The 144,179-nt window shown below is 36.7% G+C and overlaps 1 protein-coding gene across 1 annotated transcript; it reads right to left on the bottom strand.

Moving 5' to 3' along the window:
* Nucleotides 1-61,357: 61,357 nt before the first annotated feature.
* Nucleotides 61,358-129,223, bottom strand: MEI4 (meiotic double-stranded break formation protein 4). Its single transcript, XM_079298171.1, has 5 exons — nt 129,168-129,223; nt 119,376-119,624; nt 107,284-107,843; nt 98,134-98,265; nt 61,358-61,823 (listed from the first exon to the last, which is right to left on the bottom strand). The coding sequence occupies exons 1-5, from the start codon at nt 129,190-129,192 to the stop codon at nt 61,572-61,574; spliced, it is 1,218 nt and encodes a 405-aa protein (XP_079154297.1). The 5' UTR covers nt 129,193-129,223; the 3' UTR covers nt 61,358-61,571.
* Nucleotides 129,224-144,179: the final 14,956 nt, after the last annotated feature.

Genomic DNA, 144,179 nt, shown 5'->3' with positions numbered 1-144,179 from the left:
GCTCTATCCAACATCCTCAACATCCTAAACGATCTTATTGTATCCAGAGGTACTTTTCCTCTTAAAGCCTTGTGCTGTATAATTGTGTACTAAATCTTGTGCAGGATATTTGTAACTGTGCCTCAGGCAAAATTCCTGGAGTACTGAGATGACTTCACCTGGATTGCTAAATAGAGCAGTCTCTCAATGACAATAGTGCAGCTGTTGATAAGGATTAATGAGCTCCAGGTTTATTTACACTCCCCAGAGTGTTGTTTTGGGTTGTTTATAGATGGCATTAGCAGTGTTCGATCCAATTCTGAAAGACAGTTCTCCCAATCCATGGACTAGAAAACAACAGAGGTTTTGCAAACCTCATTGTCACATAAATCAAGTAAATACTGCACTGAGCAGGGTCCAGGGCTGTACACACAATTTCTTCACAGGACCTAAAAACTGATGCTTCAGCACTCTGAGATTTCTATCCAAGCAAGAGTATTTATGATGAAGAAAGGGTAAAGCCTTTGCAAAATTGATACCTCCTAAAAGTACAAGGTACAATCCCATCAGGGACTGAAAAATGGAACATACAATGCAGACTTTGAGCCACTAGCAAGTATAATGTTATATATCCTCTGTCGACTGTGAAGAGCTAGGATTCTAAATCTAGCAGAGCCTAGGGTTTCCAAGGACCATTATACTCAAGCCACAGGGAGGTGATCAAAAATATAGTTACAACACTTCATGGAAATATTCTTTGCTTGACTCTCATCAGATGGAAGTCAATATTCCTTGTCTTACTTCTCCCCTTGTGCATTGTTTCTCTCAGGATGGCTCGTGCTGCAATGACAAAGTACAGCTGCTGCTATTTTGGTTCTTAGGAATTTGCAAGGAAGTTGATAGGTCTCCTGGTAAAACTTACACAGAGAGGTAGAGTCCATAGAAAATCCAGAAATATCTAGAGATATTTCTGTGTAAAAAAGTGGGTATGCACATTATTTTGTCTCTAACTTGCTGTTCAGAATCGAAAATATTGTGAAAATAAACTAACACGTAGTTTGAAAATCAGTGAACAAATCAGCAATTGCAGTGCCTAGTAATGTGTCTCAAATAAAGGCTAACAAGACATTTTCCATAGAAAAATAGTGTCAGCAGAAAAAAAAAAACCCTTTAATATTTAAGCAGATTGTGCAGTGTTTGAACAACACAGCTAACAATGTGGTTATTAAACTTATATTCAGAAGAATGAAAAAATTCACTGTGCATTGTTTAGGCCATTCAATTTCTCTTTGACAATATGGAATTTAGTTCATGAAATAAACACTCAAATTAAGTCAATTTTATAAATGGGAGGTATAAATATAGGATGCAAAAATATCAATGCAAAGTGAATTCATGGAAAAAAATTATATCACAAGATTATAAAATAAAACTTGCATTTGAAAGATATGCCTTAGTTATCCACAGATACAGAGACATAATAATATTATAATACTATTTCTGATCATTTTAATCTGTCAGATTTTTTCTTCAGAGTCATAGCAATTGGATTTTTCTAATTCTTTGAAAATGTGAAGTCTCAGACTTAATTCTGAAAGGGATTTTTTTCCCCCTGGTTCTTTCATGTTTTTCTTTCTTTTTTACAGCTTTGTGGAGAAAACTTGTGACTTGTTCCTGAAACAATTACCAGCATAACAGAGAAAGGTCATATTGCTTAGGAAAAAAGAGGTTTTTAGAAAATCGTATCAATATACACCAGATTCTCCTTGTCACCTGCACTTCCAGCATTTCTGGGTATATACACTTCAAACCCTCTTCTTCTACACATTTAATTTTCCCTCTCTGTATAAACACAAGCACAGGCAACCCACATGTCCCAGCCTCAGACTATTTCCTAATTCCTGTGAATAGACCTTATAAAATACATTGTTTTCACTTTTTGAAAACAGATTTTTCCTTAAGCTTGTGTCCATACTAAGGGAAGCCAGAGTGAAGGGCTTACAGTTTGTCCTCGACAGCTTTAACTGAGATAAAACATATGGCTCTAGAGAAAGGGAACTGGGGCCTGAGTGAGAAATTACTTAGGAAAACACAAGAGATGGATTCAGATCCATTTAGGTCTATCAGAACATCTAAGTCTCTGTCTCTACAACCATCATCAGGACAGTTTTACACATTTGCAGCAAAACCAGAAAAGTAGCTACAAGTAGGTGCAGACAACTAGAGTTTGGTTTTGTTGGTTTATTTGTTATTGTTTTTGTAAGGGAGTGTAAATGGCAGATAAACCTCAAAAATCACAAAAGAGAAAAAAGGAAAGAGAGGAGGTGTATTTTGATCTGAACAATCCTTTTCTTTCATTTTGGGCGCATTTGCAATAAACAGCAAGCAAATGATGATACGTAAAACTGTGTGTAGCACCCTTTTCTTACCCAGCACACAGGCATGGTTCCTAGGGCTAAGGTACATACCCTGTTCAGAAGTCAGAGACTTCTCTGCCTTTCAGACAGACTGCACTGAAACCTGTGGGCAGTTCCCAGCTCTGTCTTCAAGGACGTGGAATTATTTATTTTTCCATTCAGTCACAGCTTAATTTAGTAAAAATACAGGTGTTGACACCTCCTCCCAGTCCCTAACACTCTGTACTCTCTGTACTAAGCCACAAGCATTTCCAAGTATGAAAAGGATCTGGGAAGGATCACAAAGAGGAAAGGAGTTGTTCATGGCTCTTGAGACCCTGGTTTGGATGAGGGGATTGGCATTTACAGGCTAGGATAATCTGGACCTCCATATCCTTGACATTTTTCATAAGTGAGGATACTTTGACTTTTCAAAATGGGAAAAGCTTTAAAAAAAAAATCAGAAGGCTCAAACAATTTTCATCTGTGATTTCGTCTTAAAGTGTTTGCTAAATTCAGGATGCATTTGAAAATTATTTTAATGTTTGCAAAATTATGAAATGGGAACAAAATACCCCCAAAATCTATTATGTCACAAGGCTCAAACCTGTCTTCAGCACTGTGAGAGTCACAGGCTGTTAGAGCTGCTGGGGAGCACAAATGTGCTAAAATCTAAAAAAATACAATAAATTCTCACATAATACTTAACATTGGCTCTTTCTCCTGAAAAAAAAGGAGGCACTGGTATGTCAGACACACATATTTTTCTATTAGTAAAGAGTCTGGGGCAAGGTCTTCAGAAGCAGAAAGAGGAGACCCATCCACCCAAACAAGGGTTTTCATATTAAACAGCTGAGGCGTCTGTGCAGGTACTACTATGCATTTAATTTCATCTAGAAAACAAGCATTTGGTAATTTCTACTCCTTATCCAGAAGGAAAATATTTATTTACTCTCATTATAAAATAAGAATATATTTTCAATTCAAGCAGTTTTTTGAGGTGGTCTAGATATTTTAAGGAACTTGAAGCCAGTTTTCAAGTACCTGCTAGTGCATTAAAGCATTGTAAAAATTATTTCTAACAAAAAAATAAAGTGTATCTTTTAATTGCATGAAATGGAATGGAATATCGTTGTTCCTGACTAGTTCATAGAAAACAATTATCTGAAACTGACTGGTGTGAAATAAAAAGACTTTTCACTGCACTTTCACTCATATTAGCACTGCTGAGGTGTTTACATACACAATAGTTTGTCTTTATAGGGGGGCCTCAATTATCCACTACCTATGGTTCATACATATTATTTTTCTTCCTAAAACTGACAAAGATAACCACCTGGAAAGCTGAAAATAAATTTCAAATACAAGATGATTTGTTTAAAGAGGTAGACATTTTAAAATATTTTTGCCTCTAGTCAAGTAACTGCAATTTTGAATGCAATTATTTTTCCTGAGATCATACTTGCAGATAGGAGCTACATGGAGCCTCTTTTAAAAGTCTTGCTTTGAATATGGATGAGTGAGAACCATTTATGCAACATGTATCTGAAGGTCATTTAATTTTTTCAGAATTAACCCATAACTCCTGAGAAATGACACTACACTCTAAATTAAAGTCAAACATCCTGGAGTGCTATCAAGAGAAGATTCAGCTCTGTATGGTGTCCCAGGCTGTATGGTATTACATTTCAGAAGCCATTTTCTGTTATAGCACAGGAACATGGCAGGAAGAAATACTATCAGAGTAGCTATAACTATGTAAATGTGTATGGGAATGGCACCAGTTAAAACTAAAACACTCCATCTGAGTATTTTTTTTTACTAACAAGATTTTACTATTGCTAAGCTGGTGAGTCTATTTGATTTGTTTAACTCATGAACCCTTGAAAGTTTGGTCTGATTTTCCTTTTTGTATTAACATTATATTTACAAAAAGCCCAAATGAGTCATGCTGCAGCTTCTGGTCTTTGAGCTCTGTTTGGATAGCTGAACATGCAGAGCAGTTATGCACTGAAGTGCAAATTTTCTGGCTGAAAACAAAAAAACCAAAAACCTACTGAAAACTACGTTATTCTCCTAATGTTTCAAAATTAACAATGGCAAAAGGAAACAGCTCCAAAAACCATATTCATCTGCATGGGGCAAAAATAATAATGAAAAATATCAAACAAAAGCTGTTTTGCAGAATCACTAAGATGTAACTGAAGGAAGATGTGAATGAGCTAGTCAATTGAACCCAGATATTTTCTGCTTCCTCTCACTACATATATTCATTGAAGCTTATTGTTTTTTTTCCTGAGGTATTCTTGATTTCAAACTGTTAACAACTTGAACTGCTCTGCAAAGGCAGATGCTGAATGCTATACTCTGAATTATCAGGAATTGCCAGGACAGGTAAGAGGAGATCTGCACCTTCATTTCACTTCATAAAAATTCATTTCATAGTAGCAGTGAGGACAAGGGTCATTAAAGAGCTTTGCTGAATATTTTGGAGAGCTGTAAGAGAAGTGTGAAGATTGGCACAAGCAGAGACTGTGTGGGTAGGTCTGGCTGCAGGAGCACCCAAAGGAACAGAAGGATCATAACACTGCTGCACCTGGTGGGGCTCACATGAACAGGTCTCAGACATCCCAGGACAGCACAGCTTCTTGCAATTTCTCAGGACAACTGGACAGCCAGGAACAGCCAAACTAAAACACACAAACAGTAATGGCTCCCATCAAAGGGGGAAGATAAAGAACAGACTAGAGTCCTAGGCTGCCCAAAGAAAGGGATAAAGGATGGTGAGGAAAACTTGTGGACTCACAAAGGTGGCACAAAATGGGATGGGATAGGATGGAGAGGCAAAATCCATCATCAGCTCCTAAAGGGGACAAAGAAAGTCAAAGGTCAGTCAACTTCCCCAACCTAGACAGCATGGCAAAGGTCTCAGATTGGGTGTCCATATAGAGGCAGCTGTCCTGCTGCTTATGAGAAGCACATCAGGAAAATGTGTGTAAGATTTATTTTAAAATAAAACAATGTTTTCCTCCCATAAGCATCCATATGGAGCCTGTAGCAGCAGTGTAGCAGCATTATTTTCTGCAGCATAGACAAAGTGATCCTCCAGGTCCCCAGAGCAGTAAGATGAGCTCCATCATGGAAGCAGCAGCAATGAACACTCACTGAAACTGCTCAAGTTTACAGGGGGAAAAGACAGGTAAAGATATCAAGTGGTTACCTGAGGAATTGTCTCCCCAAGAACAATACACAGCTTTTAAAATGCTGTGCTCTCCTAGGAAAAAAGGTGCATAATCAGTGTCCAGCTATGCATAGTGCAGCTCATGTTGTGACTTGTCTGGGAGAACAGCTGCTGCAGAGTGCTCATCTCCATCACCTGCAGGACCTGAGGTCCCTTGACCACCCTGCCCTGCACACAAGCTGAAGAGCAGCTTGCAGCCTTGTCACATGTTGCCTTGCTCTTGCTTCACACTTAACAGCTTCCTGTGCCCTAATTAACTTAGTTTTGTATGCTAAAGAAATAACTACTTCTGTTTGCAGCATTTATTTGGCAAATATCATCATAGAATTCAGGCTGATTCATCAGAAAGGATTTTCTTGTGGTATTTGTCTGTGCAACAACAAGACAGAGGATTTATTTTTATTTTTTTGCCAGGCAGCCTTGGACTTACCACAATTCCAAGGCTGCTGTGCTTGAAAATAGTTTCTCCTCCCTGCTGCTGCTGCTGGTGTGCCTGTCACAGCAGCAAGGAGCAGTGATGCCATCAGTGACTTTGAAACATGAGGTGAAACCTCTCCCTTGCAGCCTTTCCCCTGCCACCCCCGTGGCCCCTTCCCTCAGTGAGACCCTCCATCCACCTCCTTGCCCCACCCGGGTGGCTGCTGCCTGCTGGGGGAGCTGGGCTGGTACACAGCACGCTGGAGGCAATTTTTGGGCAAACTGGTTGTTAATGGGCTTAGTGTGAAAGCCCCATTCCTTTTCAATCACAACATTTGGTTCCTTCAGGGGGTTTGCACTTAACGTGATGGGGAGTTCAGCTGCTCTGCAGTTAATAAATGTATCCTACTAGTCACTGTTGTACTGAAAAAATATTCTTTAGTTGTTTTACATTTCAAGGCACACAGTTTGCTTAAATTCACCAGCACTTATTTCCTCAAGCCTGTTCTATATTCATTACGTGCTTATGTTTTCCCTACTTCTATGCATTATAGGGATGCTTGCCATGAAATATATTTCTTTGGATTCTGATATCTTCAAAACACCTCAGGTATTTTCACAGAAATAATTTTATTTTCTTCCAAGTGAAGTTTATTAAAATATCCATTGCTACAGGCTGTAGTATGTGGAACGGAGCCATAACTCATACTTAACAACCTTTTACCAGTCCTACTACTGATAGCTGAATAAATTTAAACTCTCCTTTTGACTGGACTGATTTTTGGATGCGGCATTTCCCTTACTAACTGGGGTTATTTTTTTTCAAAGGCCATCAGTGTTCTTACAGGACAGGTGATTAAGGATCATTTCTGGCCTCTCATAAACATAGAATTCTTAGTGCCTGTTAGGTAGCAGCAACTGTGCTTCTGAAGTACACATTATTTTTCTATTTAATTCCCCAGCACTTTATCTTAATTACTTCCATTTTGTCTATTCTATTTTCCCATTACTTACCAACACAACAAACAATGACCTGAGGTACTTGGAGACTGCCATAAGTGCTGCCATCCAAGGTTAATTAATCTGTAGCTCTGGACATCACCTCCAAGGCACACTTCTTACCTCTTCTGCAGTGGAAGAGCTGTGAACCAAGCATTGCACATGTGTCTCCTAGGGATAATGTTTTCCATTATTTTCTGTTTTCCAAAGCCCATGACTGACCAGCCAGGGTTGTGTGACCTCTTCCCTCCATGCCCTGCATGGACCAGGGCACCACTGTTACTCCATGTCCACTTGGTGCCCTGGTGCAGGATACCTCTGTGGCAGCTTCATGCTCTGCATTTCACCCCTTTGGCTGAGCTTCAGTCTGTGCAGCCTGTAACTCAGAAGGATAGATTACCATTGCTGATATAAAGTAATACTATATTAAAGATTCTAATCTCTTAGGAGAAGAGCAAACAAAACAGTACCAAAACCAGATAAATTTGAACTGAATTTCTCTGTACATTCTGGAACAGAAAAAGTAGCTCACAGAATAAGTGGTTTCTCCATCTCTAGATGCTTCCACATCAGGATGGAGTCCTGAAAGACTGTTTTAAATGGGGCTAAAAATATATGGATCAGTATGAGGCAAAATGCATGGATTGCTCTGATTTCTGCAGTGAGGAAATAAAACCAGAATAACAGTTGCTTCTTTAAAATCTTGAACCAGGTTCATTTTCCACACTTGTAGCCTTTTTCAAATTTCTGGTTATTATGATCCCTCCAACCAGCACATCTCTTGGCCAAGAAAACAAAAATTGTTTTGGTTAAAAGAAATAGGTAGGGACAATAGCCAAGAAACAAAATTTCCAATTTCTTACATGACTGCCAATTGTGAGAACCTGGCAAGAGGAAACTGAAGAACCTCCATAACTGGAAGGGCTGAAAAATGCTTTTCCCTTGCTGTATTTGGAAATACTTACCAGTATGACTTTGAAGACAACATTAAAATCAGTAAGAAATAAAAGGAAAATGAAGGACAGAGTTTGCTTTTGCTTTGTTTCCCTTTTCCATTATTTGTATTGACTACAATATTAATGTGAGACTGCACTAGGACACTTGAAGACCGTTCAGAGGAACTTTTCATTTTTGCTTCCAAGGACAGAAAATTGAAGCAAATTAAATATGGCTTGTGTGAGAGACTGGATGGGAATAAACATATCTTGTATTCCCAGTACCTATGTGACTAGGTAATATTATAAGATACAGGGAAGGAAGATCCACAATACAAGAAAATAAGCAACAGAAGCCAAAGGAAGAAAAGAAATCAAAAAACTTCAAAATCTGATATTGTTCCATGACTACATCAGTCTATTTAGCTTTGCAAATTACAATTTTGAATTGATTGTTAACTTTGTTGAACAATTTTCAATGTGTGTCATCTTTCTTCTGTGCTTGTAGAAACTGCCAATGAATCAAGACACTGTGTCAAGACAAATCACTGTATTTGTACTATGCATTTCACTTGCTTTAGTCCAAATAACTTTAGCATATACAGACATCCAATATTCAAGTATGCAATATAAATTTAATTTGCAGTCTCTTGCATTTCTAATGCATGGGGAATTTTTAACAGAGTGCAACCACTTTAAATATTTATAAAAACTCACAGGACTGCAAAGTTATTGGATATTATAATTTCTTCATACATAAACATGACAGTAAAAAGATAGAAAAAAAGTGAGAGAGTTCTACTTCATGGCTTTATTACTAAAGGTTGTTTGAAAGTTTCAATATTAAACAAAAAAGAGTTTATCAGAAAGACACCTGAAAGTTCACAGAAGGCAGAAGGCACAAGCAATAAAGGAGGAGAAGTGAGCTCTGGGAACCCTCTTCAGAGAGCAGTGATTGCTGAGAGATGGAGCTGCACCTCAAGGGCTGCTCATTCCCTAAAGCATTGCAGAAGCGAACCTGAATGCCCTTGGTGAGGTTCACCCCAGCCAACAGCCAAGCCCCACACAACCACTGACTCACTCCCTCCTCTACCAACAAGATTGGGAAGAAAATCAAAAGGGCAAAAGCAAAAAAAACTTGTGAGTTGAGATAAGGATAGTTTAATAGGGAAAGCATAAACCACACAGACAAGCAAAGCAAAGGAAGGTTAAGTGCTCTCATGGATAGGCAGGTTTTCAGCCATCCCCAGGAGATCACCTGTAATGGTGACTTGGGAAGACAAATGCCATCACTCTAAATGTCCCCTCCTTCCTTATATGGAAAGCATGATGGCCCATGGTCTGGAATATCCCTTTGGTCAATTTGAGTTACCTGTCCTGGCTATGTCCCCTTCCAACCTCACAAGCATCCCCAGCCCCCTCCCCAGTGGGGCAGTACAAAAATCAGGAAAGGCCTTGGCTCTGAGTAAGCCCTGCTCAGCAGCAACAAAAACATCTCTATAGTATCAACCCTGTGTTCAGCACAAATTCAGCCACTGTGAAGAAAAATAACCTTACCCCAGCCAAAGCTTGCACAGCCCAGCAAACCAAAGCACTCCTGACTGCACCCTCCCAGACAGAGGGAGTCAGAATGATAGATGGATGGCCATGGCTACCCTCCTTGGCTCCAACTAACTTCTCTTTGAGCTTTGTCAAGTCTCATTAAAGAATTCAGCCTTCAGGCTGATCTAGTATATACTGGATAATTTTAAACCAGCTGAGCTGTATGCAGCTTCTAGTTATAATCACAGCCCAGCAGTGGCTACAAAGATTGAGATTTTCCCTGACTTGAGTTATTTAATATACAGAAAGCTGTTCTCACTTCCTTTAAATTTTTTGGAAGAACTAAATGGCAACCCCCCTGTCTCCCTTCTTTAAGTGAATAGAGGTAGATTGAGGTACTAAGGGTGAAAAGACATCTTCATGCAGCCTAACAGAAGAGGAAGAGGAACAGGGTATGTTTGGCTCTTTTTTCAGCATCTAAAGAACAGGCTAACAAGTAAGAAACTCATAGAACCATACAAGTTCTGCTAAGTTGCCTGGTTCTTATGCTCAGTTTCATGCTTTGTGATTTCAGAAGATAGTAAAAACTAACAAAAAAAAAAAAAAATTAAGTGTTCACACTTTTACCCTTAGAAACAACAACACAAAAATGGCTGCACTGAGTTAGAACAGCAATGCATGGAACATGGTATCCAACAGGAAACCCCATTTTAACTAAATATGACTAGAGCAGGAATAAAATTCTTTACATGCCAGATCTTTACATACTGGGGTACTACAAGATAATTTAGCAAAATGAGTGGTTAATGACCCAATACTTAGTTCTGCATATCACCTCAAAGTACAAATGCAAGTGACAGTCAAAAAAACCTCAAATCATTGGGGATTGAAACAAACATGAGAAATAAGCTGTTAAACAGGAGTAAAATGCAAATCAGTTCTCTCCCTAAAAAAAACAACCCATTCAACAAATAGAAAAAGTCATAATAAATTCAGAGGATAACTGGTATTTCCTAAGAGCAGAATTCCCATCATTATCAAAATTCTAGAACATGAGTTCCCTAGTGTTCTTACAAAAATGAACAGCAAGAAAAGGAGTGTTAAGAATTTGTTTTCTCCTCCATTAAACAATTATAAATTGATTTATTCAGCTGTTAAATTACCTGATACAGTGAAACATAATATAATAGTACACAAGATATGTTGCATTACCCAGAATAAGTCTCTGAAGGAAAAGGAAAGGGGAGGCACCTGGAACTACCTGCATTTTTTTTCCTATCAGACCTTGTTGTAGTTCAATATCAATTGGGAATACTGTTTTATGTTACTTGTGGGCTAAAAAGAAAAATAGTATAAGGAAAGGTTGTGTTTACTACTACTCCATTAGTGAGCTGCAGCCCACACTGCCTGACTGGGCCCAGGGCAACAGGAAAATATTGATCCAGGAGATGAATGATGCAGGATGGGGCCAGGTGTCTGCACAGGGTACGGATGAAAATCATTCCAGGGAAAGCCTAGATTCAGAGTTTCCATCTCAGTCAAGAAAGCCTTGGGGAATTTGTTAAGCCTTTGATAACTAAATACAATGCCTAGGAAAATAAAGGCAAGCCTATTTTGGTCTGTCAGTTGGCAATTGACCCAGCAATTCATAAATAGTCAGTTAAATAAACTAGAATGCTGCTAAACACTCCAGTCTAACATGTTTAGAAGTTTTAATTATAAGTGAAACAAACACGATACAAACAAAGTTACCTGAGCAGTGGAGTTCAGCTGACAGAAATAAAAGGAAAACTTATGACCTGGCATCACATTCAAAGGAGGACATAGATAACAAAGCATCTTCCTTCATCTCCTCTACCACGATATCATTGATCTCTTCCAAAAATACAGAACAATATGAATCTTTTACAATATCATCACTGCAGTTTCTTGCTCAGTGGTAATTCAACTTGAAGTTTGTGAAGAAAAGCCAATATATGAACTGGAGCAGTACTTTGCCATTTTTATCAGCCTCCAGAAACAGACCTTTTCAACTTCAACAATGGGAAATATCACTCTGACACCAAATTCATCACACACTAAATATAAATGATGCAGAAGAACACAATGCAGTACTCTAAAAGTGGAATCAATATAGTCCTCAGCAATAGAAAATTCTTCTGTAATGAACAAAATAAAGAGAAAAATTAACTAGATCTGGAAAGCAGGGAATAGAGACTGTACCACCTTACATTCCAGCTTAGCATGATAATTATGATAATTATACTTGTCACGATACGATTTAAGATTTATGCAAGAAATTCAGAAATACTTCCACAGACTTATACAAGAAGTTCAGAAATACTTCTTAGACTAATGTCTTTGTCACAATCTTCTCACATTTAGTACACAAACATATAAAGTTTAGTGAAAGAATAAATTGTAAGGAAATAAGAAATGCAAATATACATCCCACTATGTATTACTAATTTTACAGACCACAGCCTTGTAAGAGTTATCACATATAAAAGAAAGACACTCCACTGAGTACACAATCAAAAACCTAAACCCATGAAGCCTCCAGTTAGAGAATTTTGTTTGCATTTATGATAGCTTCTCCTTCATTTGCTCCATCTGTCTGTGGGACAGGATTTTTGGCTCATCCCTTTGGAGTAGAACAATACTGAGATACCTGCGAATAAATAATTCAGAGAAATCAAGTTTGGGATAATAAAATAAATACCTTGAATTTACAAAGTTCACTTCTAGTTAAATGAAAACTGCCTACCACATTGTCTCTGCAGGTGCTGCAAGACCTATCTCTGGCAGCATTACATCAGCCAACTAAAACAAATGCAGGGAGCACAGCAGCCCTGGGGTGACCTCGCTGAGCACCCCGGGGTTTTCCTGCCAAGAAGAGCCTCATTGCCAGGGCCATGTGGTTTGGCACTGGAGTGCTGATGGCAGCAGAAGGAGGCAAGCTGCCCATTTGTCTCAGGAATTGCTTTCAGAAAACCATCAGAGAACACAATGGTGAGGAGCCCTGGCTTTTGTCACTAGCAGGTGAGCAGCACCTCACTACTGCAGATCCACCAAGCCAAGAGAAACATGACATTTAAACAACTTGGGGCTTTACAGTGTTTGGGTACCTTTAATAGTACAAGACCTGGTCAGAGATTTCTTGCAATCTGAGCAGATCCATTTGGCTCCAAAGTTATTAAGGCTGCTTCCTCTTCACATTGATCCATTCCCTTTTTAAAACATGATGACTTGGGAGATGTGCAAGCTCCTATTTGCAGTCTTCTCCATACTTCCTACAGCAGAATGGATTATTTTCAGTTCCTTTTTGCATTTTTAATTCTCGCCTGTCTCTGTTTTTTCCCTCTGAAAGTTTGTAGGCATATGTTACTACAGAAGGGGAAGTCAGCTGCTGATTTTTTGGGAAGAGTGAAGTCAGCCACAAGGCAGTAGTGATGAAGAGTTTGATTTTTCATTTATTTCCCTTACTGGTCATTCAAAGTTTCCTCTAACAGGTGCTTGGCTGAGGACTGATAAAGTCTCCTGGGGTACTGTGTGTCTGTCACTGACAGTGTTCTTCAGTGCTTCCTTGAGGAGTTTCATTCCCATCTTTTGATGCAAATCAACACAGTCGAATTTTAAGCAGATCAGGTGATTAACGTCACATGAGAATCTGCCATGCTTTTTAACTTCCTGGAAAACAACTAGTAATTCAAGGCTTTCTTGCCTAGCAATCAGCAGTCAGTCATAAAAGCATTTCTTCAGTTAGATGCAAGCTCACGATCAAAAGTTAAAAGTCCACAAAAAAAACTGTGAGAACAGATTTCAGAATGATAATCCTTATGCTGAAATGCATAATGCTACTGAAATATGTATTCAGAGACCATTCCTGCATAAGTACAATAGCCACTCAAATTCCCAGGGAGGAAAATTATTTGTATAAGATTTTGCTATCCAGTGGAGGCAACAATATATTTTTTTGCATTTTTCTTTTAAATAGCATATACTGGCTATCACTGTCATTAAAACATACATTTTTAAAATCCCTTAAGCCACTGTTTCTACTTACTCTCTTTGAGGATGTACTAGCTGGTAGCATGGGAACTTTCATCATATATCAATTAGTAAGTGAAAGAGAACTGCTGCACATGTTAATTTACTGTTTTCATTAGATGGAGCTGAACAGTATTAACACTGATGAACCTAATGAAATGAATATTATATCTCAGTGGATACTCTGACTCAAAGGCAGAAAACTACCTGCAGGAATTTTCCACACTGAATTCTGAGTGGAAAACCAGCTCATATAGCTCATACACTCACACAGATCACAAAAAATTGCATTTAAAAAAAAATATTTCTGATAAGAATGTGTTTGGGAGAGATAAAATTTATTTTTCAAACAGAATGAAAGTGCTGTTTTTCTGGTAAATTTTTTATTACCTGCTTTGTGTCACTTGTCCCAGAGCCTTGCTGCTGCAGGACTTGGAATGTGTCTGTTCCCAGTGCCCCCAGCTGTCAGGCTGTGATTATGCAGCCATCCGTGGGAACACTAAATAATGTCACAAGACATGAAAACTGTATTAACTTCCCAGTGAGGGGAAACAGGAGGACACTTCTCTTAGCTTATCATCACTTTTTCTTCCCGTTTGCATGAATTAAACAGCAATGTCTGCAAAAGGACTTGGGATCTTCAGTGGGTGTTTAAGTGGGACTTGCACACTTCTGAGTCAACTCATGGGCTCATGAAAACCAAACCATGTCTTTGTTTTAAGAATAATACAACAGTATGGAATCCAACCTTTATTACTTACTCAAAATCCAAATTATTGATTTTTTTTTTTTTGTCTGTCACTGTAGAAGGCAGAGCAATATCAGCCAGAAATAAATGCATATAAGGTAAATGATACTTGACTCTTTCTGAGCAGGGGGCATCACAAGAAAATTTGAGTTAATTGAGTGAGATAGAGGGAAAGATTGTTAAAAGGCATAGAAAAGGTAAGAGAAAACCTCCTCCCTGCATAAGAATTGAGAAGCAAGAGGAAGAAGAAAAGAAATGAAAACCAGAAAGGTTGGAATGTTTTTCCAGCCAAATTTAGAGAAACACATTCTTAACTCCACATGATGCATTCCAGGCAGTCATGAAAAAATGCAAATCCCTTGCCCCAAAGGCAAAGGTAAAGCAGTACAGTTCTGCCTAAAAATACCAAAAGACAATTCAGGAAACAGAGTAAGAATTCCACCACTACTTCAACTAAAACCTGCCTATCAGCCACCTTCAGCAGATGGATGACTCAGACTATTTCTGACCCATCTGAGGCATGGTCTAGAGGCTGTCAGGGTTGCCTGTCTGTGGTGTCTTGCCTTTGGCTGGATACCAGGTGTCCACCAAGCTGCTCTATTACTCCCCCTCTCAGTAGGGCAGGACAGAGAGAAAATAAGATAGGAAAAAAACCTCATGTGTCAAGATAAAGGTAGTTTATTAAAGGAAAAACAAAGGCTGTGTACAGAAGCAAAGGAAAATGAAAATATTTTTTCTCGTCTTCCCACCAGCAGACAATGTTTAACTACTTCCCAGAAGGTAAGCTTCAGGAAGTGCTCTGAAAGACAAATATCATAACAAATGTCCCCCTCCTCCTCCTTTCCCCTAGCTCATTTTGTTGAACACATTTCATACAGTACAGAACCTCCCTTTGTTTAGTTTGGGTCATCTGTCCTGGCTAGGTGCTCTTTCAATCTCTTGCCCCCTTGAGTCTGCTGGTGAGGGAAGAAAACTGGGGAGACAGCCTTGGTGCAGTGATAGCCAAATCCCTGGAGAGTTATCAGCACCTTTCTAGATACCCACACAACCCACAGCACTGTGAGGGCTGCAGTGGGGAAAATTAACTCCATCTGACCCAGAATGAATACATTGCCATCAGCAGGAGAGCTGCAGAGGAGTCACTATGAGACAGAGAAGCTCAGCTGCTTAACTAATGCAAATTAGTATTGCTTCATTATCTTTACAGAGCTCTGACAAATGCATATCAGCTGAAGATCTGGCTTATTCTGTCTTGTTCTGCTCCAAGCAAACACACTCCTTTTATCTCTATTTTAATGCAAAGCACCTAATAAAACCTTCATTTTGACACAAGTGGGCTGCATGAGTGAGAAAGAAAGCTGATAAGCTTCTCAACAGTTGGCAACAAGATCCTCAGCTAATGAGTAAAAGATCTGAATCATGGTCTTACTCTTCCGATGACGAATATTTCTAGTAATTGATGTCAGTAACACAGGCCTTGGAGAGGGACTGGTTTGGGTAGGAGACCTAATTCTGCTGGAAAGAATTACAGACTGTAAGCCCATCTTCAAAGAGCCACACAGAGAAACCCAGGCATTTCTGTCAAAGCTTTTGCCTGGACTGATGAGAGCTGCATGGCCACAACTGTTTAATACTGTGCTATTCACTGCTGCATTCCCACATTATCAACCTACCTCTTCTTGACTTTCTTCTTCCCTTCCTGAGAAGTGGAATGCCTTGCCAAGAACTAAGACAGGAGGGAGGGCTTGAGGAACATGGTCCCAAGTGGAGCTTATGTGACCTCCTGGCAACCACCAGGAAACATCACACTGACAATACAACACATCAAGATGAGTTCCCTGGGTATCCAGTAAGAATAGCTGTGCAGTAAAGGGTGTTCCCAAGGCAGTTAATTTCCCTGTGAGCCATAGAGGACATGACAACATCCCATCCACATTCAATATTTAATTCTAGGGCTCAGGCTAGGCTATGAGACAATGAAATAATGGCCCAGGTGCCATGGGCAAACGACCAAGTGTTTCCTTACATCCTCAGGTTTCTAAATACCTTTCAAACTTGGGCTCCAAACCCTCTTTTCCTTTCTTGGGGAGCTCTCATCCTTTGCTCCATGCCAGACACAATCTGCCACACTGACAATTCACTTTGTTGTTCCTTCTGGGCACAAGTAATGGCCCTGTGAGCCTAGAGAGACATCATGCTAATTGCCATCATGGACATGGGGGAAAAAAGAGAAGATGGTTTCACCTTTCTCAATTTCAACAAATATTTGGTGTCAATGTAAAAAAAAAAAGTTAAAAAAAAAATGGAATACTTACTATTAAGAGCCACTTCAGCTTCACATTTTCTTCTGTATTACCAAAGTGGCAGAAGCAGATGCTCAGCTGGTTCAGGTGGTCCTAAACACCTGCTGCAAGCCCTCTTGTGCCCTAATTCCCAGCACAGGGGGCAAGCAGCTCTTCCCCCACAGCAGAAAGCAGGTGGTGATTGCTGAAGCAGCGTCTATGCTGACGGAAGAGTGAGTAAGTCTTCAGATAAATAAAATCTATGTTAGGATTTCAAGCATCCCACACTATAGAAGGATCCAGGAATCTTGCTAAAATGACACCATCCAGTTGATATTTTGCAGATATTTTTGAACTCCATTTCCTTATCACTTTTTTAAAGGCCAACTTCTTTGTTAACATGTAAAAGAGGATTTGAAAAGGTCTCACATCTATGTCCTATATGATAAAACAGCTAGTGGTTTGCATGACTGATTTAGAGATTGCTTCCATCTGCAGTATTCTAAATACCATGTCTCATTTCAGAAGAGAGAAGTGGCATAAATATGTGACTAAGTGACATAAAAAATTTGACACCTAAGGAATAGCATTTTCTGCATGATCTTAAACTCAATAGAAACGAAGCATACATTTTTCATGCTAAAAGATACTAATCTGAACATTCTGCAAAAATGGGACCCATTGACATTTACCTGAGAAAAAATTACACACAAATTCTATGTGTGAACAAAATAAATTCAAATTCCTTTCAAACATTGTCAGTGATCTAAAATTAGGCTGGAATTTAATTTCATTGGAATTGGAAACAGAAATTGGTTCCAGTTAAAATATTTTTGATGAACCCAATGTGTGCAATAGGAGTTTTCCTTCCAATAAAGTAGATTACTAGGAAAGATCCAACAGAAATTTTCACAGCAAAACTTTGTAAACAGAAAAAAACAGTAATTTGCTGTCTCACAGCAAAAGGGAGTCTAATGAGAAAGAGGATTATCCTCAAACATTTTAGGATCCAGACATCTCTGTTTTGACCCCTCAAATTGATGGCAGTATGTTATTAGAAATAAACCTGTATTTGTTGAAGAAAGTACCACAACAACAACAAAACCTAAGCTGAAATAACAGTGAGTGCATCCAATATACATATATATTTAATTCTGTTGTTCACAAGCACCATCTGGAAAAGCCTCACCACAGAAATGAAAGAACAAGGAAAAAAATGTTTTCTTCCCTGTATTTCATTAACATCTGAACTTCATGAAGAGATGGGTCAAACTGACAGGCAAGTTAAATTTTACAGCAGCAACACAAACACAAACAAAGCTAAAATAGTGAATATATTGTGTCATCTCCTGTGCTCTGGTTTTCTTCAGAAAAGCAGAGAAGTGTTGCTGGATAGGTTCTCAAATGTCTATGTACGTGCCTTGTGATTGCTCTGGAGAGGTGTTTTCCCAGCCTGTTCAGAAAACTTTCCCTCTCTTTCCTGGAAATGCTACTGAAACCTGCCTGAGGATTACAACAGGGGTCTTGGCATTATTAACAAGAGTTAAAGGATTCCTCTATGTGATGGTTGCACTTGTAGTTTGTACATCTCAGAATGGTACTTCCCTTTTTTTTCAGAACCACAGGCAGCTCAAAACACATGATATTGTCAGGATATTCCCCAGAGAATGGCTCTGAAGAGCAGAATAACCCAGTTGGTGATGCTGAGCTTGATGCATCCCTGCACGTTGCCCTCTGGACACACTGTTTGTGCAGAGACTGCTGCCAACCAGAATCCCAGATTCCCTCCTGCAGGGCTGCTCTCCAGCCATTTCTCCCTATTTGTACATGTTACTTCATCCCAGGTGCAGAATCCAATATTTGAACTTCTAGCTATCATACCATTAATGGGTGCCCAATAGATGCTCCAGTCTAACTAGACTGGAGACTGCAGTCCTGTGCTCTCCATTCCCTGGTAGTCCACTAGACTATATCTGGTTATGTGTAGCACGTTCCAGTTGTCCTTATTGAATGTACAAATTTTTTCAGATTATTCCCCACTTTCTTTTTTTCTGCCTTGCAGCATAACTATAGCTCTTTTGTTTGTTTTGCTTTGTTTGTTTGTTTTTTTCTTTTTTAGTATAAGCACTCTATCTGTTCCTTCACCGAGACCACTGGTGAAAGCAAATTAGAAGGCAAAATCCTACAGAGCTGCATAAATATATCTTCCCCTTTTGTCAAGAAAGTGCTGAAAAGTATTTCTTGAGCTCAATTTTGCTTGTGGGTTAGGGTTCTTTCATCTAAACTATGATCCTGTAGCTGACTTGTGAATATGATGTTAAACATTATGAAAAGCCTTACTAAGAACCAGGTATAGAATATTCACACACTCCCATTCTACCCACCAATGCCAGTATGCCACTATAAAAAGAATTACTTGGATTTGTGAAGAAAAAGTTATATGCTACAAGTCAGACAAGAAGAGAGCTGATGCAACTCCTCTCATAATTTTACAGTTACTTATGAATGTGTTGCTGAATGATCTGTTCCAGAGTTTTTCTGGGTCTTAAAGTTATGCTGAGTGCAATGTAGCTCCCTTGCTTCTCCTCACTCTTGTTCCTTCTAAAGAAAGGGGGAAAAGCAAAAATGATGAGACCAATTTATGACACTTCATCCAGTCCCCTTGTGAATCCCCAGAGCTGACTGCTGCTGGCTCCCACATTGTTTTAGCAAGTGCTTTTTCTGTCAAAGAATGAAGTTCATCAGGTCTGGAATAGCTACAAGTGCCTTATCTATCTAAGTATCTTATTTACCTCTGAGACAGAGGGATTATTGCTGGTATTAACTTTGCTAATCTCTGTTTCTGGCTGCCTCTTCTATTAATGACTGAAAGGTAACACTGCCTACCTTGCTTAATAGTTAATTAAAAAAACCCAAACCTTCTGCAACAGTACTCATCCTTTATAAAATATAATGATGGCAAATGTTTCCTGAAATTAAATTAGAAATTCAGTTTACAAAAATTCAATACCATTCATAATTGCAAATGATTGAGGCATGCAATGGAATGAATTATTGTCTATTGTATTTCCTTTAAATTCTGGTTAACCTCTTGCTGCTTCTAAATTGGAATAAAAGCAGAGAGATGTAGGATGAGAGTACCCTCAGAATATCAATATAAATTGACTGAAATATGTTGCTGAGGATGCAACTTGCATGTTAAAAAATCACTTCAGTTGTTATACAGAACTTGAAAGAGAAGGAATAATTCAATAATGGTAATGAAATTTCATCTTCTTAAAATGCTATTAAATGCTATGCAAATCATTGTTAATTATATTCAGGGCTGAAAACACTGCTGTGTAAAAACTGTTTCAGTGGCAATGAGCACAGAAAGACAAAATGATGGTTTTTCTTGCTATAGTTGTACTGGAAAAGGGGAACTTTGACACCTTTTGATGAATAGAAAGATATTAAACCTGAAGGGAAAAGTCAGCCCTAGATAAAACAAGTTTTTGATCTGGCAACTTCTAAAAGGCAATTTGCACTTGATCTGACTCACATATTAAAAATACACAGTAGACAATTAATTCAAAGAGTAGTGGCTTTTCAAAGTCTTATTTTTGAAAGAACTAACATTCCCAGAATTAAATGAAAATGCACTTTTAGAAATACTCGGGTTCAAAGTGCTCTTATCCTTAATATTGGAGGCCATGCTACACTGCTTCCCTAATTTTTTGGAAAAAAATCCTTGTTTGAAAGTCTGGAGGAAAATTTTAACTTAAATGCTGGGGCATTATTTTAGCCTTTATTCATAAAGGCATTTGAGCACGTGCTCAGTTCTCATTTAAATCAATGAAGGTTAAGTATTTTGATCCAGGGCAGGTCTGTGGTTACCTCCTTTCATGGTTCACCCCCAGTCTTTAATAATAAAAGAACTCTAGAAGTAACTATTTCGTATTTTTTTTAATAGAGAAAACAGTGTATAGCTGTATGAACACTTAGGTTTTTTTCTCTGAATATTTTGTGTAATTAGAGTTTGCAGTAATTGGTGAAAATGGTGTAAGAAAGTGGAGGAGAAGAGAGAAAGGTTCCATATTATCTGAGGTGTGATTGAAAAATTGCTGCAAATACTGGGTGTGAGGGCTGCAGGGCTGTGCTGAGGCACCTGTAGGGTCTCTGCTTCCATCTGCAGGGGAATCACTAACAAATGAACACTGTCCCCAGAAAGAAACCAAAATGCTCTCCCACAGTGCCACACTAGCCCTCCACTCAATACACCAAGAGGCAAAACAAACGAGGCATGAAAAAGTGCAGCATTTTAAGGAAGTTGCAGTAGGAAAAGATATTAACAGCCAAGGTTAAGAAAGCAGAATAAAAACTTTTAAGGGCATATCCACTGAAGCTGGAAGGCTGAGGCTGCTCAACTTGCAGCTCCCATCAAAGCTTACACCAACTGCAGTGAGCTCAGAATTGGAGCCGAGGGCCCCAGTTGAGGAGAGCACTCAGTCAAATCCTTGAGTGTTTTGTTGACGAGGGCTAGGTTGAAGGATGTGCTTAATGTGCAGGTGCCAGTGCTCACAGAAACCAAATTGAAAATGCGTGTCTCACAAGGACTGCAGTGAAGAGCTTCACATTTGCAGAAGTTCTGCTGGAAGAACCTTCTGCACACGGTTTGCAGAAAGGCAACACAAGTAGTGGCATGACAATGACAGGAAAAATGAAGTATCATTTAAATAAATACATAAAGCCACTTTTTATTTGCTCTACCTGCACCCCCAATTGAGAGAAATTCAATACTGGCATCATGTGGAAAGTTGAAAACACTGAGTTGATAATTCTTCTTTTGTCCTTGGACTAACACAGAACATGCTGTGCTATAGGGCAGGAAAACAGCCCTTGTCTTCAGCTTATAAACAAACCATGAAGAACAGATAGTTGAAAAAGTATTTGTTGGACAAACAAGACAGAGAAGGAAAACTGGTGTAAACTATGCTTTGGTACAAAACTACATGGGCCATTTTAATATGTGTGAAGCTATTTTACCTTCTCTGCCATCTCTATGGCAAGAACTGACCCAAACGCACAACCAAAATGTACCCTTAAGATGCTGAACATGCACAAACAAGAATATCCTTAATAACATTTAAACTAAGGCTTCTAAACATGCTTTTCAGGAGCCATTGGCTAAAAACCACAAAGGATGCAGGTAGCTGCAGCCATGGGAATGTTCCATTGTTGTTTGAATACCTATAGCACTGCACTGCAGTTGCACACATTAATGTTTCCTTGCTTCTCTTCTTGCTTCTCTCTCTCTTACACACACACACACACACATATGCTCAGAGTGAATCCTGCACTCAGCATTATCCTGACTTCAACAACACAGGTGCTCTCACAAAAGAACTGGTGCTGCTCAAGGCACAGTCATGGAACTGGAGAAAAGGGAATTTTTTATGAGTGAAAAATGTCAAATCAAATGGACTCCAACTTTGTCCATAGTGTGGACTCCAGCCATTTGTTATATAAAATATTGGCATTGCATTACACTTGTTCCAGCACCATGTATGGGAAGACTAAAAAGGACTCCTGTAATGGAAATGCAAGACTAAGAAGCAATCTTTACACTCTGCATTTGCAATGTGAAGCTTTTACAACTAAGTACCAGGATTATCAAGTTCCTTGAAGGACTTTTTTTTCAAGGAAGCAGCTGCCAGTAGTTCAAATCTAATAGGATAGTGCTTTAACTTGGAAGACACATGATGCCTTTGTACAGCTTAAGGGCAGTACAAGTGTTTGGAATTAATATTTTTGGATCCATTAATTTATCTTAGATCAAAGAAATCAGCTAGTGATATGCCCTTTGGTACTAAGTAATCACTTCTGTATCTTTGTAATATTAGATAGGATGCTGTACTGAGAAAAAAAACCCAAACATTGCATACACTACTGATGCTATACAGCTGGTGAATCCTGATAAGAAATATTATTGTTTCTTTTTCTTTCTTTTTTTTTTTGGTTTTTTTTTTTTTTTGTTTTGGTATGAATGAAAAGCCATTTTACATTGACTTGAAAAGACCTACCAGTTCAGAAAGAAATGAGTTCACTTTTGGCTACCTTCTTTATATCTGTGATTAGGTGATAAGGCAGAGACATACAAGCTAATATGTTATTTGTTTGCAATTAGGTCAACATTAATTTTTGAGATCTCTTTTTTACTGAGAGCACAGCTTCAAACTTCTCAGCTTGATGACAGAAAAGCACTGATACAAACTCCCAGCTATTCATCTTTTAAGGAGTACCTATGAGAAACTATGCCAAGGCAAAATATCAGTATATGGTTTCAAATTTCATCTCCCAGCTTTCAGATTTTGGTTGGGCATGGTTTTATCATTTCTACAGCTCAGTAGATCTTCACAGTAATCTCCAAAGAGCAAGCATGTCAAATTACACATTGCTTAGACTTTAAGCATTGCTCTCTCAGGGGCCAACAGCCTCTTCCTTAAATTCCTGGGAAATGTATCATCATAGTGTTCTATCTTACCTTTTCCAGACAAAAGCTTTTTGAAGCTTTGCTTTTCAATGTAGAGACAATTCCAGTATCATGAAGTGGTTTTAAAAGCCCTAAATGAAACAAAACCTGTGTGAAATTTCATTACTGGTACAAAACTGAGCTGTGCTGAGATGGACTGTTGGCTGCAGTTACTGTATTGAATCTAGCTAGTCTCCTCTGAGAAAATGAGGATAAATACTGCCAATAAAAAGAGAATGTGAACTGTGTTTTAGCTGTTTGGGTCATGTTTAAAAGCAACAGACACAGTTGGGGGGCTCGGTAGAATAGGAAATGGTAATGGTGGTTATAAACCAGAGCTCAAAGAGATACATCTTCAACTAAATCAAGCACCTGCAAAAGGATATGAAAACCTAATTAGATGCTTATTTTTTTCTTTATTTAGGTGTACACTAGCCTGCTTGTGGTACTTCTGCAGTCAGTTCAGGTTTGCCCTAACTTCTGCTGTCATCAGCATTAATTACATAGATGTTCATTTTGCTCCTACTCAGCAAAATCACAATAAAGTGTAGTCTAAGATGTCTCCACAACTGCAGTTCACATTTTCTACAGTGATATTAACAGTGTGTAGCTGCTGTGGACTGTAAGATGCTTTTGTTCCAATAAGTTTCTGATTGGATGGCCATGTATGATTAGCTGAAGCCTGAGCTGTCCAACAGGAAAGGCAGGGCAGACACTTCCTTGAGAGATGCATTTGTGTCACTTTGTGTAAATAATCATATCCTTGGTATTTACCTACCCAGTTTGTTCTTACAGCTTTTATCAAACCTTTCATCTCAGTGCCACTCATTTCCCAGCCTAACCTGTATTTCTTCCCTCTGGTAGATTGAATGAGGACAGGGATATTCCAGAACAGCTATTTGATTTGCTTAGAGCAGTGTCCTCAAAGTCATCATTTGAGGAACAGCCTGGTCCTTTATGTGACAAAACTAGGAGGTTTGCCCCCCTTTTTTGGAGGATTTGGAGAAGGGCCAATGATTTGTAGAGATTCTCCTATAAGGTGACAGAATTCTGTGGGCTGTTATCAGAAGAGCAGCATCCTGCTGCTAACACACATTTGTAGCAGAAAAATGTCCTTGCCTTCAGCTAAACCATACAGCATTGCACAGTAAAGAGAAGACTGCTCTGGAGGAAGAAAAATAAGAAGAAAAAATGTAAGGGTTATTTATACAAACACAAAGAAATAGTTGAAATAATACAAACACAGAGCATGCTGAGCTCTGAAGTGAGTAAGGCAGGGCTTCAGCCAGGGGCTGCAGAAGGCAGAAGATGAGCTTGACTGCAGCTCATGCCATGGGATGCAGCTGCAGGAAAATTGACTGAGCACTGTGATGTTCTCATGTGGGCAAAGATGGGTCTCTTTATACCCAAGCACAATGGATGGCTGGAGCTAGAGCCAGGGTGGCACCTCCACAGAGAGGTACTCCTCATGGTGACGGGATGAGGCATTGCTGCAGACAGGAAACAATGGAAACCAGGAATCACAGCAGAAGCACACAGACAGCGTGCAGCATGGCAGCTGGAGACTGTGCTGATGTGAACATTCCCCTAAGCCACCAAATTAGAGGATACATAAAACATGAGGAATTTCAAAGCAGTGGAAAAGGTGGCATGCCCTTGCTAAAAAGTCAGTGAAGGCCAAAAGCAGATATGCTTTTCAGACATGAAAGCATCTAGAAAAACTGTAGATGTAAATTTTCCTTTTTTTTCTACAAGGCTGAAATTTTAGAGAATGCAATAGGAATGCAAACTTAAACACAGTTCAGCTACAGAGAATTTTTATCAGTTCCAACTCCAGCAGAAATATTTCAATACACACCCACAAGGAAATGCTTGGAATGGTAAGAATTGAGGCTGTCATTCAAAAAAATCTCTCACTGCCAATTCTGCTGAATACTTTCACGTGATGGGGAACAAACACATAGGAACTGCTAAAGATAGAGTGTTGGGAAAGACAAAGACCTTCACAAGAAGGCTCAGCAGATGGATGGACTTCAAAACATTCTTCATTTCCCACTGCTGAGAAATATTAAAACTTAAAAATCACTCCTCCACCTCTGCCCAAGGTTTTAATTTTTTTTTTCTACAGAAGAAATTAATCTTACTGACTTATGCAGTTACTTGTTTTCTGAAGAAGGTTAATGGGACCTCTCAGCTTTAGTTCTCCCTGTCACATCTGCTGACACCATTTGAGAAGAGGAGTTTGCAAGGTCTAACAACTCTGTTTTGAACCTCAGCTGCAACAGACACACAGAGACATCCCTGTTCCCACATCACTCTGTTTATGCTAAGCAGCAGGTCTCCAGGGCTAGTCTGGAAATTTGCCTTGCTGTCCAGAAGAGGAAATTAGAGTCACAAATGGCTCCATTGAAGAAAAAAGGTGTGGCAGAGCTGCATTGCAGAAAAACGGAGAGGAGGAAGATTTTGAATCCTGACAGTTCTCAGCTAGATAGAAACCTGAGAGGTCATTTATGGAAAATTATGAAAATAATCATAAAATACTTCAGGTTGGGAGTGGCCTTCAGAGGCATCTAGTGTTACCTTCAGCTGAAAGCAAGGCTAACTTCAGTGTCAGATCAGCCTGTCCAAGGCCTTTTCAAGTTTAGAAAATTTCTGGGAGTGGAAGCACTACAGTGCCTCTAAGCAGTGTTCCTGTGTTTCTGGGCAGCTTTTTGTGTCTTGGCTTTTTTTTTTTTCTTTTTTTTTTCTTTTCTTTTTCCTGATGTTTCTTTTGTTGTTGTTGTTTTTTTGGGGGGTTCTGTTTTGTTGGGTTTTTTTTGTTTTGTTTTTGTTGGTTGGTTTTTGGTTTTTTTAACGTATGTGAGCCTTTTTTTCTTTTTTAAATACAAGAGAGTAACCTAGAGACTAATTTAACACTGACATAAGCCATAACTTAAGAACTAAGAAGTTAACCATTTGTATTCCTCACTGCATAAAGAAAGAATTCAGTTTCTCAAGAAGACAGTGGAAAGTTATGGAGGACCTCTTGTTAGCTGAGGAGAAATTCTCCCTCTTTGTGATGGGATTTTCCAAACATACTAGAGTGTTGCAGGTCAACAAAAGGCCTCCCCACCATCATGCACAAGCCAGCAAGACTGCTGTCAGATCATACAAGGTTCCTTAGGTGAAGCTTGGGAAGAGCCTGTCTTAGGAAACCAGCTTAGCACACAGAGACACAACCTCTGCTCAGATATTGGGTCTGGAGAGGCAGCAATCAGGTGCTGAAGAGCAACCTCAGACTTTCTGTGCTGTGTTAGCCAAGGATCCTCACAGCAGCACAAGCTGACCCTTACAGTCACACATATTCCCTTTTCTTTTGAAGCAGAGTGATGCCAGCACAGTCTAAATAAGTCAGTTCTTAAAGTTTTTGTAAATCAAAAGAGGAATTCAGCTACTGTAGAAACAACTTATCAGTTAGAGAATACAATGAGATTGATGGCAGGGAAGCCCAAATGACCTTGATGGGAGGGAAGCCCAAAAACCCCCACTCAGTTCATCACAGTGAAAGAACAAATATATCATTGGGATAAGCAGATCTGGGGTCAACAGGTGTCAAAATTTTCTGACTCTGATAGGACTTCCATACTTACAGCTCTGACTTGGGTCCAGAGTGTCTGGAAAACATGGGTAAAACAAACATAGCAGGTGGTGAACAACTGAGTCACAGAGCAGAGAGCTCAAAACACTGTGATCAACTCAGCACGTTGATGCCACCACACAAAAGGCCATTCAGTACTTTTTGTTCTCTTTTTATGACTTGCTACAGTATAAAAAAATTTGTAGCACCCTAATAACTTTGGAGGTTGATTAAATGCTTTATTCCTGTGTCAGCTACTAATTTATCCCAGGGTTATCTATGGCTTTATGTTTCAAATCAATAGAGATTTTCTGTTAAATAATCTTTAAGGAGATGAGCAAGCAATGCACCACTTGACAGAATGCTATACATAAACCACCCAGAAAACAGTTTTATCTCTTCTTAACTCAGCAAAATCACACAGGCTCTCAAGGTATGCAAGGGTGAGCTTTTTAAACCAAAAGGGGAGCATTGATTATCTGAGGGCATTTTATTATGAACAACACAATGATAACTAATATCATAGCAGTGGCCTCAGGAAAGAGCACAGAAGCTGAATGTCACAAAAGCAAAAGCATCCAGAAGGGTACTCTTCTTCCTCCACTCCCATCACCCAACATTTGGCCTTTGTACAGAGCCTTTCATGTAAGACCAGATATAAAGGCAAGTCATAGGGGTTTGGGGAGTGAAATGAGACAGGTGGCAAAACCATCCCAAGACTAGGTCCACTCAGGATAAAGAAAATTCTTCAAGGAAATTAAATGGAAGGAGAGGTTGCAAAGGGCTGACCCATCTTTGTAGTCATTGTGGTGCCTACACAGAATATTTGAAACTTCTGCTTAGGGATTGAAAAAGTCTTGCAGGATGAGCTAATACACAACCAACACACTTCCCTTCCTCCTAAATGGTTCAGCTGTGGCTGTTTAAAAATACAATTTGAAAGATAAAATAAGTCAGACTTATTATTATACTTTTATGATAGTACATAATATGTACTGTTCCAAAATTTTCTGGACTTCTATTGTGCTTCTGATGTTAGTGCTGCACACTTCCAGAAGTAAGTTGCAGACAAGCAGATATTTTGATACAATAATATGTAAAAGAGCCTGTTTTCTCAGTCTCTTCCTCCTTTTCCACTTAGATCTGTTCCTGGCTCCTCATTCCCTAACCTAAATTCCCATCAGGTCTCTATATAAAACCACAAAATAGTAGTCACAAGTTCTGATAAATGCCAGATTTGAGGAGGTACTGCTTCACCCTCAGTACTTCCAAAAGTGGTGAAGAAACACATTTGTTATAACTGTGATGCTTCTGTAGGCAGTTGCAAAGGCCTTGATGAAGAATCCCAAATATTTTTTTTAATTGTTAAAGATGCCTCAGACATGTTCACCTTTAAAATTTTCAGAATGCATTTATATCCAGTTTGCAATCAAAGCCACACTGTTAGAAAGAGCAGGAGAGTAGGAGTGGGATAAATAAATGAGGATGGGCAGAAGTCACAGGAATGAAAATTTAAGGACATTCAGTAAGAATTAGGGCAGGCTGCAGGACTGTACAGGCATGCATGTACATGAACCCAAGGCCTGGAGTGTGCAGGGAAATCCTTCCTCTGATAATTTCTTATTGTGTATGAATATAATGGCTAAGATACTTAGATAACAGCTTGTGAATGATTAATCCCATTTATAATTATTGTCAATTTCAATCAAACATTCTGCTATTATTTAACATGGTATTTGCTAATAATTGGTGCCCAGTTCTTTTTTTTTCCTTTCCTGAGCACAAGCAACATCAGCTCCTCACCAACCAGAGCAATCAAATGGGTATTTCCTCCCCTTCCCTTTTAGGAGTAACCTGTCACAAAAACAATTATTCCAGAGGACTGATGAAAGGTCTCTGTAGGGCAGCCAAGGCACCAGAGACTCTGGAGACTGACTTTGAGCTCTGAGGAGACAACAGAGCCTGTAAGGAAGAGCAGGAGGGAGATGGATCGAGGTGGACTGCTGTGAAGGTGACAGTGGGGACTGTGCCTGCTGCACTAACAAGCTAGTGCCTGAGCAGGATGTCAGTGAGTGTGGAGATAAAGGTGATCCAGCAGGTGTGATTTATTGGGATTCTCCACAGCTGACGAGATTCTTCCAGAGAATTTATTATGGGAACTAACAAGACACAAGGAAAGGTCCTTTTACAAAACTTTATGTTCCTATTGTTTTAATAACCAAGCTTGCTAGAAATCCCTGAAGACATATCCCATCAAATATGCTGCTCTTTATGACATGGTGAAGACACAAGTATCACTATTTACCTTTAGACCATATGGAAAACCCTAAGAAACACCTACATCTTCTATGAGGAAAACCAAGACCCTGCAAAGTAAAGAAACATCAGCTGCAATCTCAACTCTAAATTTCTGGAAAATCTAAATGCCTTCCCTAGGTACCTGTAATAGACCATGTTTCCAGATTTACATTTCTGTAAACTGTGAGTCTACATGAAAACTCAGCATCAACTTAGGGAAAATAAGGTGTAATTCTATATGGAAAAATCTGACTTTCCTCTTGTAAATGCTGATAGTAAGCAGTACACCTCTCCAGCTCTTCACCCAGCTGTACATGCACCTGATAAGTAAATATTCTTTCACTGCTCATTTTCCTTCATTCTCTCCAACCATATCCCATTCACTCACAGCTTTAGTGTTGGTGGATATTGCCTTCCTACCTTCTTTTGCATTTTCCTGAGAAACTACCTAATCTTATGACTTTGTTAATTCAGTTGTAGGAACCTTGGTTCATAAAGTTGCTTGGTAGATGTATGCCCAGTAGGATTCAGCCTAGCTGCTGTCACTCCTAGTTTTTTGTGAATATTTAGCTCTCAACATAGCATTTTAACTACTACCTTTCCATACACCTTGTAGAAGCACCATGGGAGAGGAGAACAGGAACACTAATGAGACTTGGGCTTCCTTCTTAGCCTGTAAGCCTTTTAAATCACAGCAGATTCAAATGATTCACAGGAAAAAAAATATAAAATCCTCAAATTCTGCAAGGATGAATCTTTAAGATTTTCAGCAATAGATGGGGCCACAGAGCTCTTTCTATGCCCAGCCTGGTTGAACCCAGTCCCAAGTAGTCTCCCTGTGCCAAAAACCCACAGAGGGCCTTACAGCATGGAGGAGTGTAATTCCCTATTCCTTCTCAGAAACCCAGCATCATTCATGGAAGTGGAGGTGAGGAGGTGCAGTTTCAGCCTCAGGTCTTGTGCTTACGAGCACCTGTCCTTTGCTCTCAGTCACTCTTCAGCTCTTCTCAGGTCTAATACAGCAGATGGCAGCAGGCAGGGCTGGGACTGGGGCTCAGGAGGCCACATGAGAGCACATGGAGAGCAGGGAAAGAACTGATTTGGGAAGTGGAGGGACACAGAGATACATGAGTGTCTGTCAGCACCGACATGGCAGATGCTCTATTCACCATAGAGCAAGAGGAATGATTTCCTGTGGCAGGTGGTAGTTAAGTAACACACATCAATTTTGGGTGGTGAAAAAGCCTGAACACTAAACAAGGTAAAGCGTTGGAATGAAGATTTGCAGTGGCATAAAATCAAAATGCTATGCGCTGAAGGAACTGTTCTGATTTTTCTCTACTTATCTCAGGAGAAACTTGAGTCCACTATTGTTCCAGCATGAGAACTTTGGCAGCCTTCAGTACCTTCAGGTGATTGTTTGGCAGCTTGACTAATATTGACTTTCTTCTGTCTTCCTCTTCCAAGAAAATAGATGTTATTTTCCACTTATCTCTCTTCGTTGCTCTTTTGGAATCTGTTTTCAAATAGAAATCTGTCATTTTTCTTAGTGAATTAAGAACTCATACACACAAGTTATTTTGACAAGAACAAACCTACCATAAAATCTTATTTGCAAGAATTACAGTTCTGAAATACTAACAGTGAATCTTGCCATCTCAAATTTTTCTGAGGCCATTGCAATATGCCAGAAACTTACTGACAAATAAATGTGATGTGGGTTTCTATCCACACAAGCATAAATCTTTTACAAATGACAGAAATTAGACATACATCTCAGGTGGAGCCCATTTTACCTAATCTAGACATTTAAATTAGAAGTTACATAAGACTGCCAGCAGTTCCATCCTTTGCAGTCAGTAGGAAGAAATAACAAGTGAAAACATGTGTAAAACATACCAGAAAAACTTCCCTGTAGATATGCTCATTACCTAGTCATCTAGAGAACTCAGGCTGACCAGAAAACAAAATGTGAAGTAAACTAAACTGATGAATGCAACAGGAAAGGGGAAGGCAACCACCAAAAAATGCACTCTAATTATAGAGTATATGTATATATATACACACATGTATATATATCCTCTATCTGTTGCATATATTTGTATTTGTGAGAGCTCAGCTGTAAAGGAAAGGAAATTTCAACATCCTCCATGGTTAGGATCCTGGAGATTGTGTGGGACTGAAACAAAAATTATTCTTTCAGACATTCAGAGATCTGTTCTGGAGCTAACAGCACTCAGTGATAAGTCATCTTTTTGGAGTTGAAAGAAAAAAAAAAAAGAAATGGTTGTTCACTGTTGCACTGAGGCAGACACATTCCATTGCCCACAGTCTGTTTTTTGTGTGTGATTGTCAATAAACACATTTTAGAAAGTGTCCCCTAAAAACAGTTAATTTGTTTGGCAAGGGATGTCACTCATAGAGCTGCCTTTATGACACAGAGCAGGGGCAGAGTAGCTGAAAGTCCCAGCACCACTGACATGGAGAGATGGCAGTCACCCCTCCTGGACAGCAGCAGGGTCAGGCTGAGCCCCATCGTGGAGGGGACACTGCTCCCTTCTGACATTGGACAGAAGACATTATATAAACTATCTTATCCCTCCTCATCTTTGCAAAGGAGCAAGAGGATTAGCAAGATCATCCTCTGAAATAAGCCAGCCTCTGAAATCTGGTGAGGGCTGGCTTTTAGGAGCAAGGCTGAGCCTTGAATGAGAGCTATTTACTGTCCCATGGGGAGACACAGACTGGTCTCTGCTGTAACTTAAACACTTGGAATGACAATTTTTAGCTCCATATTCAGAACACATCAATAGCTGCATCTCATCCCCAGGATTAACACACAAAAGTCTTGATTCCAGGGATACCTCCAGAAACACTACCCAAGCAATCCTCTGGTTTTAGAGCAGTACCAGCAGCTGCTATTGCAGTACTCACTTCCTCAGCTCTGCAGCTTCCTCCTGCCTCTCCTCTTTCCCAGCTTGTCTCAGCCAATATTTCCCTCTGCAGAATGGGGAGAAGCAGTAACATGATTAGTGCTGCTTGAAAAGAGTGCAACTACAGAGATGAAGGATCATTTCACTGATCAGTGGGCTGTAATTTAGAAACAAAGCTAGTAATATCATACAAAAACCCCCCCGAACAATCTAAACCCAAACTCTTTTGCTGTTAGGCATATTAATTTATTATAAGATTAGCACTTAAAAGCTGGGATTTCACACTGACCAAATTACATTCAAGTTAAATAAATTACCCCAGGAAAAAGATACCAAATTCATTTATATTCAACTTATTTGTATGGCTTTTATAGCAACTAAGATACAAAATTTGTATAGAAAGAATAAGAAAATATTTTTTCAAAGCCTCAAAATAAATCCTTAAACTTTTTACACACATGATTTTGCAAGAACAAATCTTGCTAATGAATTTTGAATTTGAAAAAGTACCAATTCTATGTCTAGACGGCACAGAATCACACAATAAGCTGAGTTGGAAGGGACCCACAAGGATCACTGAGTCCATCAATGTTCTGCACAGACCCATCCCCAGGAGTCACACCCTGTGCCTGAGAGCATTGTGCAAACACTTCCTGAGCTCTGTCAGGATTGGTGCTGTGACCCTTCCCTGGGGAGCCTGTTCCAGTGCCCAACCATCCTCTGGGTGAAAATCCTTTTCCTAAACCTGCCCTGACACAGCTTCAGGCCATTCCCTGGGTGCTGTCAGTGTCCCCCCAGAGCAGAGATCAGTGCCTGCCCCTCCTCTCCCCTCTCCATGAAGCTGTAGCTGCAGTGAGGTCTCCCCTCAGTCTCCTCCAGGCTGAACAGACCCAGTGCCCTCAGCTGCTCCTCACACGCTTCCCCTCAAGGCCCTTCCCCATCCTTGTGCCCTCCTTTGGGCACTCTCTAATAGTTTAATGTCTGTGTTACATTGCAGCACCCAGAGCTGCCCCAGCACTGGAGCTGAGGCTGCCCCAGCTCAGAGCAGAGCAGGACAATCCCTCCCTGCCCTGCTGGTGATGCTGTGCCTGCTGCCCCCAGGACAGGGTTGGCCCTCCTGGCTGCCAGGGCACTGCTGGCTCATGTCCAACTTGCTTTAAAGTGAATGCTTTAATTGGTATTAAGAAGAGGAAAAAAAAAAAAAAAAAAGTCCAAAAGTTTACGCTTCCTTCAGAAGTTATAAGGTTTGATTGTTTTACTCTATTTTGCAGAAATCACATTTTCTACTAATCCTTTGCTTCCCATTAAAAATATTGAGCATTTCCAGATTGTTACTTAGATATTTTATCTAAGTGTGAAGAAATCCACTGGTGCTGCCTCAAAACCAGCAAGAAAGGGTTTTCCTTGGCTTCTACAGGCAATGATTACTTAGATCACAATCCAAAATCTAAAACAAAACTGTAAACCACTTTGAATAATAAGAATACTGAACTGCTACAGTTCCACTCCAGCACACAAATTATATTGGCCATTTAACACAACTTTGATGCAGGAGCTCAGCTCCATGTAGAGATTATTATCAACCTCAGCAACTACAATGTAATGCAATTTCAGGAAATATCAGGCAATTTCCCTCCAGCCAAGCATCCCATCACATGTCCTATCTCAAGCTGTGCTCATGAGGTCCCTGCACACAGAATTTATCCTGGGGCACTTGCGCACCCAAAGGCTGTGCAGACCTGAGGCTCAGGGGTACAGACCCACTGTCTCAGGGGGTTCAGATGTTGCACACACCAAAATGGGGCTGTTAATCTTGGCTGTGTGCAGTGAAGTGACTCCAGCACAAAATACATAAGTTTTGAGGGCCACAGTTGTGAGTAAGCAATGATTTCTATTTCCTCTCAAGGATAGAGAATAGTTTTTCAGCTCGAAGTAGCTGCTGTCATCTAGGAAGTCATTCACTGTTGAGGAGATCAAGTAGTTTATTAAATATCTGCTAAAAATTCCTTTCTTTCTCCAGGGATTTCATCCATTTGATTTATTAATTCATTATATAGAAGTAAAGCACTTGTTAATGGTGAACAAAGACGACAGAATACAATTTTTATCTAATAATACTAAAGTGAAAGGACTTAAACATGGTTTTAAAGCTAAAATAGCTACTAAAAAATTTATAGTAAAATTCTCACCAATTCAATGCAGCTTTTTTAGTACACTGCAGTATTTATATATTTATTTATTTGTTGTTGAAAGAATTGGTTCACATAGCAAATCTCAGAAATTTTTTTAGGAACACGTTAGAGAAATAGTTATCATAAAATATCAGTTATCATAAAATATCTGCTGAGCTTGCACAAGTGGGATGACATGACTTTGGGGAATCTTTTCAATGCTCCATCTTTTCATGAATGTTCTTAAAAAATTGGCACATCATAAGAAATTCTAGCCCTTACAAAGGATGCAGTAAAATGAATATAATCAATAAGACTATATTCTAGCAATGCAGCCAGAATATTAAAAGAGAATCAAACCACAAAACATGGTTTATTCAAATAAAAGAAAAAACAATTGGACTAACACCACAGGAAGACACTTGAATTAATAAAACTATTTTGCTTTTTCTTCCAGCAGTAGTAGAATGATTGAGACAGTGAAAAATTCCACAAATGTATCAGAAAACAAGAGGGGGAACAAACCCCTGAGATATTCTAGGAAACTCCAAAAACCTTTGTCATTGAAATGTACACAGCTTGCTGTTCTAGGTTTCTTTTCAGTTGTGCTTTAATTCACACACATTTGTGGATCCATCCCTCCAAGAAGGATTCTGAGCACCTGAGTTCACTTCCCTGGATCCCTGCCAGGTCTTTTCAGCCTCATCTCAGTCTTCAGTCAAAATTCCCATACAACCTACGACTTCTGTATTCTGATCACATCTATCATGCAAGTTTCAATTAGATGAATTATGAATTAACCTTTGGGCACCTTCTCCTTGTTCAGGAGTCAGAGCTTTGATCTTGGACAGTAGATAAGTGAACAAAAATATCAGATCCTGATTACAGCTTTTTTTGATGTTTTTTTCCTACTAAGGAAAAGAATTACACATAGGCTATGTTTCTCAGTGGAGACACAACATGCCTTGGGAATCTTTTACAAACTAAGATGGTCAGAATCCCAAGTCTTGGGTCATGACTTTTAAAATTTTCTTTACAGCTTTTTGATGAACAACATTAAAGCTGATGTACCCATCAATAATCTGGAAACAAACATGAACAATGTTGTTTAGATTACAGATAGAAAAGATATATTCCCTGGGTGAGATGTTCAATGATACCTTGCAATATTAGAGCCCAACTTGGAACATGAAAATACCTCTGCATTGCCATTTATTTCTGCTTGCTTGTGCCAAACACAATATGCTTTAAAATAGTTCAACAGCCAGCTGACAGGGGCTTCAAGTGAGACTCTCATTGTTCCTACAATCAAGATCAGAACAATAAAGCTTTACCCTAAGCTCTTAGATAAGAAAATTGAGATCAGAATGAGTAACTGAAAATCTTTAATAAAAAAATAAATAAGCTAGAAAAAGCTGACAGAAAAAGATTATGAGGGAGGGAAAGTGGAAATGTATTTCAGTGACAATCCTTCACAGCAACACTAGCTGGTCTCATTGAGACCCTCTTGAATGTTTTCTGTTTTGTGTAAGGCAAATTATCCTTCCACCCCTGTAATCATTACTTTAGTCCTCTTCATCAGAGAAATAAATAGTTACATATGCCTCAAGATTTTCAAACCTTATTTGATGATTTTTGGTTGGCAGAATCCTTTGTAGCCTGTATAAATTCTGTGTACAAGAAAGTTTTAGCAGTCCTGATAGCACCAGGGAAATGGAGTCTCTGTGCTGCTGCTATGCAATATACGTTCATCTTCTTCATTAAAAACAGACAGGCAGAACTGTCTGCACTTTGTACCATACCTCCTCTGATGAATTTGAATTACAAACACTAACAAACAACACATTTCAACCATGGATTGCTTCATTGAGAAGGATCCTGAATTGGCTCCTCACCTGGTGCAAGTGACAGCACCATCTGGCCCATGGCTAGCAAGCCCCAGAACATAATGCACCAATCTCCTCATCAGAGTAAGCAAACAGTACATGTGCACATATAAAGTTCACAAAACTAACTTTTTAATGTATTATTTTCAACAAGCTGCATTCTTTTTCACTGAGTGCCTCCAGCTGAAAATCATGACAACAAGAAATCACTTTTAATACTTTTATATGTATCTATGACAAAGGATGGCATTCAATATTAAATACATTCCTTGATGCTATTTTATTTGTTTTTTCCACTTGATAATAACCATGGTAGGTTACAAGGAAAAAAAAAAGATTTAAGATAAAAAAACCTTAAAAACTGGAAGCTCTGCTTCCCAGAAGTTTCTACTTCTTTATATTAAATATTCTTTGATTTGTCTTTCAAAAGATTTTAAACTGTTAATACTTTTCTAACTTAATTAGAATGTGTTTCCTGAAAATCCTGACTTGTATGTCAAATTGAACTGTCACAGACAGTTTATAGCTGGTGTGTGATCACTTTAATCAAGGAGGTGGCTATTCCAGTTCAAAAGTAAGATTTATTTTCCCAAAAAACTGAAGCAAATGTGTTTTTCATTGGCATTACGTAGCACTTATACCAGTATTCACAACCCAATAATTCTGAATTCCTCAGGTAACTTAGTCTTCTACTGACTTGCCTGTAAGACTATTTTTTTTTTTTAGAGAAATGGTATTATCCAAAGAAAGTAGCATTTCTACTACTGTGAATTAGTAGAGATGTTATGTGAATAACAGTAACCAATATAACAGGTTATGTGACTAAATAGTGACAACAGATTATACTCAGTACAGCAAACATGGACTGCATTTTATTTGCCTGGACTCCTTGTATCAGCACAGTGCAGGTGCTCCTGAGGAGTTTCCCAGCTGTGGCTCTTACATGCTCAGCTGCTGTTTGCTTGGTACCATCAGTATTAATAAAAAAGCTGGTATTCCACATATTTTGCAATCCTCTTTCTCGATTTACACCATAAGCCAACTAACATGTCATAAATTACGTTTTTATTTTCAATCTGTATTCAGCACTGTGGCTCACATTTTTAGTATTATAGACTCCCAGCAAAGTGAGTTTGAGTCCAGCAGAGCTGCTCTGCTGTGATTGCACCTGATGGACCCTGCAGAATGGTGCTTCTCCCAGAAAAGGGTGACTGCCTTGGCTACCATGACAACCATTTTGTGTCTGACAATGGATTTCCTACTCCCTTCAATTTTAAAGAAGTACCTCTCTACCCTGTCTACTGTAACCTCTAAATTGGTGGCTAAGATAATCTTCAGGACTATAGACAGGAATAGAGGGGCTAAGTGGAATTTTGAACCCAAGACTTCTTTCTTTGAATATCAAACTTTTTGAATATATGTAAGAAGTAAGCAGTACCGCCAAATCTGTATCCTTTGAAAGAAGAGGCTAAGCCTTGCCCCCTAGTAATGGATAATCAAAGACATGCTCTGAGAAGAAGGCTGCAGATTGGGTAAACAGACCAAAAAGTAGGGCTTCCATATAGGTATTTGGAAGCTGTCTGCTCTATAATATCAATGTGAGCCTTTAAACTACCTTTAGCCTTCTTCCTAGCCTTCCCAGATATCCAGCTTCAAACAACCACTTATTCAGTGTTTTACCCATTTGGATCTCATTCTGACATGCCTGATGGTCTCCACACAAAGATGGCTATGATTTTGTACTGAAGTGAGCTTTGGGTTGCAAAATCCAAATGAAGGGATTACAGTATCTTCATGTAGCACATCAATATTTAAGTATTTCACTTTGTCTGTTCCTAATTTAGGGACACCTGGCTTAAAGGGAACTGATTCTACTTCTGCCATAGTGCTAATGGGTTCCACAGAGAGCAGCTGTTCAATTTTATTCCAGTAATCTCCCAAATTTTCTTAAATAACTGTATAATTCCTAGGTCCTGTTGTCATCTCATTTCAGATGGTGAATGAAGAAACAGCTGTGACAGCTGCGTGCCTTTGCCTTTAGTACCTACTCCAGACACATGGAGAAAAGACTCTCTTTAACATGCAAGCAAAAGATAATACAAATTACTCATGTTGCTGAGACTGGAAAAACTCTTAGCAACTAGAATTCTGGAGAGAGATAGTAAAAGGGGCTGGACAAATTAAACATCCTGTGGGAAAATCTGAATTCTTGTTCTGTACAATTAATGTGCTTGAAACTTAAAAGAAAAAGGAGACTTCAAACTTCACAGTTGAGACAGTTTTCTAGCATGGCAAAAGTTTGAAGTTTGCCTGGTGTAGGTGTAGAATAAGTGTCATGCATCTGGGGCATCCCTCCTCAGTTCTTTGAAAAAAGGACATACAGGATCAGTGTTCAAGCCCTGTATCCCAAAGAGATGAATGGGTCAGCAGCACTGGGGTTCCAGATTTTTATTTACACCATTTTTGTTTTATTCAGCTGTGCTTTCCTCCAACTCTTGGTAACTCCATACCTCGACTGGTAAAATTTTAAATCTATGTTCCTCTTGCACAGCATTTGGGAGTGAACTATCTAAATCTAGGTCTATTTTGAGTGGCAGGAACTTACAGAAACAAGAGAGCTTTAATTTTATCTTTTGTAGGCTGCTCTGTCATATCTCCTTCCCAAATAAATTTTGTCCTTGTTTATGCATCTCAACCAGATAAACAAGAAGGCTAGTCAGTCACAGGATATTATTATAACTTTTTCTTTGCTGGGCACCTTGATTAGACTGAATTTCAGGCTCTGACTTTTTTCTTAGAGCCCAATTATTAGGAAGACCTTGAGAGGCTTTCATAGCTAACACATGCTTTTCCTTCATGTGATTTTTGCTATGAGAAAGCCTATCCTCATCCTTGAAACCTTACTAAAATCCATTCCTGCATTCCCATTGTCTGCTTTAACCATCTCCTGGAACACTTTCAGACTTGAAGTCCTCTAGTCTTGACTTTGCTCTTCATTTCTCTAAGTCTTTCCAGTAAGTACACCCCGCTTCCCAGGTGGTGTGTATTTTATATTCCAGAAGCTGCACCTTGTCAGTCACTTTCCTTAGCCTTTGTGGTATTTTTAAATCAAATTAAAACTTTTCTTCCTTCTCTTAAGAATCTCCAGTAGACTTTCTGACCTCTCTTTTACACTCTCCTCCATGCTTATTCTACACCTCTGATCTTGCCCTCCACTCCCTCTTCTCTATTTGCACCATCCTGCATATCCCAAAGACTTTTCTCCTTATCTGAACCTCTGTTTCATATTAGAAACCTGCTTTACAATTTAGCCTTTGACACTGAAACATTTTACTTTCCCTTTTGTTTCTCATCATGCAAGTCCACTCTCACTAGCTCATCCTTGAAAGTTTCCACCACTGACTCAGAAGCTGTTAAATTCCATCCTACTGTTCTGCTCCTTGCTGTGTCCCTATTCTGCCAGAACCTTTCTGCTGGCATAGGGCTCCTACTCAGCACACTACTGTAAGTTGCAGTACACAGACAACACAAGGGCAATATGTCACTATCACAGCACATACTTTCTTCTCATTGCTCAGGTAATTTTGTCTGATGTTCTCTTCCTCATTAACCAGAGGGAAAAATTATAGCATGGGATAGTAAATCCCCTTGCTATGGCTACCAGAATGATATGAATAAATAATTATGCTGGAACAACTGAAATTTACATAGAAAATGGCATGAATTCTACATACTTCTGCAGATAAAAATGAGCAAACAAAAACCCCAACCAAACCAAACAAAATGAAACAAAAAAATCCATTATTATTTAAGCTCAGGAGAATGTATTTCTCTGTAGCAGACCTTCAATTTTACAGAAATGCAAACTCTCTTTACCTTATTAAACTTCCATGATACACTACATGGTGTACCCAGTATTATTTTAAAACTCACCAGAGAGCCAGTGCAAAAGTCCCTGGGGTCTGAAAGCCATTTCTTAACATATTTGCCCCTTTATTGAGAGTTTTAGTGAGAGTTTGGGACATGCAATAAACATAAAGTGGGTCTTTTAAAGCACAGTAGTTTATACCTAAAAAATTTGTCAGCAACTCTCAAACATAACTGGGTGAGTTCTTTTGCATGCACAGTTCACTGTAATTTGCATGCATGCTTCATATTGACTCTCAGTTTCCATTGGCACATAGGACAGTATTTCTGTTGCTAAACTATGGCATTTTATGATTTAGAAAACAAAATAAGCATCACTTACATACAGATTGGTTCTGTGCAGACACAATTAGAATAAAAAGAAGAAAAAAATACTATCTAAGGTATAGTAAAAATACTATCCAAATGTTTATTTGCTTTCTTTTTTAAGGCTGATCATGTTTCATCTTTCATCGAAAAGGTAAAATTACGTTTCCTGTGATGAGGAAGAAATGAAATAAAATGAATAAATGAGTTTCCCTGTTGAAAATCTCATCATTAACGTAGTGGAAATAATTAAGAACATGGTGGTTTTCTCCAAAATATGCATATATAGCAGAGCTCTATGTTGAGATTCTGCATTATACAGAAAGGGTTGGGAGTTGGGTGTGTTTGGAGTTTTCCCTCTCTTCCCATGGTATTCAACATATTCACTCAACAACAAGACAGTTTTCGAGGTGACAAGTATACTAGGAGTGCATATAGTTGTATCATTAATGATGAATTAATTTCTGAAGTAATAGGGCTTATTAAGCCACTCATCAGAAACAAGTCTATCCAATTCTGAACTCCTGTGCCGTTTCTGACGTCAGTCACAAAATCCATGTGGCTCTTGCAAGAGACAAAATAACAATAGCCTTGTTTTGCAACATTTCTTAATGTGCACATGTGCATGAAGCCTAATTTAAGGGTTTTGTTCTTTTTGTCTCACTGTTCAATGCCTTTCACAAACAGAATGGCTTCCCTGTAAAACAGTAACACCAGTTTAGCAGCCATTCCAAAGCACTTCATGCGGAACAACGTATAGAACACTTAGAAAAGCCTATTTGTTCTACTACAAAACTTTTTTACTGCAGAAAGAGGGGGAAATTGGTTAAGCTTTTGTGATTTCTGCCATTAAAATTGCTCCTATCAAAGTCTGCTAAATAAAATATGTCAGTCTTCCAACACAAATGAGTTTTGCTCCAATAATCACAATTTATCCCAGGTGGAACATGCTGGAAATGTTTGCAACCAAAAATTATCCGAACCTTTTGAAGATTACTATTTGCCCTCTGTTTGCCACATAAAAGATTAAGGGGTAAATTGATATTGACAGGTGTATTTTTCTAAGATTGAAAGGAAAGAAAGTTTTTGAGAGAAAGAAACTTTTTCTTACTTCAGACAGAAGTAATCTATTTCAATTTTAACAAGAACCTATTTCAATATTATCAAGAAAAAAGGAAAACCACTGCTTAATTACTGTTTCCCAGCAATGTTCAGAGGAATTAGAATTTATAAATGAACACATGGATTGATTACCCCTTCTAAACCAAAAATCATTAAAACTTAAATTTAGATCCAGTTTTTTAAATTCAGATGTTAGTTTTGGGACCAGAAAAAAAAATAATTAAATTTATCTTTGTTACACGAGCTTAATCATGTAAAATTGTTTCAAACCCAGCCTAGTAGGAGCAAATTTATGCTATTTAAATACAGTTTAAACCATATAATCTATTACAAGCTTTTGAAACACTAGTGTATGTTTATGTAAAATTTATTCCAAATTCCTCAACCATCCCACTGTTAGAGAAACTCAATGCCCTACAATGTAACATTTACTTATTCCCTCTAAGAAAATAACCATATAGAACACCCTGTACCAGAGCATCCCTCTCTTTCTCAAGGCATGATTTTGATTTCAGCCTTTTGGAGATCTTTTTCTCCAATCATATGGGGCATTTGTGGTGTTTACTATAAATTCTTTTTTTCTTTTATTTTCTGAGGCCCTTGAGGTCTCATTTTCTCTGCAGGCACATGGTGTTGAGTGTTAACGAGAAGGACAAATTTAGCTCTTCTTGCCATTAATGATCAGAGCTTTGCTTAAAATACCTCATCACCTGATGATAAAAGGAGACATGATGTACTTCTCATTTCTTATTTCACATAGAACATGAAATACCTTGTTAATTTTAGGTGCATGTTTTCCTATAACATGTTTACAATCCACCAAATGTAACACAAAAAAAATCCCAGTGATTAAAATTCCCATATTTTCTCAAACACATTGAAGCATGATTGAAATATTAACATGAAAATATCAGAGGACAAAAAGAATGTACTATTGATAAAAGATTAAATAATAAAAACCCACCTTAAAATAAAATTAAAATTGTGATCTCTCACTCATACCAAAATGTTTTTGCATGCATAATTTAATGAAAATCCTATCCAATGTCACTGAATTTTTATGCATTCAGTAAATCTACCATGGAAAGGCCATAAGTCAAAACATTTTACCTGAATGTTTCCAATAAACTTGTCATATAAAGTCAGGAATAATATGCCTAGAGAACATCACAGAATTGTTTCAGTGCTCAAATTTGAGTCAGGCCAGTTCTCAAGATTTATTTATTTTGTCAGAGGGAAACAAAAAAAGCAATTCAGCATTTCTCAGAAATAATAAACAAGTAAATGTCCTTGCATAATAACAGTAAAAAAGTAGTTATTGTATTAATAATGTTGGGTTCCCATGGCATTTTTTAAAGTAAAGCCACATCTACTGACCATTGCTCTTCCCTAATTATCACTGGTGCAAAATGAGAATTAGGAACAATGTTGTCTTTTTTTAATCACATGAAATATAACAGGCACAGCTGTGTGCAATCCAAATAAGCCATCAGGAGTTGGATAGAAGAAAATCATTGCAGTTGGACTGAAAGGATAGATGAGGATTTCCTCTGCAGGTTGCTTTCTGGACAAATCTTAATTGAGGGTTAGACTAGATGTTAAAGGATTTATTAAAAATCCCTTACAACCCAAACCATTCTATGATTATTTAAGAATAAAGGCAGTTTTCATAGATAATAAAAAGTGAAAAAGGTTGACAACAAACACAATGTTGGGAAGCATCACAACAGAAGAATATACCAAAATGAGAGCAACAGAAGCAGCCTTACACTTGGGAATAATGTGCTAAAATGCAGCTAAGCCAGCTGGAAACCACAGAGGAGCCCCAGACATTAATTCATGATGACTTGGTTTGAAGGACAGTCCAAATGTGGAGTAACTTACTTCCACAGCTTCCTCAAGACACCTCACACCACTCAGCAGGCACCCTGACTGACACAGAGCCATGGTCTCTCACCTGTGTATTCACCTGTGGTAGACCTTTCCCTCAAAACACATGAATGTTCCATACTTGCTTTTAATTACTGACTTTATAGTTCATTTGGGGGGAGACAGAAGTATGAATTTAGAAGAAATGGCTGAAGTAACTGAAGTTATTTGACAACTTATTGACAAACTTGGAGTTAACAATGCAATTTGAAAGATCAATTCTCTTCTCTGTGTAGAGATTATGATTAAAGGAAGAAGTGAATAACAATAACAATGACTGGGCCTAAATTACTGTAAATTGTTCAGCTAATTAAAAATAAACAATGGATATATCAAATCAAAGAGAGTGAATCAACCAATGAATCAATAATAATTTGCTCTTGAATTTTGAAATTATCAAGTCACTGAATTAATACAGAGAATAAATCATGGAGCTGACAAAAGGAAAAATGTCTTTTTAAATACCTCAACAATTCATGCATAGAGATACTGCTGGAAGATGTATTACATCCCTTGTTTCTGAAAACATAATAGCCAAAATCCATCCATCCGTCTCCTTCCTGCCCAATATCTAATGGCCTGTCTGCCACTATGATCTTGATTTAACAGTTGAAAAACTTGGATATTCATTCTTAATGTAGCTCCTTGACTCAGGGAGTTCACCCAAAAGGGCAGCTAATTGCAGGGAAATAATGAGTTTAAGTACTTTCCCTCCATTCAAATGCGGCTAAAATGAGTTTTTCCTCTTGCTTCCTTCAAAGAAATTAACAGAAATCTTAGAGGTAACTACTGAAAAATTAACAACTCCAGATCAATTCTTTCATCTTAACTACATGAATTTAGATAATAACCAACATGAAATTATAAAAAAAACCTCAAACTAATAAAAGAACAGGACAAGTAGATGTTTAAAATCTGAGATCCTACTTGAACAGTGCTGTTCTTCACGGGAGTTGTTAGGTATAAATAGGAGGAGGACCTTGAGGCTAAGATGAGAGTGGAGCCAGAACAGGCAAAGAACACAGGAGATGCATGGTCAAGCATGAGCCTTGGCCAAGACAGTGAGAAAAGAAGGCACTAACCTAAAGACTAAGGCAACAGAGGATCCAGAGGCCGAGATGAAGAGTGGTCAGCTTTCTACTAGTCTAAATTCTACTGGGAAAGAACATGGGCCAAAACCCAGACATGATTAAAGGAACAGAATCCAGACACACACTGTCTAAAAAAGCATCAGACAGCTTCATAGATGTGGATTGGAAATTTACGGCAAGTATTGCTTAGGAATTTGCACTGCAGAATATAACCTCAGACTGCCTTCTAATAATCTATCAAAATTGTTGCTCCCTAAATCAGACTTGAGAAATATATTACTGGTGGAGCAGTCCATAGAGACTGTGGCCCCACTGTGAATGCTCTAATACTCACCCAAGCACAACTCAGATTTTTAAAAGTCTGTAAGGAAAAGCACAGAAGGATATATGAGCATGAATGTGCCAACTTGTCTTTTTGTTGCACCTTGGAGTCATTGCTTGCAGGCAACTCTTCCCTGAAGTGTAAGGCTCAGAGTCCAGCCAAAAGAAAGCACAGCTACAAGTTGGGTCACCCGAAGTCCTGATGGACTATAATGCTTGATAAACTGCACTTGGGTGAATGTGTCAGTAACATGTGTATTGTATCATAACTACCATGGCTATCTCTTAGTGGAAACAGAGCTTTTATTGAATTCCAGAGAGTGTTGAGGATAGCCCTCATCCCGCTAGTCTCATATTGGACCTTGACATAACTTATTTATCTAGTTTAAGAACCTCTAGCAGAAGTTAATCCTACATTTAATTTTCCCAATTTCCAGAAGAAACAATCTGGGGGACTGATTTCTGTGGTGAAAAGCAATGTGCTTTTGACAAAAGAGGTGCTGAAGAATGAATCCACTTTTGGGATAAGAAGTTCTTGATAGAATACAGGTAGATTAATCCTCTGGATTAGATAAATCTCAGAAACTGCAGGGAACCCATGTATTTGCAGATAGAGGATGAGCAGCAGAACTCAAACCTTGTCTCCCTTCCTGATGATACTACCAAAAATAGAGAGACACTTAAAAACCAGGTGCAATGTTAACCTTGCCAATGGATGGAAAAATGGGCTCTCAGGGTCCCCTATGTCTTGAAGACTATCAGACAGCAAAAGAACAATATAAATAATACATCCTCAGGCTGTGGGATTTGTGAATTCATGGGACTATGTTGAAAAAGATCTGGCTGGAGAGTTACTCAGAGAAGCTGAAGAGGGTCCTGCTGCAATGACATAAAGCAAATGTCCCCTCAGGGGCTCTCAGGACTTGGAACTTTGCTGGTGCCCAATGGTATGACACATTCCAGACAATGAGCTGAAGACTCACAGCCTCTAGTTCTTTTGAGTCAGAGGAAAACTCCAAAATCTGCTTGTGCAGTGTGTTTTTGAGTTTAGTCTTATTTTCCTAAGATATTCTTTGGCAAAGCACATACAAAACACAGTGGCTGTGTTCAGATGAAGGCTGGTGGTTGATGACAACATGACACAGAAGTAAAAGATAATCAGTGAAACTTTCATGGCCAAGTAAACCAGTAAGTGATGAAACAGGAACTATACTGACAAGAACCAAAATGCTACATAGGAAATATTACACCTGTCTTGAGCCACTGCTGACAAAAGGAAATGAGAGTCACCACACAGTTTTTGAATGGCAGTCTTACACAGAGAATTAGAGAAAGGAATGTTTGAGAAATAACCTAAAATATTACAAAAGGGAATAATCCTCAGTCAGACATGGGTTGGATTTGGCATTATCCAGAAATTTAAGGAGAGTAGAAGGTTCAGAATTCAAAATGGCATTTTAAGTAATTTTAATATTGCAAAACTGGATTTTTAAAATTATGAAAATGTACTAGTACATCATATCTTCCCTCTGCATGTCAACTCCCAAATTCAAACAATTTTTAAGCATAAAAATCTGAAAAAACTCCCCACTTTTTAAAAAAATGTCATCTGCTGTTATAACTGGTTTTCTGGCTTTGGCTTATTGCTGTGTTAAATTTAATTTAAATTCAGAATTACTTATGGCAGAAACTTTTATTTTTACTATTCTGTAAATTCAATGTTTACTTGTAGTGCAGTCTAGCAAGAGGTGGTGATACAATTGAGAAGAAGAAATGGAAATTCTGAGTGAAGTTTTGTAGAAATCCATTTCCCAAGTTAACAAGTGTCTGCTGACTTGGGTTTTCTCATATTTTACTTCTATTCTAGTGGCAGAGGTTAAAAGAAGAAGTGGTGGTTTTCACTCCAAAAGGAAAACTGTGTTAGCCAAAATATTAGACTACTCAGTTGAAGTCTGAAATGAGAAATTAAATACACTTTCAACATTGACACCTGGGAATCAAGTGTTCTCCTACAGAGATGAACTACTTCTGTTTCTCTCAGGAGTGATGCAAAAAAAAAAAAAAACTACACAAATGCTACCAGTCTTGAATAGCCCATCCAGTAGACAGAGAGGTCTCCTCTTCCTGCCTTCACTTTCTCCCTAAAACATGAGGATGTCAAAAGTTTGGATATTTTCTCTGAACAGACCTTATTCTCATTCCATTTTAATCTCTTCTAAAAACTATGGATTAAATAGAACAAATACCTCCAACTACTTTCTGCTTTCTTCTTTTTTTATTTCACCTGCAAGATCTAGTTTCTGACAGAGAGTAAAGCATGACTTAGTTCTGTCTATATTTAAGCCAATCATTTTTAAGCTGGAGCTCAGCTAGAGTATTCTCCATCTGACAACTCTGTTCTGCCATGCTGGTTCCTGCAAGTAACTTTATAAGCTCCAGTGTACATATTAACCAGAAATTCAGAATCAGATGTAATATTTAAATACACCTTTTATGTACTTGAAAGCTTCCATTAATTGCTCCCCTAAGTCTTCTCTTTATTAGGCTAAAGAATTCTAGTTTTCCAGTGCTCCAACAAACATCATGGTAGATGTCTAATCATGAAGAAGTTTAAAAAACCAACAACCCCACCACTCTGCCAGCATAGAGATTATCAAGGGCCAAAGCCAGTGATGCCTGAAGAGAAGTGAGATAACAAGGATAAGTGAAAACAAAAGACATTAAGACTGAATAAGGAGAAACATTCTCACCATGAGGCCAAAAAAATAGCAGAATGTGCTGACTGGTCATGCAGTCTATGAACTGGTCATGCTTCCGACTGAGCACCCTTGGAATTCTTCAAAACTCAACTGGATAAATCACTGAGCAATCTGGTTTGCCCTTCTCGTTGATGATGCTTTGAGCAGGAGGCAGGACTGGACATTTTGAGATCCTTTCCAACCACAATTTTCCTACAGTCCTAAAAATCACAAGCTTACCATTTGGAGAGTCACTAAAAACTCTGAATAAAAACAGATGTATCCAATGTTATGTTGTGATGTTCACAAGTCTAGCACATACTGCTTTTTTACTTAACTATAACCCAGTATATTTACCACTGATGCATGAAGCTGCATTTAAACTGTCAGCCAACTATATGGGATTAAATTGGTTTTCTTAGCTCTAATTTTTTGTTCCAGGGAAGGCTAGAAAAACAAAAGCTGAGCAAACAAAAAAAAGACCCCACTTATAAAAAACTCTTTGGACATCTTATTTGTCCCTTAATCTGCCCTTTATTCCTTGCCAGTTGCATTTTTCTTTACATTTAACAAGCTCACTTGCAAGGGCAAACAAATATTCTCCTAATGATGTTCTGATGGAAGAAACATAATTGCACACCATAAAACCTTAGTAGCTACTTTAATTGCTCCACAAATTATCTTTAAGTGCTGTGCATGATTTATAGTAGCAAAACGTTCCCCCTTTCAGCAGCTAAATAGAGCTGAGTGGAAACTTTCAAGAAAACTTTTTTTTTTTTTTTTTTTTTTTTTTTTTTGGTAGAAAAATGCCCACCAGACAAACCTATAATTAAAAAAATAAATTTTGCTAAGTAAATTTTCTTAAATTCAAGTAGAATTTTTAATTAGATTTAAGTACCAGGTAAATGAGATTTTAATCACACCAAGAATACACAAGTCATGAGATACAGAGAGACAGACAATTTGTAAGCTAAGGCTGACAGAATGATAGAAACAGGTTCAAGATCTTTTTGCAAGAAGAGAAAAAACCTTGAAATTGGGTCTAGGTGAGGGATCTCTCTTGGTTGAAGGTTTGTCTTTTCTACTGTACTGGAAGGAATTTAATGTGAAAGACAAAACAATCCAGTAAATCAAGTATTTGCTGATGAGCCTTATCTTCAAATAACACTTAGGCAGCTGTGAGACAATAAGCAAACACAAATACTTGCATAATTACAGCAATTTCCACAGTTCTCATCACCTCAGCATTTTATAACAGTAAATGAAGTGGCAACTTTGATGCAGAGCTGCATCATTTTTAGACAGAAAATACTGCTGAAAGTAGAACTATGAAAAGATCAACAGCTTGGAAAGAGAAAACTGTTTCTCTACAACAAAGCTCTACACTAATTAGGCCATAATTTAACGAATAGGAAATAGGAATCAGTGAAGCATTAGGAAAGCTTTTAGAAAGAGACAAACTTTGTAACTGCTCCATAAAAGGACTACATTCTGCTATAATTGCAGTTTATGTTTTCAAAGTGTGTATATTAATGGATTCCAGATCATGAATGAAAAATATTTGTTTCTATAGGATTAATTGTTGACATGTCTAAACAACTTTGAGTTGAACTTAATGCAATCTGATCTGCTGGATGAAATCCTTAATTATTAGCAGTTTATTGAGCCACTTGCAGTCTAAAGCCCTTTCAAACACAAAGTACTGGGACAATCTTGCTGTACACTTAAGTTTGCTGTAATTATTTTCTGAATGAGACAAATCAACTGTGATGCAAAACACCTACAGAGAGTTTAAGCTGGAATTATAAGTCAATGCTAAAGCAAAACAAACCTGAAGGGTAATAGGTAACAGGCAGTCTAGAAATCCAAGTAAGCTGTGAAAACTTTGTGAGCATAAATTATATGTGAAAACAAAGACATATGAATACAGATCTCTAGCAAGTGCTACTGAAAAAAAATCAAACTTAGATACTTTTATTCTGTGCCCCAGACCTGTCTTAGGAGACAATGACTGCAGAAGCATCTCAAGTTTCAAACTGGAGGCACCAAAGACAAAAAGGCAAACATATTTCAAGCACTGAGCAACAGCTGCTTAGAAGATTTGAACCAAAGATGAAGCAACAGTTCAAATAATAGAAGTTTCAGTTGCTATGGCATATCAATAACCATTAATAAGTTTGCATACTTTACTACAAAATTACAGCACATAAAAGAAATAAGTCTAAAATAAAATTAAATATACAAGTAAGGTATATATAAAGTATAAGTATATATGCATATACATTTATAAACATAAATTAACCTGGTCTATAATTAAAATATGAATTTTGAAGCCAAGATTCCAATACAAAAAAAATGGACAAACTGGGAAGTTGCAGAAAATATATTTCATGCAAAGTAAGAACTATCACTACTTTATAATTCATACAATCACAGAATCACTAGGTTGGAAGAGACCTTCAAGATCATCAAGTCCAATCCATGCCCCAACCCCTCAACTAAACCATGGCACCGAGCACCACATCCAGTCTTTTTCTGAACACATCTAGGGATGGTGACTCCACCACCTCCCTGAACAGATAATTCCAGTACTTTATTATCTTTCAGTGAAAAACTTTTTCTTAATATCCAACATGTATCTCCCCTGGGCAGCTTGAGACTGTGTCCTCTCGTTCTATCAGTTGCAGCCTGGAGAAAGAGACCAACCCCCCCGAGCACAGCCACCTTTCAGAGTGTTGTAGAGAGTGATAAGGTCATCCCTGAGTCTCCTTTTCTCCAGGCTGAACAGCCCCAGCTCCCTCAGCCATTCCTCACAGGGTTTGTGTTCCAGCCCCTCACCAGCCTTGTTGCCTCCTCTGGATGTGCTCAATGTCCTTCCTAAACTGAGGGGCACAGAATGGACACAGCACTGAAGTTTGTAACTCTAAAGCAAATTTTTATATCAGCACTTTCAATTAATTCCAGATCCATCTTATGCTTAACTTTTTTCTTTGAAATCATTCACAAGTCAAGTTAATGTGTTCACACTTTGTAACTTACAGAGTTTCTGTGCTAGAGGAGGATTATCCTTAAAATTTGGGCAATCTGAAGACTTCAATATGGGAAAGTTGTTATTGGGTGTAACTGGCCTCAATTTTTAGAAGTTAAAATGAAATTTTAAACATCTGCTTACTTCCATGTATTTACCTTATGAAGCTAAAGGGTTTTGAAAAAAACAGGCAAAAATAGAAACTGAATGCTTGATAATTCTAATAAAAGTCCAGAATGCAGTAGTTTCATTACAAGAAATACACAGTATTAACACCAATGTATCTACCTTAATTCTCAACATCTGTAAATAAAAACTTGCCCCTCCTGATTTCATGATGATATCAGCACTCTAAAGGTTAATCTTGAAAGTACTGTGAACAGAAATCTACACTAACATAAATTCACAACAATCACAATTAGAATTTTATCATAATCCCTAATAAACTTATTAAAGAAGAAGAAGTCAATATTACTTGCTCTAATATACTTTTTATTTTTTATTTTTTATTTACCTTCTTAATTTCTTGCACATTACTGAATCCATCTTCACTTTCAGCTTTTCTCTTCTGTAATAATTCAGCTGCAGCTATTTCAGGTGACAGCCCTTACTGAAAAACAGGTATCTCCTATTGTAACTTTTGAATTGCTACAGATTTTTATAAAAGTTTCTTTTTCCCATCATATACTTTGAGGTTCTATTCCCACTAAAGCTGTCCTTTTGAAGGTCAAACCAAGATACTCTTCTTTTTCTGAGTGATTTACCATCCCCTGACTCTTAATTTCTTCACTGGCAGTTGTTCCCCCTTACAGTTACTATTTCCTTCAGAATGATAAACACCAGAGTTGATAAATGGGTAAGATCAGTGGTGTTATCAAAGATTTAAACAGGTGCTGGAGATGGAATCTGAATTCCAGGACTCCTAGCATTCATGATCCCTCCCTTTAAGCCTGGTGTGGTCTCCTCTACCTTGGGGACCTTATTTTGGCTGTCATTTAAATTTCCCCTTGGAATTTGCCCATGGTTCAGACATGCTACTACTTGAGCAAACAAAAAACTGACAGAAGCAGCATTAGCGAAAAGTAATGCTAAATATTGGTGAATGACAGCAGAGAGCTATCTTGGAATGTATTGCAGAGGACAGTGATAAGACTGACAGTGTTTGATACTGTCAGAAGTGATCTGCAAGAAGGAATAGAGATTGCATTAGTGACACTCTCAAACACGGGGAAGGCATAAGGAGAGACCCAGCAGAACAAAAATGTGGCAGAAATCAAGAAGCAAAATTAATCAGAGGAATAAATAGAACACAGGAAATTTCAATTAACAGAAAAAATAATATCTCCAGGAAGAAAATAATCTTGCATGTACCACAGATTTCAGCCCATGACAGTATCTTGTTATCTTGTCTCCAGCTGCTGATTGTGATCTAGCTCTCACATGTCATTTTCTTTGGAAGCACAGGCACTAGCTCTACTTTTCAGGAATCATTTCCCTCTGACTTCCCTTTGTTCTCCTTCCTGGAAGCTCAGGCCCCATGGCTTGTTACCCATCTAATGCTCTGCTCCCCTCCTTCCTTAGGACTTTTCCTGACACCTTCTGCAGAGCTGAGAACTTTGGTGATATTTCCTTCGGGGTAGGGTGACATTTAAAGCAAAGGGAACAAACCCTGCAATGAAATTTGTAAATGCACATAAGTAAATATTAAGCAAAGCATAACACATCTACACAAATTTCTGGCAACAGTCACGTCTGTGCAAAAACCTATTTCAGTCTCTGCATGACCTTTGAAACCCAAGGACTTTTTCTGTACTGGTGAATTAGAGAGTGTCAGGACAGAGAGGTTAAATCACCTATTGCTGAAATGTCAGACTGAGCAGGGATCACTGATTTTCCACACTTGGATGGGTGACCCACCTGGACACTGCATAAGGAGAACAAACAAGTATCCTTACTACTGCCTTCTGGGGCCACCCTGTGAACCAGGAGACTGCAAATTCATTTTGTGAGAAGCCCTACAGGTCATGTTGGCTTAAGATAATTCTTTGATAAATCTGTGTGGTGAGTGATGCAAATAGTACAGGATCAGTCACAAAGAAGAAAATAAAAAGGAGAAAGGGGGAAAGAGAAAATTCTTAAGCACACAAAGAGAGAAGTAGAACCCAGGGAATGGTAGGGTTGCAGACAGTTGTTCCTGACTGCATCTGAACTCACTGAAAAGGTCACTTCCCAAAATTACTTCTGCAGAAGTAATTCCAGACTGGGATAACAACAGCCTACAGATCTGCTATTCTTCACACATTAAAACCATCTCATTTGAAATGAAGAGCACATTTGTTCCATCCTAACCAAACACCTATACCAGGTGATCAGATACTGGTTAGAAGAATTTAGCCACTTCTTCCACTGGAAAAAAATTAAAAACGCCAATGTCTAAGTCTTAATGCACAAACCTGTTCAGTAGTGTTAGTGGACTTAAGTATCTAAGGTATCTAGCACAATGTATGGTTTTTTGTACAGGCAGATGCAACGTGCTCAAGGAAGACTGCAATTTTACAAGAACAGTCTCAGCTAGAATTACTACTCTCCAAGCAGAATCATGTTATCAGAAAGTTATGATCAAATATTAGTTCAGGATATCCACACAAATAATGCTGCCTGGAAAGACTGGATCATAGGGGAGAGCATAGAGAGTTAACTGAAAGCCCGTGAAAAATATAAGATCTGACAGGGACATGGAATATTAAATGGATGTATTCCTGTTTATCAACACTTGATAGCACATTACCAAGACAACATGTAAAATGTTCTGATATTTATCAGTCTGGAAATTGTAAGATTTTTTTTTCACTTATAATTTCTCATCTTCCTTTAAAGTGCTGTTGATATGAATTCCGTCACTGAGCTTGAAAGTGGATTTGACAGTTTGCTTATGATAAACCCTTTTCTTTAAAATGTATTTGAAAATAATCCATCCAGAAGAAATACATAAAGCCCCCTTAAAAGCTACACAGACTTCTTCATCATTTATAAAGTTTTTGTCTTCTCTGGTCTTTGGGATAAAAGTGCAATGGGAGCATAGGATTCACATTTCTACTTTTCTATTAATTCCTGCATCATGGGTGCATTCTGAAGTTAAAATTAATAAACCCCACACTAAGTTACCCTGAGTGAAGAATGCAAAATCTAACCCTTAGTTACATCTATATGCCTGCAGCCACCAAAAGAGAGGTGAAAGATATTGAAAAAAAAAAAAAAAAAAAAAACAAAAAAAAGGGAAGAAGACCTTGGGATTGTTTCATTTTAAAGGTGATCACACAGAGTTTCTTCCTTTTCCTTAATTGCCAAGCAGGTACAGTTAGCTCTCACTGTATGGACTGCTTACCCAAGGCTGAAGACATGAGGGAAGGTGTTAATAAGGATAGATGTGATATTGGTTTGCAGTCTAGACACAGAACACAACAAAGCCTTTCAGCCATCAACATTTTCCCTTGTTAGAAATGAAACCCTTTAGTTTATTTCAAAACAGCCTTAAGGGAACTTTCAGTGGAACAGGACCATTAACTTAGCAGTGAAGTGATTTGAGTACAACCTGCCCCCAGTACCTTTTACAACTTTACTAAAAACTAATGAGTGGAGAAAACAGAGTGTGTCAAAAATAATTCCGGTGAGATACAAGACTGGCACATACTCCTTTAACTTATTTGTTTCACTCACTGCCTTATGTGTTTTTAATACTACAGCATAAACAATGTTAAGTAGATTTTCTTTCTCATTTGAAGCAAAAACTAAAAATGCCTAACAGAATCCTAAAGTTTTAGTCTGTTTACTTCTTACAGTTTGGGATGTCAATTTTGGTTTACACAATCATTAGGAAGAAAAAAGCAAAGTTGAGTATGCTGCTCAAGAGTATACATTAATGTCACACAGAGGTGTTTGCAACTATACCTTAGTGCAAAAAGGAATTTGCAGTAGTATCCATGTGGAACAGGCTTCCTTTGTGCTTCTATTAGCTTCTAATATATGAGTAGACTCTTGACAGCTCAAACAGTACAATCTGTTTTCTGAGTAGTAGAACAAATTGCTGCATTAAAAACCTACCAAAATATCTATTACATTCTAATGGTGGTGGCCTAACATCTAAAGCGTTGCACAGTTTCTTAAAAATTCTCTCTACCCACAAAAGCATTTGATATTAAAACAAAAAGGAAAAAAAAAAAAGTTTCCTTTGAAATAGTTAGCTTGTTTCCCTTAAAAAGTGATAACAAAAAATATTGAATGAGACAGTAGTAACTTACATTGCCTAGATACAAGGGATTCCTTGACTTTTTTTTTTTTTTTTTTGACAAAACACAGATGAAAAATCTGCAACTGAGTCTTTATTAAGGAAGCAGATTATGCTTAGACCTGTAGTGAATGACCCACTAAGTGTCCAGGTGCCTGCCCTGGTGATCCAAAGCAGGAATGCTGTGGATCCTGGCAGTGCTCAGTGCTAAGGGCACTGTACCAGCTGGGGGAAACATTTTTCCTGCTGACCATGCTCACTCCAGCCTAATGGCAATGACCCTGAAAGGCATGATTTCTTCATGCTGCTGGGACCCTTAAAAGGATGACACATTGCTAAAGGATTTTAGAAAATTTCACAGGAGTTTGCACTTTCTGGGAGGTCTCATCGAAGTTCATCTTTTTGTTTCTTTTTCTCATCTGTCTCTTTTCCAGGTATTGTGAGGATAAGATAGCCTCGGAGTAAAGTTAATGTGGAATTATCTCAGCCCTTGGAATAATTTGTGTGGATGGCTGAAAAACACTCAGTTGAATTTAAGGCCTGAAGAAACTTGATCTTTATAGGACTCATTACCACACGAATAAGGAGTACCAGTGAGGTACCAGCGAGGTATCCTGATACCCTGCAAAAATCCTTAAAACAGGTATTGAGAATTCCTCTGTGTCTTCTTTCCACCACCATCTCATTCCTCCAAAAGACAGAGAGTTCAAAGGAGTCAGTCATGGAGAAAAATAATAAGCTACAAGACTAACCTTCAATTCTTTCTTTTTCTGTCTCAAGATGTATTTCCTAATATTTGGTTCAAAAGACAAAGCTCAGAATACACAATGGCCAAAAGTAACTACCTTCCAGAGGAAGACAGAGTGAAGGACTGTGAAGGTCAGAAATGACCCGGTATCTTCATCAGATAAAAAAAGGTGTAGTATAGAAGTGTGTTTACAGCCTTCTGTGTTTGTAAACCCTTCTTGTTAATTCTTTATGTCAAAAATAGAATAAAAAATAAGGTGAACATAATTTTTTCTTGCATTCAGCAGAAACATAATGCTTCACTAAAGCAATGGACATCATTTATGTTACACGAAAACAAATTAGGCTCTGTATTTTCCTTGTAATAGTACCTTTGCTTTCAATGTTTTATCTTCTTTAGTACATGGTAGTCATTTACAGGAGTTTAAAGTTCTGTTGTTTTCTCCAGAGGTTTTACTTCATAATATTCCTCTGACTTTACAAATGCAGCTGAAATGCATCAGAGAGCACACTTATGAAATGTGTAGGTGTCATCAAGCTGGGGTCAGGGGAGGTCAGCTACTCTGGAGGTCAGAAACAAATTTCAGTCTCAACAGGCTGGAAAGAAAGTCTTCAAAGAATATAACTAAATTCAGTAATTATAACTGGAAAAAAAAAAAATCCCTATGCTTTGACAGAAGAAGACCAGAAACAGCAGCTAACAGAAGAAAGCAAGAAATTGCTGTGACGCCTTAGAGGAGTAACCAGCACCATTGGTAAAATCTGCAGTGTACAGTTTCTCCTACATGTGCTGGAGAATGTGTGCACTGCTTTTTAAGCTGCATGGACTGAAAAGCCAAATTCTGTAAGGAACCAGAATTGCCTGAAGTCACATGAATCATTGGCATTTATGAGAATAAGTAAAGAAAGAAGACTTCCCTTTTAAACAACCCCAAACAAGGATCTTGTCTTGGAAATATTTTTATTCACTGGGGGATGTTACTGGTCTGCAAAGAATCTTTTCTTAAGTATAATTTGGAAGATTGTCTCAAATATGAACTCAAGCCTGGTAAGCAGGTGATATGCAAACAGTGCTCTTCTCAAGGATGAGGCTCTCTTTAGTATAACCATTTTAAGGGTGGGCATAACCTCTAAGAATTCAAGATGAATTTGAAATCAGCAAGTTTAGAAGAAACTATACTGAAAGAATGGCTTAATTAAAGCAGGGCTGTAAACTAACTTTGTGTGTTCAATTAAAGAAGCAGGTGCAGACTAAGTGAATTTACTTATATGCAAAATAGGAAAAACTGAAAGATAAAGAAGGTGAAACAATTTACATAAGGGGGAGCTGATTTAATAAAAGCCTAAGTGAAGCAGACCATCTGGATGAAGCTGCAGAAATTGTTGCAAATCAAGGCAATTAAGAACTGCAGAACAGGAAAAAAACCTCTTACTGGCATGTGACAGATCAAAAAAGCACAATCCAGGAAAGCTAGAAGTATATTGCTATAGAAGCAAAAAAATCAATAAAACTTCTTTGAGTTCTAAAGGGAAACATACATATATGGACAGCTGCTCAGGGAATGAAAACAAACACAACAAATGTCCTTTGCTTTTCCTGTATTTGTGCTTAGCATTATGAATAATTAAAAATACTTTAAAACTCATCCTTCTTTTCATTATTAAACTGAAATAAAGTAAGATTCTAATGTTAATGTAGTCCTATGATTTTATCTGACTGTAGTTTTTAACTACATCTCTCTCAAGTTGATCACTGAGACTTGCACTGCAGGAAGGACCAGTGCAAAGTGTCCAGCCTGGGAAGGAAGTCTCCTTTGCACTGATCCAGGTTGGGAGTGCCTGGCTGGAGAGAGTTCTGCAGGCAAAGCCCTCAGGGTGGGCAGTGAGCTGACTGTGAGCCTGCAGTGGCCCTGGCAGTGATGAGGACCAAGGGCATCCTGGGCTGTGCCAGCAGGAGCACAGTTTAAGGAAAGGGATTACCTCCCTCTAATCAGCACCTTTAATCTGCAGCTATACTACTGCCCACTTGGCATTCCCAGTAAAAAGATGCTGATAAACTGAAGTGTATTCAGCACAGGGCTACTGAAATGCCTGGGGCTCGAGCAACTCTGCCTCCAGAGGGTTTAAGGGAGCTGTGCCTGATCAGCCTGGGAAAGAGGTGATTGCAGAGGGACCTAACAGCAGCTTCCAGTGCCCATGGGAAAGATATCAAGGGGAAGATCCAGGCTCTGGGTGGTGAAAAGACTTAGGACACTAATCATAAATGAAGTAACTGTACACCAGTTCAGACTGTATACAAGGAAAGATTTTTCATGCAAAAGTGCAGATCCAGGCTCCATCCCGGAGAGTTTTCAGTACTTGACTGAATACTGAAATAGCAACAGACTACATTGATTTAACCAATATTGATTTGATCCCACAGCTAATGATGATTGAAGTAGGAAGTTGGACTAGAGACCTTGAAGTCTCCTCCAACCCAAATTTCCCTATGATCCTGTGAACATCTGATAATGTTGCACCACAGTAAACTACAAAGTGTATCAGACAGTAATGCATAGATTACCATATGAAAAAGATATTATTATAGCATTAAAATATGGTACAACTTCATTTTCACTGTTACCAACATATAAAAGCAATAACTTGTAAAATTAATACATTATAAACAGATTATTAAAAGATCCCAAACTAAGTTTACAAAAATATTCTAAGACAGTCCACTTCAAAATCCCACCCACTGCTGCCATTTAATGTAGGCAATAAAAACTCTTCAGGGAATAGAACAGTCAGTTGAACAGCACTAGAATAAAAATTTATTTTCTCTGTCTCATAATTTTTCTATTTTCATAAAATGAGACACTGTACCACAAAATTATTTTTGAAACAGATAGAGACAGGCATGAAAGTCAGTCACCCAGAAAGCTATGAATGTGGCAGAACATTATAAATTATAAAATCATAATCTGCTATTAGGCTACAAATAAATAAGCTTTACAAAGTCAACTATATAAATATATAAATGTGTGTGTTTATATATACATCTGGTTTTATAAGGCTGAATAATTTGTACTTGCAGAACAACAGCATTTTGTCAACATCTAAAGCACATGTTACAAAACAAGAGATGTGCAAGACAAAAGGAATATCCTTGAACTGTTAATTTTAAAACTGCAAGGGTAAATCATGTAAAACACTCCAGAGAACAATGACAGGTCAGATCAAATTATTTTCAGTGTTTCCTGTTTTAGTCTATGAGTCGTTATGCTCAGCACAGTGGACCTTGAGTGTTCTTTGAGACATCCAGTAGCCTACACTCAGCAAAGAGCACTTTCTCTGGATTTGGTGTTCCTCTCTAGAGGCCAGACAGGTTAAAACTTGGACATGGTCATACCTATTTAGTAAGTACTTGAATACTTAGTTTGAATCTGCAGGTATGTTTCTTGTAATCTGGTTGCAAATCCTCCAGGGATTATCTCAGTCATCCTGGTGTTTACTCAAATTACATCTAATAGTCATTGGATAAGAGAAGAAATGGTGCGAAGAGCTGGGATTTAAACCTAGGATTTCCTACTCTAAAACATATAAGGTGTCAAAAATATGGGGTTTAGTTTTCAGATAGGAAACCTAAATGCATGTTTGTGGTGGTGAGTTACATACCTAAGATCATGCTATCACCACTGTTCGGTGCTCTAAGCAGACACATTTAACTGACAGTGCCACTAAAGATGCTTCAGGGTAACAGGAGAGAATGTGACACAAGACTTAGAGAAGATCTGCAGTCCTTTGGGGTAGCAGCTAGATACCCAGTCCAAAACAGTTACTTTGCAAGTTTCATAGATTAGATATCTCAACCACATGGACACATCTAAATATACAAATCTACCTTTATGCGTTTTAATCTTGAGACAAGTCTCCTCTTAATGAAAAATCTCCAAGAAACAACAAACTAGTATTGCAGGGGTTATTGTCCCCACCAAAGCTGAGATGCTCATTAATGTGGTTCACTGCCCTATTTAATTTTGCACTAAGCAGATAAGGAGAGCCCAGCTGACCAGTTGACAGCACTTTTGCAGAGAGGCGTGTGCCTAGATTGCTGCAGTGGCATTGCAATGGGAACTCTCACTGTGCATCAACACGTTCTTGTCTTTCTGTATGCTGTGAAAAAAATATTACAAAAATCATGTCTCAAGTAAGCAGCTACTTCAAAATTCACCAGGAATGAATACATTTCCCAAAACATCTATTGCTTTCCAGTGGCCTAGAGAACCCGCTAGTGAGAAAGTGCTATTATCTGCAAAGAAGAAAATATGTGATTTTTGTCTGTTGCTTTACTAACAACAAAAATGCTTTTTGCAGTCGATGAGCAAATATGGTGTGCAATCAAGGGTTGAAACTTTTCTTTCAGACAACAGGTTTGAAACAATACACATTTTACCATTATAAAGATGCCAGTATCCTTCTCCATTTTTTCTTTTGCTTTCATGCTACATTTGAATGAAGCTTTTTTGAAAAAAATCAAAATTAAAATTGTTATATTAATTAGATAATTGTTAATTTTGTTTATTCCTTTCCTTTCTGTTTTCACAATCATGCTTTCAGTGCTGGAACTGATCCTCCACCAGAATGAAACAAACAAACAAACAACAAGTAAAGCAGCAACAAAAAAGGCACACTAGTTCCTGAGTGGCTACCAAACTTACACAGTAATTTTTTTTCTTTAGTTTGGTTAAACTTATTCAATTTCCTCATATGACTACTCAGGAATGCTTGTTTTGAAAATCAAACATTTAAGTTGAAAGGAAGTTAGCTAGAAGAAAGCACTAAACTAATGTTACCATATGACATATCAAATAGGAAGTTTAAGATCATAACAGGGATCAGTGTCTCAATTAAGAAACACTCTCTGGGGGGCCAATTCACCATCAAAGCAACCCACTTTCTAAATATCAATGCATTTTACATATATATAAAGCAAAGGCTTATTAAAGAATAAATACATTCAAATTATCAAGATAGAGGTGTTTCAGAGAATTTTCCCAACGTAAAAATTGATCTTACAAGTTCAAGGGGAAGGACAAGGACTAATACTCAAAAATTTTGCACTTATAATGAATATACACTTCTAGGAGACATAATAAACTAAAATATTGATTATCTAATAGAAAAAAGAGGAATTCATCAAAATAATCATCCTTTAGATTTATCAGAGACTATGGTTCAGTTACGATATTGTTGAGCTCACACTTTAAAGACCTTTTGAGATAATTTCTGTTAAAATATGTTATTTTAATTATTACTATGAATATAATACTGTCACACAGAAAAAAAAAAAACCATTTTAAAACACAAAAAACAAAGGGTATTTTATCAATATTCATTAATTTTGAACAGAAAGGCTTAAAGTAACTATTAAATGAGTTTCACTTCTTCAAATTAGATCTCTGAAATCATTACAAAACTCAGAGTGGATTAGGCCTATTGTACCTAAACTTATGCATACACAAGTAAAGCCAAGCAGTACACAATGAGTGTAAGGAAGTTGTGACACTGAACACCAGATTTTATTTAGCTCAAGTAATGACTCATTTGATTATCAGTAACAAAGCCTTTTCTGTAAGAACTTGTACTGATAAATTACCAAGCTTAAAATAAACATTTCCATTTCAGCCAACCAGACACTGTCCCTAAACCATAGAGAAGTTATACAACTTTTAGAAGACTAGGCATTAGTCTCCTAACTTGGAAGCTCTACATACATATTATGACTGTACTTTAAAATTCATAGTGTTTATTTTAAACAGCACCTGAAACAACTTTCTTTGTTCCATTTTTACTGTGTGCACAAACACCAACACACTGTTTTCTGTTATAAGAAACAGCATTTATTGAAAATGGCACCTGGATTATTACACATTTTCTACATTCAAAATTGGAAATAAATTGCATTATCTCTGAAACTGCTGTATAGAATAGTAGTTTAAAGTAAATGTTTCCCATTAAGGACCTGTCTGGCCTGAAATTTTTCCAATGCAATCCCACCACAAATGCATGGTTAAAAAGTAGGCTGCTTGTTTTAATCAATTTGCATTTGACCTGAGTTCAAAAGAACACTCACTCTCCACAAATATAAAGAAAACAAAGGGAATTCATCTGAGAGATGAAGAATAATTTCATCAAGGTTCTTCAGAAATTTGATTTTTTCTTCTCCTCCATAGTCTGAGCTTGAAATGTTACTTTTTTGTGCCTCATTTTGAAGAAGTTGTTCCAGAATCATGCACAAAAGAAACATATTCTCATACAGGGTGATGTCATACACAGACTGGGCCTGGGAATAAAAAAAATATCAGTACATAAGTAGAGTGTTAAAATATTTCTGCAGCCTAATATCTCAGATGACAGTTGAAGGAATACTGTTAAAATTTGCAGTATTATTTATATAATCAGGATACCTATACATTCAATATGATTACTTCTAAAAAATATTTTTCTTTTTGTAGTAATAGTCAAACAACTAACACTGCATCACACTACCAAATGAAAAGTCAATATAACCTCCTCTTCATGAGAGAGTTTGCTTTACCTAATTATCCATAGGCTGTGACATACCATAGTGATGTACAGAAAAACTGCAATAACAGCTTTGTTTGTTTGGCATATAATTAGAATCAGTGGATTTCTGTTTTCTGAGAAATAAAATAACAAGCAAAAAAGAATTTTTTACTCCTAAATATAGATACTCATTTATTCAAGCGACAGCTCCAGAAAGCAAATTGAAAATCCAAATTCCCAATCTCAATAGAAAATGCACAAGCCAGTTCAGAGCCACTTAAAGTGGAATATTCAGTTTGTCAAATAAGCTGGAAGAAAGACACTGACCAAGCTAAAAGTTTTTAGAAGTCTTACAGCTTTATCCAATATAAATTTCTCTGTCTTGTATTTAGAAACTGGAATTCTACATAGAAGTTTTCTGTACATAAGAAATAACTGATAAGATACAAACTTAAAACCTTGGAGAATTGTCTCTCTGGAATGAAATTTCGTGTCCTTAACAGCAAAATGTACCCATAATATGAGATGACCTTGTTCTGAAAAAGGCTACAATTACAGTAGGTAGATGATCAGAACTGAAAGGTAAAATCATAGCTGCTGGAAAAAATAATTATATATTTTAGGAAATGGACAAATAGCTCTATCAAATCTATAAACTGTTTAGACCTGTGGCACAAAGTCGGATGAGTCAAGGCTTCGACATGGGTCTATGAAAATGCATCAAACCATTTTACTCAGTCTAGACTACATACTGTAAGACTTCCCAAAGTGTGAAATCTATAGTACAATATAATGCAATAATATAATAGGTTATACAAAAAATGTAAGTTATTTTTGATTCCACTAGAATCTAAGAAAAAGACATCACTTTACCTTCTCCAGCTACAACTGAGGAAGATGTTGGCTCAAAGATTGCTCACTTTGCTTCCTGAGACAGTAGTTATTAAACCTAAAATCTGTGTTGAAGCAACCTGGGGTGATGGTTTTCAGGTAGCCTCCCACCTCAGAGAAAAAGTTAAGACACCACAGCCATCCTATTGCAAATTTTCAATGTAGCAAAAGAATTTTGCTGAGTTTTCTAGAAATCTTGAAAATTAGAATCGTTACTAAGACACATCATCCCTAGCCTTGCATACTGTGTCTCTCTGAAACATGGTAAAAAAAAGGTACAGTTCAGAAACTGCATACTGCCAAGAATTCAGTATTGACATTCTTATCAGAATAGACAGCAAAAAATGAAAAAGCATTGCATAATTTAATAAAAGTATTTTAAGTATTTGCATATTTCTGAAGTTCAGTTAAATCAAACTGCCTAATTTGGGAAAACCTCTTTCCAAATCAGAGGTAATAAGGTAGTCTATTTTTTCAAATATCAAACATCCAACTCTAGGACAATCATGCCTATACACTGATTGTTTTGACTGCTAACTAATAGTGGGGAGCTAAATATATTTACTTTGCTTATTAGGCAAAATTACAGCTTTCAAAGTTGCAAAAGTAAGTGTTATTAATTAATGATTTACTGAATTTCTAGGAAATAGATGATTCCAAAGCTCTACAAAGTCTGCTCCTAAGACTTTCAGTGTAGGGATCATCTGACCAAACACAGCTGAGATAGTCATCCCTTGTTCATATTTCAGCTGGTGGAGGAAAGCAAGGGGTGGCACACAGCTATTGCCATTTCACATGCTCCAGGGCACCAGCTGTAAGCCAGGAGGAGTACCTTAGGTGTGCTGTTAGATGTCTGAGTTCTTGCAACTGAGTAGTTTCCAGGGTCTTTCAGCAAGTAATTCATCCCACTCTAAACTAGAACCACAGATATACCATGTTCTGAAACTCTTTACAGTGAAAAAGTGTGACCTGTACCCAGGAAAAATGACTATGTAGAAACATAAATGGAAGTTCTATGTTCTTAGTTTCTGTAATTTAGAAATTAGATGCACATTACAAGCAAAAAATCTTTGTTTGGCTCTCAAGTGTTGGCCCTGAAAATCCACTCATTTTACATAATTTGCCTTTCTAAAATGTAAAAATGTTTTAGAAAGGCAAATTATGTCACTTCACTTACTCCCATAACCTCAGGCTCTTCCAAGCAGTTAAGCAATTGTGTTACTTTCAGTGGGTTTAAAAGGTGCAACTAAATGCAGCTTAGTAAACTATCTGACTATGGATAATAGAATTCACAAGTTAACTAATTAGCTACCTCTACAAATATTACTGCATTAAAGGAAAATTGTTTAATCACACAGAACTGACATTAAAGAGAAAGGATAAGTATGATGGCAAGGAGGAAGTCTTTTTTTGAGATAATTGCTTTTCTGGAGACAATTGCACTTTGAAATATTGCATCATATAACCAAGGGGGAAAAATCAGTCTAGAACATTTTCTGGCTCAAGGCTTATTATTAACCTTTCCAATCCATTTAATAATCTGAACAAAATGTGTCTCTGTTTCTTTTGTTAGATGTCTTCTGTAGCACTGATTGATGCAATTACAACCAATACAAATTTATGTGCATAACTGCTAAAGTGATGCCTTTATTGTTCCCTAATGGTGCAGAGTCAGATAATAGGCCTATTGATCTTTCCTAAAAGGGTGTGTGAGGGGGGGGTAGCTGTGCACATACATGTATACACCAGAAAGTTCAGAGGGTGTGTCTATAAATGTGTCTATAAAGCAGCCCTCATATATATATATGTGTGTGTGTGTATATATATGTATATGTATATATATATCTGTGTGTGTATATATATATGTATATATATGTGTGTATGTATATGTGTATATATATATATATATATATCTGCTGCTATCCCAGAATGTATTGATACCAACTTTAGGCAACTTTAACAGTAACTCTGTTTTTTAGATTCAATTTTAAGATAATCCCTCTTACAAATCAGACAGGTAAGCAATATGTATTTTGGATACTATACTTTTTGAGATCAGTCTTCATCTATTTTGCCTCACCAAGTACTTGGAAATGTTTTGTAGCAGTAAGAGCCATTTTTCATGTACCTTAGCTTCTAATTTAACTTTTGAAACTATTTTCTTACTATGATTTATTAATACAAATAAACATTTTAAAGTTAAATAATTTTTAAAAAATTATTTATATAAAACTGAGCTTTACATAAGATGGAAGCAAGGATCACAAGGATCTCCTAGCTAGATCTGATATCTGCTAATCGGAATTAGTTGTATTTATATCACCAAGTTCAGAATGCAAGAAGCATCAAAACGTTTGGTTAAAATTAGTTCTCCAAGCTTCTTCTACATTTTACAGTGAGCACCTGGAAATGGATACATATTTGCTACATCATTTGAAAGCAGGGAAGTTCTCTTACCTGTCTTCAATATAATGCTATCACAGTCAGTACTAATATGTTAAAAGACACTGCTGTGTTCCAGGTCCCTGGCCCTTATTATACTTCCTCTCTACAAAACAACAGATCAGGTGGCCCCCAGACCAAATTCCAAGATGCTGCTTGGATTTGGAGGCTTGGTAAACAGATGAGGAAACAGATTCCTAATTGTACTTAGAATATTTTTTGGTTTTTTGTCTTAATTGTTTATGCACATTTATATAATTTATTCAAAGGCCATTAGTAACAGCCATATAAAACAAAAGAAATCTAAGGAATTCTCTACAATTCTTAAGCCATGTCATCAGCCACAAGTCATATTTCCAGTGACACAGTCTGTTGGGCCTGGAATTTTCACATGCAGAAGGTTAATGACACTTTCTGAGTAGAGTAAAAGTAAGTTTTATTCCTTTTACATCTCAAAAGATGTACAAAACAGAGACAATACTTTACCAGTGCAAACAAAAATTAGATTAAGGAGAGTATGTTCATGGTAACTGCTTCCATGTAGCTCAGGTGCTTATGTAGAAGTGTCAGCAACACCTGTATGCCCTCTGGAATACAGGAGGAATGGCACTCACTTGGGAAAACTTCTTTTTATGGTTTAGAATAGAAGATTTAAATGCTGAAACTTCTGACAAAATGAAAACAATTAAAATTAATTTTGAAGTACCATTATATTTGATTATAGACAAAAAGCTTCCCTCCTTTTCTATCTATAATTTAGTTAACATCTGTTTAGGCTTTTGAAATCCCATAGCAATACCAAATTTAAATATATGTTTTAACAAGTAATTCTACACAACAAAATGCTACATAAGACTGATATACCAGTATAAACTTTAATCAAACTGGAAAGATAAGTGTTTATTTAGAAAGTCATAAAATTTACACTTCTATATAGTTATTTTAGTATTAGTATTTATTTTATATTATTTAATATATATTTTAGTAGCTCCCCATTCCATCCTCTCCTTATAGTTCTGCTTCTTGTAATTTTTTACTTGCAAATTTTGCCTCTTCCATTTCTTGGCAAACCTTTACTATTCAGCAGAGATATAACTTTTCATGCTTGCAAAGTGTCGTTCCTATGTTTCAAGAAATACTAAGTTAAATTTCACTGAAACATCAAGTGTTAAAAGGTACTATTATTCCTTTTTTACATGCATGTTTTTCTTGATTTATGTGTTACCAGAGACACACAATTATGAGTGTTTAACAGACAATTAACCCCAACCCTTTTTTTTGCTGTTGGTTCATTCTATTTGCTGCCTTGGCTTTCTGGTGGTAAGAGGGCATGCTCCACCTAGAACTAAGAGGAAGGTGACTGAGACTAAACAAAAAAGAAAGTGATGTACTAAATGCAGTCACTGATGCTCACATAAATGAAAAAAAACACTTCTGTGCTACTGTGCCTGCATACAGGAGGGAGACTGAAATGATTTTCTGAATTTTAACACTACAGTTCTAATAAGTATATAATTATAACTACAAGTTCTTAAATGGAGCAATATTTGACAGCACAACCTTTTAAGAAAAATCTTTCTAAATCAGCATAGTGAAAAACAAGAAAAAAGTGACTGACTGGAAGCTCTGTCCACAACTGGTCACCATTCGGTAAATTTTGTGTTTATGAAGGAAATGCTGAAAACCTAAGTTTTCAGTAGAATCAACACTCTTTTACTCTACTCATCCAGTCAAGGTCAGAGGTTAATGAAAATATATTTCAAGAATCATTGAATTGTTTCATCAAGTCAATACATTCTCACTTTACAAATAAAGAAGATCAATTATCACAGGGAATTCTGTTCTTGACCCTTCAGTTTTCCTTTGAGAAATATCCAAATTATTTATTGCTGTGTTCAAGTGCTAAATACAACAGAAACATTTTTCAGGGTACAGTTAAGAACATTTGGATAGTAGGCAGTTTATTTCAAAACAAGACAGAAATCCTCTTAACTAGATGTGCTGCAAACACATAAAACACCTCTGTTTGATCATTAAAATTTACAATCCCAATAACATCCCCAGTATAGAAATCACAGTAGGATAAAAGAGATTATCTATAATTGTTACTGTGTTTAAATGATATGCAGATATGCATCTCTAAAATATTTAAGGCAGGCATGCATAACAGTCTTTACTAGAAATCTTTTTGTTCTGTTTCTAATACTACTATGTTTAGGTAAAGGGTAATTACAAATTGTCATGATGCAGGATTCAGTTTTTAGCTGATTAGCATGTCTCTTTAGCAGGGTTTTGTTTTGGGATTTGATGCCTGTTTCCTGAACAACCCTCCAATAATCATAATCTTCATAACCAGGTCAAATATTCACCTGCCAAGTAAGTTCAAACTGATAAATGAATTTTTTCAGTATCTTAAGCAAAATTCACATCATGTAAAATTCCTCATTTAAATTTATACTCTCACAGCCCAAATTTTCAAAATATTTTCACCTTTTATTCAATAGGTTCTGAAATTCCATTTTTTTTCTTTATTCATGCAAAGCATCACTTTATTCTGAAGTAGATCCCTAAGTTTCAACTATTCTGCTTGTAGATCAAGATCAAATGTGACTGTGGGAAGGGTGAAGGAATTACCAACATTTTTAACAGCTAAATTCCAGAAGAGAGGCCATCAGCTAAACTCTTGGAACAATTTAATCTACAGCATGTGCAGTGACTAGTCTTGAGTAAGATAGTGTCAGCAACACTTTAGAAGGCCCAGACAGCCTCATGCTAGAGAGGTTTCAGAAGCAACAGTAAGAATTTTGTAAAAATAGTATCTGTCCAAATATAATTATTTGGCATACCCTGGAAAATACTTTTGATAGGATTTAAAGTGTTTGTTCTCCTTGCTATCTCCCAAGAGGAAGCTACTTATCCCTGAGGCATCTGTGCATTGTGCCTCCTCCACATATCACTTAGCAGGGTCATCTGTTACTAGCCCTGAGTGTGACACACTGAATCATGTGAAATTCCCAAGACATCGTGAGCAATATTATTCTTATCTAGTAATACAATTCCCACAACATATTGTGAAAAATTAAATATGTCAGCAGCAGAGCATTGACGTTTCCATTTTGGAGTAGGAATTACAACAACTGCCTTGCAAGTGACAAAACAAAGATACAGAAAGCTTTAAAACCCAAATTCTAATCCCTTTTATCCTATTAAAGAAAGCTAAAATATAAGTCACAAAGCTATCTCATTTGGAGAGAGCAGCCAAAAAGTATCAATCTCTGAACCTGCTTAGGATAATGGGAATTTATAATCACATTTTATTCCAATCTACAAGGCATATACTTCAAATCTGACTTCTCACATGCATTCTGAATTTATAAAAAATATTTTTTCACAAGTTGAAGCATGTGAAATACATTGGTTTGATTATGGTTTAGTATTTTTTTTTTTAAAAAAGAATCTGAAATAAAGATTGCAAATATATCTATTATAGTGTGGGTCCTTTCAAGTTAAATGAGGTACTTAAGAATATTTCCAGCTTGAAGTAAATAGATGAGACAATCCCATGTAAAGTCTCTATCAGGAGAAAGCAATCAACAAAACAATCTAATAAAATTTCTCAGTTATGAACACTTCAGGATTAGAGAAAGGACTTTTTTGTGGTTTGTATTTCTGGAGGACTTGCCTATTTATAAGTGTAAGAGTACTACATGAAATAACCATATAATTAATATAACGGGTGCTGTTTGTTGATATAAGAAATTAAGTTCTTGTCCTGCAAGAAGCGTTGTAAGTACAGCAAGGCCAGTGATTTAAGCAAGTTTTGAAAATAAAAATCATATAAAAAACATTTTTATAGGTAAAAGGACATTAAGGTAATAAGATTAAGTTTTGAATAACAGCATTAATAAAAGTTCCTCAAAATCACATCAGAAAACAATGGATTGCTGAAAAATATAGCTACCTTAGTTTCAAAAGATTTGATAGTTTACCTGTTTTAGAAAATGCACAAGAAGCTCTGAAATTAAGTAGCAATCACTTTGCACTGCAAGGTACACATTTATCTGTACTGGATCATAATTCATTGATTTTTGAAAAGATGCTTTTCAACATGCTTTTCATCTCATGCAGCTTTCTTTTTATTCCTGAAAGCATGATAACTTTGCCTCCCATGGAGCTTAACTTCCTAAAATTATCTCTTCCAAAGCTAGGGATGGAAAGAATCAACCGAACCTAGCAAATGGCATATGTCTGGTCCAAGAACAAACCAAAGCAGAGGGCTGTCACAGAAGGTGCCCTTAAATTGCTTGCCACGGGACACTGTGAAAGCTGAAAGCTTGTCTGGGGTGAAAGAAAAGTAAGCAGTTGTATGACAGTGAAATCTATGGACACGTGTAGAAAGAATCAATCACTCTTCATCTGGAAAAGCACAAATAGATAGATATTGGGAGAATGTTCTTGAAAACATCTCTGACCTCCTCTGAACATTTATTGTAAGCACTGTCAGAGGCAGAATAGCCATTTCCACGTTTTTCTATCTCCCAGTTTAATTTACTGCCTCACCCCTCTACCAATGGTAAGTTACTTCATAGAAGAAAATCTTCCCTTTCTGAGTTTGCAGTTAGCTTACAACCAGTGGCTCTACATGCATCCCTCTTCATTTTCAATGAGATCAGTCCTTGCTCCAAAGCCAGAGACAGAATCCACCACACCAGGTTCAAAATCACAAAGAAAAAGAGCCCAAGCATGACCAAAACTAGGTGGTTTCAGATTAACTGAGAACAAAGCTTGATGCTTGTATTTATCTGCTGCAAAAGAAAACAGAAAATCTCTGAAAAAACAAGACAAAACAAAACACTTAAGAAGGAGCAAAAGGAGTGATTCCAGGCATTGCCCTTTGTGAGGAAAACCTGCTTGGAACACAAGTGTAATGTTTGCAAGAAAAAGAAGTGACATCTGCTTTATCAGTCCCTTTCATCCAAGGGATCAAAGTCTCTGTATAATTTTAATAGAGGAAAAATGCTAAAGAAGACAGGTTTCCTTATAATTATGCAGTTATTTTTCCTCTTCCATAATTAGAGGCTTAATGTTCTGTAACTGTTCAAGGCAATATTTAACTTAATGTTAAACTAACCTTTGATTTAGGAAGAAATGTTTTGCTATCTATTTAGCTTTCTTCTTGTTTAAAAAAAAATCTTGTACTTATTGTATAGATAAAAAGTCTTTTGTAAAGTGTTAGTATTTCACATATATGCATAATGTTTTCCCAAACTATTTTCCTAAAATGGATTAATGTTTCCCTTAGATACAAATGAAACAAGACCACAATGGTTTTTATGGAGATTCTACCACCTGTCTTAAACACCCACTTTCCACTACAATTATGTCACCAAATCCCATAACAACCTCTGAATTTTCACAGAACACCATGAGAGTCTTCCAAACTTTAACTCAAGAGACATGGAAGCCATGGAAGACACAAGAAATATAATTTCATAAAAATTTGACAGTTTTGACAAGCAGTGCTATTTTTCTTATTTATCATATTTAAAACTATGTGGAATATGTATGGAGAATTAATCTTGAGCATAAAAATATTGCTTATTCAGCTCAAAAAATGTCATGAAATCATGACAACACCACTGTATCTAAAAGTTTGCTTACATGTATCAAAACTTAATTTTGGAAAGAATTAGACTTTTTGACTAAAAACAAAAAACAGAAAACGGAACAGATTGCTACCTACAATCTTTTTAGACTTTACAGAAACCAGATGGGTATGACTATAAGCAAATATGGTTTTGCTTTCAATTTTTACTTTTCCATTATCTGGTAGACTCTTCTGGAAAGATCCAAAACAAGAAGTTGTCTAGACAACTTCACTTTTTTAAATTTGGTTTTTTGTTTGTTTCAGCTGCTTTAGCACAGCAGTGTAAAAAGACAGGATTTTAAGAGCTCCAGAGCAGCAGTTTAGAATGTGTGAGTGTCATGGTGCTGGAAAGCAGTGATATGCAGTTCAAGATTGGCCCTCTAAAGTTCAGCATGCCAGCAGTAATTCTAAAGACAGTTACACTTAGGTATCCCATTGAAAGTGAAAACCTTCTGTAACTTGTGTGAAAATTGCACAATTGTGTTCCTGATGGAACACAAAAAGCAGAGTAAACTTGAAATGGATTAAATTCTAAATTGACTGCCACAAGCCAACTAGTTTTTCTAGCTTTGAAAGAGAAAATACAAGAAACATACAGGAAGAATTATGTACAGGAAAATGCTTATAATTCTAAAATTTATACGAGGTGAAACAAATAATGAAAGAATTATTGAAGAAAGTTCTGTGTTCTGAGTATTACTACATAGTGAAATTTACTAGGTTATTCCAAGTCCAAGGGCTTCCTTATCATAAAACCAGAATAGTTTGACTCCCATTCAAAGTAGTCTGGGAAAAGTTGTCTTCTATGCACATCAGTTTCTATATGGCACACCTGGATGATTCTGTAAATCTCGAATATGTAGGCTGACAAGGATACAACTGACCTTAACTAAAATGTCTTCAGGAGAGCAGAGTCAAGCCAAAATTTGGATGTTCAACACCACTATTTTCAGTGAGCAAAGAGCTGTTTATAGCAGACCTCATTCCTTGTGCTAGGTGGATACTATCAAAGGAATCTGGGAATGTAAGGGCTTGAAATGACCTAGAGTAAAGCTAAACAAAATTCAGGAAGATTTACATATGGCAAGAAAAACGTGATTTTTCACTTTTGTGTAATTTCTTATTTCAAAGCTTCAACACACTTCAGTAAAACTAACTAAAACTGAAAAGTAGTGGGAAACGACAGACTTTTTTATTCTTCACAGAACCTGTTTGAAGGATAATGTTCTGAGATTGAATTGGATACATTAGAGCTGAATACTCTAGCAAAAATACAGATGATTTTATCAAATGGCTTTGCTAAGGCAAATATTTAAAGGAAAAAAAAAAAACCTAAAAATGAGCAGAAGTGCACTCTTTTGCTCTGAGTCACCCAAAAGGAGGCTATTGCAACCAAACTACAGAGATACTATAGAAATTTAAAGCAATTAAATTTGAATCAGAAGCATTAATTAAAGAAAAAATCACAACCACAGAAAAATCAACCCAACTGGAGCTCAAAGTACATTCAAAGTCAAAATGGATCTGAACAAAGCCCAGTGAAACAAGACTTGAGAAACCCTAGAACACAGTGGTTTTAAATGACTGAGATGAATGAGATGTTTGGTGGATCTGTTACAGAAAGCTGACATAAATGTATCTGCAGGGGCCCATATGGGTCCCTAATAACAGTTAGTAAGCTAAAGTTCCCAGAAACACATTTTCATACATGTGAATGTGGTATGACAGATGCATAAAAGAAATGTCATAGTAGAGAAGAAAACCAGAATAACACCAGAGAATAATATAAACAATGGCAACAAAAGAATGGCATGTCAGGAATACCACTGGAAGTCATGAACATACTTGCACTTGCTGGAACTGAATTTTAGAATGGCTTAGGTTGGAAGGGAACTTAAAGATAATCCAGTTCTAGTTTTTTGTAAAAAAAGGAGTTGAAGAGTGGAAAATTAACAAATATTCAAACTGAAAAAAAAGATACAAATCTCTTCATATTCACTACAAAACCATGGATGTTCTGAAGGAGACTGGACTAGCAGAATAATTAGCACTATGTTACTCTGCAAACTGCTTCCATGAAAAACAGAGTTTAAAAATGCAATTAGGATATGGTATTTGCCTGAATAATTTCAAGGCTTGATAGAGTTTCAAGAAAGTTACAGAAAACAGTCCCAAATTTCCACCACCAAGACAGCACATGACATTTTGTATAAAACAACAAATAGCATCATCCTACTGCAATTAAGATAACCTACATTCAGTCAAGATTCTCAGAGAGGACTCTGCTCTTTCTCCAGCTGCCAGCACACTTGTCAGGTTTGCTGTGCATCAAAATACAATATATAGATATAGATGTAACATGGTGTTTTTTAAAATAATAGGCCTGAAAAGATGAGAATAAATTTCACATTTCAGAGGATGACTAGCTTTTCAAAAAGGTAGCTAAGCTTCACTTTGGGACAGGTTTGTTTTTCTTTTTAAATAAATGATCTAGAATAAGTAATAAAGCATGTTCCTAACTGTGGAGCAGATGTAAGAATTCAAAATATCTCTATGTTATTTTATGTACCACATTACTTACAATCAGGTAATAATTACCAGTAGGCAATACATACAAGAATTTAGCAAAGCTTTTAAAGTGCCTTTAGGAACACAATTCTTTCCTCTTTGCAGTAAATTTAATGCAATTTAACCTAATTGCTTAATTTATCAAGCAAGATTTAAATCACTGTGAAAGATATTAAAAGATCATATTAACAAATCATACTAAACTCACAGGCCACCTAGCTCTTCAAAATTATTTCCTATGACTGCAGGAATACATTAACAAAAACAAGACAGAAAATCATTAGAGACTGACTCATTGAAAGAGGAGAGAAAAAACAAAAGCAAATGCTGTCGAAATTGAGGTACATAGATCATCTTTGGTATGCTGTAACTGCCTCCTAGCAAATTTCTAGTTTTTAGAAGGTCTGGACTATCTGGCATAGCAATTGTAACATTACAAATGGCTGTAAGCCATAAGCTGCAGTATAAAGAAACCCTCCTATTTTAATGCTCAAATTTGTTTTATTAAAAAAAGTCACCATTCTTGTGCTTATGCTTATGTGGAGAATATATATGCACAGGGAAAACTTCTGGGATAATACAGCAATTTGCAGAGTGAACAAATAAGAAAGAGAATACTGCTACATTTTTATGGCTCTAAGGTAGCCATGCACTACATTCTTACAAGATTCCCTAATGGCAGTGAATTAGCCAATAGGGAACTCATGCTCTGACTGTTTCTGCTACCAAATTTAACTCATTTAAATTGAATTTAGGTTCTTCTATGCCATATGGGCACATAGTAATTTATTTAGTAAAGTTTTTAAGCTTTCCAGTCTGAAATGTAAAAATTTCTTATTTGGTTTTGTCCCAGTTCCATCTCTCTTCCTTAATACTCTGTATTTTACATTCCCTACTGGAGAGGGAGGAGATAGGATTATCACCAGACAGAACTATGGCTCATTAACTGTTCTTTTAGGTTCTCAATCCTCTGGACACTAAGAATTTAAAGACTTTCTTCACCCTAAAGGGTTAATTAGGTTCCTTTTCTACTGTTCCCTCAGTGGGATCTTAGTCTAGTGTTCAGCAAGGTCAACATTGAACCGTTACTACTCTGTCTGCTACTTCAGCTTCTCATGAAACTTTTGTTCCAAATACTTCTGTCCCCAGGTGATACAGGATTTAGCAACAAGAAGGAATTCCATTTTGGGGATTTTTTTCCAACCCAATTTTTTGAATGTCTGAGATTGTATCAGAGTTATCAACTCTGAGTTATCAACTCCAATACTCATGTGCAGATGAAGGAACTTAGTGTTCCATTAATTTTAATTTTCTTGATTTTAATTTGTCTTAATTTTAATTCCACTGTCTTTTAGGAAAAAAAAAAGGCAAAAATCTTGTCTGAAGAACCTTCTTTCCATCTATAGGAACTTGCACCTGTTTTCAGGATCAGAAGAAAACTTAACCTGTTGTGAAAGATCTTCATGAGCATCATTCCTTGAAAGAGGAAAAGTTAACAGCAGTTCCAGGTGACAATATGGAAAACAAAATGGAACCACTTCTGGCTGTGATAACACAAATGTACACACAAAGATACAGAGTAAATGCAATTCTTAAAAGAAGGGATTATAGTCAAAATTGGAAAAAGTAATAAATAATAATAGGAATGTATTAGGCCTCTTTGGTCTCCAACAATGTGAGAGTAGGTATCTTATAAAACTTTTTTCAAATTAGGCTGTTGTGTGGGTGATGATAACACCATTATTTCAGTGGACCCAACTCTGGCTGTACATGTGGAAGTGAAGAAATGTAGCCCCACTAAGTACGATCCACAGAACTGGATTCCTCTGAAAAGTAATTGTCATTAAGGCAAAGGATCTTAATATGGTCCTAAAATCTTCAGTGAAAAGAAACACCTCATCTACTCTACCATTTGAAATAATTAAGTTACCTACAGGTAGATGACCATGGGGAAAGGCATTTTTCTAGGTAAGCACACTTGAAGGTACTCCTTATGAAAATTGTACAGCACTTGTCTTGACAGGGAATATCAACACAACCACTGCTGCCTATAATATCCATAGGATGAATGAATAAACATTGGAAGAAAAACTCTAGAAGACATTGCAAAAACATTGGTGAGGGAGAGCAGTTTAGGCAGAACTTTAAATTTGCATAAATACCTTAATAACTAGCTAGAAAAGCTGATGATGCAAATCAGTTCTTTCCAATTCCAAAGTCATGCTTCTGGTCTTATGCCTAGAACTTAACTTTTATTCACATTTATATTCCACTTGTTTGGCAGCCACAGAAATATCAAGAAACCTCCTTCACCCAAATGAAATTAAAAGTAAACCGATCTATGTTGATTTTTCTGGTTTTAGTTGGTTGGTTGGTTTGGAGTTTTTTGTTGGTTTTGCTTTGTTTTAGTTGAATTTATCTATTAATTACACAGGTTGAAATTGGAGATTTTAATGACTTTACCAGATTTAAAATAGCCTTGTTAACAGAGAGATATTTTGGCCAACACCTGATGACAAAGGAAGCATTCTAGACATGGATGTACAGTGATCTTTTGATCAAGCCAGAATGTATGGCAGGCTGAAAGACTTCCAGGATCAATCTGGGAAAAAAACCACGTAGGCTCATCCCAGAAGCATATAGGTATACATGGGCTGGACACTACAATACCCCTCATGAATTTCATGAGGATAACAACTATTTTTCTAGAAGAATTTGCATTGCTTCTCCTATGTTCTCATTTGGTAAACAAGTGAAAAAAGGAAAGAGGCAGAATCCCATGCTTGTGGGAAGTCAGAACTCACAAAAGCAAGTCGTGTCATCACAAGGAGCATAACAAGTCTGAAGATACAGCTGCTTCAAAATACTAACAAATCCCCAAGCCAGCTGCTCTAGCCTAAGGTTGTCTGAAAGGGTTCAAGCAATTCCAAAGGTAGTTCTGATAAACCATGATCATTAAATAGTAATAATGAAAGTGATGCCAGACACAGTATATGCATCCCCTGCTGTTGTTAAAACATGAGACTGAAGACTTCCTTCTGGATAAAGTCAATGCCTTTTACTGTCTTTCTTCGGCTTCATTGGAGGTGAATAACAAAGTTGCTACTAACAGCAAAAATTGTGCAAACCTTTGTGAATTTTTTCCTTAACACTGAAAAAAGGTAGTAGAGCCTGAAAAGTCAGCTTTCTGCCTTCACTCATCAGTTGGAAATCATTGTTGTTTGGGACAAACATTTTTCATTGACAGCTCTGTTTGAACATTAAGTTCTTACTGCCTGACTTAAGACACTGCCTTTTTGTCAAGCAAAAGTGCAAAACAGCAAAAAAGGTAAACTATATTTGTTGATTAGTAGGACTGTAAGAAGTCATTAGATCATTCTTCTTAAACCAATGTTTTCTTATCACAATTCTACCAGAAAAAAAGAGCTTAACAGATCAAGTGGATAATCCACATGCATTGCTTCTAAAAGCAATCAGCATTCACAGGTGGGAGACTAGTGTGATTATGGAAATGATCTGATCATCTCATCCTTGCCAACGGGTACCCCATTCTCCTTCTGAAAAAACAAAACAGTTTTGGAAACATTCTGAAACACCAAGTAAGAGTTTTTTTTAAAAAAAAAATCCAGTTTTTTAATTCTTTAGTACATTTAGGACTCCTTTTTTAAATTGCAACATCCTCTGACAGTTTCTGAGAACAAGATATACGCTAGAATCTTAGTACTGCCACAATTTACTCTTCTTACTCACCATTTAGGATCAGGGTGGAACCTCAGAGAAGCACAAAGTATTGGCTGAAAATTTTGCCTTAGAGAAAAGCACATCTGCAGTGATATCAACAGCCCAAAGATAAAAGGTGATTTAGAGAAGGAAAAAACATTACAGAGAATTAGCTCATATGACAAGAACTTTTATGGAATATTCACACAGGGAACATAGCTAGAATGTTCTTGTGCAGGATCTGAAGATCAGGAAAGAAAATATACTACCTATCTTTGAACAAAGGTGTCTCTTTCTCAGATGCAAGGATTTTTTTACCTTCAAATTTCAATTTAGGTCTTGCACAACAACAAAAGGCAGGAAAAAATACTGTTTCTCTTTTTTATATCATACACGGTTTATATACTTCTGTTATAACTCTCATTTGTTTGCTGTTTAAGTCATAATCTTTTGTTCTCTCAGAATCAAAGATTTTACAAGTCTCTAAATATGTTGTGTTAATCCAAAACTCTCTCTAGTCTATTATGTATTTTCTGAGAAGACATTATCACATAAACAATTTTGCTGCCACTCATCGTTTATATCTTTACTTGTTTCTCTTACCCTCTTAATAAATATTTTAGAACACTTGCTCTGCATGAAAACAATAGTTGAAACCCTATTTTCTGTACTTGGTTAATGACATTAAAGAACTGACTCTTGAGGGTTAAACAAAACAATCATTCATTAAATTAATCAATGAAAATTACAGTAACCACAATCTTCAAAATTTCAATTTACAATAGTTAGCATCACCTTGCTACGTTAATTGATGAAAGAACAATGACAAAATACTTAGAGTAGTTTTTAATTTGCTGCTCTTACATGCAGTATGATTTATCTTAGAATTTAAAACTGAGCTTAATTGCATATTAAGTGATGGCAATATGTGCAACAAGTCTTTATTAATATCACTGTCTGTCATATTTCATATTGAAAACAATCTACATTGCCTCACCTATAAATTGAACTTGTAACACAGGCCTACTTCACACTAAGTAGCACATTAGTATTCTACAGAGACTGTAATTGCCATTCTACTGCTTTTATAATACTCATGTTTTGAAATGCTCTCCTTGCATTTATATTAAAAGCATTTGAGAAGACAGTCATTGAGTGGTGGGAATAATTTTGCAGAAACACAGGAACATTTTTTAGATTTATTTTGACTTTGTGCATGCCTGAAAGTATTTGGTATTTGTTTTCTAAAAAGTTAACTAATTCATGTACAGTGATTACTCTGGTAACTGCAGTATTCACTGCAGAGACAATCAAGCTCAAAATTGTTTTAGAAAGATACTGCATGAAAGTAACACGATTAGAGTATTCTGATACAGATGATTAAGAGACTAATGCAAATTTATATTCTCTTATAAGAATGAACTCTGCATGTTAACATGGTTTGAAGACAATGAAAGACGAGGAAATTAAATACAAATACAAATGATCTAGAAGAAAATTAGCATTTCAGAATACTTAAGGATAGTTCTGGTGAGAAACCATGAGATAGCAAGATTGGGTGTCCTGGTTTAGGAATGGTATTCTCCAATTTAGTGCTCTCACTGAAACTATGCTGCCACTTGCTTGCTCCCCTCTACCCCTCTCCTTCTGAGGGCTGGAGAGGAGAACTGGAAGCACAAAAGCTAAAGATCATGGGTCGAGATAAGAGCAATCTACTGGAAATAGCAAGGAGATAAGAAAATGAACAGTAACAGCAAGAATACTAATGAGAGTGAGAGGGGAATACTAATGAGAAAGAGGGGAATGATTCACACACAAACACCAACACCTGACTGCTCCCTCCCCACACCATGGTGATCTGGAAGGAACCCCTTTCTCCCCAGAAGAGACTCTTCCTCTTGCCCCTGGCAATGACGTGAGGTGATGTAGAATAACCTCCTGCCCCTGGCCATGCCCCCTCCTGGCTACTGCAAAAATTAATCCTGTGCGATCAGGACACTGGGAAAATGTAATGTGTCTAACAGGAGATATCCTGTGCTGCTAACCCTTTCTTGTTGTCCAAGTGCTGTGGAAAATGACACAAGTGTTTTTCCTGTTTATTTCCAGACTGGTTTGGCTGTTCTTATTTATTAAATGTATATATTATGTAAGGTATGTCAAGTGGTATGGTAAAGAATATACTAAGATGTGAAGAACAGCACAATCTGTTAGTCTAAGTCATCAAACAGACTGTACAAATCTATTTCTTTGCAAAAAAGTAATTGTTTGTAAGAAAATGAGACGTAAGGAGGACTTTCATGTACTGACTTCCTTTAAAAGGACATATACAAATCTCTTCCCAATTTCCAAGTTGAAATAAATGGTTTAGATGTCTCACTTAGGGTTTGTAAACTGCAATAATGCAGGTGAGATGCACAGAACAAAATCTAAGATGCACCCTTTTCTGTAATTAACAGTAAAAGGAATACCTGTTGGCTTTTAAGATCAAGACACAAATATGAATTTACCAAAAAATAAAGGAACAGCAATGTGGCTTCCAAAAGTAGTCAAAAAAGAGTGTGAAGTTCTAAAACTAGAAAAATCAAGAGTCCTAAAACAAACTGTATCGTGAAATAGTAGGGAAAAATTATTAATAATCCAAAGCTGACAGAGTTGCAAAAAACTTTGAGAATGATAGCAAACCAAACAATGACAGTGACTCACAAGCCCCCTTTGAGCAGTGTACCCTAACTAGGAAAACACATCTACTGCTCAGTCTCCAATATTGTGTACAAGCAGGCACACAAATCAAGCACCAGAAACAGTGAGGTGGTAAGAAATCAGTTACTGTTAGAATTTACAACAGACAGAGCTTGGTTGTGTATTATGTGCAGCATTTCCTTATGTTTGTGACATGCATTATTGCTTCTATTTTTGTGTGTATCAGACTGCAGAAGGCTGAAATTTTACACAATCCATGGAGAAAAAAAATGGTAAAAAAAATCCTTGCTTACTTAGATAACAGTTCTCAAAGGCTTTCTTTTTGCTGTACTCATATCTTATAAGACATAACCTTCTTAATTTGAAATTAATACCCATTCATTGGTATTTCTACAGCAGAGCTGCCCTTGAAGGGTTGGAAAGAGGAGATAAAACCAAACTAGATTAACAAATTCAGATTTTTCTGAACAAATATTTTACTTAAAATTCTTACAGCAAAGAAACACTAAAACAAACCAGAGAAATAATTCTGCCACAATCAAAAAATAATTCCAAGTTCTTAATGAAAGAAAGAATCTAAAGTATTAAATAATATATTAGGAAGCTTTTACATAGCCTGACTTTTAAGAAAGGACCACAAAGACCACACTGCTTGATCTAAAAATTCCCAGAAAGTGAATATAATTGTCTTTAAGAAATATACATAACTTTATCTTAAAGATGACAAACTACAGAAGTTGCTGGTTTTTAATGTAATTTGCTGGTACAGAACTGAATTTTCCAAGTACCAACATTGAGATGGAAAAGTATGCTCATGTAAAAATGAATATATTAAAAGAAAAGTGAAAGCACTGATAAAATGTTAAATAATCTATATGTAGGAAGTAGAACAGGTGGCACTGAAGGTAAGGTAAATATTGTCATGCACGTAATTGATGAGAGAAGCTAAAAGAGTCATAGAATATCATTAAGTGCTAGAGTAAAAAACCCTGTCCAACTGAACAACAAGATAAAAGAACCACAAACCAGAAAAACCAAACCAAAAAAAAGAACTTCAAAAGATGTTAGGAGAGTTAAAGTAAAGCCACAGATAAAAAGAAAGATGCCCTACTAAGTGTAAATAAGAAAATAGGTAGTTATGAAAAACACCCAAACCATAAATAGTCCAGGATGGTTTCACTTTCATCCTGAAGTGGAAGAAGAAAAGAATATTTCTATTCTATAGGATAGTGTGGATGGAACTAAAAAAGTGCATATATGAAAAATCATCTGCAACAACCCAAGACTTTATTAGGAGATGCTCTCAAATTCCTCCCAGAGCACCTTCTCACAATGAATACATGTCAAAACCCACATCAGAACATCAAACCTGCATATTAATCCTAGATCTCTGCTTGGAATATTTGTTTCCACAGAATAATGCATTAGACAAGAAGGCAATATGGCCTGTCTGCTAGGGATTTTCCTTTATTGTAGTACAGGTATTAATTGACTAGAACACAAATCTGGCCCCCATGTCCACACTGAATGTTATGAAAATACAAATTTTCTAGTGTAAAAAGTGCTATGTTCAATAAAAACATAGTATTTCATGGTTTGGACTGCAAATAAAGAATATTAAAGGAAGCAGACCTTTTTTCCACCCCAGAAAGTTCTTGGCACTAAGAAATATTTGATTAAATTACAAAAACATAATTTTACTTCTATATAGTTAATTAATTTTAAAATAGCATGAAGAAGTGGAAAAATAAAATTTATTATTATGGCTAATCATTTCAGGGACCATAATTATTTCTCAAAGAGTATTTGTAAGATGCCAATTTATTTTAAGTATCAAGTATCACAGTTCACTGCTTATGCTCCTGGATACAATTGGCACCTAATATAACCCATCTATGTTTTATTTATTAGCTTAGCAGACAGATGTGCACTTACTGAATTTCACATCAATTGCTAATATTTCCCTATAGAGACAAAGCCCTGAAGGTCTTGTTAGAAATATGTCAACTGAAACTGAAGTTCTGCTTCTGAGTTTGTTTTTTACATGCAAATGCTTTTACCTTTAACTATTCAGACCTTGGGAGAAAAAAAATCTTTTGCCAATGATATAAACAATTATGCTTGGATAAGAGAATTGTCCATTGCTGCTCCTGCAGACCCTCAATATACCATAAAGGCAATTAAATCAATATGCCTCAATTTCAACATAATTAAATCCATTAAAAAATCCACAGTCTGCTTTGTCAACTTAGCTTCATAACTACACTGATAGCTACAAAATTCCTGAAAGTCTTTGTATTTCATATGATGCATTTGACTGAAAATCCTGCTTCTTTTAAATTCTCATTGGAGAAACAGGTTCCTTAGGAATAAGTCAGTATTTTAGACTCTTAGCTTTAGATATTTTTATTACTTTTTTAAAGTCTTCTTTGGAATTTGGAAGTTAGCATAGGGAGGAAATTTACAAGTAAGGTATTACTGATCAAATGGCTACAGGCATGTTATCTTTGTCAGTGAAATTCCAGATGTTTGTCCCCTGCTGAGTCAATTGCAATAAAAAAAAATTAAAAAATCGGTACCTTTGCACAGATTACAAACAAAATTTGCCATGTTTATTTTATTCCAGTTCCTGTATGTGCAGAAATTCATTGGGAGTCATCACTTCTGCACACATGAACTGCACTCAGTTGCTCACAGAGAACTGAAATCTGCAAATGGATACTGATGTCATACTCTTTCCTAGCACTGAACTGCTTATTTGAAGAAAAAATGGTAATGAGAAATGCATCTTTAAAGACAATAGCAGCAAAAATAACCAGCAAAAATGTGAGATCTTTTGTTTGGAGAGATGTTGGTGCTGTATGTAGAGTTAAAAGCAATGTTGCATGCTGCTACTCAGACAGAATTTCGCATACCTACAATAGTCAGAGTAAAGTGTCTTTAAAGCTGCCAGCAAAGGTATTTAAAATGTCCTGCATTGGTTCCTCTGCCTTTACTTTTCAGGCAGGAGAATCAATCAGAAAGCAGCTCAGGATGATGAGACATGTGCCAGGGTGCCAAGTCAGCAAAGGATCCTTTGGCTGGAAAGGGAGAACTGCTGTTCTCTGGCTCGGCAGCAGCTCTTGGGGTGCTGTCCTTCAGCACCAGACACTGATGGGCTACCAGGGTCACATGGAAAAGCAGGTTTCCTTCCAGTTACCTCCTTCACAGAAATAATATCTTTGCCATGGCAACTGTACTATAAACTCGTCTGTGTTTAGTACACCTTATTTTGGATATATCTTTGTGGGGGTTGGGTTAAAACAAAAAAAATTCTTCCCAATTCCAACAGTGTTAAGAATCAATAAGATTGAATTGCTGGAGAAATCTCAAATATCCTTCTCTTTGTGTCCTGATAACCCCTCAAAATCTCTACTTAATTTCTTCTTTGAATATCTTACACTGAAGATTAAACCTGTTCAAGCAAGAGCAGTAAGAGAAGAAATATGTGGATGGCATAAAAAAAATCATAAATCAGTATAGATATAAAGGTTTCTTTCCTCTTTAAACCAGACATTTGTGTTTGATACTGAATATTTATTACTATAACTTATGCTTTCTTACAGGAATCATAACAAAAGTGGACAATACAAAATCTGAAAATAGGATACTTCAGGTTTGCTAAATGTGGTACACTTTATGAATGAGGGGACTGAGGAAAGAATCGTGTTTTAGAGCATCAGGTAGAAGAGACAACTAGGCCAGACATCACTCATAAGTACAGATAGCATTAGGTAAGAGTTTGTTTCATAAACAACAAAAAATTATGAAATCAGGTCTTACATACAGCTATAACAAAAATTAGTGATACAAATTAAAGGCTATGTGAAGAAGAAGAAGAAGAAGAAGAAGATAAATAAATAGAAGAAAAGGAAACTCAATTATACTTACGTGAACAAATTCTTAATTCTTGTCTTAAATATTACTAATTCTAAGTATTAGAATTAATTCTATTAATTAAAATTAATTCTTAATTCTATTATTTCAAGATAATCCAAACTCAAAAATTATATAATGATATCATAGTATAAATCCAAACATTTAATGTAATTTGACCAAAAAATTGAGTCCTCCAGTGATTGCAACATGCTCTGGATCTAGTCTTTAAATTCTGAATTTAGCAGTATTCTGAATTACTGTTAGACCATGAGTTCTAGGAAGAATTTAGTTTTTCGCAGATGGATTTCTTCTTCAAAAAATATTTTAACAAATAGATAATACACAACAACACAGGACAATATTTAGTCAATATCAATGATTTGTCTTAATTCAATATAAACCTGATTGGACAATTGTCTACACTTCCTGCATAATTTCTCTAATTTACTATATATTTTTTTAATATATATAGCCCTATATAACTTTATGCAGCTGTAATACTATTTCAACGTATTCTATCAATCTTGATCAGGGATTTTTGTTGGGTTTTGTTTTGCTTTGATATATTATTAACTATTACTTAATTTTAGGCAATAAAATTCAGATAGAGAAAGCCAAAACTCATAAGCTCCTATTAAAGAATGAGGAGAATAATAATTGTTAACAATAAACAGAATCAATAACAGCTTTCAGATTTGATGTATTAATAATATATTCTTAAATTCAGCATCTGGAAAAATCTATTGCCTGTATAGAAAAGTGTTTGGACTAAATGACTCCCTCTGACCTCAGAATCCATGAATCAATAATGAAATTTAGCTTTCAAATGAATTTAAAATATTTTCTAAGGAAGTTAAAAAGTAGGTTCTGAAATTGAAATGTATGCGAAAATACATTTTGATGAACAGCTCTTATGATAAATAGATATATTCAAAAATGAGAAAAAAGGTTCTTAAGTATTATTAATTTTGTCATTAGCATAAAACAACCCAGAACAGTTAATATTATTTGAAATGCTATTCAAGTGAACACAGCTGTAATCTACTCATTGCTTAGATCCTTATGTGTAACTGTGCACAACCCTCTAAGGTCTTGATCAGTGGTGCAATCCAGTTTTCAGCTACTTTTCCCCCACAAGTTTCCAAGCTTTCTCTTAAGATTACCATTTTCTACATCTTTAGAGACAAATTATATTATACACAGGTGTTACAGTGAATACTTAATATAAGGAGGGACATCAGAAATAATCTGTCTGAGAAACACAGAATTCACAGGACTTCAAATATGAAATCCCCAAAAGGCTTCCTTTGATGCAAACCAGTCACTTCTGCTCAAAAAATTACCTGTTTAACATGCCTGCCAGGACACATCTCATCTACATCCTGAATTTTTATTACTGCCTGAAGAACAGAGTTTTAACCTCCTGCAATTTTAAAATCTGACAGTAGGATGTGTTAGTAGCTTTTTAAAATGAGTCAAATTTTGTAAATTTTCTGAATCTACTAGCATTAATTATTACATCCATATTATACCAATCTCCTCAAAACTAGCATTCACACTCTTAGAATAAATCAATTTCAATTTCACTTTCAGTTTCTTCTAGAACCCAGAAGCAGAGGAAATCTGCATTGTAGTTTTGCCTCCTGTCCCCCTTTGTGAAAATTTTGACCATAATTATTAATGTTAATATAATACATAAATAGGAGTTTAAGAGTTCAGATATAAGGCTGAAAGGGTGCTGAAATATTTAATCCCACCCCTGACCCTGAGGTAGGTTCAAATATACTTATGTCACCTCCAAAAGATGCTCATCATGAATGCATTTCAGTATTTCAATAAGTTTGCTATCTAACCTTAATCACCAGGTACATTTCTTCTTGTTTGCTCCAGTACACAAAGGGATTATTCCTGAATAACAACTTTTCATGTTCTGGGAGACAATTACAACTTCTTTTCCTCCTCTTTTTCCAGATTATTTTATGGAATCTACATTTTGTCAACAATATCTCTAAATACATCAAACATGCAAAGAGTCCCATTAATATTATTTTAAAAAGATGGAAATGCCTTATTCTATGATTTATCGTAATTCTAAATAGATGCAAACTTTCAAAACAAACTCAAACTACAAACTAACCAATAATAATTTTTTTAGTAATCATAATTCATTTTTGACACTTTCCTCAACTCTTTCTCAAATATCATGTGTAGCCTAGTTATATACTAGCATAATTATAATGAACATTACATTACAGTTATAATGAATATTGAGCAAGATTTCACAGTCCTCACCACAAAGCACCTTTTACTGCTTGGCCTATTTAGCAACACTATCTACAAAACACAGATGAATTTTGAGAAATATATTAATAATTCTTCCATTATTTCAAAAGTTACACTTTAAAGATGATTAGTAATGCTGTATAGCAAATAACAAAATATTATTCCATAAAAAGTTAATTCTGTAAGCAGTTTAATTCCCATGTGACTCTCAAAATCATGCAGCAGCTATATGCTTTGCCTGAAAGTTAATTTCCTCTACTTTTTCTACTGTGGTACCTACACTCCAGAGAAACAGATGGGTACAGTTTAGAAAGAGCTGCCTATTGCACAATAATTAATCTTTAAGAACCCATGACCATGGAAAACTGCATCTTAAACAACACACAGACTGGAATCGGCTCCTACCTTACAAAAATACAGATACAAAATTCTAATTAATTAAATTCAGCCACTTGAATTTAAGTAGATTCTTCTTCCAAGCTGAGTTGAGCAGTTCTTGAGCAACCACTATGCAGAATAAACTAGTGGCACACATTCCAAAAGTTGGTCAAAGCATTCACTAGCAGAATCATGAAATGTTGAGGAAATTAAGGTCTATGATTCAGATTATGTTCTTTAATATTGCAAATAATAACCTTATTTATTTTACATAGTTTCTTAATGTACTACTAGCTCCCTGCTTTTTCTAGGAATGGCAATTTTAAATCCATATAATGACACTACAAGCCTAATTCATTTCTTTTATGCCTACAGGTGTTTGGCTGTGATTTGGTTTTTTTTTAGTTTGTCAAGGTTCATGCTTGTGTTACTATAGAGAACGGATGATGTTCGATTTGAAGAAATATTATTCAGTATTTTTTCTCTTCTTGTTATATGCATGAGCATGAAATGTGTGGTATTCAGTCTGCTCTGAATACAGAATACTTTCTTTTCTTTATGACAATCATTGCTATAATCCCCCATATACCACTAACATTACTTTAACTTCAAAAATGCTTTTACAGAGAGGTAATACTTTCTTACTTTCAAGAATAATCTTTTCAATGTAGCTGCTAATCCATTCTTGGCTCTCTAGGACATGATTTTACAATGCCTGCTATTAAACAGAAATGCAAAAATTCAAAGCAAAGCCCATGCTGGCTTCTGTGAAAACTGTGGACAATTATGTCTTCCTCTTCACATAGAAAAATGGCTTGAGAAAGAAATATACAGAAAAAAAAAGTTTCAGTCAGAATGGTAAACATCTCCCAAAATTTACAAACTCAAAAAAAACTCTTATGATAGAAAACACTATCATTTACCTGATCTACAGTGTGGGCGAGTTTTATTGTGTGAGAATTGATTCTTTTGTTTTGCTTCTGAGCGAGAGAAGTATTCTTTTCACATTATACCTGAAAATTTATTCTGTTTTCAGCAGATGGTACAATAATGTCTTTCAACAATACAGCATTTATCTGACAGAAGCACAACCCACTAGCCTAATCTTGCTATCAATATTGGAAATATCAACTGGAATTATACACCATTTGCTTTTGAGAAAAACATACCAATTATCTAGAATTACTTCTTATTTTCAGTGAGAAAGAGTTTTCAAGCTTAAAAGTGCCTTGCCCTCTTCAGCCCCAGACTTCTGGTGTTACTGTTTCCTGGCTACTCTGGAGTTGAGTCTGTGAAAGACATACAAGGTTTGGTATGTAATCAGGTCAGAGAAGTAAAAGGGAGGTGATTGTGGTGGGGTTTACATGGCTAGAAGGCAGCTGTGAGAACATCAAAGACCTAGCAGCAACACAGTAGTAGCAGACAATGAGAATATCTAGATGGATACAGAAGGGAGGCCAATCACAGTGCAGGATCACCATGTTGATGACTCCTGCTCCTGGCAAGCACTGCTCTAGATGTACTTTGACTTCTCAGTAATCCCGGGTCATTTACCTGTTCCCTCTGCATGGCCTAAACAGCAGCACTTTACCTCCCCCAGAAGCAATAAGAATGTCTGTTCTTTGACATGAGAGGACACAAAGAAAGGTTCATCAAACTTACCATACATAGAAGCTGCAAGCTTCCCAACTAAACTACACATCCAGATGAAAAAAAAAACAGCTCCTAAAAGATCCAAGTACTAGTTTCTAGATAAATAATTTTGCTAGCTTGTTGAAGTTTTCAAGACCCTTCAATCAGGCAAGTTCCAAATTAAACAAATAAAGAAGCTAATGTGTTGCTTTCCTTGAAACTGCTTTCTTCACTTAAATAATTTTAAAATAACAAGAGAAAATATATGGAACATACTTAAATATAATTAGTTCTAGCTGTTATTCAAGGTCCCTCTGAAATATCTTTCAGCCCTGGAAGGCTAAGGGCTAATTTAGTGGGTTATGTGCTATCCTCCAGGTTTCTTAAGTATATGAAAAATTTTCTGCAGGATGCTTGAGAAAAATTACGCATTTCAGAGCATGTCTCAATATTCACCTTATGTTTCCATGAACTGATTATTATCTTCACTAGTTTGTAACTCCTAGAGTGTTAACTGAAGCTCCTACAAGCTTTCCTGAACAGTATTACTCCTTCGTAGGTAGAAAATTACTTGTCCCTGTATAATTTAACATCTTTTCTTTTAGGAAGTAAAATAATTTGCAACTATAATCTCACTTCTAGAAAATTTATCAAATGCAGCAGGTTTAGAGATGCTACAACAGCAGAAGTAATGGACACACCAAAGGATTGTGATACCATTCGGAATGATCTCAAAAGGATGGAGAAAGTGGCCAAAAAGAAAACCTGAGTTGCTGCAAATTGAAGTGCAAAAAGTGCTTTGAGCAGGTTGTTATACTAGAATTTCCAGATGATGTTTCCAACCTTTTCCATTCCATACTTTGATAATCATTCAGTGAATTCACTCTAAGTTAATCAACAGGACAGAACCATAGTTAAAACAATAAAATTGCTTAGAAGAGCTCAAAATGGCTAACTTATTCAGTTACTCTAAACTAAGTTTTTTATAACTTATTACAATAGGCAGAAATACTACTTAATTTTTTAACTCTATTACTCCACTGTCCCATATTTATCATACACAATCCGATATAGTATCCTGCATTAAAGCTGTAGCTAGGCTTAGAGAAAGAGCTCTGATTAAATGATAAGGCTCCACAAAGACTTCTTGAAAACTGCAAGTTCAGCTAGAAGTTTAATAATCTGAAAACTCAAGAGACACTAGTACTAACTTTTAATGAAAGAATTAATTATAAAGATGAAACAGAGCCCAAACGATCTTATTTCAAGACAATACACCCAGAGGTTTAATTGGGCTTTGCCAACTCAATTTCAGGAATGACAGATGCCAAGAAATTCAAAACATACAAGCTACATCTTCAAAGTCTGCACTCTAATCATGCAACCTGGGATGTCATTGTCTATGAGAAAGGAGAAACAAACATATATTTGTCTTCTACTTTTCTCATTTTTCTGCTCTATGCATTTGACTTCTACCTATGTAAATTGTTATTGGAATTAAGTGAAAATAATCCCTTCTTATACAAAAGGAAGGTAAACTGGAGTGGATTCAATAAGGTTATTTTCTAAAACTACTTTTAATTCTGTAATGTTGGTGCTACATGCATTTCAAATATATACTTCAGCAGAAAAGAAATAATTCTACAAGATATGCAATACAAATTGTGCTGCCATAAATTCTTCTGTATTAGCATCTGTATGCAAGTGTGCATTGACAATTGTGTTCAACTCAGCAGAGGTATCTCGTTATCTGCATTTCTTACAAGTGCAACCAGCAATGTCTTAACCCTTAATCTATTTAAGCCATAGAAATAATATATCCTCTCTGAGAACACTTCAGCTTCTTTCAGGAACATCTCCAACTTCAGCAAAAGGTTCCTCTGCTGTACAAATCCTGGACATCCAAGTTTTATACCAATCAGCAACTCACATAATTAACATGCACATCTAAACACACTCAGCTGTTGGTCTCTTTTTCCCTCACCACAAACCTAGTACAGTATTCCATTCCCATATCTCCAAAGCCCCTATGAGTCCCAATAAATTCACTCTCATGGCACTTACTCAGGCCAACCAACACTGAATCAGTTATGGATTGAGGCTATAACATCAGTCCCTACCTAAAACTGAACCCCAGATCCCTAAGTCCTCAGCAAAACAACTTTAAATCTATCTACACCTTCTATAAAGATATTCAGCTTTAGCTCATCCCAACCCATCTCCCTAAATTAAATCTACACCAGAAATGCTGTCAATGTAGCAATGAATAGGACATGCTGCTGACACCAGTTGTAAAACCCACTTTCCCCTCTGGGAACAGAATTAATTGTGGTTTGCTGTCCTGCCAGATCAAGCCTTAACCAGCCAGGGACAGTGCTGTCACTCAAAATATATACTAAATTTAAAAAATGCTATGGAACCAGATTTCATCTTCTACAAGTCTCAGCCATGCAAACTATTACTCCAGTCTTTGCAACAAAGCAAACTCTCTGCAGCTAATACCTTTCATCCCAGGTATAAACCTACTCTGCTAATAACTTCTGCATCAGTTAAATCCATGAGAGACAAATTCTGCTTGTTTCAGAGTCACACTTGGAACAGCAGCTCCTTCCAACTGTGGCGGCAGCACTTGAACATTTTAGAAAGCACCAAACAAACATCAGTTAAACTTCCTGGTCTTTAAAATAGTGATGGTTATGCATAAGCTCAATAGGTAGATAAAAACAGCTTTTAATATATTGTTAGCAAAACCAAATGAAACCAAAAAAGGAGGTTTCAATGGAGCAAGCTGATGTTCTAAGTCACTGTGTACAGATCTGTCACACGTGTTTAGAGAGACAAATGCGTGCAAAGCTAGGAAATCCAATATATTGACGTGTTCAGTAAAATGAAAATAATATTTTGAAAGAAAGATGAAGTTATGATTTTACATTAGTTTCTTCTATAATTCCATAGTTTCCATTTACATTTTACTATATGTATCTAAGGTCTTAAAGAGAGTTTTAATTATAAGCTGTAGTCACTCTTTTAACAAAAAAATCATTCTAAAAGTGATTCCAAGTCTGAAATTCTAGGACCACAACTCTTTACTTTTCCATTTTTTGAAGATGTGGAGTACTAAAACAGCAAATAGACTACAAAAGCCACTGACACAGGAATTGTGCATTTATGATGTATCCCAAAAGAGCATTTAGTGAAACTGTGTTAAAAGCATGCATAATGAAGACCTTAAACAATTCTCCAAAATCAAAAGCCAAAGGTAAATCTTAACAAAATCTATTACCTTTCCTGGAAGCTGAACTTTTAAGAGCACATATGGTATATATGCTATTCACATAAACAGCTGCAATTGCCAAAAAGCATTAAGGAAGCAGTGCTCAATTTTCTGTAACATCATTCCATTTTGCAAATCATTGTCTGTAAGCAGAAATGCTCAATGAGGAAGGGAGCTTAACAGGAACATTAACACAATCTATTTGAAGACATAGGTTTAAGAAAAAATAAAAAAAAAATCTTCCAGACTAGCAGGTATACCACACATGCCACAAAAATCTGATGCTTTGCCCTTATTCATGTTCTGCTTTCAGGCATGCAAAAGAGCTAAATGAGCTGCAGAGATAGCAATAGGAAAAAGATAGTATTAACACTGAGAATAAGGAAGCAAAAGCAGCACCAACCCACATTTTAAAAAAGAGGGTGCAATGAAAGCTTAACTGCATCAGAAATTCAAATAGGTAAATTTTTTTAAATTTATAATCATGTTATTTTTGGTTTTATTGGGTTTTGGCTTTTTGGGATTTTTTAGTTTAGTTTTGGATTTTTTTAAGCCTGAATTTTGTGCACAGTTTGAAACAAGAAGATTACCAGAAATATTACTTAGTAACTTTTAGAGATATATTTTGGTATCTTGAATTAAGCATTTTTCCTTTTCCAGTATTATGTTTCCATGAATGACATGATTCACCAATATTAAGAGTAATAATACCCTAGTTGACAGAATTCTCCTCATGTAATCGATATTTGCTGCTTCTGTTCCCAAACACATCTGAGGTTTTCTGATTACATGTCATCCTCAATTTTGCCAAGCACCTAAGTGTAGTCAAAGCCCTTCTACCTTTTAGTTCTTTAGGAACACTTCTAAACTCCCTTCTCCTTAATGCTATCATTTCAAGATAATATGAGGGGGAAGAGAAAACTGCATGAACCATTTGTCATTTTTCAGTTCTGTCTGACGTGTAAGCATCTTAAAATCTCATCTCTAATAGGGGATGACATGCAGCAAAAGCAGGTATACACTTCAAAGGTAAATGGCACTCTTTTGGCATATACCAAGTTTTTAATTCATGCCTTTCAGGGAAGCTATTTACACATTCCCAAATCAGTATCTCCACACTAGGTATATAAGAAAAAAATGCAGATCTAATAATTATTCTATCCATCCATTATTTTCTTTGTTATCGGTAGCATCAGCAGTTGCACGGAATAAAAACTACCTTACATTTACTCAGAGCACTATTTTGCAATATCTTTAACAATTCACAATTTGAAATATGCTACAATCTCTGCTTACAAGCATAACAAGGAAAGAAATGACATCTTAAAAAGGATGAACAGATGTCCAGATGCAAGTTAAATTAGATTCATAAGGTCTACATAACACCAATCTCTATTTTCTTACTTCAGTGAAGTATTATTAATCTTTTGCATCAGCAAAAGTCAACAGTAGAAATTACAAAAAGCCAAATATACTCAATAGCCATTTTAGTACCTCAAACAACAGTAGACTGCAAAAGGTATTTAGCTTCTCTAGCTAAACAGCATAATATTTTCAGTAGTTTTTTTTCTTCTTAACTATTTTAACAATTTTCTACCATAGTTGGGAAAAAATAGCATAGCAGTTTTTCTTAACCCATAAGAATCCTTTATTACAATGTATATAAACTTATGTTTGAAGAGATCAGATATACTGAACAGATGAACTAAACTTCTTGGAAAGAGGAGCCTCTCTGGAGAATTCTCTACATCACATCAGACACACTTGCCTTCAGAATAAAGCATGTGGTTTGTACCACATCTGCCCACAGCAACCATTGGATACAGAATGGATACATAGCAAAAGGCTTATGAAGATAAGCTCTTACATTAATAGCTCAGCACTCAGCACTTTAAACCTTTTGATCATCTAGCTGAACCCAGCTACAAGAAAACTCCATTTTCCCTGATGAACTGATTACCAACTGAGCTAGTCCAACTTGACATTCACAATGTCTCTAATTTGCAGGCCAGCTAGGAAGAAAAAACTCTCCAGCCACAGGAACATTTCAGCCCTTCATTTGCTTCCATATAGAGCTGTTCCTGTGCAGTTTAACATTCCAGTGACACTGGACTGTTAGCTACACAGTGCTGAATAGCAATGAAAATCTCAGGAAATATTCAAAATCATAGTGCTTCTGTGCTCCCCTTGGTTCTTTTTCTGTCTCAACATGTTGCCTGCATAGACCACAGGCTTTAGGGGTCTTCCTACATGCATCAGACACACCATAGTTGAATGCATCTTACAAGAAGCTCCAATCCACATATCCTCTCCAATCCACCAGCCTCTTGTGGATACTAATAGAATTTGAGTACCTGGTAACTAAGTTAACTTATTAATTACAGTAACTAAAATATAACTTGTTCCAAACATATAATAATGTTACTTACATGAGTTTGTCAGTGTAAAGATAAAAGTAGACTACACGTTACAACGTTCTGCAGAATCAAGTCTTCCTCAAATAACATCTCTTGCCCAGATCATCAAGAAAGATTTTTTTTTAGAGATATTATGGGATTTTCATCCCGTATCTTTGGAGTTTTACAACATAAATATCTGCATTTCATGTTATCAACTGAAATGTCCTTTCTCACAGCCAGAAGAAAGAAGCAAAGAACTCTAGGGAGAATTATCATAATTACGTACAAAAACAGAGGTTGGACAAGAAATTACTTTTCCCCTCCCTTGAGTACAATAGAAAGTTAAAGTAAGAAAATCATATGGAAATGTCATAGAAACATGAATTCAAGTGAGACAAATCCCACTTTATGTCTAACTCCTTTGACTCTTTCAAGTAAAGCTGTTTTGTTGTAATGAACCTGATTCTCAAGAATTTATGTAAAATTCAGCAAAGCCATGCCTGACTATCCATCTTCATGCGGGCAAATTTTTACTTATCCTTAGCAGCTTGGTTGACTTACAAGAAGCAGACAGCAAGGCCTACTACATACACCTAAACTAAACTAAACTAAACTAAACTAAACTAAACTAAAGAGGATTAATCTCACCCTTTATATCCTGTGTCATTCCCTTCAGGTGAGAAGCACCCACATCTGAATTTGGACATAATGGTTACATATAATATTGAGAATTACATATAACTTGATGTTTTGATTACAAAACCCCAAACAAGCAGCTATTCAGTGTACAGATTTTTTGAGAAAACTATTTTTAAGTTTTAAAAAAGCAAAAATGGTATATAGAAGGTAATGTGATATAAAACTTGGGTAATGCTACCCAAGCTATGCATCAGTAATTACTGAATAACATAGCTTTCCAAAACCTCATAGTATGTCTTTCTTTCTTATTTCAAAATCTGTTTTCTGGTTTCTAATTTTCTTTTTCAGAATTCTTGCAATTAAGACTGGGGACATTAGAAATGAGCAGTAAACCCAGCTGACCACTATGTGCTTTCCACTTCTGGCCCTCTGCTTCTCAAAGTCATCATAAAGGAAGATCTGCTATCACAAGAGGAGCTCAACATTTGAAAAATAATCCATCTTCCATAGTATCTGAAATCTGCCATTCTGAAATCTTAGTATCTAACAATTCTATCTGTTCTGCAGTAGGAATCCAATTTGGAATCAGAAAATTTCTATTTCATAGTAAGTTAAGGCTCAATTACAGTATTCTTACACATTGTATTTATGAAGCATGAAAGGTTCCTATTATAGATAAAACTCAGAAGTCCATATACAACATCTGTAAAAATAAATAGATTCAATTGAGTTTTATTAATATGCTTTTGCCTAGAATTCAGCATGCTGGTGCAGCAAAGCACGTAAGTAGGAGCTTTACTTTGAGCCTGTGATGAAGTGCTTAAACAAATTAAAGCAAACTACTAACTTACTTGAGATCTTAGTAACATAAAACTCAACTGTGTGGAAAATCAGGTTAACTGTACTGTTTTACATGCTCCTAACTACTTTTAGTTTCGAGATTAATATGTGGAAATACTGTATACAAAACCATATGATTAATGTATTTGACATTACTTTGCCACATTGTAAGATTAAAGGATTTAACCAATTAGACAACAATATAAAAATATTCAGAGTAATCTCTCAACTTTTCTGTTGTAGTTTATTAGAAACACTCTCCAATAGACAACCAAATTTTTTAAATTGTAAAGCGTGGGGCACAGATAGCACTTTAGAATGGTGGGTCATCTGATAAACTTGTTCCAATAGGGCAACAACTCTCTAAAAGCAGTCAGAATTCTGAAGTAAAGTATTTTCAATATTTATCAAAGATGTATACCTGCAAGGGATTGAGCTGAGCACACTTCCTATTGAAGACATGATGGAATACAGAGCTGCATGTTCTTGAATTCATGCATTTGACAAACTATTTGGAACTTAGCTCAAGTCTTAATTAGAAAGTTAAAACAGAAATGTTGAGCTATCTAGATGATTCATTTAGCAAAATTAAAAGGAATGTTGCTTTTATTCCAAGTCAGTGTTGAAAAACATCTTCAATTAAAAAAAAAAAAATAAAACAACAGAAATCTGCTTGGATGAATAAGCTATTTTTTCAATTTCTGTTTTGCATCAACTGTTCAAAAGATAATTGCAAACTAACCTGGATACATGCTTTAGATAATTCTTTACTTCTCCTATCTGCCAACAATAATAAAACTAACAAAATATGAAGCAAAACAAACCTCATGTATTTCCACACCTCTAATCATAATTCAGAATCTCTAATTTGATTGTTTTAAATGGGAGATATTCTTTGCAATTAGCAGTTGTTTTGCTTAAGCAACAAAACACAATTAGGATGCTTGTCAGCTAATGAAGTTTGATTATATGAAGTATCATCTTTCTTCAAACTCTAATTTAAGTATTTATGAAGAGTTTCTTTTAAAGCTGACATTTTGTTTATTTCAAACTGATATCATACCATTAGATTTGATTATAAAACAAGAAAAAATACTTTACCCTTTTTACAATTGTACCTACCAGAAGTCATGCTACACAAATTCAGAAACATCTGGAAGCAGGTCCATAAATCAGAATTAGAGTCCTATCATGATATATTTCCAGATATTATCATATATAGAATATGTGAGGGTTTGTAAAGGAACACAATACATCTATTTGACTAAATGCAAGAATGCATGAACTTTAAAAACACTGACTTCACCACAAGCTAAGAAAACCAAAACTTTGGTTACTTTCCCTACATGTACTGCAGCTTTTCAAAGTCCTACAGTGTGTCAGCTACAGATTGACAGATGACCAGCTCCTGAGGCTTCTCCAAATATGAAAGCAATACAAATAATTACAGTATGGCAAGGTCAAACAGTTTCATAGTAACTAATTCTGAAAAGCACAATGGTCAGTATGAGCTTGACATCACTCTGAGAACTTCTGCATTGCCACTGGCAAAACTCTGAAAATATGACTAATTCTGTTAAACAGATGAGATTTAATAATGAACAACTGCTTCAAAAGTAAAAAAAAAATCTTGTTTTTAATTACACACTTCCCTATCTTTAAAATTATTAAAAGTCTGTTGACTTTTGGTAGCCATCAATAAATCTTGTATGCTAACAATGATATAAAACAAGGCACAGCTCATTGTCTAATTCTTTTATGACTGGCATTTTCAGAATATGATTCAAACATACTAGAAATTTGGGTTGGCAATTACATACTCCCTCTCCAACAGACCAAACCTACTACTACATCATATCCCAGAGAGAAAAAGAATAAAGTGTTGCTTGAGCAAAATGTGACCCTTTTGTTAAATTAGATCACTGCAAAATGAATCTATGGTAAATGTTTTTGTTATGTATCAATAAATTTATTTTCCACTAAATAAACAGCTTTTACAATAGTGTAAAATCAAGTTGCAATCCCAAATGAAGCTAAATATTTTGCATAAAATACATACCAACACATACAAATATGAAACCCCTATTCATTCCATATATATCTTTTTCAAATGTTAAAGGAACATCCATTCTCACTCTCTCTCTTTCCTCTATAGTTTGCTGAAAAATTTTAATTTAAGAATAAATTTTACCAAAAGTTATATTCTCCTCTTTACCTCCTATGCATTGTAACTAACTAAATAATATGTGCTGAATAACTTTTCCATAATGTAAATTAATAATCTGAAATAATAATAATGTGAAACATGAAATCAAATTCTGAAATGAAATAAAATAAAGCAGCTGACTTTCCAGTTTCACATGAGCTACAGAGAGAATACCAAAGTTGTACTGTGTGTTCAGCTGAATGCCAAAGACATATTGCCTGCATAGTCAACAATTTATACATCACACTAAGTCTTCTAACTCATTATTTCAAGTATTTTGCAAATTATATACTATGATCCAAAAAACTATACAGTCTATTTATGATCCAGTCTGATAATTTTACCTTTCTGTATGGAATTTTCTCTTACTTTATGCCTCTCTTTTTGAATTTGCTGTTTAAGGTAGCTCCTAGCATTTTCTGGGTCCTTAAATCTGAATATTCTATAGAATGATTTTTTTTTCCACCATTTTAAGAAACAAATAAATACAGCCAAAACACTCCCCAACAGCACTCTTTGGCCTTTCTTGAAAAGAAAAGATGGCAATACCTGGTGAGCTTGCAACAACTGCTCAGCAAACTGACGGACTTCTGACAGGAGAAGAGATATTAAAGAATTCCTCAGTATGTTGTTCTTTCCTAGCAAACCCAGCATTTGTGATACAGAATTCAGTGCCTGGAACTAAAGAGAAATAACAGTAAGTTTATTCTTTCAAAATGCATCTCAATCTCTTTTATCCCAAACCATTAAATAGAAATGGAATTTACATATTAAAATGTTAAAGAAAAAAAGACCAATGCAAAATTTTAGAGTTTTAAATTATATTGCTTACAGACATATGAGATTTATGAGAAATTGACATCCATCCTCACAAGATTAGAACTACAGGAAACTGTCACGTGAACAAACTCCTTCAAAAGTGTGAACTCCCCAGGAAACTGCTTTTCAGCATCAGATCTCTTCATACCCATCTCCTCACACAGCAAATTGGTGACTACCCTGCACATACAGTTCTTCTGCTTTTCATAGCTGGACAAATGAATGAACAAATTCTTTGAAATTCAAACATGTAAGCTGAGAGCTGTACTAGGATGTTCTATCAATACAGTTTTCAGGAAAAAACTTGATTAAATGCTAACTGCTAGAAGACACACTATGTATCTGTATGTATTTTCAAATTCAAACAATTCTCTTTCATATTGTTCTTTAACAAAGCATTTCTCCTGAACCACAAGAGGAGCGATGCAGACTTACATGAGAATTATGTTAGTAATTTTTCTGCCACAGTTTCTTCTACTAAAAATAAAGAAACTTTTTTCTATTCTCTGAAATTGAAATAAATAGCCATTATGTAATGAAGCATACTGCTCTACAAAGCACAACATACTTTTCTATATGTAAATACACTGGAGTTATTTCAAAGGAAAGAGAAGTAAGACACATTAAATACAATTACTATAACTTGTATTTTTATATGTCCCCTACGTGTCCCTTACATGTCCCCTACATGTCCCCTACAACATTAATATTCAGTAACTCTTTGTAAATGAATATTTTTGACTGATAAAAGGATATTCTTACACAAATTTGCATGCCTAAGAATAACTATGATGTCTTAACCACTCAAATACCTCCAGCCAACTCACATAGACATATATATGAATAAAAATACTTGCCTGCCATTTACAAGTTTGCATTGGATGAATCCTGCTGAAAAACTTTCCCAAACAAGCAAAAGGCAGGAAGGTGCTCCAGGAGGAGCCAGCATGATTTTATTTAGGGGAAACATTTATCATGGTATTCAACATTATCTTTTGTAAAATTGTCACTGGCAATTTTGGTCCAGGCAAGTGGACAGCAAGCTGGATGGAAATCTTTTGCTGTAAAACCCATTAATTATGTGGCTTTGCATTTATAGTTTTTGCTTGACTGCCTGAGCAGCATTTGATGCAATGTCTATCTACCAGGTACTTCCAGCTGAAGAGCTGGATCAGCTTAGTTATCATCTGCCCAACAAGAGACTCCTGTGGACAGTCAGAACAATCCAACTTCAATAAGACTTTGCCCTCAATCATCTTACTTTTCTGCATGTAATCCCGAAACAAGTATCAAAAGAAATCTACAAAAGATACACAAGTCTCAAATTCAGAATCAAATCTGCATGCAGACAGATACAAAAAAACCTCCTCCTATTAAAAGAATTAATAAATAGTACACATACAGCTTTGCAAACCTGTGTAATTAAAAGAATTCATCAACATATACACCAAAGGGTCTATAAATATGAAATGTGAATGAAAAGGTGATAAAAATAGATTTCTGAACAATTAAAATTTATGAAGGGATAATGTAATGCATGCACCTACCTGTGCTTTGAGGATGCATGAATTAAAGTGAGACATTTATATACAAATATATACACTTTCAAACAAAACAATGGCTCCTCTTTCTAAAAATAAATTAGGAATTATAATTTTTAAAGTGTTTTCCACAGTATCTACAAGAAACAAGTTTGTAACACCTGAATAGTTCTGACTTGACAGCATGCATGCTCCCAAGGGTAAAACTGATTCAACTCAAGGTTTAAAAAAGGCGTAAAAACCAGTACATTTTTCAGTAAACTTGTATTTTGTTTCTTTTAATAAATTAGGAGGGATAAAAATTTTACAGTTCTATATTTTCACAGCATAACATTGAATATAGTTCCAAATTTGCCTTTGGTGAGCAAGCAAACTAGACAATACAGAACAGTTTTTCAAAGTAAACTTTCCAAAGATCACATTAAAACATGAATATTGTTGTTCTTGTTTAATCTCTCTTCCATTTGCTTATATAATTTTTTTGACAGATAATGAAGTAATGAATTTTTTGTGCAATTATTAATGCTAGCAGCTGAGATTTAACTAAAATAGGATCTTTCACAAAATTTCTGTACCTTTTATGGTTTGGCAAGAGTTGACATTTTCTATTTGGAATTTTAGAGGACTAGATAACAGGGAACCTTGAAATTTAAAGCCTCAGCCTCTACTAAGAGTAGTAAATAGGCATTTTTGTATTTTGTAATGATGACACTTAGAGTACTTGACATATGGATATCAATGGCACCTAAAAATCCCACTGATGAATTTACAAATATTTAATAAATACTCTTGTTAAACATATCCTTATAATTAAAATATTTCACAGTAATATATTATGGAAAATACAATCATATTTAATAAAGATTATTGCTAATTTTTAAAACCTTCTGGTTTCTTAAAAGCATTGGTTTTACATTGTATCTTGGTGGATCTCTTACATTCCTATAAGAATACTTTAAGAAACTAAGAGACAACAAAGAAGGTTAAACTAATGCTCATAGACTGTATGCATTAATTGCATGCAGAATAAATTTATAGCATATAAACAATAAATCTGCAAATAGCAAACAAAAGTAAGACTTTTTTGTACAGCAATGCTTATGTATTGCTAATTATATTCTGGAAACATTCAAACTAAAAAAAAAAGAAAATCTAATACTATGTAGTTTCATTGAAGATAAAAGCTTATGTTCATCTTTCAAATCTATCCAATGTTAAAAAGAAACAGAAATCTTTTAATCCCTTGAGCTTATTTAATGTTGTAGATGAAATAAAACCAATGCATTTCTGGAATCCTCAGGTAAAAGCAGTCAGAAAATTAGATTGTAAAAAATACACCATTAGAAACAGGAAATAATGGAACCTGGTTTACTGTTCAGGTCCTGCATCACCTCTCCCTAGCCCTGCTCCCACAGCCCAGGTTCTACTGTCTCCCCATGTTATTTAGGATGCAGAGCAAGGGAGGGCAACGCTGTGACAGCAGCTGGGAAGGATGTGTGGATAGTCGACCTGGCTATGGCCAAAATGAATATATAATGCCATTGTTCAGCTTATCTCAGGCATACTAACAGTCTCTCCTTCACCAGCTACAGAAGGCTATTTTAAAGCCTACTTGAAGGTACTAATGACCTTTCACTTCTTTCCAAATGATGTCAAGCTGACTATCAAATGTTACTTGCAGAGGAAATGACTGATAACTAAAGCAGACAACACACTCCTGTAAGTCCTGTTTCCCAGGAAATAGAATAAAAAAATTACAAATTAGTTTTTTAGTACTCATTTATCAGCATGTTAGGTTTTATTTAATATCCAAAATTGGCTGGCAACAGTTGAGGTGCCTTTACACCAATGCACACAGCATGGGCAAAACCTGGTGGAGCTGGAAGCTGCTGTGCTGCTAGAAAGCTACAACCTTGTTGCCATTACAGAAGCTCAGGGGGACAAATCCCATGACTAGAACATGATTATTGAAGGCTAAAGAGTATTCAGAATAGACAGGGGAGGAAGGAGAAGTGGAGGGGTTGCCCTCTGCATCAAGAGTTGGATTAAGTGCAGAAAGTTGTCCTGGAAGAACAACCATGAGTAGCTTGAAAGTCTGTGGACAGGAATCAAAGACTGAGGCAACAAAGGGAACCTTGTGACTGGGGTCCACCACAGGCCCTGATCAAGGGGAGCCTATTGACAGTCTTTTTGCAGGAGGCATTGAGCTCACAGGCTCTTGTACTGATGGTGAGCTTGAGCTCACCCAGCACCTGCTGGACAAGCTAACTTTGTCCTGTAGTTCTTCCATAATTGTAGCTTTATTGTATGATCTGCATCAGCTGAGTCTGGCTGAGAGAGGAAGATGGACAACATTTTCTTTCATTCATTCTTGTCTAGTTACTTCTGTGATCCACTTTACTGAAGTAAATGAGGGTCAGTCAGTTTGGTGATTGCTTTAGACAGTAGTAATTTTCAAGACAATGGATTTTGATTACCATTTCACTTAACTTTCTACATAAAGACAACAGATTGCTGTGAAAATTTAATTCAATAATCAAGAGATTCAAACATTGACTCCTACTAGACCTCAAAATCCATGCAACATGTTTTAATATTCATACAAATGAAGTGCTCTTCCCCTATAAAAGCAAAATCTTTTGGCTGATGAAAATGTACCCATAGTACTCCCCTTGGGACTCAATTAATTAGGAAAACTGAAGCCTGGTCGTTTTACACTTGAAAACCACATGAATAACTATTTTTAAGTCTTATTTGTCCCTAAGCAGGAAGGACTCTTGCAAACCAATGAGTTAAGTCCTGTCTTGGCTGTGGCTGACAAAAGATACTGCAAACCTATACATGGTTGGGGAAATTTATTGTCACCCACAACCAGCTGCAGCATGTATTAAATGCATACTGTAGCATGTATTCAAGCATTAGAGTAAGTTTACTATTACTCTCTTCCAGGAAAATTCAGTCATTAATGAATCATGCAAATTGTATCCTCAATAAGAAAAGATTCAAAACCATGATTCTGATGAATATGTGCTGTTTTAACTGCACAAGCACACATACACGTTTCATTATATAATTGCCACCGAGATTTAAACATTTCACTTTCTTCATTTTCAATATATTACTTTTCAGATTGTTATTTTCATAAAGAATTTTGAATTCTTTCACACACAAATACCCAGTAAAGGCATTAAACTAATACTCAGAACTCCTGCATTTGCTTTTCTGTTAAAAATTATCAATGGTAGTATTTTGAGCACTTGCAAAATTTTACATAAGGACTTTTAGATGAAACATGAGAGGAAAATTAAAATGGGCAGTAAAGTCCCAAACAAGATAAGAGAAGTTCTTAAAACTACGTTAATGTCTCAGTGTCCCTCCAGATGCCGTTAATGCTAGTAACTTCAAAACAACTACCTTAAAGGCAGTCAATTTCTGAAAAAGATTTAAAAAAAGGAAGTATCATATAGCCTTTTTGTGTTGTTTGAATGGAGAGGCAATTCATAGCTTTATACCATCTTCAAAGTCAGTATTGATGTTTTAAGTACAGCATGAGAAGAAGCAAACAACAACAGACCACTGAAACACATCTCTCTTCCTTCTAGCTCTTATTTGAAAGAGATTATGAGTGAGATGGGCCAGTGAGATGAGATATTTGTTGAACAGCAGACCAACACAGCTCAGTATTAGAATCCCAGAAGTAGTATCTTTGTGTTTTGGTTAACTCCTTAAAATACGAGGTCCAAGAAACAGACACAGATCTCTGTAAAAAACCCAGCGTGAAGGCCAGGACCTTTTGGCCCATAACAGATGCATTAGCCAGGCTCTGAATTACAATATCAACTACACCTAAAAGAAGTACAACCAGTGAACTGAATTGTCTACAGTGCTGACAAACTGGTGTGTCCCCACTAAGGATCACACCACAGAAATTGCACGTAATGCAGCACTCGGTGATGTACCTGGCCATGACAGCTTTGAACACAACTGCACTGCACTGAAAGAGGCTAAAGATAAACCTATTTTTCTTCTATCTAAATGAGACTCTGTATTCCCTCACAATAACTGTTTTCAGGTTTCACACAGCTGTACAGAGAAGAGATGTAAATATGATACATATAAAGTGTCTTAACTTCTGTTAGACAGAATTGACTTTTAAAGCTAACTCTCTATATTATGAACCTGGAGCCAGCCAGATTCACCTCAGGAGGCTTCCAGGCAAGCTCCAGGATGTCATCTCTGAAGTGCTCCACTGCCAATAGCTGTCCAAAACCTTCACCAGCAATACAAAAAACATATGGTACCCTAAACAGCACAGGGAGCTGGGAATCCCCAATGCCTCCAACTGCTGTATTTTTCTGATATAGGAGAAATGATTCCCTGCTTGAACACATTCTGGACAACAGATACTAGTGACAACAGAACAGGCACATTCCAGTTCCAGTGAGTGAGTGATGCAACTAGGAGCAGGAGAAACCTCCATTTGCTGTGTCTCTGTGGAGGTGGATGAAGACAGACGTTGTCAAATCAAGCAGGTAGATTAAGCAAAAAGCAATGTTCCAGTGCTTCCCTTCTGAAGTTTCTGCTCCACCGGGGCTGTAATTACATACTATAGCTCCTACCAGAGTTTTCCATGTGAAATGCTTTCCCATGTTTTGTCAGGTAGTAGAGTCCATTTGAAAGCCAGAGCCAATGGCTCTGCCAACTGGATACAATCTCACAGAGTTGTATAGTACACTTTGGTCTGCTTGAAAGCAGGACTAGCAAGGAACCTACATAAATACAGCAGTGGTTCTGCTGACACAGCAGTGTGTCAGTGGAGAACAGAACATTTCAACAGAAATGAATAGTTTGCAAACTGAAAGGCAATACACACCCCTACAAACTCCCAAAGGTCTGAGCATTGACTCAAAAATTGGTAACAAAGTGTTTGATCCACAGATCAGCAATGACTGTCACACATTTGCTGCATGAAACCAACAGTTCATCTGTACCAGAGTTAGACACAGGAACCTCACAAGCTTTTCTGTGACAGCCATGCAAGGATGCAAAACCATTCCAGCAGAAGGTGCAAAGTCAGGCCTTGCACAGATGGTTGCACCTCTGAACATTCATGCTTCAACCTGAGCAGCTGTGACTTGAGGATCCTCTTTTGAGATATTTCCAGAAGGTTTATTCCAAAAGATTGTGTTTCTAACAATTGTGTGCATATTTCTGAACTGCTCTCCAAACATGGAGGGAAAGGAGAAAAATTTAAAAAGGAAAATTGAAGAGGCTATTTTTAATTTTTGATAAATAATTTCATATTTTATGTAAAATTACCTTTTTTTTTTTTTTTCCTGTAATACCTTAACTGACAGACTTTTTTTTTTTCCTTTTGAAATTTATGTCAATTTGGAGTTTCAGCTTAGATGTATCCAAAGCACACAGCTTTAGGTAGCTGAGTCCAGGAAGAAATTTCTGAGTACACGTCTTTGCTTGTTCTTACAGCTTCCAATGCTTTATAATTAGAAACATTTCAAACAATAGGACTTTACAATTACAGCAAGTAATTCTGCTGCTGTTTTTCTTTCTTTACATCTAAGGTAGAGATAATGATTCCTTCTCCAATTCTCAAAGATTATTTAAAGTTAAATAACTTGCTCTGAAAAACACTGAGATTGCTTTTGAAGACGTAATTAGTTAATTAAGTGTAATCCACAGCCACATCTCTCTGTAAGCTTTTTGAAGGTGTTTCTCACAGCTCTTTGTCCTTCTTGAAAATTCCTGACAGTTTTAACTATGAGGATGGTAAAGGAAAAGCTGTGTCAAATCTACATTGCTGCAAGGCTGTCTATACAAATGCTTTTTGACAGTAAAGGTTAGATATAACAAAATTCTTAATATTTTTATGCTGGAGGGATTTAAACATTTTCCCTCAACTGAAATTCATACAGTTTGTGACTCTTTCCAGAAGATTGCCGTGTAAGTAATGGCAATTTTTTTAAAACCTATCATTCTGATATTTCAATCACCATCTTTATAAAGTGTTCCTGGGAACCCTTTATACACTGGGAGCACTTTATGTGTGGTACACAACACATGAAGAATTAGTTACACAATTTACACTACTAATGTAGTGTCTAAATTTAAAATGAATAAAACTCACCAAATTAAGAGGGCATTGGGTGAAAAGGATGTACCTGTGTTATTTGGTTAGGAAGCATTCAGACTGAATGGGAAGTCAGTAAGTAATTGAACTAAATGTGGCTACACTTAATATTACAAGGCTATCTTCTGGAAAAAGTAACAAAATGTGTGAATTTCAGTTGCAGAAAAATGCATAAATCCCTCCAGCATAAAAATATTAAAAATGTTGTTATATCTAACCTTACTGTCAAAAACCATTTGTATAGACAAATGAGTTGGATTCATTTTAAATTAAGACAAATGGTTACATCCATCCATAGGCATACCAGATGTCCAGGCTCTCATTTTTAGTGAGGCAACTTTAGAATTTAATCTAAAACAGAGACCTAGTACCCAGTAAGCATTTTTTAGGCTCCAAAGATTACAGGGATAAGAACTGAATTTGCTCTAATGGTAGCACAGTTACCTACATGGGGACACTAAACTGGTACATCCAAGTGCCAAAAAACAGCATCATCATGTCTGTTCCAAGTTACTTTAAAAGCCAGCATGAAAACCAAATATCTTAAGACAAGCCATGAAATTCACTACCTGTAGGGCATCTTGTGAAGACAAACCAGGGATATTTCAGTTGAATGAGGAAATGTACAAGGTGATACATGTAACGAGACACTGATGAATGCCAACAAAATGCAATTCTGTCCTATTTGCTGTTTGTGACAGGGACATAATTTTGGAACTCTTCACTCATTTGCTCATATATTTTTAAAACACAAATTTGCAAGTAGCTAGAGAATGATGGATATCTGAAGCAAACAAACAATGTTATTTAGATGCTTGAGAAAGAATAAAAATTCATTACATATGAATGGATATCTACATGTAGGAACTAATATCTCTCCATATAGGAAGAGAAACTACGTGTTTTTTCCCTCATATTTTCTATCAAGTTTCTTTAAACTGCCTTTTTATCAGTTATTTAAAAATCCTGCACCTGGGAATAGGCTAGAACTTCTTGCATGTATGAGAAAGAATTTTTCAAGTGCTTCAGAGCATTTATTATCCATATTGCAGAAAAAAACAATCACAAAAATCTCTGAGTAGTACTCTTCAAAATATAAGACAAACTGGTATTTTAAAAGTGCATAAAACCAGGAGAATATTACAGTATATGGAAGTGGGATATGAAAAAAGAAAAAGGTTTTAAACTTACCCTATTGACACTCCTATTTCTTAAAATAATTTGAATTAGATTTTTCTTAAATTCTTCCATCTTCTTGAAACACTTCTTCAAAACATGATTAGATAATTTAGTATCAGTTATTAAACTGATCAAAACACAAATTCCTTCATTAAGGAAACTTGGAGATGGGAATTTCGGACTGTTGTAAAAAACAGTCAGTCCATCAAGCAACTGAGACACTGAATTGCATATGGTGAAAGAATCATTCTCAAGCTCTGAGAAGTCTGCTTGAAGAATTCCTCCTTCTGACAGTTTCCTTATTTCAAGCAAACGTTGCAAAAAGTGCACTGGAGCAGTCAGAGATTGCTCCTTGCTAGTATGGCAAAAATTCAGTGGGGGAACTCTTTCCAACCAATGTTTAGAAGTGTTGACATTATGCTCAGATTGGTGAAAATCTGAAGCTGTGCCTAAAGAATCAAATGCAGAGTCATTACAGACATCACATCCAGAATCTTCTAGCTGGCTTGAGCAACTTGCAGGTTTTACAGATTCCTGACCCAGAAGAGTTTCAGCAGAGGTATCCTGTTTTCCTGAAATGCAAAACATGAAAATTATATTTGTGCAATGCTTAAATGCATGGTTATTGAAAGTGCCATATATACTTTCTCATTTCTGCTTCCATGCAAAAATCATGTAATACATGTCTATGTTGGCACCCAAGAACTTTCCATTACAAGAATTTAGCTGTAGAAGAAGATATATTTAAATTAAAATCAAAATTTTCAGAAGTTAATGTCTTGTGAACGAGATATTTTATGCTCATAGTAATATGAAGAGCAATTTTGAGTTCAAACTGTCGAAATTTTAAGTTTTCCTATATATAATTTAAGTAGACATTTAAGTAAACAAACAATTTAAGTAATTATCTATACTCCCATTAATTTCCAGGGTAGAAAATGCATGCAGATTTCTGGTCGTTCAAACATTTTCCCCGCTTTTATTCTCAAAAACTCAGACTGCTTTTAAAAGGCAGTGAAAGTCTGCAACTATAACTGCATCAAATAAAATATTCTTCTTTATGTGTACTCTCTCTCCCCACTCAGGTAACAAATTCTAACAGCAGTCAAAGTTGAACAGAACATTAGGTTTGATTTTTTCATTATTTAACAAAGAGGAACATTCAGAATCAAAAGCTTCTTCAGTCATCACCTATCTCATCCCATCTCCTACAAAGACACACAAACTACATTACAAGAGGTATACAGTACATTCACACCAATAAATTACTTTCGTGTGCTACTGTAGAATCTCTTTCATCCCATTTCACACAATAAATACATTTAAGGCAATGCCTCTTGACATAAACTCAGCTCTAGGTGACAAAAGGCACCTGTTCTACATGCTATCTATGTCAAAAGATCACAGCCAAAACAAGTCAGAGAAGTAAAGTGGAAGACCAGCATACATAACCATCTCAGTACCATGAGGCAAGGCTAGAACCCCATCTAACCAACTCCTGGCTGAGCCCAGTTTACTGGGGCAGATCACACACTGCTGCCTCTCTCACTCTTGGAAAACCTGCCTGTACTGTTCTTTTCCACAGGGATCCAAGGCAGTACCATACTCCTCTGCTTTTATATTACTAAATTAATTAAAACAAATTATAGATGGACCTCACAGGAAGCAAATGTTATATTTCATAGCAAGTTAAAAAAAGCCTTTTGAACACAGAAAACATTCCTAAGTAGCGACCTACAATATTCTGTATGTTAATAAAACACTATTCAAAAATTTTAATAAAGACTTCATTAAATTCATCATTTCAAACTAAATTCTGTCCATTAATTCAATCTCTGAAAACATACCAGTACCAATGAAAGTATTATTAGCGAGATCAAAACTGGAAACGTAGTTTATTTATTTATTGTTGAGTTTCACATCTTCAACATTCAGACATATTTAAAATTTCACAGTATTGGTACAAACTGAGTCAAAATGAAAGGGCTAACTGGAGGGAAACTGCCATTTCCATGAGGTAGGAAAAGCTGGACATTTAAGGCTAGCCTAGTATTTTATAGATTAACACTGTTTCCAAATGCCCTGCATATCCACACTTAGAAAGCAAGCAAAGAAGCAAAACACACTTCCCATGGTCTGACAAAAAACCAGCCATCCATCTTTCATGTCTTCTCTCCCTAGGGTTTTGTGCAAAACACATTTCAGAAGAAAAAAACTGAAAGTTGTTTTTGTGGCATTTAAGGAAAATAAGCCCTTCCAGGGAGTCAATCTACTGTGAGTTCCACTATGTGGTTATTTTGTTCCTGTTCTTAATCCCATGGGACAACATGAAAATTGCTCATGAGGATTTCATGTCAGAAGTCAGAAGAAGCAAAGCAAGAACTATGTGCAAAACCCCATATGTATGTTTGCTCACTCTCTTGTGGAAGTAAAAAAAAAAAAAAAAAAAACCAAATCAAAAAGAAGATGAGAAAGAAAGAAGAAAAGAGAAGAAAAAGGGAAGATTAGTACAGCAGTATCATATCCATAGAAACCAAACTTAAGATGTTCCCAAATAAAACAGGTAGTGCATTCAATGAAATGCTCCTTCTACTAGGAGACAATGTTGCATTTATGGTTAGGTTCCTATCCACTGCAGTATCAAACTCCTGTTCCATGATGAGCTTCCAGAAAACCCTGTTAAAGTAAGTCCCCAATATCAGTGTATTTCCAGCTAAATAAGTAATACAAAATGCTTAAAATTGTTAAGCCATTTACATGTTCCAGTCATTTGTGGAGGAGGTTGCCATTATATTGTAAAAAAAGAAAAAGTAACACACCAGGAAATACTCATTATTTCCCTTAAAATGTCTAGAAATACCTTAATAATTTATTTATTGAAAGAAGCTAAATTCATCACTTTGTACTTACCTACTATTCAAATGAGAAAGCAGCCTTGGTGTTCACATCATGTGGTTATCAAATAAAAAAAATTAAAAAAAAAAAAAGAAAAATAAAAGGAATGGCATTAAGCCTGCCTCAGACTAACAGAAACCTTTAAATACTAATTTCAAGAACATTTAACTACAAGTGTATTGGAACAAAAAATATAAAAACTCAGTGTGTGTGATAAAGCGACCACAAATTTTACAACACCGTAAATAATGAATATCTGGTTGTGAACAATCTTACAGTCTCTTTATATTTGTCACACCAAATTCAGGAAATATTTAAATTCCTAATTCCTATTTACAACTTTAGCTCCTTACCAAATTAAGATCCTGAGCTGAAAACCCAAGGAAGAGCCTGAGCCCCAAACAAAGCAAGATGTGGTCCCACAAAGAGCCTTGGGTCCATACCTAGTACTGCTAAAAGAGGATGGTCTGAAAATCAAAAGCCACTCAAGGGATGAGGGTGTGACTTACATACTGCAGTGTATCAGCAAGGTGTGCAGGCACTGGAACTCAGATGTGCATACTGCTGTGGCCAGTAAAAAAAACCCAGAGGCTTTAAGCAGGGCAGTAAGATGCCAGCTAGCCCCACGATTAGAGATTAGGGAGTTTTCAGCCAGTCCTAAGGAAGCAGAGCTCGAAAGAACACCAAAGTCAATCCCATCTCCCACATTCATTCTCTCACTAACCAATGCAGAGTAAAAGAGGCAGCTTGTATAAGATTGTGTAGTAGAACCTGGGTGGTGGAAGATGCTTTCTTAAGATACTCTGTTGGCAGCTGCCTCAGATCAGAGAACATTTGAATGAAAAAGGCCAAATGCTACATGTAGTTCTAAATTTAAAAACTGGAAGAAGGGTTCTCAACTGATGAAATAGCTCTGAAATGGTAAAATGATCTTCAAGTATTTTGAAAAACTTAATCCGCAGTTTTGCAGTTCCACTACCAACAGGGTCTGCAGAACAGAAAACAGGCTTGAAGGTGGCAGAGGTGAGAAGCAAAGTGATGACAATTTCTGAATTCTGCAAAGAAAAAATTATTTCTGTTTCAAGCACTAGACATTATTTATATTCTGACATTTCTTGAGTAGACACAGATTATCACTTGAAAATCAAAACCACTGACATCAGACATGTAAAGTTCTCCTAAAACTCAGTACCAATTGATACTCTCAGTTCCATTTCTAAAAGAAAAAACAAGAGACAATAAAAATGAGACATTCATAGAAACCTTTGATTATATGGCATTCTGCTTTCCAAGTAGGTATACAGTCAATAACCTCTAAAAGGAAATGAAAACATAAGTGAAATTATGTCCACGACTACATTTTTCAGGGCTCTGTTACTCTTAATTTAATTTTCATTGATTGGTTTGTTTGAAGTGCACTTTCCATGAACAATGAATCAACTTTTTTTCCTCTTGTTTAAAAACCCATACATTTTCTTTCACATGTAACTCTGTCTCTATTCTGCCATTTTCATTACTAACCTAGCTGACTGATTGAGGAAAAAACAACTCTTCCCTCTTCATGAACTCTTTATGTGTTTAGCACCCCATTGTTTTACTGACCTGGAACCAAGCCAAACTTCTATTTTCATTATTCCATACTAATAATACCAAAATAGTATTATAGAATATTATTAGAATTTTCCAAATAAGAAGTCTTAGAAGCTTGGTATCCCACACTTTGCTTCTGCACCTCCATGAGGGATTTTTCATAACTGGCTTGGAAAAGAAAGGTCCTTTGTTTAAATTCAAGGTGCCTTTTAATGCTTTTTAATGCTAAAGTTGCATTCTGACATATTTTATCCCATTTAGGGATAATTTCACAGAAATTAATATAGGACTGAGTATGTACAATTTTCAAGGTGTTCAATGCTAGGATTTAAATGCTTCTCTAAAGGCTTGGAAGCATAAACTTCAATTTGTTAGGGATTTTGCTTAAATAAACCACCTAAACGTTCAGAATTCAGTAAGAAATGAGAAGGATTTTGAGGATAAAGACATTCATTTTTAAGAGATCTCTGTAGATGACAGCACAAATCTTCTGTAGCTCGAGTCAAATAAAGCAAACTTGCAGTAAAGATATGAAAGGATAAATAATCAGATAACAAACATACAGATTTGGGTCAGTTAATGCTCATCAAGCAGCTTTGACAACAAAAGATCTGACCAGCTTTACAATACTGACCATCTCAATGACTGAAACTTGAGTTCTTAGCCAGATAGGAGATATTTCAAAATACTAAAGGAATTAATGTTATCTCTAAAGACTACCTGACTTAATTGATAGTGCTAAACTGTAAGCATTATGTCTTATTAAAAATGCTGTGCATTATGAAACAATCTGAGCTTCATTAAGAGACAGGAAATAGCAGCCAATGAAGACTGCAATGATCTGGATGCAACTTAGTGAGATGGAGGCTAAAATGAGGTGGACTCCTTAAAAAGTCAGCTAAAATGTGCCTTCCTAAAAACATCACTTTTCTTGAATACAACATGGTATAAATGCTTGGTTCTTCTGTCTTTATATATCCAGAAAGATGCAAACCAAGATGTGCTTGAGGAGCAAGATTCCAAGTTTGAGTGGGGTTTAGGTTAAGTGTTGTGAAATCTCCATCATCAGAGATATTTAGAAAATGTCTGGACACGGTCCTGCAGAACTGGCTTTAAATGACCATGCTTGACCAGAGGCTTGTTGATCTTCAGTACTTCAGAAGAAGTTGATCTTCAGTACTCCCTTCCAACTCCACCATTCTGTGATTCTGTATTTCCAGAAAAAAAACCCAATTCTCAGCTTCCCACAGCAGACTTAAAGGCTGATTTCAAAGGATCCTAATTGTCATGGCCACACTTGTTAATGTGTTGCCTTGGGTTCTAGCTTTTCTATTTTTCAGAATCTCTGTTGTTTAGTGTGTAACTCTGAAACTTCATATTAGCTGTTAGTATGCTCTCTTCACAGGTAGTTAGACAAAACAATTCCTTTCTAGTTAGAGAATCAAGGACAACTGGTACCCAGGAAGCAAAAACAACAGCGAGGGCAAGGGGGCAAGGCAGGGGGCTGAGACTTCATAGTCTGGGGCTGTGGTTGGACAATTAACCCAAATAATGTAGATGAACCAAAACTTATATAAGTGTAAAGACTCGTGACCAGAATCCATCTTGAATATGATTTGGGTGTAGCCCCTCCAAGGCTCTTGCACTGCCAAAAGTGTGTCTTTTTAATAAATACCTATTTTATTCCTTTTGCTCTGTCTAGTTTCTGTTCCAGGTCAGCCTTTTCAGGCATCACAACCTCCACCATACTGTGCTTCTGTATTTCCAGGATAAAAAATGACTGATTCTTAGGTTCCCACAGCAGACTTAAAGGCAAAAGGATCCTAATTGCCATGGCCACACTTGGTAGCCTGTTGTTACCATATACATTCTGTTTTCCCCAAAACTATCATTCTGTTAGCCAGAAGAAATTATTCTACACTAAATTATGAATCGCACTTGCTTTTATGAATCTTATTCCTAATAATCACTATGCATCTTAAATTAATAGAATAATAACAAACCCTTTCTCTTGCTGGGAAAATTGGGTTGGTTTTGCCTCTGAATGGGTTCCTTACACAGATATCTGGAAAGAAAAGGATGCTTCTTGGGTGCTTTCACCCCAAACATGTGCTTAGAACAGCTGTAGCAATACCATTGGATAAGATGGCAGCTGCTTTCAAAGTGAGAAAGTTTCCACAACCAAAACAGACCTGTTATCCATGGAAGGAGCAGTACTCTGAGATTTCAATATATCATTACACTCCAGCTGGTGCTTTTTACAGATTGCAAATTAACTTATTTAATTATCCTGAAAAGGCCTCAGCTTTCATAAAGTTCCCCATTGTGTCAATACAATTATGCAGAGCAGATTTATCTCATCATCATATTCCAAGAGCCATATTCCTGTAAATCTGTGCTAAACACAATTTAACTTCATTTTTGCCATCTCATAGATCTGCTCTCATTTCTTTGTTCTCCTCATAAAAACATAAAATACTTCTTAGGTTATGAGACATTCCTTGCCATGCTGCCTACTTGCATTATTACCACTGGTAGATGCATGGGAGTACACCAGTACACTTAAGATGTCAAATGACATTTCTGAATTACTGTTTGTCTGACAACTCTATGTCTTAGAGAAAAAAATGTTGAGATGACACACTGGGCTGCCCTTATGGATCTGTATGGAGAGAAAGACACCTATTTTTATTTGGGGGAATGGGGAGGCAGGAGGTAGAATGCTTTTACGCAGAAACATCATATCCCTAAGCACCTGAAAAAAATAATCAGAACTGTTTTCCATGGCAACATCAAATTAAGAGTTGACTGCTGCCCAGTGGAGAATCCTCTGACCTTAGAAAAAAGAAGATAGAAAAAGAAAGAAGTAAAAGATACCCCTCAGAGGCTGACAGTTCCTCTGCAGTTGTCATGCTTTTGTACTCCTTCCAAATACCAGGGGGAGAAAGTGATGACAGGACACAGCAATCTATAGCAGCAGCTGATTTAAACACACCAAGCTGAAAAAATAGCTTTTCCTTAAATATCCTATGATAACTTGAAAATTTTGGTATGTAGTCCTCTACCTTACTACCATGTCATAGGAGCTAAAATTGTTGCTAAGTGCTATTTACAAAATGTAAACATTTCAAACACTATTTCATCTACCTTTTGGGGAGGGAGATAAATTCCCCTAACAGACGAATGTGTTTGTATCATTATTATTCATTATTATTCAGTCAGATTATCCCTACCAACATGGAAGACTCCTTTATGAGGCTGCAGATAACATACTCACAAAGGAAATTTTCAGGTTTTGGTCTGACCTTTCTGAATTCATCTGATTGGTTTCTCATTTTGAAAATGAGCTTAAAAAAAATCTATTATCAATTATGTTCTCTCACCACTCCTTTTAATGTAAAGAGACAGAGGAAACATCACAAGAGACAGAGGAAACATCACAAGCTACATTGCTTAAGTCGTGATGGAGAGCTTTGCCCTTTCTGAAGTTAGAAACCCAATTATTCAGAAAATATTTTGACTGGCCATAATTTTTCCTCCCATCTTCAAAGCAGGACTTATCTGATCCTGTCTTTGCCTACCAAGGAAATCCTGGAGTATAAGACAAGCACCCAGAGTTTCTGCCTTTGCCTTTTGAGCAAGAAATTCCCAAGCCATGAAAGGGGAAAAGAAGAATGAATTCTGTGGCCTAAAGCAAGGTTTGTGGTAAACTAGCTATGTAATGCTTATTATCAGTTTTACTTCAGCTGTTGAACTGGTTCCAGTTCTATAAGCTCCCAGTGAGTAGAAATGAGACTGAAGTGTCTTCATTCATACTAATCTACAAAGGAAGTTGTTCCCTTTTTCAACTAAATGCCTCAAGGAACACACCAAGTTAAGGAGTGAATAGGAGACAAAAAGTTATTTTTTTCTCTGGGTGCCATTATCAAAAGAGACACAAGTTGCTTCTTTAGAATAGAATTTAGGGACAGTATCCTAAAAGGAGCCCCAGGACACAGTTAAAAATCAGACATTCAGGTTAATCACATTGTGAATCTGAGGTTTAGCATTTCCCTAAACAGAGAGACACTGTGGTAGGGTGGCTGGAACATGTGCGGCTGTGGAGGCTAAAAATAGGAGGGACCTCCAGGTCATGGCAGAAGAATTCTACTGTTAATCATCTATAAAAGGAAGAGTAACCTAATTCTAAAAAGGTATGGGGTGGAGAGAATCCAGTTTTTATTTTAACTAGAGGAGCAAGAAGTTCAGTAAATTCCTACCCACTGAATAAGAAGGGAATAAACCAAGTTAGAACCAAGTTTGAAGGTAGAAGCTAAGGAAGAAGGAACATATACTTGAAATAAGTTTTGCTAAACATATACCATGAATAATTGATTTGGAACCTTCAAGAGTATCAGCTGGAAACAACCAAGGTAATAAACATCTATCCTCTAAATTGTCATTCCTAAAATACATCCTTGGCAAAAAAAGGGTGGAATACTGCATTTATGCCTCCCTGGGTTGGAGTAACAGCTGCAGGCTTTTCAGAGCTCTTTAACACAGCCTGCCAAGAAACAATATGATCATTGATTTTATGAACTGGTAAGAGTGAAGGAATTTGTCTTAGAGGACAGGTGCTTCAATCCATGAACCTATCAATTCATCAATGCATTGTAAAACCCTTTCTCTTTTCTTGTTGCTCCAATAGAATGCTCAACTACTAGAAGTGCTTATTCTTAGAATAACACTAAGAAGTTTCTATCTTCCTTTCTCTGAAATTTTAATCTGAATCAGACAAAGGCATGAAATTTTGCAGCCAAAAGCATCACCAAGGAGTAGAGTCCTTGTATTCAGAAAGACAACTGAACAATAAGTCAAATAAGGAAATTCCAGACACAGTACAGTCAGTGAATACTCACCACTGCACTTTCATAAAAAACACATTAATCTGTAAGAACTCATACCACCAAGCAGTTTGCCTGCAGCAAAGCATGCTTCTCCTCCCAACTAGGAGCCTACAACTTTTTTAGGGTCTCTGAGGTCAAAGAACTATTTGTCCTCAGATGGGACAAAGAAATTTAGGCACCATTTCTTTTAAAAATAAATTCTCTTTTCTTTATTCTTCGTCTATTTGCACATCTGTACTACGTTCAACTGTATGTGGAGGGGGAAAACAGGTACCACAGCTTCAAAGAGCTCACCAATTTCTCACATTGGGGTAATCAAACTCCATGGGCAGTTTCTAGAAATTCCTGAAGTCTCTGGAAGACCTATTACTATTAGTAGGTAGGAGAGGAAAGCTCTCACATTTGGAATGCAAAGCAAAGAAGATACAGCTGCAAAGTTAAGCTTGGCTGAAGGACTCAAACTCTTCAGTTCTCAAGAGCCACCAGCAGAAACAAATGCAGTCTTTTTTTTTTACTGCATGAGGTTTTCTGGGTGTTGATTTTGTGGAACTCAGATATTCCTGTATCTAAAGAGTTGTTAATTAAAACAGCAGAAAGCCACAGAAAGGCTAGGGGTTTGAAATATTTTTAAGAGGCCGCATAATTTTAAGCAGAACACCAATTCCAAAAATGAGTCTGGAGAAATGAGTGGATGAGGAAATGGATCCATGATTACTTTGTTCTAAGAGCAATCCTAGTTATCATTCTCAGCCCTAAAGAGAATACCTCTGGTGTGATATTAGGTGGTAAACCTGGGAAACCATAACAATGGCTTGATGGGTCTATAGTACTTTCACTTGAGAGGATGAAACACCACTTACTACCACTTTTCCTCCTAACAGATTCAAGCTCCTTGTGCCTTTAATCTCATCAGTAGCCACCCTCTAGCTTCTACTCTCCACAGGCTTGACAAATCTCAGAAGTGGCACAACACACAAGAAAGGTATTGTTTTTTATCTTGGGGCAGAAGAGGTCAGTGGTGTAGTGGGCCCTGTTTCAGGTAGGCCCTGCTTCTACAACTATCTTCCCATACATGTCAACCACAGATACTCTACTATTAACATACATCATCAATTTGATACTCTCAGGAGTGTGTAGATGTCACCAACAGATATTCCATCAGGTACCAGTAACAATCTTTCTTTACTCAAAAGCAAGTGACCAAACATTTGTCTCCAGTGGAACTGTAATCATGAATGCACGCTCAGCAGAAACAGTGCAAGACTCCTAAAATTAGAAAAGATTTATCACAATTTAAATCTGTGATCAAACTTCAGTATGACCAGGATAATGAAAATTTACATCCTTTGCAAGAGGTGTTATCTACCAGGGGCAGTTTTCTCTGCCTATCTCACAAATAAATTGAGAATTTAGAGACTCTTTCAAAAATTAGATTTAGAACACAGAAGTTGCAAGTGAATTGATTTGGTTGCTATGTTTTGCTAATCGGAAGAGTTTGCTGTATTCTGCTTAATCCACAATTAGAATATCCTCTCTAGACATTAGATGTTTATAAATTTCTTCTGATAATATGCAGTCAGTTCTTCAAGACATGACACCTCTTGGAAATTGGATCTTAAAAGTTACTTTTAGTCTTAAATGTCATGTTTGCAATAGGTGGCAGAAAATAGACACACAAACAATAACAAAGTAAGAATAGTCATTAAATCACTTCTCTGGAGAGAAAGGTCTATTATACTAATTAAATATATAAACTGTTAGAGCTTCTAGCTGAAGTCTAATGATCCCCCCATCAGTCAACATTACAAATTAGAAATCTTTAGGCATGGCAATAAAGATGCTACTGTTTCAGTACAAAAGCAGCATGGTAAGGCCTCATCCAAGTTTTCCACCAGGGAACCTTCTAAAAATCCCAAGTCATAAAGCAATTAGTTATACATCTTGATTTTAAAGATCCCCTCAACAGTGAACTTTTTCTCTCCTTCAGCCCAGAGAGTTTTGACCTCCATCTCCCATGAAAGTATCTCCCCAGAGCCTGCAGAAATCCTCCACTGCCAGATTTCCAAGCTCACACAGTGCCACTGATATCCTGAATTGAGCATGACTGGCACAAGAGAAACAGTCCTGTTTGAGATCATCTTTTTTTTTTTAAAAAGATCTTCTTTGACTAAAAGTTTTTCTGAATTCAATATCAGACTCACAATATTTTATCATATGCCATAAAAAACATTCACAGTATCCACAGTCTCAATATACTCTCAGAAAGAGCAGATATACAGTCCCTTGCCCACCCTACTTTCCTGTTACACATATCAGGGATTAGAACTTAACAACACTTTAGGCTTAAAATCTGATCTTAAAATCTGTAGGGTGGTTAAAAAATACACAAAATGTCTTTAAGACAAGTTCCAAATGTAAAAACAAACTAGTTCTTACAAACTAGTATTTCCAAAGTTATACAGTAACATTGCGTATTGACAATTTTTGTCTGCAATTTTGTATAATACATATTGATTCTAAAAGTTAAACACATAAATTCTGCATAAGCATCAAATTCTCAAGTACAATCCCATTACAAATTAATTAAGTGTTCCAGTACCTCAGAACTCAGGAAAAAACAAAACACTGTACACTGAATACTCTCACACCTAGGTACAAGATGATACAGGCAGTATGAAAGCTGTTTGGCTTCTTGCTATTGCAACATAGCCAGATAATATTTGAGTAACTTACTGTTTTCCAAGCAGAATCTTGGAGAGATCCTGTTCAAAAGAAGCTCCTGGCGTAATCGAAGAACTTCGGCTTCCAGCACTTCCACCTTCCATTTCCATCCAAAATCTTTTTCGGATACAGTTTTGGCAAGGTACTCTGTGTATTCTTTGGAACTCTTCCCTGGTGGCTTTGAGTGGATAATTGCAAAAGCCAATGCTAGTTTTGATATTTTTAAATACCAAATTTGATTTTCTCTTCCATCTTTGATTTCTATTGCATAAAAAAAAAAAAAAAAAACAAAAAGGTTACTTCACTATGACTCCATTAAGTTATGCACAATATTTTCTTGGCTTTGAAAACTGTTCAACAGTGAGACCTATTCTTTCATTTCTAGTGCATTCCTAAATCAACAAGGAGAATAAAAATACAAGCATCTGTGCACAATGTGAGAACAGAAAATGCATGAGCTGCACTCAGCTATAAAAATACAATTCAGCCAGTGTTTGAGAATAACTGTGGAAATAGTAAGCACTTCAAATAGGATTATCCTAGGAAAATTTTCAATGCAAATGTTATCTTCACTAAAACAAGGATGAAAAAAAATAAAAATAGTAACCTCACAAAACGCACCCTGACACTCCCTCCCTCCCAAAAGAATTCTGAACCCATGACAGAAAAATTCATTAGGGTTATTTAAACTTAAACACAATAAATATAATTTCTTGAAAATGTACCAAAAGGCCCCGGTGCTCAAAAGACAAAACTTTGAGGATGTCTCTGGTTTTGGACACCTGGTATTGATGCCCTTGAAGTTTTAAGCCTCAAGCCTGCAGAAAGCTAAGCAGACAGCTTCAAAGTGATGCAAGTGGCTAGTAAGGTAAGCAAAGGAGACAGTTTTATAAGCTTTGTTACAAACAGTGAGGATGGGGCAAATGGCATTATAAGAGTCAGAGAAACATAACATTTAAATAGATGATTACATCATGTGCAATAGTACAGGGCCTAGGCACAAAGAAGGAAAAAAATTAAATTAAAACCAGCTAATATCAACCAGCCTATCTAATTAGCAAAGTTATTTTTTCCCTAATTACACATAATTTACTTCAGTTATTTGATGTATTCTTTTCCTGAAAAAAATATCACTCTCAAAATAATAATTTAAGGAAAAAACCACACTTTCTATACTTTCACTCTGACCTTGCCATCTACAATTCTTTCACAATGCTGTTTTTCTCTTGTTATCCATCAAAACTGCAAGTTAAGAACAACTGCAGGTTAAGCACTAAGTTGTGTTGAGCAGCTCTGAAATAGTCTCAGCACAGGTTTGAACCAGGTATTTTAGGTTATCCTTTCACCAGATCATCTGCATTAAGTAAGCTGATTTTTCCTTCTGCTTCTACTAGACTTTGGACAGTAAGTCATAAATCATCATATATTCATTTATCCATCAGGGACACTTGCAGAAGGCACTCCTTTTCAAGTATTTCTTTCATCTTTCAAATAGGTCTGAAATGCACAAACAATCCCTATACTCTACCTGCACATTGTCCATCCAGACACAGCAGCCAATTAACACTTTACATAGTACAGAGCACACAGGACAAGAGTGCAAAAATTCCTTGGGATTTATTTACCTATAGCTATATTTTAAGCTACTCATCTCCATTTGAAACACTCCATTCCTGTCCTGTGTCAGGGCAAAAATCACCTAATCTAAGCCACCAGTGCATTCTTAAAGCTAACTAAATAGTCAGCCTTCAGAAACTGAACTATACTATATATATCCATTACTTAAAGCAGTTATACATTAAATGGTACTTTTGCAAAATTTTGATAAAGAAAACTATTTCACACAACTTTTCAATTCATATTTAGAATTTCAGTGAAAATCAGAAGTTAATTTTCCTAGTTTTAAAGGATTAGCACCTCTGTGGGACAGCTAACTGGTGTAAGACTCTTGCTTGCCTTATACATCAAAGGAAATATTTACAAACACAAAAGCATGCAAGTAATTGAACTGCCTTCAAAGCTGTGAATAAAATGAAATATGGGGAACCACACAGAAAAAAGTTAAAATAGTAACAGTAGAGTATCCGAAATATTTGACTTTGAATCTGAAAAGTGTTTCCCAGATTATCTCATCAATAGAAATTTCACCCAGATATTACTCAAACAGTGTCTGTCAAGTTCCATTCTTACAAAGTCCCAGTGCAGAGCAGAACAATAAATTAGGGCAGGCACAAAAATGCCTTACACTGCTTGTTTAACATTTTGGTCCCTCCAGAGACTACTCTGCCAAAGTTTTCTGATTCATCTTCCTTTTAAGGACAAACACCTATTTACTTTCTGCTTCATAACATGCTATTACAATATTAGTATTTTCCTTTAAATTGCATTCACAGAAGTTGCAAAATGAGCAACATTCCAGTATGGGCCAGGGAGTGGTATTTATTCCAGCATTTCATGAACGTGCATGCCCTTTATCATCAGTCACCACCAATACCTGATTTATCCTGCTCTATTTCTCCTTACAGGATATCTTGTTACAAAGAAAATACAAAGAAAATACAAAGTTTGCTTTCTGACCACTGACACATTACCACTATGATACTAGTGTGAAATGCTACTTTAGTAGCATTTTTTGACCATCATTACCAAAACAAAGACAGTGACATTTTCATTTTGTTTTGAAAGGGACTACTGTGTTCTAAGCATAACAAAAACCTTATTGTACAAGGTAACACTACAATGGAGACAAGTAAAAGGATCTTTCAACTGAAATATTCCAAAATGCTGTTTTCTAAAGCAGATGTATCCCTAGTAAGACACATAAACCACATAAACCATCACCTAATTTTGCTCTGAGTATCTTAAATAGCATTCCACCTCAACACTTAAGACAAACATTTAATTAATGAATTAATGCAATTTGGAGTTTGAGGGAGGCCTTTTCCTCTTCAACATCTTATACAGACTCACTTCTACAGTAGGAATGAGCATGAGTTTAGGGAGATATGCTTACTCTGGAGGAAAAATATCACTCCTTTTCTGGAAAAATTACTTGTAAAAACACTGATAGAAAAAAACCCCAATAGCAGGAGAGATCACAGAATACAGCTGGTTCTTACTAGGAAGAAGACACAGTGCAGTTTTTGGAGAAATCATTCAGTTGGAATCACAAAATCTCTTGTATAAAACCAGATAATAAATGACAAATAGCAATATTCCTGCATGCATTTCCAGAAATAATGGATTTGTCAAAGATTTTATGGAGCACATACAGTTCTTTCACTTGCTCTCTGTTACTGACACTATCACCATCTCTCTTCATTTCTTTTCTGGTTAGGAAAAGAGAAGTTTGTGTATCGAAATGCAGAAGTTCTAAGAGTTGATTGAGGTTTTTTACCATTCCCCTAAAGAGACAACTGCTCTCTCAAAAACTACTATGTAAGTTCTCTAGAAAATAACACACCGGATGACACTATTGGAAATATGGGGATGCTGGCCAACTGTGCATTAGCAAAAATTGCACAGCAATCTGTTGCTCTCAGGAAGTGCTGAACCACCAAATATATTCCACTGAAAGCATATTGGCAGCTACAGAGTTTTCTCAATAATATTTTTGCTCCTATCAGCACAGAAATTACACCACTGGTTGGGCAGAAAAAAAAGTTTTAGAACCAAACCAAAAACTTTCCTTGACTGAGAATAGCACCCAACCAAGAGCAGAAAGGAGCCACCAGTGTAATTCTTGCTGCTAATGCAGAATATGTCTGACATAAAGACAAAAGTTCAAGAATTAAGCAAAGCTCACTCCTGTGAGTGCTCAGTGTTAAGGAGAGAACCAGTAATCCCTTGTAAACTCTTCTGAAAGCAGGGCTCAGCATCCTGAAAACAGATAGCACCTGGTGACAGGCTCCCTGTGCAAACCCCTCAATCCACAAACTGATATTGGAAGAGCACTCAGAGGACACGATGGGTTAACAACATTGTCAAATAGGGCTAAGTCTACAGATTTCCAACACAAGAATGACATTCCATGCTTCCAGCTCTCATGCAGAGAGAGGGCACTGAGAACCCACAGATGTGCTGAGATCCTAGCCATGGAAGGCTCCTGAGCAATTATTCACCTGCTGAAATAATTACAAAAGAAGCAATGAACTGTCCCATACAGCTTTGTGTAACATAACTAAGAGGAACTTAGTTATTAAGGGGAGATGTGATGCAAGATCCATTGAAGGCCTCTGATATAAGCAGGAAAGAAAGAACCAGGATAAATCAGATTCATAAGCACTACCCTAATCCACCAACCTGCCAGTCCTGTTTTGCAGATGCATTTGATGCAGCAGCTCATATGGAAAGATTGAAATGTTAAGAGGGTAATGACTCAAAGAATCAGTCATTTGCAGAAGATGAAACCTCAGCTCTAAAGCTTTTAAGAAATCTTTCAGGGATGTTTATGGGCAAATTTTATATAATTTACTCTTCTGAGTGGTACATACAGTTTTCTCACTGACCTTGGAAACAGGTAAGTCACAGAGAAATGGGGAGAAAGTAGCTAAGTTATGCTATGATTTAAAATTATAGGGTACCTCAAACCAAACACAAAACCTAAACTCACTTGGAATAATTCAACACTGGAATAATACTCATTAATGTCAAAGAATTACAGACCTTAGGGATTTCCAAGTTTGGCCATGAAATTCATGGTGAATAAGGAGGAAACTGCTGCAAATGTCATAGACAAAAACTTATTGAATACATCGGGACACTCATTTGTTATTCAGACCACTATAATGTCAATTTTAAAAACAAATTAAAAATCAATAGCATAAGATACAAAATAGACTGTAATTAATATAATTTCCAGGCCATTCCAGGGCTCAGTTTTCTCCAAATGTGAAATTTTTATTTAAAAATAATAGGATTTGTCAGGACAGAAACAAATTGCCAAATTGCCACTGCTACAGAGCTAAGTCTTCCGACAGCCTCAAATATTAAAAAAAATTTTCTTCTAAATTTAAGAGTACCTTAAAGGTACAAATATTCAAGGAAAAACTGTTTTGTTGCCATGAGTTTTACTTTAACTAGTCTATCAATTACACAGTGCAAAAAAAGGTGAAAAAATTTCCATATCTTTGTAACCTCACCTGATTTATACAACAGAAACCAAGATATTGACTCATTATGATGGAGCACAAAATGCTGCAATTGCTCTAGTGGAACTGGTCTAAGATCAGACACATATGGCCACAACATTAGGCAACAATAAAATAAACTTGATTTAATTGGTATGCCTAGCACAATGTCAATTGTGTATATAATAAACTATAATAATGGGACAGCTACATAATCAAGATGAACTGAAGTATGTCTTGTGTTCCAGTTAAGCAGCTTTTATTGTAAAAATGTATATTAAACCAAGGCTACTCCACAGTATCATCCTTAAACAACCTCCTAATACACAAAGATATGTAACGTGGACATACTCAGTAAGGTAAGAACTTGCTTTTCCTACAACAAGCCTAACAATAACTCCAGCATATTTTTTTTCAAATGGACTGAAAATGGTAAAACAATACTGAAAATAATAAAAATTTAAAATAATTTATGTCAAAAGCACAAGGAAAATTAAATGTAGCATGATTTATTTCTCCAAACTCTAACTTTTAAAAAATTTTAGCTTTTAAAATCAAATCCTATAAATTCTCCAAATCCAAGTATCATGAATGAGTTGAAAAAAACATTTTAGAACTTACTAATGTTCCCCAGTTATAACCATTTCAGAGAATTTAAGAACATAAGTAGGCATAATCCCTCATGATTTCAGTAACATTTCTGACGTAGGATTTATCTCCTCTTAAATACAGAAACCTACATTTAGATGGCTACAGCTGAGCTAGCTGCCTAGAGTTCTTTTATTATCAATGGGCAGAAACAGAGATTTCTAATGTTAAAAATAAGCCAAGTCATTTTTGTGGTAAAGTCATGACCCAGAAACATTTGCTTCCGCCCACAGACTAAAAAGAGTATTAAGATGACTACATCAGATGCACACACATGCACTGTGGACAGTCAATTGCACTGAGATGAGCTGCTGCACCACAGGCAGCTAAAGCTGAGACCTTCAAAGACCTACTTAAGGTACCTAACTAACAAGAGAAATTTTGCAAGGCTGACAACAGCATCCCTTAAATGAAGTTTGTAATTCTAGATATTTTCAATATCTCTGGGGGGAAGAAAAAAAAAAAAAGCTTTCTGGAAGAAAACCCAAAAGTCATGGAAAAAAGTTTGTGAGAATAACCTTGTGAACATATTACAGTGAATAAAATAGCAGACAGGTGCAAATTAAGACATGAGAACATCAAGTATGCTCTGAACCATACGAGCATAAAAACTCAGTTTGGCTCCTCAAACTTTCTTTGCCTCACTCTTCAACAAGATCATTTTAAAATAATAATTTAAGCCTGAATTTTATGGTAGTTTAAGATTGTGTATATATTCTCCCTACAATATGAGAGTTCTTCCTTTTGCAGTCCTTTTTCTCCTCCAACAGGCCTCTCCACTTACAATAATATATAATGAATCTGGCACACAGTACCATTATCATATTTCTCTTTACTATTCTGACTACTAAAGACACGAATGTGTTTCCAGAATATGGAATTTATTCTCAAAAACCTGCTGTTCAGAAATTAAAGTATAACTCTGCGGTATAAATTTTTCTATTCTTAGGCCAGCACAGATTTCTTCTGCTACCAAAACAGAACTGTGCTCACTTAATCAGCTGGGTGTAAATCCATATTATTTGGGAACTGAGGATATACTCTTCATTATAGCTTTATGAGATGAAATTTATGAAACCATGAAATTCAGACCCTTATTCTCTTACAAAATTTCATATATGCTAATAACAATTACATAAAAAGTAAATTTACAGTGGGCATTAGGGACTGTGCAAAACAATCCCAGTCTTTATACACTGCCAACAAGAAGAAAACAGGCCTATTTCCCCAGTTTTCCCTATTCCAATGACTGCAGTAGCTTTTGAATGCAGAGTTTCAAACCAGAGTTCAAAAAAAGGCAATAATCAAGAGTTTGGAGGATTATATGAAGACTATTTTGCAGATCTCCTCTTTGCATCTTAAAATATAATGACTAAAATATCGCCATAATTTTCTTTTCAGTTTCACACTTTCAGCTTTTACCTGAACAATTCAGTCCCCACGTTTTTAAATCTACAAGTGATACTGATTCATTCAGGTAACCTACCAGAATGCATCAACTGCATTATAAAAACCCTTAATTTTTGGTTTCTTACAGAAATTTAATATAGACAGAAAGAAAGATTTGACTTTTCAGAAGAAAGGAAATGTTTGTAATAGAGGATAAGGAAAAGAGGGAATACTGCTAGAAATCCAGTACTCATAAAAAGAATACAGCATGCAATAAAGAATGAGTCCTTATATATATGATAGATACTAACATAACTATAACCACATTTAAATAGGTAGTGCTTAAATATTAATTTATAAAGAACTGGAGGTTGCAAAAGACAGCGAACCACTGAAGAGACTTGCCAAGGATTCACAGCAAGTCCATAGACAAGTACTTTCCAACACTTTAATTTGGCTCAATTACTAGTTTATTCAAATTGAGACAACATCTAAGCCATTAAGATGATCAGAAGGTGGGAGGACGTCTCCTGTGAAAGCAGGTTGAGAGAGTTGAGGTGGCTAAGCCTGGAGAAGGGAATGCTCCAGAGTGCCTTTCAGCATGTGAAGGGTATTACAGGAAAGCTGGATAGGGACTTTTACAAGAGCAAGACAAGAGAGAGTGACTAAACTGCAAGGGGGCAGATTTAGATTAGATATTAGGAAGAAATTCTTTACTGTGAGGTTGATGAGACATGCACAGATTGGAACAGATTTCCTGGAGAAGCTGTGGATGCAAGTCTTGGTTTTAGCTGGGACATTTTCTTAGTAGCTGGTACAAAGCTGTGGGTTGGGATTTAGTATGAGAATGATGATATCATCCTGATGTTTTGGCTGATGCTATGTAGTGTTACCCTGAGTAAAGGACTTCATAATGTCTCATGCTCTGCTATGGAGGAGCTGCACTGAAACCTAGGAGGTGAGAAAGGCCAGGCCAAAAGAATTTTGAGATCTCTGTGCAGAAATGGGCTTGGTGTTGATTATCAGGAGCTGAGCAATCATGTTCATCACTTGTTTCTCTTGGGTTCTGTTACTCTCTGTTCCTTTCCTTACTACAATTCTTATTAATCATATTATTAGCATATTTAGCATCACTATTATAACATTTTATTTCAGTTGATAGATTATTTTTATCTCAACCCATTAGGTTTACTTTTTCTTTATGATTATCCCCACTGGGGTGGGGGGTGAACAAAAGGCTGTGTGGTATTTAGTTGCCAGCTGGGGTTAAACTACAATCCTGGAACTGTTCAAGATCAGGATGGATGGGATTTTGAGCAACCTGGTCCAGTGGAAGGTGTCCCTGCCCATGGCAGGAGGGTTGGAACTGGATGACCTTTAAGCACCTAGAACTCCAGGCCATTCTGTGATAATACAAAATTAATAATTACTTTCTTCTGTCAGTCAATAAGAGAAATGCAAGTGAATCAGCCCTGAGATTTCTGAATTCCTAAGGTCAGAGTGATGAGAAACTACCATTTCAATCCACTGACATCAGAAATAATCAGGTAAAAATATTGATAACTTTGATAATTATTTTATATTTTAGTATCTGTGTATTCACACAACCTGTTTTTTTAACAGGAGCACTAACAACATTTGAATTGAACAGCAATTGAATCCCAGCATCCATCCAACAAAACTTCAAAAGTGGTTTTTCTTGTGACTTGTGAAATGGACAGGAGAAAACTTCAGAATTGTAACTTATAAAAATAGATAGAATAATAGAATAGAATAGAATAGAATAGAATAGAATAGAATAGAATAGAATAGAATAGAATAGAATAGAATAGAATAGAATAGAACAGCTGATTTTCTTCATTATTAACAAACAAAGCAGTGCAACATTCATGAGAAAGCTCCCGTTTCCTGCCAAACAGACTCAGCCTTTCCTCAGGAAAGGTTTAATCAGCTCACTCGCTGATCACCGAGACGGGGCAGGTGTCCCAGGGGAAGCAGGTGCGGGTCTCAGGGGAAGCAGGTGCAGTCCCAGGGGAAGCAGGTGCAGTCCCAGGGGAAGCAGGTGCGGGTCCCAGGGGAAGCAGGTGCAGATCTCAGGGGAAGCAGGTGCGGGTCCCAGGGGAAGCAGGTGCAGATCTCAGGGGAAGCAGGTGCGGGTCCCAGGGGAAGCAGGTGCGGGTTCCAGGGGAAGCAGGTGCAGTCCCAGGGGAAGCAGCTGCCGGTCTCGGGGGAAGCAGGTGCGGGTCCCAGGGGAAGCAGGTGCGGGTCCCAGGGGAAGCAGGTGCAGATCTCAGGGGAAGCAGGTGCAGTCTCAGGGGAAGCAGGTGCAGTCTCAGGGGAAGCAGGTGCGGGTCCCAGGGGAAGCAGGTGCGGGTCCCAGGGGAAGCAGGTGCGGGTTCCAGGGGAAGCAGGTGCGGGTTCCAGGGGAAGCAGGTGCGGGTCCCAGGGGAAGCAGGGGACTGTCCCAGAGCTGGCCCGGGGCACAGGGCTTGCACAGGAGGGATGTCCCCAAAGGCCACTGGCCCCGCGGGTGGGGCCATGTCCCGGGCCGGCGCTCGCCCCTCGCAGCCCTCATGGCCTCTCTCCCTCCCTCCCTCCTGCCGCTCCCGGAAGCCCCGGCGGCCCGCGCCTGACGCACCCTCAGCAGCGGCGGGCAGCTCCATGGCCCGGGGCCGGAACGCCACCCGTGCGCCCCGCTGGCTCCTCGGGGCGGGCCCCTCGCTCGCACTCGTGTGTCTCTGGGCCGGGCGCGGCTGCTCCTGCGGCAGAGCCCGCGGGCCTCGCTTCCCGCCGCCGGGGCTGGGCTGGGAGGGAGGCGCGAAGGGCAGCTGGCTGCACAGGCCGCCTCAGTCGGGACGGTGCGGAAAGGGGGAAGCCATGGACCCCCGCAGGAGACATCTGAAGGCCCCTGGTGCTTCCGCCAGGGAAGGAAGGGTCGGAGCCGTGGGCAGGATTTCGACAGGCCTGCCTGTCCCCGCCCTGCAGCCCTGGGCCTGCTCAGGGTCCAGGTGGCGGAGCTCAGCATCGCCCGGGTCACCCCAAACCACCCCCCACGCTTTTACACTGCCTTTCGCTGTAAATTGCTTTAACTTATGCCTCTTTAAACTTCAAACTTTGCTTACTGAAAACATTGCCCCATACTAGCCACTGTGCAGAAAATTAACTCCATCCCAGCAAAACCAGCACAACATCTTAAGAGGAAATGGGATCCTGAAACTTCTGGACACTATTTCTTTAACACTGCATTGGAAATAGAAGCTGCCTTTTAGTGAAAACACTGTGAGCCGAGCTCACCACTTAAGAAATTGTCCTTGTATTAAAAATTACGTTCTCTACACAAACTCTGCTGAAAAGGCTGTGATAAGGCCAGAAATGGAGTCTATAGAGGCATAGAATCCCAGAATCATTTTAGTTGGGTAAGATCCTTTAAGATCATCAGTTCCAACCATTAACTCAGCACTTCCAAGTCCACTGCTCAGTCATGTCCCTCAGTGCCACATCTACATGTCTTTTAAATACTTTCTGGGATGGTGATTCCACACTTCCCTGGGCAGCCTGTTCTAGTGCTTGACAGCCTGAAGCAATTTTTACAAATACTTGTTTGAGGAGGCTGAGGAGGGAGGACAGGAGAGATAAGAAATGAGTAATGAAGTTGGATGCATTGGGTGCAGTTAGGCCTTATCACAATACATCAAGTTTTTAAGTAGGGGGATCACTCTGAACACAGAAGTGTTCAGATGTGACAATATACACTTTAAAAACCCTCATCCCCATTTCTTGGATAATCTAAGGAGCATTATTTTTATTATGTTCTTTTCTTTAAAAAGCTTATTTTTTATCAATATGCAGAGTGGAAAATTTCCGAGTTAATATGCTGTTGTTTTTTTTTTTTAAATATTTACCTTACGAACTGCAGAAAACTGTTAACACGTTGGAACTTTCATTTTAGACTTCAAATGATAAAAATAAATTAGACAGAATAAGTTAGAGATCATTTTCATTCTGACAGCATTACTTATTTCTCAGTGATATTCAAGGGAAAAGAAAAACAAAACATTTTCTAGTCTTCTATTACAGTGACATATGAGCAGCTACATTATCATTTTCTGTGCATCTTTTGTGCATATAACTGTTGCAGATGCTTTGCAAACTGGACATTCATTCTGGAGATTGGAACATCCATGTTTTCATATAATCTTTTCAGCTGAGGCTGAAATAAAAGATTCAGAGACGTCAGTGCAAACCTGCAAACCTGTCACCTATATACAGAGAGCTGAATCTAAAAAGTAGAATTAGGCAGGGGTAACATTATTACTGTTCTAAAAAAGAAAGTGCCTTTGCTTTTTCTGAGTACCAATTCTACCTGCAATTTTAGGCTTATGGAGATGCACCTAAAATGATGCACCTGAGGTCTTCTATGGTCAAGCAGCTGCCTGGAGGGATGTTTCTCACTTTATTGTTTTATACTTAAACTACCTACATAAGTTTAAAAAAAAAGAAGAAGAGGAACCTTATAGATTCAGTTTAAGATGCACAGTTCCCTTCTTCTTTTTTTTTTTTTTTTTTTTTTTTTCTTAATTTGGAGCTAGTAGTAATAGTGTTTCTTAAACTTGCGAAGTTACTGTGCACAACTTTCAGAACACCAGCCAAAGTAAAACTTACTACAGTTTTTGGGTTTGCTTTTAAAATATGTTCAAGCATCCAAATATTTTCAAGGTGAAAAAAAGCTGGTGCATCCCCACCATTAACAGAGCATCTCTAAAATTCATCTGAAAGCAGCAAAATCTGGGTAAAATTAACTGCAGAATCAATGAGAGGTGTGCTCCTGTTCTGTTGAAGACCACTTTTCAAAAATAATGTATAGAACTTGCATTAAGTTTATTTTTATTCAGCAGGTATTCCCAGTGATTACATAGAATCATAGAATCAGTAAGGTTGGAAAATATCCTCAAGATCATCAAGTCCAATCTTTGACCTATCAGCACCTTGTTTAATTAGACCATGGCACTGAGTGTCACATGGAGTTATTTCTTGAACACATCTCTCTAGGCAGCCCGTTACAATACCTGACTATCTTTTCAGTGAAGGGTTTCTTTGTGATGTCCAAGCAGCATAATCTAACTTCTCATAATTACTTTATCATAAGGGAACAATATGTGTGTGCACATGTATTGGCATGGTGCAAATTCATGTTATATCTGATAATTAAAAAAAAGCTATCCAAACATGGGGTGATTAGCACTGTATGTAATCTCAAGTGAGACAACAGTGAAATTGAGCTTCCATTTGAAATAAGCTATTTGTAGTTTGTGAGAGAAGCTGATTCTACTAGTTGCACATAGATTCTTTTGATCTTTTTACTAATATGTCTTTTGATCTCAAGAACAGTCAGAGGATATCTTTGTGGCAAAAGGTCATACAAAATAATTAGTTGCTTTTGCTGTTAATTAAACATAAAAGCAGTGAGGTGTTTAATCACATTAGAGGTCATGAGTTCTCAGTATTTAACCAATCCACATGCTGAATGATTTCAAACAACTGAGTGGTCAACTAAGAACAAACCCGAAAAACACAGGCTTCAATCAGTTGTTCAAAGTAAATTAATTACATTACTGTCAAACAGGCATACTCTGCTCTTACTGGATGTTACAGTATCAGCAGCAATTTGAGCATGGAAGAATATATTTTCATTTGGAGAACTCCAGTCTGTCAGAATTTAAAAGACATTATATTTTCATGCATGTGTATTTACCTGAGAATTGGGACTGTCTGAAAACATACATGAAACACACTATCTCAGCTATCATAGCTGCAATTTTGTTTAGCTGAGGAGGGGCAAGAGATACACTGTTTTTAAAAATCATGTGAAAATCATGAGCAGGAGCATTAAAATCTTCTCATTTGAGCCTTTTTTTTTCATGTGTTTCAGTGCTATATTTAACTAAAAGTAAAAAATTTGGCATTGTAATTTTTCATTATTCAGCATCAAGCTATTTTCAAAAAAGATTATAATGTGTTTGTGATGACTCTATTTTCTGTGTAATTCTGATGGAACCAATATGGCTCAAGCAGTCCCTCTGAGCATAATCTGCAATTCTAAACAAATCATCTGATCCAGGATGTTCAGTGAGTTATGCAATGATATCTTTTTTTTCTATTCAGAAACAAAGCATTGTCATCAGGAAAAAAAAGTATCACATTTCAGTATCTGATGCAATGAAAACCTTGTTCTGTAAAAGCAATATAAAAAGTTAGACATGATATGAGAAAAAGGAAACTAAAAAACTTGCTAGCGTTTATAGGCATCATACTGCCACTTATGAATAGATATTTTATAGTGCTTTGTCATCATTTACATAAAATTAATGATGAGCGATTCCATTCCTTTCTATACAGTATGTCCTAAGAAAAGATAAAACCTTTCCTTCAAAGAATTTCACTGTCTGTAAATCAGTATTGAGAGATTCTCACTCCACTAGGTAAGAAAAATGATAAAAGCATGTTAGCAAGTAATCAGAATGATACTTAAAACTCAATGTGACAATATAGTAGATAATTTTCTGCATTTACATTTCATCATTTATCTAAGAGTAACAAAACTGTTACTGAGACTTTCCTTGTATACAGCAACAGACATCTGAGAAGAAAGAAGAATTAGAGTAAAAATATATAAAGAGTTTTCATTTAATTCAGTGTTTTTTATTGTAGTTCCACAAGGTTTTCTTCATGAAGTTAGTAAAAAGACAGAGGTAAACAGGTAATTGCTAAGATACAGCTGTCCTGGGATATAAAAAAACCATTTCCAAACACAGAACTTTAACCAAACAACATGTGAGCAGTCCTTGCTAACTGCCTCATGATATAGAAAATTGAGTGCTTTAAAATATCCACATTATTGTGATTGAATCCTGAGACATTTTATTAGCATTCTTCTGTGCAAGCATGAGGTGTTAGCTGAATCATGGGTTACAATGTCCATTTCTTTCTGTTGACTCAGCTGGGTCAGACATAAGTTTCAATGAAATGAGTTTCATTTCCTGGAACATACTGACTTAATCACACCTCACACATTAGAAAGGCCAGGTGCCCACCTGAGACACAGTGGTTGTGCTATTGCTTGTAGCACCATGCCTGTCCAGCTAGCTCAGAGCTTAAAGGAGACATAGTAAGTTTCTTTCTTAAGGTAGTTTTCACCTTGTTTCCCAAAGGAGCATTGCACCCAACAATCACAGTAGTGTTCTTTGGAAGTGATTTGTCTCAACACCTTTTGCCAAAAATGCTCTGCTTTGGGTGAAATTAGTCTTTAGGCTACAGGGAACTTTAATATGGTTAATTACCAGACAGGAAGATGAGGGCTCCAGTTTTGATTCCCTGGTCCAGGTAGCATGTATTTTTCTTTAGAACTGAAATTTGCCCTATTTTAAAATAAGAAATCAAATTACCTTCATGTGAGGGATTATGTATGATACCAGGTGACATGCAAATGTGGTACTTCAAAACCTGGTTTTGGTATTGGACTTGGGTGAAAGGTTGAACTCAGTAATCTTAGAGGTCTTTTCCAATGATTCCTAATAATTCTATGATCCTGTGCTGTCTCATCCAAAGAGTCATTCCTTTGATGGAAGAGTTGTAATAGCAGTGTTGTCTTGGTGATAGCCTTGAAGTGGGACATCGGACTGATTAGAGACCTTCTAGAAGTTCTTTCAAACCAAAACAAACAAAATCAAACAAAACCAAACTCAGTATTCCGCTCTGACATTCTCACTGACTACCTGAAGATTGACTGTAACCTAGTGAATTGGTTTGCAAGGTGAAAGAGGTGGGCTTTAACACTGATACACAAGTTGAAGGAGTTTGTGTGTGCAAGCCCTTTGACTACTGAATTATTGGACAGAAACTGGTTAGCATAGCTATTATCTGTGTTTTGTAATAATTTTAGTATTTCATATGTAAAATCACAGGAGAGTTTTTAGAGTTTGTTAGCTATATGTTGACATACATTCTCTGATCTACACTGGAGGAAATCACATGAGATTTGGCAATCTTATACACAGGTAAGACTTTTAATTAAATGCAAGAATCTCCCCCGTGGCACCTACCTTTGCCAGTTTCATCCCTCTCAGGATCCTTGGCAGTAATGCTGAGAAGTCTCCTGCTAAAAAAATCTGCAATCTTTGCACTGCATGTCATCATGGAAGGTGTTTTGTGGACCTGTGCTATATTGTGGCACTATCATGGTCATGTGCTGGCGTGCAGACATAAGTAGTGCGCAATAAATCTATTCTTATAAACTGCTCAGTCCAGTTTGGTCTTCAAAGTTATGCTAATGTCTTTCCTCAAAACGACCATACTGTTCTGCTCTTGTAGGCGAGGAGAGGGAGTGCCATCTGCTCAGCCATGTAATTGTCACCATTTCATTCACTTAAAACGAGTTTTGTCAGTTTGCTCTAATTGTAAATATGTTCAACTGAGTTTAACAAGCATAAACCATTAATTCATCCTTTTTTCCTAGTGCAAAATGTAGGCTTCAGGTTAATATTAAAAATGTATATTCTTGAAGCCCAGAATTCCTCGTATCTGGCAACTGTATAAAGAAGATTGGAGAAGAAAGAAACACTCCTCAGAAAACCTTACATATTTTAGACTAGTAAAAGAAATTTCTAATGCAAATGCTTTATAAATTGGTCATTTATAGAGGTATCCATAAACAAATATATAAAGTTTTTATTTATCTGATTAATATGTTCCAACTATAAAAACTGGCTTTCTAAGATTTCCTTTACATGAAACTTTCCTCAGGAAAATCCCATCACATATCCTGGGTCAGTGGTTACTCAGTTTTACAGCTGAAGTGCTGTAGGTAATTCTAAGAGATCGAGGTAGCTGTAATCAATATTTTATCTGCTTTGAAACTCCTAACCTGTGTTTCCTGTGGCTCCAAGAACTCATGAAGGAACGGCCATGGGCTGATATAAATCTTTTCTCCCACCAGCTGAGCTGTTGCTTCAGAGAAGAGCATCTGCTTGCAGTGTGAGAGGGTCACATTACCATGGTTCCCATGCCTGATATGAAATGGTGGAGATACACAAATGTGAGCACCAGTAGGTGCAAATGAAGATGCCATTTAAAATTTGCACGATGTGACTCAAGTGATACAATTTAAAATTCAAATCAGTCTGTACAAGTTATGTCCTCATGCAGCTGTCCAGAAATCTGAAAGTCCATATGTGGTACTCAGGTTGCACATTAGAACTAGAAAGATTCGGCTGTGCATATTTTAAGGGGTGAAAGTTGCATGTGCCCATAAGTTTCTACAAATAGCCATTCCATAGGAGGTTTAAAGAGGTAAGCACCCGTCTGCCAAAATATCTGTGTTGTCTTTAATCATTTTTCTGCTGAATGAGTAGAAAACATCAGAAAAATCCTATTCTAAAAAAAACAACCCCCCCAAAAAAACTCAGATCAACACCCACAAAAACCAAAATGAAACCAGTATTACCAAACCCCGTAATTATGAAGAAAACAAGTGATTTAATCAAATTGGCTGTCATAAAAGGGAACCTGAATTTTATTACATGTGTAATTCCAGTACTAGACATAGTTGTCATGACTTACAACAACATAAAACCCCTACTAAAGGGAAGGACACTTCATTTAAATCCGTGGAAACTTCTGTATAAGTATAGTTCATAAAATGGACTAAATTCACTTCTAAGTTCTGTCTAGTTCTAACTAAATTCTAGACTTTTGCTGAAATAATTCACTGTTTGATCTTTCTGTTACATTATGTAAAATTCACAGTTCTTCATTTCAACTGTGACATTAATTTGCTCTCTACTGTAAGCTTGATTGACTATATAACTTCTTGTCTCAAGGATTTAGGAAACAATGAAAGCAGCAACTCAGCAGAGTGAAATTCTTATGTAGGTTACTTGGATAATTCATATCTGAGAATAAAGAAATATGAATTCTGTGGAGTACATGTGGTACTTGATATATGTGCTTTATATATAATTTCCTTAAGGTCTGTAAGAAAATTAAATTGAAGTTTAATCAGAAGTTTCGCTCTGCACTGATCTGTGAGAACCTAAGGTGAAATTGGATAAGAAATGTATTTATGGAGATGATCCTCTTGTATTCCCTTGCATCTTGCATTTGGAGAGGAGTTGTTTTCCAATAGCTTTCATAATTTTTATTTCTTCTTCAACTCTAATATTTTATTTATGCTTTATTTTCATATCCAACACACAGATATGTGCATGAATACATTGAGAGCCATGCACATATGAATATAATTCTCTCAAGAGAAAGCATTGCTGTCAATAAATATGCAATGTGGCACATTTGTGACCAGGGCAGGCTGTTCTAAAATGCAAGACTTGATTATTTCAAAACCAGATTTCTTCAAACATGCCAAAGGCAGGTATATGTCAAGATAAAAGTTACATGACTTGGAGTATGAAAGAGCAACCTAAACATTTTTCAAAGTATTCAGAAATGTGTTTGCTAGTATTCCATACCTCAGAACTAGCTAGACTGGATTTTTACTGCACTTTGATAATAATTTATAGTTGGGTAATGAACAAACATGAACAATATTAGCACAACATATCATGTTCCTAAACCTCTAAATGTCATACTAGAAATTGAATACCTTCTGAACCAGAATTGTGGCCATTGCAAGGTTCTATTAAAAAAAAAAGCTTTCCCCTTTTTTTCCTCATTTCAAATATTAATCTATGTAGCCTTCAGAACACTATTCCTTGCTATTAAATATCTTCAGACATTTTTAATCCTTTTGCTTTTAAATGCTTCAGACTGTCCAAAGTTTTTGAAGTACTCTCAAAATATAAAGAAACCTATGCTGCCACTGGTGCTTCTTCATATGCTAAGAAATCCTCTCTTCCTCATAAAGAATAACTTCTTGTTTTCAGGGGTAAAAGTTGTTCTGCCAATATTCATGAAGATGAGCTTGTCCTTGCTACTTACATTTTATTTGTGGAAAACGGATCAGATAGATTGCCTGAATGCTCTGGGAGTTAGTTCAGTTTAAAGTCAATACTGAGCCAAAGAGATGGTCCCAGTGTCCCACAGATCATTCCTTGGACTGTCAATCAATACATTTCACCTGGGTCTCTCTAACTACTCAGTAGCAGGTAACACTAAGGAGGGAAGCACACATTGGAAACATAATGAACACCTCAGCAAGTGAAGCCAAGGGTCTATCTAGCCCAGTTTTGTCTCTCATATAGTGCAATGGGAAAGGCTGTTAGAATGTTTTTTATACTTGTTGGCATATATTTTCTCTGTTGTGTGCTGTTTCAGCTTGTAGAGACTGTTGAGGTCTTCTCTACTGCTGTAAATGATCATTCTTCATTCCTGGCCAGTATTTTTTTCCTGTACTGCATCCAGCTCTGAGGTCCTCAGCATAAGAAGGACATGGACCTATTGAAGGAAGCCCAGAGGAGGCCACCTCTAAAGATGATTAGAGGGATGGAGCACCTCTTCTATGTGGAAAGGCTGAAAGAACTGAGTTTATTCAGCCTGGAAATGAGAACACTTTGAGGTAACCCAATTGCAGTCTACCAGTACCTGAAGGGGGTCTACAACGAAGAGAGAGAGAGACTTTTTATCAGGGTTTATGTTAATTGGACAAGGGGGAGTGGATTCAAACTCAAAGAGAGCTGGTTTAGATTAGATACCAGGGGGAAGTTCTTTACTGTGAGGTGGTGAGGCACTGGAACCGGTTGCCCAGGGAAGTTGAAAATGCCCCATCAAAGTCAAGTTGGACTGGGCTCTGAGCAACCTGATCTAGTGAGATGTGTCTCAGTACATGGCAGGGAGGTTGGAACCAGATGGTCCTAAAGGCTCCTTCCAAACTAAACTATTTTATAATCTCATGATTCTATGATCCTCTATGATAAGAATGTGCCATTGCTTAAATTTTGTTGAAGAGAGTAAGACAGGAGATCAACCACGGAGTGAGGGAACTAAACTTTTGTCTCTGGCTTCTCTAGTAGCACCCTAATTAATGAGGTCAGTTATCCTGTTTGACCCATGTGATTAAGAAAAACTCATTAGCAACTGACTTGGACTTCAATTTTGCCAACTTTTTTTAACTTAGTTGCTTTCATAGATGTTTATTTATTTAATCTTCTTTGGTGTGGTATTATTTGTTTCCAAGCATCCACTGGGTTTTCTTGTCTGTTATGTTCAAAAAAAGTGCAATTTATACATATTGTCTTTACTAATATAATTAATGCTTTTTAATCATATCTCCTTCCAAGTGTTTTTGATCATAGTCAAGATGATTTCAACTAATTATCCACAAGTCACCTGATAGCCAATGGACATCCATTAGCATAAAATGCCAAACTCTTTTAAATTTAGATAGTAAGAGTAAGAAAGATAGTAAGGTGAAACTGTCTTCAATAAAGCAAAAGGGAGCGCTTCAATAAAGCTGACAGAGAATTTGAAGCAACAAACAATTTGGAGACATCAAAGAGCTGTTGGTTTCCATTAATTTGCCTTTCTCAAAAGTGGCTGCTTTCCATTTATATTACCCTCAAAGCTCATCAACTGAATTTTACAGAGCCTTACTTCACTTTTCTGCTAGAGGACTTATTTTGATGGATTGAAATTATGCAATGTTTTTTTTTCTCCTTCTTTGGCGAAATGACAGCTGTAAGTCAGGCTGCAGCCATACACAGCATCACTATTTATATTTTCCAAAAAAAATTAAATATATATATATATATATGCTTTAGAGATGTTAATTCAGGTTTGAAAAACTGGGTGCTTAGATAAATTGTTTATATATTAATTAGAGTCGGTTTTTACATATGTCCCAAACACTATTCCTCAAATCTAAATACTTTGCACATTTCCAGATTTATATTTTTCTAACAGAACTCACAGGACACTACACCATTTGTAACTGAAAGAGTGGCTATTCAGTACTGCATCAAATGTCATCCCATACAGATTTTCTATGCTTAAATTACAGTTGCATTATTTAAATGCAGTTAGCTTGCACCACAAGGCTAAGAAAGCCCATGTGAAATATCTAAGTAGCTCACAGAAACCTTGCAAAATCCTGTCAAATATAGGAAACTCTAAAAAAATCGTTCCATTTTCTCTGAACGAATTAAAAGATGATGCAAATTTCCATGAAAATAAAACTTTGTATTTAAAAAACTGACAGGTCCTTCACTATAAAATCATAAATGCCACTCAAATTGGACTTTTATAAGGGCTTAGACAGTGAAATTTCAAAGGAAATAATTTAAAGGAAAATTTGAGTTACTAATGTCAGAAAATCATGAATATTTGATTGCTAGGTAACTAAAACAGTTCAAACTAAAGTGAAAAAATGATAAAGCGTGGATTTGTATTTTCAATATAAAACAAAGAAATAATAAGACCATGAAATATTTTTGAGCCTACACTAAACATACAGGGTAGATCTGTGCATTGGAAATCTTCTCATCCTGTTCATTATTTTCTCCTAGTTTTTTAATTTCTGACATCACTTCGAAGCTAAAATTTCTTGCATGATGATTAGCACATTGTACAATCTGCTAACTATTTCAAAGAGATTAAAAAAAAAAAGTAAGCAGTCATGCTTGGTAGTGAGTTCTTAAATGCCCTAGTTATAAATACCAAAAAACATGTGACAAAAATTATAAGGGTAAATGCACCTTTGATTCTGAAAGATGGTAAAAATATTTGATAGTTGTGATGGTTGACATGGGCCGGTGCTAGGTGCCTTCCAAGGCACCCTATTTCTTCCCTGCTTTGCAGGAAGAAAATAGAGAAATTAAGAAGCAGAAAAACTCATGGTTTGAGGTAAAGGCTCTTGAATAAAGCAATATCAAAGGTTTAACATGGAAGCAAAGGAAAACCAAAAATATTTATTCTGTACTTTCTATCAGAAAGTGATATCCAGCTACTTCACAGGTAGGGCTTTAGTATGAATAGCAGTTGCTTTGGAAGACAAATAGTGTACTAATGAACTCCCCTCTACCCTTCTCTCAGCCTTGATTGCTGAGCAGATGTCCTGTGGTATGGATATCCGTATACTATGGTTACTTTGGGTCAACTGTCCTGGGTATGTCCCCTCCCAAGACCTTTTTTACACCCAGGCTACTGGGTGCAGTAGGGGAGTCTTGGGGGGCCAGCACTGATGCTGTGTTACCAACACCTTTCTTGATCCCCTACAATGCACAGCACTGTGAAGGCTGCAATGGTTAAAACTAACCCTGTCTCAGACACACCCAATACAGTAGCATCTCATTTTAAAGTATGCTTTTTAGTCTGTTGAAACCGGTCATTGTCTTCTGATGTCTAACACTAAAATAAACCCCCAAAGCTTCATAAAGAAGTGTCTTCTTGTTTAAATAGTCACTAATAATAACAACTGAAATTAATACCAAGACTCTGAAACTAGATAGAAGTGACTGTAGAAACTTCCATAGAAACTGGAAACAAGAATAGTTACAATTCTTTTTATTGTTTTCTTTTAAGCAAGTCTGCACTATATGTTTAAGCACAGAAACATGCTACTTGGGTAGAGTTGAAATGATTAAAAAAATAATGATGCACATTTGTAAGATCAAAGGAAGCATCCTTTCTTTCAAAAACTAATAACACCATTGCAGACTTAAACAGAAACAGCCAGTTGAATGAAAAACTGTGAACCTGCTCTTTTGATACCATTTTCTGGAAGAGTGATTTCCAGTCACTTGAGCTATGGGTCAGAAAGGGAAGTAACTTACTTGTTGACCAATATCTGCTCTGGTAAGATGTTGATATCCTTACTTGTTTGCACCAGTCTCACTGACACTGAAATGTTACCCTGAAGCAGCACAACTGACAAAATGGTTTTGACTTCATTTCAGTCATTGAGTTCCTGTGAAAGGTACTCAGATTTTCTGAATAATTTTCTGAGATAATGTGTTCCCTTAGGTAAATGTTTTGGAGGTCAAGTTGCTGCTTGTGTTATCAGGACATGAGCAGAATAGACTCTTTTTTTTTCTAGAAAGATTTCTCATTGGTTTGATTCAGCTCCTTTCACATATCCCTGAGAGCAGCAAGCCTTTGGGTTAACACCCAGGAAACTGGTATGTCTCCTAAGGTCAACAGAGGACCTGCTGCTTTCCAGCTCTTAGCTGGAATCTGACAGGCTTCTGTGTAGCTGCTGGGCCAGGCAAGAAGACACATAAGTGCACACTGTGTGTGCAAGTTTGTTCATGCAGTTTTGCACATACACCAAGTCCCAAACATCAGGCATCAGGATTTGGACCCAGAAATGTTTTCAGATGGAGGAAGATGTAGGTCTTCTCAGTCACAGAATCACAGAGTATGCTCAGTTGGAAGGGATCCACAAGGATCATTGAGTCCATCAATGTTCTGCACAGACCCATCCCCAGGAGTCACACCCTGTGCCTGAGAGCATTGCGCAAACACTTCCTGAGCTCTGTCAGGATTGGTGCTGTGACCACTGCCCTGGGGAGCCTGTTCAGTGCCCAAACACTCTCTGGGTGAAGAACTTTTTCCTAATATGTAACTTAAACCTGCCCTGACACAGCTTCAGGCCATTCCCTGGGTCCTGTCAGTGTCCCCCCAGAGCAGAGATCAGTGCCTGCCCCTCCTCTCCCCTCTCCATGAAGCTGTAGCTGCAGTGAGGTCTCCCCTCAGTCTCCTCCAGGCTGAACAGACCCAGTGCCCTCAGCTGCTCCTCACACGCTTCCCCTCAAGGCCCTTCCCCATCCTTGTGCCCTCCTTTGGGCACTCTCTAATAGTTTAATGTCTGTGTTACATTGCAGCACCCAGAGCTGCCCCAGCTCAGAGCAGAGCAGAACAATCCCCTCCCTTGCCCACCTGGCAATGCTTTACTTGAATTAGCAAAAGTGAACTATTACTAGCCATCTTAATTAAATCTCCCTTTAAAAATTCCTTGAAAAAATCTCTGTAACACGTAAGGATCAGCTAGGAATCTCCTGTGCAATTAAGAGAAAGGGAGAAGGAAGAATACAGAAATTTGAAAAGTAATGTGACAGTGGAGATGTTTTTACTGATATTTCGGAGGCAAGCCAAACTACTCATTTGGATTCTTTCTTGTACAATTTATTTTGTCAGACTTCTTTTTATATTGCATAAGATAAGAGATTAATAGGAAAAATAAGGACACAGAAGAAAGTTTTAAAATACTTAAGCTGGCAATCCAAGTATCACAGATGTTGAGTTTGCAGTCAGTAAATCTCTCCTGCAGTGGGCAAGTCTTGCCTCCAAGGAGCTTTAGGAGAGTCATAGGATGCTTTGGATTCAGCAGGATCACTTTCATAGCTTTCTCTGACATAAGAGAACAGTAATGTGCCTTAAGTATAAGCTTTGTTGGTGGATTGGATTAATTTTACTAGTGACATAAGCTGAATTTAGATGTACAAACTGTTTAAAAGTTGTAGGTAAGAACTTCACAGATAAACTCACCAGGCCAAATTCTGTGGTTTTCTGAAGTGCTGAAGATTCTGCCAGGTCTGGTTTAGGGGTTTTTATAGGCTATAAAACACAAAAACTCTGAGTAAAGTCTTCAAGATTGATTCACTGTACCGGTTAATATCCCACACTGGTTCCTTTGGCACTGCATTCTTTATAAATGAAAGCTTTGAAATTGAAATCAAGTTTTTGGCAATTGCCTTTCCGAGGACAAACAAAAGAACCAATAAGGTGCTGTACAAGAGCCTTTCAGGAAGTCATTTAGGAGCTTGAAATTCTGCTTGAGTTTTCCCTTTCTTATTGAACTGATTGTTTCCTCCTTTGGTATCTCTTCCTCTGCCCTGCAAATGAAACATCCAGTCTTGTCTTTCTGGAGAGAATTGATGGATGAAACCATTTCATACTATGCACTGCTACCCAAGCTCTTTATCCCGAATGGATTCTGCCTATGGCTGATTTTCCCCATACAAAGCAAGAAGTAAACAGAGAGTGATAGATATTGGCTTTCCATCATCTGATCTGTCAGCTGCTGTACATTAGGAAGTTATCTATGCCTTTAATTGTGAGTAGGAGAGGGATTTAGAGCTTGCAGGAGTGTAATTGTTTCACAGTAAATCTACAGATAAGTCCCTCTTTCTTACTGCCCACACAGTTCCACTGATTTTAGAATATTAAATTGTCCTTTTCCCTTCAAATGCTGGTGCCTAAAGGGAGATCTATTATCCTGAAGTCTTTGTAGCTTAGACTGTAATGGGATGTTGATATTGCAAACCAATAACTAAAATGAGAAAATATTAAAATGAAGCATAAGGCTTCTTTTATTATTGCCATAGTTCTTTACTGCATTGATTTTGAAACATGTTTCTATTTTCCCTCTAATCACAGTCTAAGAGTTAGAAGTTTTGATAATTGACAAGTTTCTTTCTCACGTGATGTATTCCTGCAGACAAGGTGTCTTGTGTGGGGGAGGGTAACAAAGAGGAAGGATTCCTACCGTTGACTGTGCCAGACACTGTGGAATTTTCTTTTGAGTTTACTTCAGCACATAAAAAAGACTTATTTTGATGTCTAATTCTCAAATTTCAGTGAATTGCTTATTCCTTATTATGAATGGTTTCAATTCAAGTGGGCAAATATCTTTTGAAAATCAGGT

This window comes from Erithacus rubecula, assembly GCF_903797595.1.
Source record: "Erithacus rubecula genome assembly, chromosome: 2".
Lineage (NCBI taxonomy): Eukaryota > Metazoa > Chordata > Aves > Passeriformes > Muscicapidae > Erithacus > Erithacus rubecula.
Note: the sequence above shows the minus strand (reverse complement) of the source record. Positions and strands in the feature narration are given on the sequence as shown.

Bases quoted from the DNA above. Each gene is read 5' to 3' on its own strand.
- MEI4 (XM_079298171.1), bottom strand. From the start codon at position 129,192: ATGGAGCTGCCCGCCGCTGCTGAGG. The intron at 107,844-119,375 runs GTAAGTTACTCA...TTTGCATTTCAG, and splicing joins AAGATTCTGCTTGGAAAACA to GAAAACAGGATACCTCTGCT. The intron at 98,266-107,283 runs GTAAGTTTAAAA...ATTTCTCTTTAG, and splicing joins GAAATAGGAGTGTCAATAGG to TTCCAGGCACTGAATTCTGT.